The following is a 144,179-nucleotide window of genomic DNA, read 5'->3' on the forward strand; positions in this document are numbered from 1 at the left end:
TTATTTTTATCTTTACATTTTTTATTTTAATTTTATATTTATAAAAAATTTTTTATATTATTTCTTCATTTATAGGGTTTACCCCGTAGTGAAAATTTTATCATAATTTATAATTTATTACATTTCATGTTTGTATTTGTGTGTGTGAGTGTGTGCCTGAGAGAAAATGCATGGTTTCAAGCTGCTTGGACCTTTTTTAATGGTTATGCATCATCTTGTTTTCCTCAGCTTTGAAGAGATCTACAAGTTCCAACGACAGATCTTGAGAGTGAAGGACCGGGATGAATTTCCCATGATTCTAGTGGGTAACAAAGCTGATCTTGAGCAACAGAGACAAGTGAGTGGCATGAATCACTTCAAGTACTGCAATTTCAGAGAGCTACACTCAATGAGTATTGATATGAACATTTTAATACTCTTTGTGTGCTCTGCAATCTTAGCATGACTTGGCAGTCTATTGTATCTATTACAGAGATTTTGTCTATATAGTTTCTGTTGTAAAGTGTGCATACCGCACACACATATATACAGAACTCAAGAGCACAGTGCCACGGTAATTACATGTGGATGAAATTCAGTCCTGAAAATCGATGAACTGAAAGGCTGAAAAATATCAGAGAGTGTGTGTGTCTGAGGGAGGGAGATGGTAATAAAAGATATGGGGTTACTGAGTGCATAGAAAGACACTCTGATTGTGTTACACTGCCATCTAGTGTCAGAACAGAGAATGTCAGCCTGTTGTAAATTAACTGCATCAGTTGTCTTAACCTTTATGAGAGGCACCTTATGGGACACATTGTTTTTAATCAAACAGAAAGCAAAAATTGTGATAGGAGAAAAAATGAAGTGCATAGCAGGATTTTAATTAATGAGGGATTTCTTTTTCAGGTGACCCAGGAAGAGGGTCAGCAGCTCGCCCGACAACTCAAAGTCACATACATGGAGGCCTCAGCTAAGATCCGTATGAATGTAGACCAGGCTTTCCACGAGCTGGTCCGAGTCATAAGGTGTGTGTGTCTCATACATTGCAGTTGTATCACCAGATGGTGGCAGCAGACAAACAGCAGGCTGTGGTTGGAATGGAGCACTTGCATCCTTGCATACTGCATACTGTTTTTGAAATAAGAATGTAAATCTGTGCAGATTAAGAAAAGATGAACATTTCAAACAATAGTATGCTACAATGTTGTCATTATGATCTCATTTTGTTGCATATTTAATAGTGCTATTATCTACTTTATCCAATTTCATGGGTAAACATGTCTCGTATGAAATGTAATCTTACATCCTCTCACAGGAAGTTCCAGGAGCAAGAGTGCCCACCCTCGCCGGAGCCCACGCGCAAAGAGAAGGATAAGAGCGGCTGCCATTGTGTGATTGTCTAATTGGCCTTTCACTGCCGCCACTCACCCAGCTGCTGTCACCGGTCCCTGCCCCCCACCCTGCCTTCTGACATCACGTCCTGTGCGGATGAATTCGCTGCCTTTCTACATGTGCATGTCTTCAAAACAGCAGTCTCTCTCATAGCCTTATCAGGGGCATTTGTGCCTCTAGGACTTCACTACTAGAAGAACCAAACTGACAAAATCTTGATGGAACTCGCCATTCTACCTTCAACTAGAGTACTGACATCAGTGTGACCTAGAATATGGTAATCGTGCCCCAACACTAAACATCGCTTCTTACAAATTTGCTATAAAACACACACACAATTCCTTTTTTTTGTATTTTGAAGGGTTTTTTTTCTCTTGCCTTGTGACATTTGTACGTTTGCTGAGATGGAAAGACTAAACGAAACACCATTGAGATTGCAGACGACTTTTAGTCACGAGATCTAGATTGAGATGATGTTCTGAAGCTTTGTGTGTGTGTGTGTCGTGCCATATCTGTTTTTACTTCCATATGCTAAGCAGCGATTGTACATAAGTGAAGATTCGAGTTGAGACCACCTTTATAATGACAAAACTCAGTCGCAGAGTATTGTGTGTGAGGTTGACGAGCTTGTTTTGACATGCATTAAAACAATAATGTATTCGCAGATATGTACATAGATAGATAGCCTCTAACATTATGCCAGTTTTGTCAGCAGTGAAGTCAGTTTGCCAACTTATTGTATGGTCAAGATGTCATTTTTTGTTCGCATCGTAAGGCTTCTTGGCATGTATGGGTTTGATTTTATTTTATTTTTTAAAGGGATAGTTCACCTAAAAATGAAAAATCATTCACTTAGCCTGTTCCAAACCGAACCCTTTTGTCTGCAGAACACAATTTTTTATTTTTTTTTGTCCATACAATAAACAGGGATGTGATTTTCAGTTTGTTTTAATATTTATACTGATTTTCATATTTTCTGACCTGCTTTCAGACCCACTTGAATTATGTGTGTGCGAGAAAAAGAATTGCTGCGTTTGTCAACAAAAGAAAAGTATTATGGTCTCCCTCTGGTTTTCCACCAAAATAACTATTGTTTTATGTTTGAAAGCAAAGAAATTAAAACCATAAGCCATAAATATTGTTAATTTCACTGTTGTTCTGTAAAATTAAGTCTATTATTATTAGATACTCTTATTTTACAGTACAACAGTATTATATTTCTATATTAATTTAATGTTTAGAATTTAAATATTATAGTAAAAATACTATTTTCAATTATTATTATTATTATTATTATTATTATTATTATTATTATGATTATTATTATTATAATCAGAGCTGGGTAGTAACGGATTACATGTAATCTGGATTACGTAATCAGATTCCAAAACTCAAGTACTTGTAATTAGAGTAAACTACTTTTTAAAATACTCGTAATCAGACTACAGTTACTTTTTTATGGATTACATGATTACATTTTATTTACACAATGGTAATACGTTTTTCACAATTCATTGATTCTCCTAAATTTCCTTTTTTAACATGTATATTTTACCTGCCACATATATACATTTGTGATTCTTCAAGTTTTTCCGGCAGAGAAGGGGAGAGGTGTCAGAATCGCGCTTAGAATAAATCAGCAACAAGATAATGGAAAATGGAGGGGAACATAGCCTTTAATATGTTCTTTAATATATTTTTTGAAATGATGATTTTTCGTCATTGTTACTACCTTATTCACTTCAAGTGTTTTGAGATGAAATATTTAACTTAGTTATGGTCTTTAATATATTCAATATTTGACCTGGCAGTAATATTGCTGTGAATTTTATGTTTTTCAATATTGGTTTTTGTAATGTAGCTGTTTTCTAAATTTACTTAATTATAAGTAAATATCCTTTAAAATCATTAGATGTGATTTTGTTTTATTTAGTGTTACTAGCAAACACTAAAAGCAAGGTATATTAGTGTTAGTATTCTGTAAGTATTAACTGTCCATACATTGCACTTGAAAAAGAAGTTATTGTGGCTCTTGTTGGTGAATTAAATATATTTTGTGGAATATATTTTTTTCTATGTATAGGTCAAAATAGTACAAGATTAGACTAATTCAATATATGTGATATCAAATAAGGGTTAGCACAAATGTAATCTAAATGTAATCCAAAAGTAGTCAGATTACGTTACCAAAAATGTGTAATCTAAGAGATTATATTACTGACTACAAATTTTGTCATGTAATCTGTAATCAGTAACTGATTACAATTCATAAGTAATCTACCCAGCTCTGATTATAATACAGTCATAATGAATAGGGGGAAACTATTTCTTCTTCTTTTTCCTTCTTATTTGTCTTTGATCACATGCCAGAATGAAAGTCACTAGGGTCTGTTGTTGTTTTGGGCCCCATGGCTTTTCATTATTTCTGCAAAACATATTTCAAAATATCTCCTTCTGTGTTTCACAGAAGAAAGTATGTCATGCAGGTTTGGAAGGACGAGAGAATGTTCATCTTTGGTTGAACTTTCCCTTTCCGTTCTGTGATTGTGAAATGTATTCTACATGTAGCCAGATTGTTCAAGCCTTCTTGACTCTCAGCTCAGATTTCTACAGACTATCTTCAGACTCAGGTTTCTCCATTTACAGTGTTTTCACAATGTTCTGACGATGTCTGCTCATTCGGTAGTGCACAATAGGCTGTCTGTTCTCTACTAGGTACCCCACCGAGATCGGTGACACAGAGAATTCGTCTCTCAGATAATTGTCTCTTTTTCTGGCCTTGTATTTCAATTCACTTTTACACTGATTTTGTTTTTATCAGTTTGGAAACGTATTTAAGTGACTGAAACAGCGCGAGGACTCCGTTGAACTGCTGACATCGCAGGCATCTTTTCAGCATCTTTTAATGTATTTGATCAGATAAAATCAAGTTGTTGTTTTTTTCTGACAGAATTCATACACCAGACATCCACATTCCATTTAATATGGTTTGATGTCTCGGTGACATTCAGTCTTCAATCTGGTATTTCTCATCTGACAGGTGATAATTTGCTTCCTGGCTTCATACACCAAGGGTTCATATCACTATCGCATCGGCACATTTTATTTTTGTCTTCCTTTTTTTTTCCAGCGTGCATTTCTGTACGAGGGATACAAATAAACAATTTTAGTTTTTGTGTTTCATCATCATGTAATATAAGAAAAAAGATGGAAGTGATCTTTTGAATGGACATGATTAAATGTTTTTACTATATACTTTTATACATTATTTTCTTATCAGACTAGTTAATGAGTATTTTTATATGTTTGTAAGTGAAAACGCTCTCGCGGCGCAACTGTGTGTATATGTAAAGAGGAGTATTTAATTATCTCGGTTTGTTTTTAACTGAAAAAGGCCAATGTATGTTGAACTGTGGTCCTTTCGGTGGACTGAAGCCGATAACCCATCCTAACAGTTGTCCACCTCATAGCCTATAACAACTTTATCAGTGATCACTGGGCCAATGCTTCGAGCTGATGCCCTTTTGTGATGACTCAGGTTCATATCCTAACCTAAACATTGTCCGTTACACCAGTTAATAGCAACATGGATCAAATCCAAAGCTAGTAAGAACAGAAGTGCATGGCTCTTCTTCTTCCCAGAGTCTGTGTACACCTAATACATACTGTGTTTTATTTGTCACATCTTTCCCTCCCACTGTATAGCCTCTGGTGCTATAATAAAATTTATGATTTATCTGTGATACATTTGCTTTTCCTTAATGAGGAAACAGGGTACAACAGGGCATTGAATAACAAGTGTCACCAAGAGACAAGTAGATTGTTATTTTGCTGTCCTTAAGTATATTCCCTGTGATTCGCAAAACTTCCATTTTATTCTTGGACGGTGTTCTAGCCGATATGGTAATGAGCTGTGTGACAACTTATGTCATAAGCTTGGTTTTATTGTTATTGAGTCTGCTGTGTGTTCTTTCATGAGATTTAAAAGTGTTAGGTAACATTGTGAAGGAGGAGGGTGTCATATTATTTTGGAGAATACTCCGAATTAAGAGGACTGGCTTCAGAAAAGCTGTTGTTTGCTCATGTTGTGACAGTTCTACAATTAATGTGTCAAGTAACGGAATTAAATCAATGCAGTGACAGCTATAATATAGAGTTGTTGCTGTATGTGTCCGTTTTATAGTGATTGTAAATCTGAATGCACAGTTACTAGTAAAGTTTATTCTGAGACAGGCCTTGAATGGTCAGGGCTGAGTTTCCCGAAAGCATCATAAGACGGTCTACTTAAAGGAATAGTTCAAATCATTCTGATGGCACCCATTCACTGCAGAGAATCCATTGGTGGGCAGGTGATTTAATGCTAAAACTGTAGTTCCCAGTGCAGGGAGACCTTATATACTCATAATTCTTAAAATGAATAATGCATGAAATCATATAATGGATCCACTGGTCTCTTCAGTCTGTACTTGTCAAATGTAAAAGCCTTAAAAAGGAATTTACATAAATGTATTTTTGTTGTGCTGTTCATGTTGTGTGGATGAGTGCTGTGTCAAAATCGCCATGACACTTTCACACACATTCACATGGACAAGTGGGCTTTAATAATCACCAACACCTGCTGGCAATGAAGGATCATTATAGGCAAGAAGAAAACAAGCACATTTATACTTGTCCATGAATCTGGCTGATCTATGGTAGCTTAAAACACTTTCCTACCACCCCTGATGAGCATGTGGCAAAAGCGTGGATGCTGTTATGAGGTCAGAATGTGGCTTAGACTGGCTGTACTCTATTAGAGCCGTTGTTTGGGAGACAGCTTTGTGTCCTTTGAGCACATCTGGGTCATGAATGGGTGGATTGACAGCTTAATGTCACTGTGCTTGCAAACATATGTTTGAAGTTTGGTTTGCCTATATAGCAGCACATGGCCAACCAGCAGAGATGTGAGTGAACAGCATTGTTTAGATCTCAAATATTGTCAAAATTCTGTGGTTTCTAGTAAATGAACACTCACTGCAAAACCGATTAAACATTTACAATTGGTAAATTTTGGTAAGGATACTTTCCTTCCAAAAGTTTTGATCAACACTTTGAACAATGATCTGATTACTTTTAATCAGTTTTATAAAATCTCAGTAATTTCAATTCCAACATTTCATGGATAATTTTAGAGATTTAGGTGTCCTACCCATTTTTGCACTTTATTAGCTTCATGAGTTTTAATAAATGTAAGAGTCAATTTTGAAAATCTCTCGCTGACATACACTGACAATGTTCAGGGCTTTTTCAGGGCCATGAAATGCATTTGGGGGAAAAGATATTCTCATTCTTGAGAGCAGTTTATTGGATTTCAAATATTTGAATGTGCCATGGTTTTATTCATTATTTTTTGCTATTTTTCTTCCCTCCAGTATTCTTTTCGATTACTGATTTTAGCCACATAATCAGTCTCTGAATGATAGTTGGACTCTCCCAGTCCATTCATGCTGTGATCCGGTCAAGGAGTGCAAAACTTACGTAGGCAAACCACTAACTGATCCCCATTACTCTCTCTTTCACTCTATTAATAGATGTCTGTTTGCCTTTTAAAAGTTTGGTACACCAGAAAAGAGACTGAGGTAATGCAAGAAACTGGAAAATTATACCATTTAATATTTTTGAGATATATTCTATTGGTAATTGTTTACTTTTTTTTTTTTTTTTTTTGGTCACTGCATTCTATATATTTTTTGAGTGTCCATTCATTATTAACATTTGTAATTTTATAGAATTTGTAATCTACAGTCATTCATGTAGATTTTTGGAGTAAAAAAAATATATTTTTTTTTTGTATTTTGAAATGATGTGATAAGACAAGTCAAGTAAAGTCAAAATGTATTTCTATAGCACATTTAAAAGCAACAGAGTTGTGCGAAAGTGCTGTAACAAAACATAATGTATAAAAAGCATAATAGGATACATGCGTTATAGTAAAATAAATAAATAAAATTAAACACATTAAAATAGAGTCAGAGCAAACTGACATCAAAACCTTAAACTGACATTAATCAAATGCCAGAGAAAACAAATAAGATTTGAGAACGGACTTAAAACTGGCAAATGAAGGAGCAAGTCTCACATTTACAGGCAAACTATTCCAAAGTTTAGGAGCTGCAGCTGAAAAAGCCCAACCACTCTTGGTTTTACAGTGACAACGTGGGACAGTTAAGAAAAGCTGATTACTAGAGCTAACTGCTCTTCGAGAAGAGTAAGAAATCAGAAGGTCACTGATGTATTTTGGTGCAAGACCAGATGAAGCCTTGTACACAAAGACAGCTATTTTAAAATCAATTCTAAACTTTACAGGGAGACAATGTAAAGATGCTAAAATTGGAGTAATGTGATCCCTCTTTTTTTGTTCCAGTAAGAAGCCTCGTTGCAGCATTTTGGACAATTTGCAGAAGAGAAATCACTGTTTGAGGCAGGCCACAGTAAAGGGAATTACAGTAATCCAGGCGTGATGTTATGAAAGCATGGATTACACTCTCCAGATCTTTGTGGGGCAAAAACTGTTTCAGTTTAGCAATTTGATCTCAGATGGAAGAAGCTGCCCTTTACCACTGTGCTAATTTGTTTCTCAAAGTTGAGTAACGAATCAGATGTAACCCCAAGATTTTTTTGCATGGGTTTGAACATTGGCAGAGAGAGATCCTAAATTAAAAACAGATGAAGTCCTAGAGTTGCCTAAAATCAGTATTTTGCTTTTGCTTTCATTTAGTTGCAAAAAATTATTAGCCATCCAACATTTTATCTCCTCAAAACAGTCGTAGAGCACATCCAAAGAATCACTGCTGTCAGTTTTTGCTGGAAGATAGAACTGTGTATTGTCAGCATAGCAGTGGTATGAAATCTTATATTTCTTAAAAATGGCACCCAAGGGAAGCATGTAAAGTGAAAAAAGAAGAGGGCCTAAAATGGACCCTTTGGGCACACCGCATGACACAGGAGCCGACAAAGAAGAAAACTTCCCAATGCTAACTGAGAAAGTTCTGTCTTTAAGATAAGAGGCCAACCACTGCAGAGCAACACCCTGAATACCCACCAATTTTTCCAACCGATGTAACAGAATACTATGATCAATTGTATCAAAAGCCGGATCTAAATCCAACAAAATAAGCACCGCATATGAACCAGTATCGAGAACTTGTAAAAGGTCATTGCTTACTTTCAGCAGTGCAGTTTCTGTGTGGTGCAGTGATCTAAAACCCGACTGAAAAGTATCTAAAACATTGGACATACTAATATAGAAATTCAACTGACATAAACAACTCTCTCTAATTGCTTTGAGATAAAAGGCAACTTAGAAATAGGTCTGAAGTTACTGAGGATAGATGGGTCAAGATGAGGTTTCTTAAGCAGAGGGTGAACCACAGCATGTTTGAAACTAGCTGGTACAACTGCATTTGCTAAAGAACTATTAATGATGGCCGTTACGGCCGGACTTGCACACAATTCCTTAAAAAGATGAGGAGATGACATCAGACTCACAGCTGGATGATTTAGTCTTAAAAACAATATCAGCCAGCTGTACAGAGGAAATTGGATGAAAACAAGTTAACAAATCTTTTGGTGAACAGCTCAATGCGGGATAATATGTATGGTAAAGATGATCCTCTCATAATTGCTGCATGTTTACTTTTGTCTGGGGTTCTGATATTATCTAAATTTTCTTTTAAAATAGCTTTAAAAATAATAAAAACTATCAAATGTATTTTATATCTATTCTGTAAAAATAGATGATGCCTGGCATTAGTTTACCTCAGGGGCCTTTGTGCCAGAGGTTGAACGTTTTTCATATCAGCCTACATTTATTTCCCTAAATACTTCTCTAAATAATATATTGGATGATGCATCATCATAATGCACACCATGCATTATCACTAATCCCTAGTTTTCTAAAGGGGGCAATCATCCTCAAGAAAGCTTAATTGTAATCTTTACTGTGCGTGTGTGTGTGTGTGTGTGTGTGTGTGTGTGTGTGTGTGTGTACAGTATACATCTATCGTTGCTCGTAACAAAATTAAGACTACCCTTTACCTTCTATCCTACAATGGAGGGGAAAATTTGGCTGTTTTTAATATTACACACACGCAAAATGTTCCCGCTGTAACTTCTTCAACAACAAAACTGATTGCAACGTTATTTTCTTGAAGAAAATCAAACGTGTGCGAGCATGGTGAATTAAACAACTGACATTTCCCCTCTCACCGCCAGTGGTTCAGTCCACCTATTTTAAACCCCTCAACCGAACGGTTTTCTAAGGCTTCCCAGCTCTCCACTAGAAACATCTGAAGACGTTCACGGTGGTGAAGACGGAGGATTTAACACAAGACGCCAACAATATTACACGGCTCGGCGTCGCTGTATAATCGAGTATTTGTGTCCACAGATGGCCATGGACGGACTGAGCAACAATAAGAGCATGTCATACAGTCGATGGAGTTATGACAGGTAAGCACGCCGTTATTCTGTACACACTGTAAAATCAGATTTTCTGTATGTGTTAATTAATGTGATCAAAGTAAATCGCGACGAGAAAGGTAACAAAACAAACCAACCCAGCGTCTCATGACGGTGACAGAACACGCTTATTTTAACGACCGAAGTTGTGTACAAAGTTTGTGATTCGTTTGAGAAATGACAAATGGCATCTTTTAGTAAAAACGAAGGGCATATCGCAAACCTGATGCTGTTTTTCTGGGTTCGTGTTCGCAAAGGCGCTTGTAACAAAGAGAGACATTAGGCTCAATCAAACAGCACATAACGGGTCATTTTTGTTTTGAGACAACGGTTACTGCATATCAACACAGCTTTTGCAAAGCGAAACGTCACCGTTCTATTTCAACACGTGCTCTTTCCAGCGCATCTCTGCTGTGTTTATTAGCCTGGCTTAAACATCCTCTCAGCTCCACTGTCAGCATCCCAATTCTCCACAGGCATCATCCTGCCTATGAGCCAGAAGAGGCCGGAGTTCATCACGTCTGCAGTAGGTGACACATTTGAAATTTCAGTCCAAACCCAGGATGTGATTGGTATGCTGTGACTGCTCTCACTGCTCCCCAGAGGAAACACAGAAATATCCTGTAGGCTTGACACCTAGTAGCATTTCTTCATGGGGCATGTTACAATGAAGCAGGGATAACATATGAAGCCAACCGTCTCATCATACTGTCTGAATATGCACACTAACTAAAACAAAAAAGTGGTTTGATAAATGAGAGGGTCTAAATGTAGTATTTATGAAACAATAGGAAAACAATAGCCAAATGATGTACTACATTTGCCAAAGTGTGCAACAAGATATTTTGCTATCCCAAGGCCATGGGACTGGAGTCATCAGGTTAGTAAAAAAATTCGGAACTAATGTACATTAATTTCAAATATCTATCTATCTATCTATCTATCTATCTATCTATCTATGTATCTGTCCATCTGTCCATCTATCTATCTATCAAATATAGTCAATATCGAAAGTTCTACAATTTTTCTAACAATGCTAAAAATCGTAACTACTCCATGCTTTCTCTATATAAAAAGGAGTAAATTGTATACACCTGCATGATATATTTTTAATGCATATTTTGAGTAGAATATAACTATAAACAATCTAATTCTCTCTTTATCTGTATCTATATCTATATCTATCTTTACATGTATATATTTCTCTCTCTCATATATAGTCAATACTGAAAGTTCTATACTATTTTTCTAACAATTCAAAAAATCATAACCACTCCATGCTTTCTCTATATAAAAATGAGTTAATCGTATACATGTGCATGATATATTTTTAATGTATACTTTGAGTAGAATATAACTAATTCTCTCTCTTTATCTGTATCTTTCTATCTCTCTCTCTCTCTCTATATATATATATATAATATGATTTATTCAACTAAGTTATATTTCTATAAATAATCTGAATACTAAATAATATACTGATAATTTGAGACTTATGGTAAATTGTACTTTAAAAATCTTCACCTGATTTATAGATTCAGCATAACGTACTGTTATTATCAGTACATCTAAGGTCAAAGGATCATTCTAATGGCAGGTGTAGTACTGGGATTGTGTTTATATTGCATACCGGAAAAACACTTTTCATCAGTAGTCGAGGGGTATACGTTCCAGATGCAGCATCTGTCCCTCCGTCTCTCTCCTCGTAGACCCTTTTGGCTAGTTCAGTGTTGGGGGAAGCATGTGGGTGATAGGGCACAGAGGTAAATGGAGGAAGTGTTCCTATGGCAAAGACAGCGCTTCAGAGAACAGCTGGTGCCTCTCTTTCAAACAAAGGGAATACTATCCATTGCTGAGTACCATCTCTGATGAATGGACAAAAGAGACAATACCTGCCAGCACATCAGGCTGGAGTACATCCCAGATCATAGTTCTATCCATGATGTGCAGTGAATACAGATCCGGGCGTGATGGAGACAAAACACTACAATTTTTTGTTCAGCTGATTGTAATCCTTTTAACTAGCACTGCAGTAAGAACAGTTCCCTCACCTATTTAATTCAGCCACTACCTGCGGTTAGATCAGCACCAGAATAATGCCTTGAGCTAGTTTGGGATTTAATGGAACCGGCGCTGATTGCAGATTCATATGTGCACAGCTCATGCCTGCATTACAATTGACAGCCATCCTCATCAGCTCTGGAGCTGCTCTCAGACGGTCTAATCAGCAAGCCGGTGTCCCCATTACCACAGCTGAAAGAGACAAGGTGTTTGGCACAGAGAGTTTTCAGCAAAGGCAAACTTCAATGGAAGTAGTTAAGCATTTTCATATTTCTGTTAAAGAGGGGGGAGTCCGCTCCAATTATCCAAAGAAATGTCAAGTGATCTTATTAGGAGGCAGATAAGGTGTCTCACAATGGCCAATAGACAGACCTGATAATAAATCATTCCTTCTTTTTTTTTCTTTCCACAATACTCAAAAGAGCAAATAATCAATGCACTTAATTGACCCTTTGCTAAGCTCACCCTGCTTGGTTACTGTTGCTAACTCTCGACTAGTTTCACTGAACATCCCAGAGGAATGAAACACTGCCTGCATCCAAATATACATAAACAGTAGGCAAAAAACAATGTGAAAAGAGTAGAAAGTTTGAATTCATTGTATTCATGAAACATAGGCATAGAGAAGTTGTGAATTGTAGCAAGGCAACGCAACTGAGTCACATGACAAATGTAGTTCATTCATACACACATTAATACTATATAAAACATACTTTTTAAATGGCCATGAAATAAATACTTATTTAAAAGAAGTATCTACTTGGAGAGTATGTGATTTCACATACAGCCAGTGTGATTTTCAGTGCTCATATAGGGGTAAAGATTGATTGACTGGATATTATTTTTAATTGGACTGAAATTAATTGTGAGATTGCACTGCATATTTATCAACATTTTTTTCATACAAATTGTTAAATTAAAAATAAACATGATTAAAAACTGCAGAGACTGCAAATTACAATTCAGGCAAAAGCTTAATGTATGACAGTCAATTTGAAAGGAGAAATGTAATTTGATTTCTACTGAGAATATTAGTGTAAGAGGACTGAATTTTTTTTCATAGTACTTTAAACATTTTAATTAATATTGACAGTATATTATGTAAATCAATATATTAAAAAATGTTAATATTAATTCACTGTGAATTGTAAAAAAAATTGTTTTTGTTCATTTGGTAAAGAGCAGTGCTTGTTTAGTATAATTTTATACTATTATAATATTCATTGATATTTGTGATTGCTTTGGTTTTTATATTTTCAGTTTATAGGTTTTAGTAATTTTGTTTTTTATTCTATTTAGTTTTAATACTTTTAGTTAGTTGCCTTTTTAATGTCTTGCTTTGGCATTTCTATTTTTTTTCCTAATAATTAAAATTTTTCATCTAATATTTATATTTTATTTCAACATAATTTCAGTGAACAATTTTTTTTTTTTTTTTTTTTTTTTTTTTTTTTTTTAGTTAACAATGACAACATGAAATGAGGAAAAGAGGAACAAAATACTGCTTATATTTAGGGCTTTCACAATTCGATTCGATTCTCATTCACAAGCTTGCGATTCGATTCGATTACCGATTCGATTCAATATGGATTCTTTTGATTATATTACAAGGTACAGTACATGCCAAATTTTCTCAAGTGTTACGTACGCCGCGCTTCGTAATTTTTGTTTGTGCGTATGTTGTTGCATATGCTTGGCGTGTATGTTTGTGTACTTTTATTTGTTTCAGGTGTGAAGCTCGATTGGAGCGTCCGCCTGTCAATCAGCTGACGTAGGATGCTGACGTCTGGGATCGCGCCACCAATCGCCTGTCGCCGGGTAGTTTATGAATGGCTCTAACTTCAATGGCGGGGGGATGAAAACAGACTCTGGGTTGGGAAAAGAGTTGGCACATGCTGTGAAGACGGTTCTCTTGTTCGAGAGACCAGTCTGAGCGACTGATTATTGTTCGGGGCTCGCTGCTTTTGTGATCTTGCAGTTAGATCAGTTCTCTTTGTTTGCGCTTGAAGGCGCACTGTGTTGCCCTTGGTAGCTTACGTGTTTGCAGTGCCTGCTAAATGTTTGTTGCTGTCATGAAATCTTCATCTCAGTTCATCGTTTAACATTGTGTAGACTGATGGGAGAGGTTGTGAGCCAGGTAAGCAGGTCGCGACTTACATTTGCACACGTAGTTACGGAGATGTATTAGATGCCCTAGTGTTAGGAGTGGTGCTAATTATGTATGTTTTTGTTTTAGTTAGTATAGTTTAGTTATAGCGTCTTGTACGCTGAAGATGTTTCTTTCTACCTTTTTTGTTGATAGTTAGTTTAGTTCTTTAACTTTAGTTAAAGGGGGCTTTTTGTTATATTCAGTTTTTTGATCTAAGCACCACTCTTTTGCTCCTTCCTCTTCCCCAGATTGTCTGTTGCTCTGGTTACTCTTGTTACGTTGTACTAATTATAAATATTCATTACTTTATTATTCTTCATTATTATTTTTTTCCCCTTTGTTACTACTTCACTTTATTGTAGTTGAAGAATTAAAATCTTTCAACTCAGTTATGGATGGTTGTCTGTTCCTTTCCAATAGCAGATTCTCGTCACTATATTGACACACATGCAAAACTTTTGTTACGTCTAATAATATTCCTAGACAAATAACATCTAAATAACGAGGGACGTAACATATTTGTGGGTTGTTGTTTGTTTTTATATTGCTTATGTTTTTGTGTGTGTGTGGTGCGGGGAACTGCGATGGAAAGGAATTAGTGCATGTTGAAGTGAGTATGGTGGAATATTGGCAATGAGTACTTTTGATTTGCAATCATTTATTGCTGATCCAACTTTAGAAATCTTTGATCGATGTAGAAAAGACGATTTGTGCAGATAGCTGAATACTATCGCATTCCTGTGGTGAGGCAATCTCTAAAGCACATTATTAAGAATGAAATTTGGAAACACTTGGTCGAATTAAAAGTATTTTTTATTTCCAGATGCGGATAGTGAGAGGGCTGGCATGTCGGCTGTGGAAAAACGTTTGACTAGTGTGGGAAATGTGGCGGAAGCAGAAGATGAGAATGCTGAGGTGGAGGTTGAGGCCGAGCCCAAGGCTGGCTTACCCCCCTTCTACCCACTTTCTCCGCTTTCCGTTGGCTCTGGGGGTGATGCGCGACTGAGGGTCCGCCTAGCCAAAATCCAGATGGAAGCGCAGGAACGGGCTGAGACGCGCCAAGCTGAAATTAAGCTACGACTAGAAATCCGTAAACTGGAAATTGAAGCTGAGACACAGGTGAAACTGCGACAGCTCGAGTTGGATTCAGCGACGGTTGTCTCGGGCCGAACTGTGCAGCCTAATCCTGTTGTTTCAGTAAATTCAGAAAATTCTGTGAGTGATGTTTCGACCAACTACATTTGATGTTAGTAAACAGATCGCTTTAGTGCCTCACTTTAGAGAATCCGAAGTGGATGCGTATTTCGCTGCTTTTGAGCGTGTGGCTGCTGCACTTCGTTGGCCAAAAGAGGTTTGGTGTCTGTTACTACAATGTCGATTAGTTGGAAAAGCACAGGAAGTCTGTTCTGCACTAACCTTAGAAGAAAGCATGCAATACGATACCGTAAAGAACGCTGTTCTTCGTGCATATGAATTGGTGCCTGAGGCATATCGGCAACGTTTCAGGAACCATAAGAAGTCAGCTCAGACATTTGTGGAGTTTGCCCGTGAGAAGGGAATTCTTTTTGATAAATGGTTGTCTTCTAACAACGTGCAAAATTTGAGTTCGTTGAGAGAGTTAATGCTTTTAGAAGATTTTAAGAATTGTCTATCGGAACGAGTAGTCACGTACCTGAATGAGCAAAAAGGTCACCATGTTATCACAAGCTGCGATTCTTGCAGATGAGTATGTGTTAACGCATAAGAGTGTGTTCGCTTTACCCCGACCAGAGAAAATAGTGAGTTCGTTTTCAACTCAAAATTCAAGTACCCGTGCTAAAATCAGTTCACCACAGAATAAAGAAACACGAGAATGTTTTTATTGCCACAAGATGGGACACCTTATTTCTGATTGTTTAATGCTGAGACGTAAGACTCAGGCTCAGCAAGGACAGTTAAAGCCTGTTACTTTTGTGAAGACTGTGCGTCCTAAAGCGGTTTTAGAGAAAGATGCGATTGACTCAGGGTTTAAACCATTTTTGTTGAAGGGGTTAATCTCCGTAAATGGTAAACCTGGAGAGCAGAAAGAGGTACAAATCTTGAGGGATACGGGATCGATTCAATCTTTTGTAGTCTCTGATGCACTTCCTTTGTCGGAGCAGACGTTTTGTGGGTCAAGTGTGTTAGTTCAAGGGATTGAGATGGGTGTTGTAAAGGTACCGCTGCACCGGATACACTTGCAATGTGACCTGGTCTCAGGTTTTGTTAAGGTGGGGATACGTTCTTCCTTTCCTGTGAAAGGTGTTGCATTCATTCTCGGGAACGATTTGGCGGGAGGTAAAGTGTCACCTGTGCTCGAAGTCGTTGATAAACCTGACTGTTTTATTCGTGTTGGTGATATATCTGATAATTTTCCAGAGGTATTTGCTGCTAATGTAGTTACGCGTGCTCAAAAACGCAGAATTGGAGATGACATTGTTTTGGCTGACACTTTTTTGTCACCTGTGTTCACCGAGGAACATTTTGGGTCAGGTCCAAAAGAATCTGAAAATGTTAGACATGACAGACATTCTGATACGGCAAATAGCTGAGTCTGAATTGTTAGCTGAACCTATTTCTCATGAAGGAATTAAGACTGCACAAAGAGAAGATCTGTCGTTAACTAAATGTTTTTCTGCTGCGGAAAGTCCTCAACCTAATAAAGTCAACGCGGCTGAATACGTGATCGAAAATGGGTTGATGTTAAGGAAATGGCGTCCTCACAGAGATGGGGAGAATGAGTGCGATGTTGTATGTCAAATTGTTTTACCTACTGTCTATCGGAAACAAGTGTTGAGCTTGGCACATGATCATGATTTAGCAGGTCATTTGGGGGTGACAAAAACTTACAACCGCATTCTCAAACATTTTTTTTGGCCTGGCTTGAAGAGCGACGTGTCTAAGTATTGCCGCACATGTCATGAGTGTCAAGTGATGGGCAAGCCCAACCAAAAGATTCCACCAGCTCCATTAATTCCGATCCCTGTCATTTGCGAACCGTTTGAGCATATAATTTTGGATTGCGTTGGTCCCTTGCCGAAATCAAAAGCAGGCAATCAATTTTTGTTAACTATTATGTGTTCTGCGACACGATTTCCGGAGGCTGTTCCCTTGAGAAGAATAACTGCGCCTGTCATCTTTAAAGCTTTGATAAAGTTTTTTTTCCACGTTCGGATTGCCACAAATCGTGCAGACAGACCAGGGTACGAATTTTCTTTCTAATGTTTTTAGACAAGTGTTGAAAACTTTGGGTATCTCACATCGGATCTCGAGCCCGTATCATCCTGAAAGCCAGGGTGCTATCGAACGATTTCACCAGACGCTGAAGTCAATGTTGAAAAAGTACTGTCTAAGCTCTGGTAAAGAATGGGACGATGGAGTACCATTAGTGTTGTTTGCAGTTCGTGAAGCAACTCAAGAATCTCTGGGGTTTAGTCCTGCAGATTTAGTCTTTGGTCACACCGTACGAGGGCCGCTGAAGGTGTTGAAAGACGGAATGTTGAATGACACTAAGTCATCTCAACAAAATGTGCTAGATTACGTCAGTCGGTTCCGAGAACGACTACATAATGCGTGCTCATTTGCACGAAAATCGTTGTCCACTGCTCAGGATGGCATGAAGAAATGGTATGACAGGAAAGCTGTTGTGCGTGAAATTCAACCTGGTGACGAAGTTTTGGTACTGTTACCAGTACCAGGTTCAGTTTTGACTGCTCGTTTCTCTGGTCCGTACAAGGTATCAAAGAGATTTTGTGAGTGTTGACTTTGTTTTGGTAATGTTTGAAGTAAAACGGAAGTTTTTTACATGCCATATTAACATGTTGAAATTATATTGTTCTCGAAAGGTGTCTGAGAAATCTGTGGAAGAGAAAAAAAAGCTTGTTGCTGTTCCTACTGATGTTCTAGCTGCTGCTGTTGTTGCGGTGTCTGATCCTACGATAGTGAAGGACGAGGTGTTGCGGTTTTCTCTTGGTGAGTGTGATCCTGATGATGGTGTTACACTTCGTAATGATTTATCAATGTGTGGTAGACTTTCGAATTCTGAGATTTTAAAAGAATTGTCTGAAAACCTTGAGAATTTGCTTGAGTCACAGAAATGGGACGTTATGAGGCTAATTCAAGAATTTCCCATGCTGTTTAGTGATGTGCCGACTCAAACGCATGTATTGCAGCATGATATTCAAGTGACGTGTAATTCTCCTATCAAGCAACATGCTTATCGTGTGAATAGTTTGAAACGTTCTGTGATGAGGACTGAGGTTGATTATTTGTTGAGGAATGACCTAGCTGAACCTAGCTATAGTCCGTGGAGTTCTCCTTGTCTTCTTGTTCCAAAGTCTGACGGTACATTCAGGTTTTGCACAGATTATCGAAAAGTAAATTCTGTGACTGTACCGGATAGCTATCCTCTTCCCAGGATGGAAGACTGCATCGATAACTTGGGTTCTGCTAGGTTTGTGACGAAATTAGATTTGCTGAAAGGGTATTGGCAAGTGCCATTGACCGCTCGAGCTGCGGATATTTCAGCTTTCGTTACTCCGGATGACTTCCTGCAGTACCGGGTTATGGCATTTGGGCTGCGAAACGCCCCAGCAACTTTTCAGCGCCTTGTAAACATTGTGTTGTCAGGAGTGAGAAATTGTAATGCCTACCTTGATGATTTAGTAATCTATTCTTTTGATTGGTCTGAGCATTTGACTGTTCTTCGGACAGTTTTTTGAAAGATTGGCTGATGCTTCCCTGACAATTAATCTGGCTAAGTGCGAATTCGGTAAAGCAACGATCACCTATTTGGGCAAAGAAGTAGGTCAAGGTCAAGTTCGCCCTGTTAGTGCCAAAATATCTGCTATTGCTGACTTTCCTATTCCAACGACAAGACGAGAGTTACGTCGTTTTTTAGGCATGGCTGGTTACTACAGAAGTTTCTGCCGAAATTTCTCCACTGTAGTACATCCTTTAACCAGTTTGTTAAGTCCAGCGAATGCTTTTATTTGGACTGATGCGTGTCAACAAGCTTTTGAAGGTGCAAAGTTGTTGTTGACTAGTGCACCTGTTCTTGCTGCTCCGGATTGTACACGTTGTTTTAAATTGGAAGTTGATGCTAGTGCTTTAGGCATGGGAGCTGTTCTTATTCAAGAGGATGATGTCGGTTTTTGAGCATCCAATTTGTTACTTTTCTCGAAAATTCAACCGACATCAGCGAAATTATTCTACCATTGAGAAGGAAGCTTTGGGTCTAATTCTGGCTTTGCAATTCTTTGAGGTTTATGTGGGTTCATCTGTTCTGCCTGTTACTGTGTACACGGATCACAATCCGTTAGTGTTCTTGTCCAGAATGTACAATCACAATCAACGTCTTATGCGTTGGTCGTTGATTGTGCAAAATTATAACTTGATCATAAAGCATAAAAAGGGTTCAGAGAATATCATTGCTGACACCTTATCTAGAGCTTAAATACTGCTTCAGGTTGAGTTTTTAAGGGGGTGAGTGTTACGTACGCCGCGCTTCGTAATTTTTGTTTGTGCGTATGTTGTTGCATATGCTTGGCGTGTATGTTTGTGTACTTTATTTGTTTCAGGTGTGAAGCTCGATTGGAGCGTCCGCCTGTCAATCAGCTGACGTAGGATGCTGACGTCTGGGATCGCGCCACCAATCGCCTGTCGCCGGGTAGTTTATGAATGGCTCTAACTTCAATGGCGGGGGGATGAAAACAGACTCTGGGTTGGGAAAAGAGTTGGCACACGCTGTGAAGACGGTTCTCTTGTTCGAGAGACCAGTCTGAGCGACTGACTATTGTTCGGGGCTCGCTGCTTTTGTGATCTTGCAGTTAGATCAGTTCTCTTTGTTTGCGCTTGAAGGCGCACTGTGTTGCCCTTGGTAGCTTACGTGTTTGCAGTGCCTGCTAAATGTTTGTTGCTGTCATGAAATCTTCATCTCAGTTCATCGTTTAACATTGTGTAGACTGATGGGAGAGGTTGTGAGCCAGGTAAGCAGGTCGCGACTTACATTTGCACACGTAGTTACGGAGATGTATTAGATGCCCTAGTGTTAGGAGTGGTGCTAATTATGTATGTTTTTGTTTTAGTTAGTATAGTTTAGTTATAGCGTCTTGTACGCTGAAGATGTTTCTTTCTACCTTTTTTGTTGATAGTTAGTTTAGTTCTTTAACTTTAGTTAAAGGGGGCTTTTTGTTATATTCAGTTTTTTGATTTAAGCACCACTCTTTTGCTCCTTCCTCTTCCCCAGATTGTCTGTTGCTCTGGTTACTCTTGTTACGTTGTACTAATTGTAAATATTCATTACTTTATTATTCTTCATTATTATTTTTCCCTTTGTTACTACTTCACTTTATTGTAGCTTGAAGAATTAAAATCTTTCAACTCAGTTATGGATGGTTGTCTGTTCCTTTCCAATAACAGATTCTCGTCACTATATTGACACACATGCAAAACTTTTGTTACGTCTAATAATATTCCTAGACAAATAACATCTAAATAACGAGGGACGTAACAGTTTGTTGTGAAAATGAGCACGCATTATGTAGTCGTTCTCGGAACCGACTGACGTAATCTAGCACATTTTGTTAAGATGACCTAGCTGAACCTAGCTATAGTCCGTGGAGTTCTCCTTGTCTTCTTGTTCCAAAATCTGACGGTACATTCAGGTTTTGCACAGATTATCGAAAAGTAAATTCTGTGACTGTACCGGATAGCTATCCTCTTCCCAGGATGGAAGACTGCATCGATAACTTGGGTTCTGCTAGGTTTGTGACGAAATTAGATTTGCTGAAAGGGTATTGGCAAGTGCCATTGACCGCTCGAGCTGCGGATATTTCAGCTTTCGTTACTCCGGATGACTTCCTGCAGTACCGGGTTATGGCATTTGGGCTGCGAAACGCCCCAGCAACTTTTCAGCGCCTTGTAAACATTGTGTTGTCAGGAGTTAGAAATTGTAATGCCTACCTTGATGATTTAGTAATCTATTCTTTTGATTGGTCCGAGCATTTGACTGTTCTTCGGACAGTTTTTGAAAGATTGGCTGATGCTTCCCTGACAATTAATCTGGCTAAGTGCGAATTCGGTAAAGCAACGATCACCTATTTGGGCAAAGAAGTAGGTCAAGGTCAAGTTCGCCCTGTTAGTGCCAAAATATCTGCTATTGCTGACTTTCCTATTCCAACGACAAGACGAGAGTTACGTCGTTTTTTAGGCATGGCTGGTTACTACAGAAGTTTCTGCCGAAATTTCTCCACTGTAGTACATCCTTTAACCAGTTTGTTAAGTCCAGCGAATGCTTTTATTTGGACTGATGCGTGTCAACAAGCTTTTGAAGGTGCAAAGTTTTGTTGACTAGTGCACCTGTTCTTGCTGCTCCGGATTGTACACGTTGTTTTAAATTGGAAGTTGATGCTAGTGCTTTAGGCATGGGAGCTGTTCTTATTCAAGAGGATGATGTCGGTTTTGAGCATCCAATTTGTTACTTTTCTCGAAAATTCAACCGACATCAGCGAAATTATTCTACCATTGAGAAGGAAGCTTTGGGTCTAATTCTGGCTTTGCAAATCTTTGAGGTTTATGTGGGTTCATCTGTTCTGCCTGTTACTGTGTACACGGATCACAATCCGTTAGTGTTCTTGTCCAGAATGTACAATCACAATCAACGTCTTATGCGTTGGTCGTTGATTGTGCAAAATTATAACTTGATCATAAAGCATAAAAAGGGTTCAGAGAATATCATTGCTGACACCTTATCTAGAGCTTAAATACTGCTTCAGGTTGAGTTTTAAGGGGGTGAGTGTTACGTACGCCGCGCTTCGTAATTTTTGTTTGTGCGTATGTTGTTGCATATGCTTGGCGTGTATGTTTGTGTACTTTATTTGTTTCAGGTGTGAAGCTCGATTGGAGCGTCCGCCTGTCAATCAGCTGACGTAGGATGCTGACGTCTGGGATCGCGCCACCAATCGCCTGTCGCCGGGTAGTTTATGAATGGCTCTAACTTCAATGGCGGGGGAGATGAAAACAGACTCTGGGTTGGGGAAAGAGTTGGCACACGCTGTGAAGACGGTTCTCTTGTTCGAGAGACCAGTCTGAGCGACTGACTATTGTTCGGGGCTCGCTGCTTTTGTGATCTTGCAGTTAGATCAGTTCTCTTTGTTTGCGCTTGAAGGCGCACTGTGTTGCCCTTGGTAGCTTACGTGTTTGCAGTGCCTGCTAAATGTTTGTTGCTGTCATGAAAATCTTCATCTCAGTTCATCGTTTAACATTGTGTAGACTGATGGGAGAGGTTGTGAGCCAGGTAAGCAGGTCGCGACTTACATTTGCACACGTAGTTACGGAGATGTATTAGATGCCCTAGTGTTAGGAGTGGTGCTAATTATGTATGTTTTTGTTTTAGTTAGTATAGTTTAGTTATAGCGTCTTGTACGCTGAAGATGTTTCTTTCTACCTTTTTTGTTGATAGTTAGTTTAGTTCTTTAACTTTAGTTAAGGGGCTTTTTGTTATATTCAGTTTTTTGATTTAAGCACCACTCTTTTGCTCCTTCCTCTTCCCCAGATTGTCTGTTGCTCTGGTTACTCTTGTTACGTTGTACTAATTGTAAATATTCATTACTTTATTATTCTTCATTATTATTTTTCCCTTTGTTACTACTTCACTTTATTGTAGTTGAAGAATTAAACTCTTTCAACTCAGTTATGGATGGTTGTCTGTTCCTTTCCAATAACAGATTCTCGTCACTATATTGACACACATGCAAAACTTTTGTTACGTCTAATAATATTCCTAGACAAATAACATCTAAATAACGAGGGACGTAACACAAGGAAGAAAGGTCAGTTGGTACTATATTACTATAATTTTGAAGGTTAAATTTGACTGATTTGTTAAAATTACACTTAATGAAGTTTTTAAAATAATAAAGTTACAGTTACATAATAATATTTCTACTTCAATTAAATTTTTTTTTTAATATAGCCTAAACATAATGGTGGCTGTCATTAAAACTTGATGGATTTATTCAAACATAAATGAAACACTGAAGAACAGTAAAATTTATAATGAATGTTATTTGGTGCTTATATTTAGTAAAATGCCCCTCTACAGTTTATTTTTCTGTCAGACAAATATGTTTATGGTCGCCGAATATTTTTTTCTGAGGTAAACGTGACGTTATGTGACATCGTTTACAAGACGTTATATTGACGTTTTTGTTTGATGTTATTGTTTGAATACTGCAATACATTAGAGAGAATTTGAAATCTGAGACTTTGTTCCATGTTAAAAGTACCAAAGCACAATGCTTATTGCGATATATTGGATGGGAATTGCCCTTCAATGTTCTGTCCATCAACTGAAAACAGAATCGATATCGTTCCGTACAAATAAGAATCAATAAATATGGAGATATAGTTATTTTTTACCCAGCCCTACTTATATCCTCTCACGGTGCCTTTTGTCACTATTATAAGTGACCCAGCCATGCCAGTTTACTATATTGAAAGATAATTTACATAGAATTGTTTAATACACAAACACACAGTTCCTTCATGGACTTAGTTACGCTAGAAAGAAGCTTGTTTGAGAAAATGTCAGACGGCAACAGTTGTTAAAGTAGGGCTTAGCGAAGGCTCAGTTATCTAATGAAAACAAGGTTATATATGTTTTTCATACCTTATTTCACACTTCTTACTATAGTGAAAAATCGTTGGGAGGCACACACTTTCCACATCATTCACTGCAGCTCATGGACTGAATTCCAATAGGAGTTGAATCACTCCACGAATTACACAGAACATCTACTGTGTTCTTCTGACAGATAAGTGGAACCATTGTAAGACATTTATATAAAGACACACTCTCTCTAAGGCAGATGCTTGATTTGTGGGATTCATTTTGTATTTCAGACTCAGTAAGATTGTTGAGATTGCTCGGGGGGAAAGAGGTCTCCATTGGATGACATCTCAATTTTCTCACCACAGAGAAGGTCTGTATTATCTGCAGAGAGAGCTATCCGTTAGCATTTTCATTCATCTCAGTGGCAGTTGGGCGGCTTGTGCATGAATCCTAAGGAGTATGTGACCTGGATGCTGGATTCCATCTTTGCTCATGGGTGTTTTGCTCTAGGATAAAATAACATAAAATTAATTTTTTAAAGTATATATATTTTATACCATTGTGTACCCGACAATAGGCAAACATGCTTTTTTTTCATCACAGTGTAGTTCCACCAGCAAGAGCTGATGCTAACTAGCCTTTTTCTGACCACCTGGTTGGAGGTTTATTAGTCCATGGCCCACTTAATCAGTAAATGGGTTGCACTGATGGCACCGCAATCATAGTGATTTGTTATTACCTGCTGAGGTTATCATCACAATCCCCAAAAAAAAAAAAGTGCTTTCTGATTGTTGCTGATTGACGCACATCTGTTGAGAATATGATAGAAAATGTTACTTTTTACTGGTTGAAATCCCTGGACAACACTATAGTACCTTTTTTTATTTTGTTCTTCATCATTCATCAGGTTAATTAGAAGATGTCAACACCGGTCAATCTCTGCTGACAGACGTCTAAACAGAGCAATTCATGTGAGGCTAAGTAAATAAGCGGACTCGCCTTCTATCGACGATTTGGAGCTTAGAGACCTTAGTGTTGCACAGGAGAACAGATTTAAAAGGCTTTCTGTTGATTTGGCTCACAATGCACTACTGATCTACTGAAAAGAGAGCACATGGGTGCATACAGTATGTATGTCTGAGTGCAAATCTGTTGTCTTGTCTCATACGGGACATAAGTGGTGTCCTTCAGGTCTGGCCCCTGGAGCTGTGACCCCTGACATAAACTCAGCCTTATGAATAATTTGGGACCTGTTTCTGTGGTAACCATTCACCCATGACTGAATCTACAGTAAACCTCTCCTCTACTGCAGCTTGAAGATGCTCTAGTTATTTTTCTCATGGAGACGGTTTAAGCCTTTGCTAATGATCTTATGATGGTAACCTTAGTCTTGGTTAGGTTTTTATTATTAGCTTGCCATTCAAATTCAAACTGTATGCCTTTGTTTATGATTTTAGGTACTCTTTATAATTGCATTTTTTTTTAAGATTATATAAAAACTAGAAAGAAAATATTTTGCACTAGGTTTTGAGCAGGTTCTCTAGTTTTCTATTTTGTATCTCAAAATGTTATAACTGATATACAAACTTTTTTTTTTTCAAAGAAATTAATTTATTTATATTATAATCAATTGATAAAAAGTGACAAAGATTTTTGTTAATACAAATAATATTTTAAATAAATGTTCTCCTATTTCTCCATTCTGTTCATAAAAGATTCCTAAAATATTAATCACAGTTTCTCAAATAATAAAAAAAATAAATAAATCAAGCAGCACAACTGTTTTCAACATTGATAATAATAAGAAATATTTCTTGAGCACCAAATCAAAATACAGAATGATTTCTGAAGGGTCATGTGCTTTGCCATCAATTACATAAATTACATGTTAAAATATAGATATTAAAAGCAAAAAATAGTTATTTTAAATTGTAGCAATATTTAATTACTGGTATAATACTGTTTTTACCGTATTTTGAATTTAAAAAATAAAATGGTTAGAAATAAAAGACGTATTTCAAAAACATAAACCCAAACTTCTAAACAGTACTTTAATATTTCCATATTTACTTGCTACAAATTAAGAAGCTCATAAATCTACTTTTCAATTAGCAAGAGACAAAATGTATTCTGTTAAATCTAATTATACCTTATCTATACAATCAATTTTAATGAAATAATTAAAGTGTATCTTGTGGAAAACACATTAAAGCAACATATGCTGTGAGCATAAGCCCTTTCTCCTTAAAGGACAGATGAGGGGCACAGAATGAAACTGCTATACTGCTCTAATTACTGTCTCAGAGTCAGAGATGTGGAGTTCACCAGGGAAATTCAGTCGCAGGCTGGAATATGTTAAAACAGAATTGGTTAAAATAGCAGAGAGGGAGAGACAAAAGATCTCCCCGATGTCCATAACAAATAAAACACAAGGCACATTTCTCCTGTACAGTCTTCAAAATCAGTTCTAATTGTCTGAATGCTTCTGAAAGGCCACTTAATTATAAATACTCTGGTTTTGATTTAATTACGGCCAGTTACTCATCCACACATTAACTCTAAGATGGTGCAAAAAATAGATAGATGGTAATTAAGCCAAAATAGTCTGAAGACATGCTGAGTAGTAATAATTATTTATTTTTTATTCTTTCAGTTCACCTCAGAGCCTTTCTGCCCATGAAATCTGAGAGCCCTAATTAATTTTGTGATGAAGGGTAGTCGGTCGTGTGGGCGTAAATAATTTAAACCCAGGAGCTTTTTAAAATAAAAAGGCATTCGGTTGACATTATAAGCATTAGCGTTAGAAAATTAATTATTTAAAAGAGAGCCAAAATCAATGCAGTACTCAATAGACAATGGATCAGAAATCATCTGGTGAGCTGCGTATATAGACAGTATTTTAAGACGCATTCCTAACATAAAGGCTGTTTAAAAAGTACAGTAAGAAGGATTATGCCATTTTTTACCTAATATTTTTGTGTGCATTTTGTACCTATTAGACTATCACAGAGTTAGCACCTTAAGAAAATAACTCATGGCTCACTCTAGGAACAGAGTCAATATCTGTAACCTCACATCAGTTAAATTCTATAGTAATGCTACAAGTTACAATGTTTCTTGGTTACTGTAAAATGCATATAGTTATTCTAATGAACTCTAGACTTGGAAGTAGAATTGTTTATGATTTTATTTTGTTTTATTTTTTTGTTAATGAGAATTGGACAATAAGCCGGTTGGAGTTGTGTTTTACAGTCATTTTGGCATGTTTTGGTTTTGGATTTTGGTTAACAACCTCCAAAACATGATGATAAAATCACTTCATGTGTCTCATTGGCTTTTTTTTGTATTATTGTTTAGTTTATTTTTCATACCTCATGACTACATTTCACTAGCTGTAACTATGAATGCAGTACGGTCAACCCAAAAAGATTGTCGAGCAGTTGACATGTAACATGGCCCTGTCAATTTACCAAAAAAGCCATCTCTGAGTTATTCAGAACAAGGTGAAAGTGCTTTCTCATATTTTCTCTAGCACTCCTTTTAATTTGAGGATTTAATTTCCTTTAGACTCCATAAGACATTCCTTCAGACAAACCTTGAGTACAACGAGGCACATTTTAAAAGCTTTTATTGGATGGAAAAAAAGTTGCCATTTTTCTAGCAATTCAAGCTTGCTAGCTGCTGAGTCATTTTGCTGCAGCAGAAAAAACCAGGTAAATAGTCAGCAAATGGGAGACACTGAAAGGATTATTACATCTTCTATTCCTGTCAAAGGAGAGCGAGAGCCATACATTTAGTTTAGCAAAATTGCTCACATAAGTCTTGTGGGTGTTTACTTTAAAGTGTCCTTCTCATCAATCATCCTATTTGTATGGGAGGTTATTGACATTAGTATTTAAGAGATCAGTCTCTTTAATCTGGGACATCTTAACTTGCCAGTAGCTGTTTCACAATTCATCTGAATGGATTTAGCCATTTTTTAAAACGTTTTCAAGAAAACAGACTTATAATGTGCCCATATTTAAGAAGTGGACTATAGTGGTCCTCTGGAGTGTTAGAACATGTGTAGCAGGTTCAGTTAGGTATGACAGATAATGAGCTCTGAAATTTGCTCTGTCAGCATTGTGCTCAATGGCAAGACACCTTACTTAACTTTTCATAGACTGTTCCCGCAAAAGAATAATTCTTAAAAGTTTTGGAAGCGTATGAGAAGAAGTAACTTAAAGGGTATTTTTAAGTAATTTGACAACGTTATGTGGTGTGTACCGTGGTGGCATGCAGTGTGTGAAATGTCAGGTTCTGGGGAAGTCAGGCTGCATGGAGAACAGTGTGGATGCACAACACTCCAGATAACATGACAACAGGGTGATCACCTGGTGTGTTTCCACATTCCAGAAGTTGCCAGTGCCTTCTAGCCATGCTGCTGGTGTGAACAGACAAACACACACAAGATGAATAAAAGAGATGGAAAAAATCATTCTGTCTACCTTTAATCCCTCTTATGTTGTTCCAAATTGGTATGACTTTCTTTCAGGAAGAAAGGTACAAAAAAAAAATAACACATTTCACCCTTATACGTATATGTAGGTCAAATATAGATAAGGCTATATTTGAATTAAAGTATACTGCTACATCTGTAATGTTTATCTGACCTTGTACATTTTTGAAGTTCATTTTTATTGAGTCACAATGGCCAAGGCCATTAGTCTTTTGAATGTCATTTTAATACTTTTCAAAAAATTATTTGTCAATCAATTAATCAGCATTTTTCAGCATTATCAAAATGCTGGTGAATCAGTTATATTTTGGAGCTTAGCTTTGTAGATGTACAGTAGCAGTAAAACTAATGATAAAGACTGCATATCTGCATAGAGAACATGTATGCGCGCACACACACACACACACACACACACACACACACACACACACACACACACACACACACATACATATTCTCTTCTCTCAATGTTGATGATGCATTAGTCTTAGAAATTGAAGGGGGGTGGATGTGTAAATGTGTATTCCATGGCAACATTTTTTTTTTTTTTTTTTCTGAGGAAGCATATGATTTGGTTTGATGTCATCTTTAGTGATTGATGCTCTTCATCTCTCTGCTTGTTGGTTGTGTAACTGTAAACATCAATCACTAGATATCACCATATGGTGAAGCTCTTATAAATCACATACAGAAAGAGGTTGATGAAACATTTAAGCAATTCAGAGTAACTCCCTTAGCCCTGTGATGGACGGTTAAGGAGCACTTGAATTTCCTGGTGGGCTGTTTGATTTCTGGGTTTTCTGTCAAAACCAAATTTATTTTCTATATATATATATATATATATATATATATATATATATATATATAGGGAGAGAGAGAGAGAGAGAGAGAGAGAGAGAGAGAGAGAGCTGGCAATCTGTGATCATGTCAGCAATTAAGACATTTGCAGAGCTTTTACAACGCATTTCAGTCAAATTTAAAATTAAAAGGGATTATTATGTGGAAAAGTAATTCAACTTGCTTTTTTCTTCAGATAAGATATTATTAAGATGTTTACTAACTTTATATTACTACTGTATTGTTTCGCTGCTTTCACTGAAACACAAGATGCTGCAAACACACATCACTCGCAAAAACACACATGGAAATATTCATGAACATGCACTTGAGACGCACAGATGCAACTCACATGCAACTTTCATCTCTCTCTCTCTCTCTCTCTCTCTCCCTCTCCCTCCCTCTTTCTTTCTTTCTTTCTCTCTCGATAATTAATTCAAATCAATAATATAATTCATGCATTCAAGCTTATCGGTCTAAAAAGCGAGGTGTGCTCTGATTGGCCAGCTATCCAGTGCGTTGTGATTGGCCGAATGCCTCAAGCGTGTGACGGAAATGTTACGCCCCCTTGCCAAATTGTGATGCCGGCACAACGAGACAAAACCAATAAAACCCATTATAAACGAGCCATTTGTTGCATCCAGTGGACATAATTATGGATTTTAATGACTTATACTGTCTTTTTACATGTTGGGTTGCATCGAGCCGCGTAAACACAAAATTATGTCTGCATTTGTGATCGGAGAAATTACAAACAACAAGCTACTCTACACTGATCAAAACTCGCGTTTGAATCATCAGTGGCAAATCTTTACTAAATATGTAAACGTACTTGCAGACTGTGAGTCAAAACAGCCGGCATTGTAGTCTTCTCTCCCAGGATCAGGAAACAGTCCTTCACAAAATGTACTGCTCACATCTGAAAATTTGGGTTGAACTGTTCTGGAACAGTGTTGTAAATACAACTTAACCACTGATTTCTAGTTGTGTTCTCTTTTGGAAGGCCAAACTAAGTATTTTCGCTTTCACAATGAAACAGCGTCTCCACAACATGGCGCCAGCGGCAACAGCCTTCAAAGTTAAGCCTTCTTTCTTTGCATGATCATTTGGGCAACGTTATGCAAATCTTCACCCATAGTGACGTAGACATGTGGGGGCGTGTTTAAACAAGGCATTTTAGGAGGGTGTGGACGAGTCTAAACTTTTATTAAGAATATCTCTTTGGGTTTGAGACTTTAGTCTTTGCAACTTTAGGGATCTTATCTATTCACGAACAGCTTGTAACACTCCAAAGAGAAAGGAAAACTCGAAATCGCATCATATGACCCCTTTAAATGTTACAATTGCAAAATATTTTATTTAATCTTATTTATTCTACTTTTTCTGTTGTCATGTTATGACTAGAAATTGTGGCTTGTTACTTGAGTAACAATAACTCAGAAACATAATTACATTGTATTGCTTTTATACAACAGTTCAGTAAAATTAAAATTTAGTAACTTAAATTTTAGACACAATATTATTACCAATTACTTTTGCTCCACCCACAAAAACAGCCACAGCCACATTGTTGCAACACACATTAGGTGGTGTTTTGTTGCCAAACAAATCAGTGTTTTGGAATGAATCAGTTGAGTGATTCAATGATTTATTCATAAAGAATTACACTCTTGAATGAATCAGTGTTTTTAAACAAATCATTTGAATGGATAATTCATGACTCACTCATAAAGACAATCACTTGGTATAATGTTAAACCTGCAAAGCGAGTCAAAAAATAAATGTATTCTGTCTAGGTTTGGTCAAGTATCTGTTGTCATATCTATTGTTTAATTGGTATGAGAAATCATGGAAACACATGCACAGTGATTTGAACAGAAAATCAGCTGAATCACAGTAAGCAGCAAGAACATATGTGGTCGCTGGGTTGTGTGTGCTGTAGTTACACAATTATGCGTTGTGTCAATAGGAACAGCCTCTGAAATGATGATTATTACATAGCACGCTCAAACAAACTGGTAAATATGAACAGTGTTCATAACATGAGATACAAATAGCTGAGAAATGGCACTAAAAATATGGCTTCTAAAATAACCTCAGGGTCAACAAAAACACTGTGAGCTTCACAAAGCTAGAATTTGTTATTTAGAAACTGCTCACATTAGGCCAGATGTATGACCTGGTGTGAGAAGACAAAACCTGGACCTCTGGGCAATGGAAAAACATGTAATATGGTCTGATGAGTCATCTATCACACATCATTTTCTATTTCCAGGCCTGTTTTTGTTAGCAGAAAGACAAAGGAGGCCTTCAACACACAATGTCAGCAGCTGTTAAACATGGTGGGGGACCGGCAGCCATCTCACAGGGTTAAATATGTTTGAAAATGATGTGCAGAGGGGTTAAATTAAGGGGTTAAAGGTCTGTGCCAGGTGTTGGAATATACTTGCATAGACAACATGGTTGTTGTTTTTTCCCCTCAAATAAAGCACTTGTAGCTTTACTTGTTTGCAAATGGTGCAGTATACAGTACCACACAAATATCAAGACTGGCATGAAGGCAAATGGATGCATGAACATTTTGTTGTTTCTGAAGACACACAGTAGTTGGATATATTTGGTTATGTAACATATGGAGTCTTAATGCTACTGCAGATGGATCAATTAGGCATTTTAGTTTCTGTATGAAATACTAAGGTCTGATGAATAAACAATACAAGCCGATATGTTTTGAGTGAAAAAGTTTTCTCAGTTGCTATATCCAGATTCTATGAAGGATACATTTATTTTATTTTTTATTTCATGGAGAAGTCCAAAATGCAACGTGACGAGCATAAGGGGAGAAAAAAAAATCCAGGATGCAAACAAGTAAAATGTGATATATTTTAGAAAATACTGAAAAGTGTTACTGTAAGTGTAACAATAGAATGTTTAGTCTAGTGCTAATTTCGTCAGCTATTTTTAATTTAGTCTTAGTCCTGTGTCAAATGTAACGTTTTTATCATATTTATTCAACTTGTTCTGTTTTAGTTTTAGTCAAGTTTTAGTCGACTAAGGCCCAGTTTTATAGACCGGGCTTAGCCTAAACCTAGAAAAAAGCTTTACTGATGTGCATCTTAAGACAAAACAAAGGCACTGACTTGTTTTAAGATCAGTCAGTGCAAGTTTCTTTCAGTTGAAACAGCTCAGATTTACATTTTAGTCTGGGACTAGGCTTAAGCCTTAGTTAAGCCTAAATTGCTTTTATACCAATAAACACAAATCAATAGAAATTCTACTCGTATGCATGGTTTATCTTACCTCATCTAGTGTACAGATTTCTCACAGGATATCAATTAGAGGCTAAATAAACACCAAAGACTTTAGATATACTGTACCACTCGCCTTGTCTACGTTATGAAAACTGGTACTCTCAAATATTATAACAGAGAAATTCCTAATAGTAATTCCAATAATTCCAAATTGCATTAATGTTTCTTTTTAAACAATGGCAAAAAAGACTTATTGTCACAGAGAGGTTGCGTAAGTAATGTTACAATCCGCAATCACTATCACAAACAATACAATCGAGATCCATGACAGAACACAGACTGGCTGAATGACTCTTTCAGAATACCTCAAACAGAGATTGCTGAACTCCAGCTTACTTGTACAGGACTGTATGTCAGTTGTTTTAGATCACGGAGCGCGTGTGAATGGTTGCCAGATTGCATAAAGAAAAAGCCGGGCAGAGTTTAGTTTAATTAAAGATGCACTATTTTTACCAAACAATGTTGATATTTGAAAGCACCAAAACAAACACGTCCATACACAAAAGCATCAAAGTGTCAAAAGTGTTTTTCAAAAAATGCTTCGTGCACCTTTTAAAACGGATTATTTTATAATTATAGATGATATTGTTGTAAGCTGCTAATATCAAACTCCATTACACTCGAATATAAAACCATGTGTGTGTGTGTGTGTGTGTGTGTGTATATACTGTATATATATATATATATATATATATATATATATAAATAATATATATATAGCAAACCACAATACAGTAAAATAATGCGTCTTAAACATAGTGAAATAAATAATAGTTGTTCATATCTGTAATTGAAAATAGGCTGTTATTAAAGCAGGAGGCTGTTGGACTAATACTGTAAGTCTTATTTCACATGTCAAGAGCAAGGTTTTTAATACTTGGAAAAAGCTATTTGTTAGCATTCATAATAATCTCAATGTTAGGTGCTCTGCTGGCACAAGAGCTTGGTACGCACTTATTGTATCGCCTGTAAGACTTTATGGCTAGGTTTACAAAATCTCCACAATGTCATTTTTAACATTTAAACCAAATTACATAAAAGCCTGTAGAGAATAATGTAGGAGTTAGTCTACAATCTGTTTTTATTGGTCATGACTGCTATAAATCAAAGTGACAACTCACACTGTAGACTGCATTAGAGTACAGCATGATAATACACTATAGCTGACCTTAGGACAGATCTGATTCAGTAGCGGAATGCTGCACACACTGCTGCTCTTTACTTTCAAGGTGACACATGCTGCTGTGACGGCGATGTACAGCTGCTAATAGATTTGCTGAAAAAATGTTTCTTGGAAAATAGGATTATGTATCACATTTCTCCCATGGTTTCCATCCAGTCTAATTCCATTATATCCAACTATAAATTCAATGGGAGTTAAGACAGAAAATAAATCAAATGCATTTGAGGTAATGTTTCAAAGTTTTATGCTATATGTTTTTAAATGTAGCATATAGATGATACTAGTACAATATTAGTGGCTTTTTTCTGTGTAAAAATGATTTGCTGTAATATCATGTACAATACATGGTGTCTCTTTGACAGACAGTCCCTTTGAAAAAACATTGACGGCTGGGTATTTGACAGATCCTCATGAGGGTTAGCTTCTCACTCACTCTGTCTTATTGAAATTCATTGAAATTCATGAACTCGCTTTTCCTGGCAATTTTAATCATGGGTTTAAGAAATCACTTGCAACGAACCTTTCAGAGACACTGCCATAATTTCATGAATCACTGTCGGCAGATAAAAGCAGATTACAATCAGTTGTTCAGTACATTCCTAAGCAAAAAATTGCTTGCTTAAGACTGAATCTAAATATAATCCAAGTCTATGAATTCCTAAGCAGAAAAAGGAGGAATAAAAACCCAGTGGTCCAGCCTTGGAAACAGCTTGAAGTATAAATTCAGATCTAATTTCTGGTAAAAGAGCCATTGCCCCAAGCATCATTACCTTTTTTTTTTTTTTTTTTTTTTTTTTTTGTTCCTGTGTCCTGAAATGATTTGTTGTTTAAAAAAATCAAGTGTATTCACCATTTCAAAAGGTTGACTTTAAGCTCTCAATCAGGTGCCAGCTGGCAGTCAGAAGCAATTGACTGGCAGAAGTCTCAAGGGCTGTGGAGGACTGAAAGTCAATGATTGTATTCTGGCACACTTCCTCTCTCTTTATTATTTTATTTTATATTATATTATTTTTACATATTAGAACTTTGTTAAGTCATTTATGCAGATATATGAATGTATTTTCACAGGCCTTGAATGTACAGTGCATAACACAATGACAAATGTGTGATTCAGCTTAACCATATATTTTAGCCCCAGCAGCAGCAGTCAGTGAAGGGTGGGTGGTGAGCCTGCTGTTACAGTGTTACATTACGTTCTCTGACGTGGAAATGCTATGAGACTGGACAAGATTTATTTGTTATTCTTCAGAAAGCCTTTGTTTGGCAGTCTGTTAATAGCTTTAAATGCTTCTGTGTTGATTCATTCATATTTCACCAAGATTTATGTCGAGAGAGTGGTATACCAATTTATCTGAGTCATCTTTTTACATATACTGCTTAAACTTTTTACATATTTTTTCACGTCATCATGGTGATAGCCATCACTGCCTATGATAACCCCAAATCTTGCCTGTTCTAAATCATCATGTGATGATTTATGCAGCTGACGTCAAACATGGTCTTATAAGAAACGGATAAAAAATTTGTTCAGTCATTACATGCTCATCATTTAAAAAAAAAAAAAAAACAAGAACATCCTGTTAAGGATTCATTCTCATTGATGTTTATGTTTATCACTTCTGTACCGCAAGCAACATCAGTTCATTTTGTACACTGTGACATTCTCTTTGAAGTGAGGGCGTTGCTTAAAGTGCTCTGTCACCAGTGATCTCCAATGGAGCCATTCATGTTCTGTGTCATCTGACATTAACCACAATTTAGTCTAAACAGCACTTAAACAAATATAGCAGCTCAGGGAATTTATGATCATAGACCATCTTTGTCTGTAGGATTTTGCTACCTCTCAGGTGTGCTGATGTTTGAGGACCTCCTGCAGAGACATTTATTTTATTTTATTTGACATTATTTAAATGTTTTACTTTATTAAGTTTATTTATTTATTTTCAGACTGAAAAAAGGGTTACATGTGTATTTTATTTATTAAATTTGCTTTGTTACTTTATTTGTATTTTTTTTTCTTCATTTTTTATTTTATTCAGACACAAATAAGGACTTCCTATAGAGACATCACACATTTTATATTTATTGCTCCCCTTTATTTTATTTTATTTTATTTTATTTTATTTTCCAGACTGAAGTCAGGACTGTATGTAGATACAAAAATGTTTCTATTCTATTCTATTCTATTCTATTCTATTCTATTCTATTCTATTCTATTCTTTTTATGATATAAGGACTTCCTGTAAAGATATCTCACATTTCATGTCAGAACAAGAAAGGTCAGAAGGGTGCTCTTTCCTTCTGAGCTTCTCTGCAAAGCATGATAATGCATTTTTAGAATAGATAAATTGCGCAGCCCAATTTGCCTCAACTCTAAAAATATATAAAAAAACAAAAAAGAAAAAAAAAACCACACACACAAAAAAAATAATAAACACATGCTTCCCACCGTTTGTTTGCCAAAGCACAAAGCGTTTCTGACATTTGGGATTTTAGTAAGCACATTGCACCAGCACGTAGCTTGACAGTACATGAAGGGTCGGTCTAATTAAAGGCTGAAGCTCTTGTTCCAAAGGTCAATTTTCCTGGCCGGTCTGCTTCACTGGGCACTGATTAGATGTCTTTTGTCTGCAAAACCTCCGCAGTAACACCCCCTTTTCACTGCTCTCCACATCTTGACAGGACTCCTGAAATGAGTGGTGTAGGTGGCAGTGCCATTTTATCACTGCTCTGATGATGAATCAGAGAGGTCTGAGAAGCGGTTGCCAATTGTAATGGTTAACATGAGAACTGCATTCTTGGGTCTCACCAGCTCTGGCCCACATGAGGAACCCATGTGGGTTGTTGCTATGGTGAACAATCATGATGGAGATAGGAGTTGACAGGAGAAAGCACGGCTGTGGGCAATGAGACTGCCTCAGTAATTAGAATCCACTCTCAACACTGAGGTGTATAATGGGATGCATTGTGACAGCTTTATATGTGAGCTTGACAGAGCAATACTGTGTAAATAGGTCATTTAATGATAAGCTGTATGTATGCGTGTTACACTAGAGAAACAGGTATTCCAAAGTAAATATACAAAGTCAAGAACGCTGTCATAAAGAGCCAATTATACCAAGAGCCGAGCAAGTCTCCATAAATCAATCATTAAGATTATTCTGTTTCTATATATATTAATGCTGTCAAACAATTAATTGTATCCAAAATAAAAGGTTTTGTTTACATAGTATGTGTGTTTCAAAATTCACTGGAGCTAGGGAATGAGGAGACATAGAATTAACTTCACCAATCTGTAATAATAATCCAAAATAAAAACAACTTCAGGAGAACAGACAATGAATGACATTTAACAGCGGACGACGAAACTCTGAACAGAACAATCCTTAAATACACAACTCAATCAGGGAAAAACGAAACATACCTGGAATCAAATAGAAGACAATCAGGGAACAGGAACAGGGAGACCAAATATGGGCATAGGAAAACACGAGGTAAAACTAGATCAAAACACACAGAACAGTCCTTGGGATTGACATTATGCCCCCCTCCAGAAGGCACGACCACGCGCCACATAACATCGATGGGTAGGAGAGAGAGCACCTTGGAGGTCCCTCAGGAAAGGGTTGGACGGTAGGTGGTACCGGATCCGGGTCCCATGGCGGAGCAAGCAGCTCGGGGAGCCATGGCTGAGCAGACTGTTCAGGAGGCCAGTCCTCGGCACTTGGCCCGACCTCTACGGATGGATCCCTATAACCCCCGCAGCCCCTCCCAAAAAAAATCCTTAGGGAGAATACCGTCTTCAGGATGTGGGAACTGCGGGCCTCACTGGGCTGGACGTGGGGACTGGAGCCCTCCCTGGGCTGAACATGGGAACTGGAACCCTTTCTGAAGCGAACTCAGGGGCTGGAGCCCTTTCTGGAGCAGACTTAGGGGCTGGAGCCGACACTGGAGCAGACTCAGGGGCTTGAGCCAACAGTTACTTGTTCCTCAGATTCCTCTCTTGATTTGGGGTTAAGGATCAGGCTGCTGTCAGCTGAGGGCTTGGGAGTGAACCGGCTGGCGGGCTTGACAATGGAACGGCCAGCGGGCTTGAGAGTGCCGCGGCCAGCGGGCTTGACTTCGGAGCAGCCGTTGGGCTTGTCTGCTAAGCAGCCGTGGGGCTTGACAGTGCCTCTGGCCAGCGGGCTTGTCTTCGGAATGGCCAGCGGGCTTGACTTTGGAGCAGCCAGCGGGCTTGAGAGTGTCGCGGCCAGCGTGCTTGACTTCGGAGTGACTGGGGGGCTTGTCTGCTGAGCGGCTGGCGGGCTTGAGAATGCAATGGTTGGTTGGCTTGACTTAGGCGCGACCGGCAGGCTTGACTGATGAGCGGCCAACGGGGTTGACTTTGGCGGCCGGCGGTTCTGGGCTGAGGACGAGGGAGGACGACGACGAGACTTTGAATTTTCCTTTATTTCTTCTACTTCAAAATCGGAGCTGTTTAAATAAAGGACGAGATTAACCAGCTCGATCAAGGGAAAAATCACAGATGGGAAGATCGCAGTGGATAGTCTCATCGTCAAGCCCCAGCTGGAAACATGCACTTAGAGCAGCGTCGTGCCAGCTCATCTGGTTAGCAAGCTCGAAGAATTCCTCCACATATTGCTCCAACTTCGGACCAACCTGTCGCAAATGCCACTTAAAAAAAAACAAATAAAAAAAAAAAAAACACAAACGTCAGGGCATGTCAAAACTTTTCCAGGACCCCAAAAACCCCTCAGACCCCAGGGGGTTAATAAATAATTTATTGCGCCACTATTTAGCCAAATGCTAAATGGTGAAAAATTGGTGCTTTTAGTTACGTGCATTAAAAAGTAACCATTTGTTATGTTTTCAGTGTTTTTAGTATTACTGTGTTTTTAATATAAAGTATTAATTATGTAATTTTTATACTGGTGGGGTCAAGTATAAAAATTGATTTTGCTTATAGGGCCCCACACAAGTTGGATATATATAAGGCAAGAAAGGTTGGGAAACACTGTACTGTACTAGTGTAAACCTGGTAAACACTAGTTTTATTGTTCTGTCTTTTCCTTTTGAGTTCAAAATGTGTATAATTAACAGATTAAATTGAATTATTATATAGGAATACTTATATTCCTATCCACTCAGCTATGTAAGTTGAATATAGATGCCCAGAGAATTTGCTGCTTTTTGAACAGACACTACGTTTAAAGCACTGCCCCTCACAGAGGCCTTATTCAGAGATCCATTCTGAGTCTAGAGAACATGCTTTGATTATGACACTACATGCACCTTTAGAAGATTTAAGATTTTACAACAAAGAAACCCGCCGTGTGTATGTTCACAGGAAATGGAGAAAACTGAGGGCAGTTTCCTGTAGCTTACTTACACATTCTGTACTAAGTGCAGAGCAGCTTATAGACCGGCACACATCCCTATGAATATAAATGAAGCAACTCCACAGGTGCGGTATGGTGGAAGGCTTTCTGCATGCATATGTGTGAAGGCATGGAGGAGTGAGTGATTAGTGGATGTTAATGGAGTAAAACTGTAGGTTGTAAGTGGGTCAGTAGGCTTGCTGAGTTAAAAAAATAAATAAATAAACTGACACAATTTTTAACTATAATCTTTTCTGCCTGTCAGGATGTTGTGGCATTAGGTATGTAAATAGTGCTTAGTTGAGCTTGTGGCTGTGTGGAAGAGATTTTGATTACTTATTATTACTCTCATGAAATTGTACTAATAGAAATATTGTTTATGTTGTAGTATAGCCTATTTTATCTTTATATCAGAATGAGAAGACGAAAACAAAGAATGTTTTCATGGTGCCACATTGTGGTGAAACTCCTGAGACCTTTATTTAAGACTAGTGCTCCATCTTGTGGCTACGTATAGTAGCTTAAATCAGTAGGCCATGGTTAGCATGTTTGCTTTTTTTAAAGCATCATTTAAAAAGCTTTTACTCATTATTCTTTTATGACATGTCAAATCCTGACACTGAAATATAAGTATGTGAAAATGTGTGTGTATATTTCATATGTATGCACACACACATTTTCACGTATATTTCATTGTCTTGGATTTGATATGTCAGGGTATATAAGGAGTATAATACCAAAGGTGACCATACGTCCTCTTTTCCTAGACATGTCCTGGCTGGGATTTCTAAATTGCCTGAAATGTCTAATGCAAAACCATGTAAAATGGACATTTTAGCTGGACCCCTGCATGGGCCTCAAGTTTAGGCACTAGTCCTGCTCCAGCCCGAGATGCTCAGGCCATAGCCCGGACCGTGTCTGACAGTTTATCAGAATTACCAGCTCAAGCCCATCTTTTTTCCCCCTTCTCCCAAAACAGCTTATACTACTGTTCCAGCTAAAAGAGTTCCGTTTTGTATGTAATGACAAAGTGATTATATTTAGTTTCATTTTATATATATAGTAAATATAAGTTAATTTAGAAAAACGTTTGGAGGATTTTTTGTTCATTAAGTATAAGTTTTTGGTGAGTGGCAGACAGTGATCCTATGTTTGATCAATTTAGCCTTCTCAAATCATCACGACTTGCCTAAAATAAAATCTATAGATATAAAACAGTTCAAGCATATAACAATGTTCAAACGTTAAACCTAGATATATGTGCACTATATCCAATAGTTTGTGCGGAGAGTGGAAGCTTAAACACGATTTGCAGGACATGTAGGCGCCAGTGTGATCACTTGCATTTTTTTCAGTGGATACGCCATCATTTTTCCTCATAAAGGTAAGAGTAGTACATCATAAGTAACTGTAAAGAGTCTACTTTTAATTTGTGTGCACTCACAATATCAACAAAACGTTGTGCTTTTATAAAATAAACAAAAAACGATGAACTTTCTGCCATCTCGTCTTGAACAGGAGTGCTTCACAAAAATGAACCGAAACTCAGCGAATACATGCCTCACAGACATGATAAATATATCTATAGAAAGCTTAAAATGACTACTTAATGAAATAAAACAAATCAAAAACAAACTCCTGCATTATAATCATAATCTATAAAGATGCACTTCTCTCTAAAGGAGCATCTAAAGAGGAGATGGCGAGTCAGGATCAGCAACTTCGTTCTTGCGACACCGACTCATAAAACACTATTTATTAGTAAATAATTCAAATATCTCCTTACTGTTTTCCCCTGACACATTTATGTTAATTACTTTTGCTGATGCTTTGCCGCAAGCTTAAAGAGATAGTTCACCCAAAAATGAAAATTTGATGTTTATCTGCTTACCCCCAGAGCATCCAAGATGTAGGTGTCAGTAGAACACAAACAAAGATTTTTAACTCAAACCATTGCAGTCTGTCAGTCATATAATGGAAGTGGATGGGAATCACAGCTTTGAGGGTCAAAAAAACATACACAAACAAAACCAAATTAAACCCTGCGGCTCGTGACGATACATTGATGTGTAAAGACACGAAACAATCGGCTGTGCAAGAAACTGAACAGTATTTATATTGTTGTTTTTTTTTTACCTCTGATTCACCGCAATGACCGAACTGTACTGTGCTCGTTTGCGTCTTCTTCATCTGGCGCGTGACATGTCTTCTTCTTCTTGCTTTGCGGTGGATCGCAGACTTATAAGTGCATTACCGCAACCTATCTCTCAAGTGGACCATTGACATCTACAATCTCATTTGAGAGATAGGTGGTGGCATCATACATGCTTCTGCTGCGGGACACTAAACACCGTTGAGCCGCTCTTGACAGTCATGGTAGCATGGCCTTGTGTTGTTTCCAACAGCGTGGCAATTTTTTTCATCACTAATTGATGGATGTCTAAAATATAAAAATAAGGAGAAGCCTAAAACAGGCCCGAGGCCCGGCCCGCATCTGAACTATGGTTGGCATAAAAAAGTTGGGGCCAGTTGGCAAAACACATAATTTTATATTTTTTGTGTATAGATGTTAGTGGAGATGGTTTTGTTGAAGTGCTCAGGCTGTGGCTTGTTTAATTAAGGAACACCGAGTGGATGCTTTCCAAAATAGATCTGTTTTTTATATCTATATTTGATTATATATTTTTATATGGAAATGTATTGTGTAGATAGTAAATGCACACAAATTTATATCAGTATGTTTAGTTAGCAAACCCATGTTGCTCTGCGTTGCTCTTCTCTCTGTTCTTATATTGCCTCTCTGCAGTGTAGTGATAAGGCATCTCCTTTCATAGCTCATCGGCATATGTGAGTATGTCTACAATAGCAGAGCTGATGTGCTCCATAGGCTGACACTGTATTCCATTTTGTTCCGGCTTTTTTTTGGTGGAGTAATTAGTGGCTTGTTGCTATGGTTGTGGGCTACAGAGTTGCGGTGCTTGTGTTAGATGAGGCAGTCAGACGTGGCAAAGACGTCATCTCATTATTACTGTAGCGGTGTGAAATGCAGACATACTCACAGACAAGCATGCGTAATTATTGCTAAGAAATGTCAGAAAGTAACCTGTAATAATGCTGTGGTGTAATAATTGGGATTCTTTAGGTTAAAGCTCTGATTCAATGATATGTAAGGATAGTTAGATGTGGTATATTGGTCCTGTTATTAAGGACTATGACGTGTTAACAGAAACACGGAAATGACATGTTTTGAAAAATATGAATTTGAACATTCGTATTAATTATCTCTCAAATAAAAGGTGACATGTCCTGCTCATTTAAATGATTAAAATGTTCGCCTTACTAACTAACAGAAATAAAATAAGTTTGAGATGAAGTACTAAAATTATAACTAAAACTTAAAAAATAAAGCTATGTACAGTAGAAGTAAAATGAGGCAAAAGCAAAAACAAAATTACGAAAACTAAAAATATAATATTAGCTCATTTTATATTTTTAGTTTTCATTTTAATTTTGTAAGTGTTTATTTCTGTTTAATCATTTATTTATTATCATTTATTCAAGTTTAATTTATTTCCATTTAAGTTTTAGTATATAGTAATATTATTAATATGGAACATTTTTAAATACTATAATGGTGTATAAATAATACTAAAATAACAGGGACATTAGTATTTGTATATATATATATATATATATATATTATTAACTAGTAAAGCTGGGCTGTAACAGTTTACTGTCCACCATAGGGTGCTAGAAATATTTTCAAATGTAAGTTCACTTAAGGAAAGACACAAGGTAATATGATGTAGTTTGTGAAAATGACAAACTTTAAAAAAGCTGACTTTAATTTTATCTACTAATAATGATAGTGTGATCATAGTGAAAATGAAAATCTTTATCATGAACTTCACACTTAATAGTTCAGTAAAATAATCTGCTTTTCTGAATATGTTTTTATTTTCACAATATTATATTAATTTAATATAGCCATTTGTTTTATTTATATACCTTTCTTGTTGTTCTTTTTGGTCTTCATCACATACTTTGTTTGATGTAATGACATCACCTTGACAACCATGCACCCATAGATGTTACCATGGTAACTAAAATTAGCTGCACCTTGGAGTGGCTCTTCTTTGTACTTGCCAAGTCAAAAAAAGATTAGGTTCATCAAGGTACAGAAGCAAGGGCAATGTTGCATACGTATCCATTTATATGTAATTTACACATTTATACATTTTCCAGAATTAAATGCATCACCTATGGTAAATTGATAGTGTCACAATGAGTTATTAATTATAAGAACATTTCAGTCATCACATGTTCTCATACTAATGAACTGAGCTTGATACCTGACCTTTGCATTGAGCCACAATGACAACAAATGCACTAAATTCCCCTTTGCTCTTTTGGATTTTGACTTGGAAATTTTGAACACAAGTTATTTAGGTCAGTAGTCTTTACCTCACTGTATAGCTCATTTATAAGATTCTTCATGAGGTTAAAGGTCTTAAATAATCTAAAAAGACCTAAAATGAAATCCTACTGCAGTGCACAGTCTGTGTGTATTGAACTGACAATAAAAAAATGAAGGAGTTCTGCGGCTGCATTGGAATTGTTGGATGAAATCATTGAGGTAGATTCAGATTCAAAGCATTTTCTGAGAGTTTTCCGACACTAAAGATGTCAGGAGTGATGCATGGCGCAATGCTCATCACTCACCCTGCAAACACAATCTCTAACTGTGTATCTAGAAGTAGGGATTATTGTTATTCTGAACATGTTTTGCTTTTTTTAACTGACAATGTGACACTGAGCCACTGCAGATCCCTAAAGAAATTTACCCAAAAAGAAGTGTGAAAATTGACTCACCCTCAGGCCATTCAGGATTTAGCTCACCAATGGATCCTCTGCAGTGAAAGGGTGCCATGAGAATAAGAGTATATAAAAATATATAGAGTCCAAAGAGCTGATAAAAAAACAAACAAACAAACAAAAAAAACATCACAAGTAATCCACATGGTCCCATTTCGTCAACTGTAGGGCCTTAAGAAAGCCATTTTATTTTTTCCCAAATTCAGTTTTTTTTCCATTTTAATTTTTCTAGACTCCGTTTTAATGGTCAAAATTAAATTCTGTTAATCAAAAACCATGTCTAATTAACTGAAATCATGAAACTTACACAATTTAACAGCAATTTATTAAAGTTTAACAACAATATTTTTTTGCCCTATAAAATACATTTTTTCTTCTCCAATTTAGTTTTATTCTTTACATACAAAAATATTGTGTTTTCCATTAATTTTCTGGATTCCATTTTAATGGTTTCATTAAATTTTAATGATCAAAAACATCTCTTAATAATTTATATAAAAAACTAATTTATTATTTAATTTCTTATTATATAATTTATGATCAGAAATACTTTGTGTAGTGTTTATATGTTTATCTGGAAAATAAGGTCTGGCTGAAAACACCTTGAGCATCACAGGCGCTTCAGTAGGCTATGAGTAGTGAACAAAACCATGCAGGAACATGCAGGATTCATATTTAAATAGTATTTTGCGGCTTAATATTGACAGATGCTAGTCCATATCGCGATTTGGTTTTGATTTATTCATCTAAAATTTGGCAAATTCTGTGACATTCTGCATTATAGACAGTTTCAACGGCAACAACATAAACAAACATTACTGCGCATGCACACTTTTGTGGCCCTAACTTAACTTCCAGTAGACTTGTAAAATAGAATCAATAACAACAGCTAAATAGTCCCTCTAGAGTAGATTAGTTTTGATAACAAGCATAATATGTTTGCTTACTTACTTAAATCAGACTTACTGAAAATGCAAATTCATTCTCTGCTAGGAAGAGGTGCTTTAAAGCCGGAGTAACTGCTGTACACAAAGCAGCGCTGCTTTATCAGGCATATAACATGCAAGATGAAACGAAATGACATCGAAAATTTAATAGACTAATTAAAGATAGCCTTCAGAAATACAGTGATATAAAAACACCTGTGTCTCGTTTTGATTTTTAAACGTGCAGTACGTACTATGTTTATTCAACAAAGCCTTTTGGAAAATCGGTCAGTTTTGATATTGTGAGCGCCACAAATAAATAAATGTATGGGAAACACATCCCACAGCACAACCACCTGAGCCCAACTTCTGTTTACTCATCATCTTAACTTTAACTGTGTTTGTAGACGGCGCCATAGCCAGACTGATAAACAAACACAGACCGGAAGTAAACTTAGGGCCAGGCGCATTTGCCCAATGAAACTGTCTATACAGTAAATTCCATTTTTATGACTGGGTTCCACGATTTCGTCCACGTTTTCCGCATTGTGTAAATCATAAGCAGGGCTGTCCTTTGGGTGGTGCAACTGGTGTGGTCGCACCGGGCACTGCGGTGAACAGACTGAGGGCGACCCAAACACGATTGTGAACGGACCAAGGGGGAGCTCTGTTCCAATGAAGAAAAAACCCTCATCTACATCTTGGATGACCCATGGGTGAGTAAGTTTTTAGCAAATTTTCATTTTGGGGTGAACTATACCTTTAAGGAAACATCTTGTATATAGGACACATTTGGATCCACATTGTTTAGTCATCTGCAGCTACTGTTATCAGAAAGACAGATGGGATCTCTCCAGGTCTACTGCACCAGTGGCTTGACCGTGCTGACATTTTCAAACCCACATCATTTTCAATGCATGCGCATATTTCACTCTGGTGCTGGAGTGAAGCTGGGGAATTGTGGGCTGCAGTGATGCTGTATTGTTCAAGAGTGCAGAGAGTAGTGTTGCAATGGGAGACAAAAATCACCTTGTGCCTTCTAGTTTCCGCACCTGTGCTTTACATGACTGCCGCAGCTGGTGTGTGTTACGCTGCTCCTTTGATAAAATGGAAATTAAGTTTCATGCTGAGCGTTCTGGACACTGGTAGAAGAGAAGAAAGCCAAGTACTGTTACACTTTTGTTTGACTTTATTAGCTACTAGAAATAGGATGTCAGCTGTGACTAAAATAAATTGAATCAGACTACTACCCAGCTGTACCGAGAGCAACATTTTATTGCTCAGAAATTGCTCATTCATGCCTCAGGAGACTTAATTAGTTCCTGGTTATGTTTCTTTTAATGTTAGTGTCAGCTTTGTCTCATATGTTTCTAATGAAGATCCTAGGAGAAACAAAAATAGACACAAATGAGGTAATGAGATAAGAAATTGTATTAATGTGGATTGTACAGAACATATTGTTATTGGAAGATTTTGATGAGAACTGTTATTTCAATTTCAAGAGAATGAGACTTCATGTAAGATTGCAACATTTGGTGTAATTAAAAATCTGACCACAGTTTCTGGTTTGTAGATCTAACAGTAATACTGGGTAAAAAACACCACATTGTCTTGTTATTTTGGAGAAAATATTAACACATTTACACTATTTTTTAATAGTACAATTTTTAAGTATAATTTTATATTTTTTTATAGTATAAATGGGTCTCTGTACATAAAAATACTCTACTGTTCAAATGTTTGGGGTCAATAAAATTTATTTTGAAATAAACAAGTTTATTCTGCAATTGATAAGAAATGATTGCAATGTAATTTATAATGTTAGAAAAGATTCCAGAGAACATTTGGGGGTCTGTAGCATCAAATAGCTGAGAAACAAGACAATTAAGGCAAAGTTTTCCTCTCAAGCCATTTCCTCTCAATTTAATCTCATTTTATCTAGAAGGAAATATATATTTTGTTTTTCTTGTGTGTGTGCTTATAGGTGGATTATGGTGGAGATCTGGAATTATCTATGCAGCTGATCTGCATATAGTCACCAGTGTGAGAATATTCTCCAGTACATGGCACACAGACGTGAGACGTCCCATAACTGCTTCACCCCTCATTAGCATGAAAGGATATCTGGCCATGAGAGTTCACGGCATCATATTTCCTTCAAGCGTAAACACTCATTCATACATGTTATGTAAGCTCTGTTGCAGAACTGGGGCGAGTGCTTGTGCGCAGTCATTAACCCTGAGGTTCCAGCCATCCGTGTGCCTCTCATCCCCTTGTCTGAACTACTGCACTGAAATATTTGGGTTTGTGAATTTTCATGTTACTTGCCTCAGAGGATCCTGGCACTGCTTTAGCTTGGTATAAATCCATTTCATTGGGTCTTCACCTGAAATCTCATTGACCTTTTTTGAAACTCAGTTAGCTCAGAACAAATGGTACCAATGACCCTTTCCAACATTCAGAGCGTCGTGCCTCTAGGCAATTGTGCACTGTTGCTATACAGAGAGATCAAAGATAGAGACAGCATGTGTTGGCAGATGTTAGAGGTTTCTTAACAGGTTAGTTCAACCTCAAATGAAAATGCTCAACCTCATGTCTCTTATGCATATTAGAATGATTTCTGAAGAATCGTGTGACACTGATAACTGATGACTTGAGGTGGCCTAATGGCTACTGAAAATGTAGCTTTTTCATGTTTGTTCAATATTAAGGGCAGTTTTTCTTTTGCATGTCAATGCGAATGAGATGTGAGAGCCACAGTGGAAGGGAACTTTATTGGTCATACAGGCTTGGAACCTCATGACTGTGAGTGAATGATTACAGAAGTTACATGAATCTTTTAAATGCAGTAGTGAATAGTCTGTTCATACTTGGTTCCCAAAGGAACATCTCTGGCTTATTAGCCATGTCATAGCTCTCTCTAGAGCTGAAGCGTGCTTCTAATCTGGGCATATTAACCTGAAGCTCTGCTCCACTAAATGAATTGACTGAGGGAGCAGGTGATTTGGGATAAAGTCTTGACCTTATTAAGAGATCTAATGTACAGTAGACCTCTTGTTGAATTATCACCAGTCTAACAGAAAATAATACAGTGTTGACAAAATAACTATATTGTACACGTCACATATATTTAATGCAGTAGCGCAGTTCTATAAATATACAAATCTCAGCATTTGTGTAATACAATGTGGACCTACAGTGTGAAGGCTGTTTTTGATATTAAATTGATTTTGGTATTAAATTGCTCCATAAATATCTGACAGTGTGTTGTAAAGAAAGTAGATCAAAGCTAAGAAGCCTAATAACGTAAGTAAAATTAATATTTTCTTACTGTCAGGAAGATGTAGTGATGTTCCTTTGTAAGACATTTCTGTCAAAAAGCAGAAGACACTGATACTCTAGAATAGCCATCAATGCAGAAAGATGTTTTTTTTTTTGCTGCTAGATGGTGTAGTTACACTTTTTACCAGAAGAAGCTAATGCAGCCATGCTAACCAAACCTTGACCCTGTGGATGTGAATTAGTCATTTAGACCAGATAGGGTGCAGAACAATTGGAGTGAAGGACTGTCTGTCCTTTTTTAAGTGTTATGTATTTTTCTTCCCTTACACCTCCAGTGTGTGTCTCTTTTATGGAGAGTAATCTCTGAATTAGATCTAAATGTCAGCCTATAGATGGGTCTGGTCAGGCATGAGCTGTTATTTCCGTCATTGGGAATCGATGCAGACCATCAGCCAACATTTCTCGTACTTCCCCTTTGCCATTCCCCCTCTCTTTCTCCTCTTCACCACATGAAAATTTGGAATAAAGACTCCTCTGTTTGTATAGACCCTTCTCTACAAACTGCCCAGCTGCCCGTCTGGGATTTCCAGCCACTGCTAATGCAATCTCAATTAGATGTCAGTAAATATTTATCTTCACAATTGTGGCCGTAATCACAAAAGGTCTGTTACCTCATTGAGAACTGCTGCCGTCTCACAGGTTTTTAATGAAGAGGTCATCAGATTGTTTTAAATGAGAAATGATGGGCTTTAAAATCGCATGTGCTTCTGTGATCTATAGTTTTTGCCTGAATCTCTGAGCTATTTACATAAAAAGAGGAGACAGAAAGCCTTGAAAGTATTATGGAGTTTAAGTTTCTTTTTGTGGTGGTTTCTTGTGATTTTAATGTAATTTTGTGAACCTACGTCTCTGAGCTCATTAAAAAAGCAGGCTTGGAATGACTGGAACGTCAACTGATCCCCCAATTAAAATGGAAAACCTTGCGATTGGTTTAGAACAGTGTGCAGAAGCAGGAATATATAATGTAATCAAAGAGGACGTCAGGTTGTGTAGTCAGATGTGCTGCCTGCAAAGTCACTTCACTAGCATTCAAGATGAGCATGAGAGACTCTTCACCTCCCTATGTCTCCCATATGTCTTCTGTCCTTCTGCACAATAACCATCTTATTTTAAGTCATTGGTCCAGAAGTCCAAGAACTTATATAAGTACTAGAACCACATTTGTGAAAAATCAGACCTTTCCTTTTAAGCCTTCCTTTACAAGTCAAATCTTTTTTTAAGGCCCTGCCTGATCCGATTCATTATTATTATTCAGTTTTACAGATTTTACTGTTAATTTTCTGTTGCTTTTAAAAGTTGTAGCCTATGTGAAGTTTTTCATAAAACTTATATAACATCATGTAAACTTATATAGCACATTTAAAGCAATTCTATTACTTTTAAATGTTGGCCTTTCCTTAAAAGAATCTTTGAGCAAAACCAAATTCAAAGATGAAAGTAAAACAGGTGAAATTTAATAATAAGAATAATAATAATAATAAAGATTGTATGACTTCTACAGCAGTTCAAAAGCAATATTTATGATGATTTTAAACAAACTGGGCCTTAAAAATCTAAATCTTAAAATCAGTATTAAATGTAATTGGTAGCCAATGCTGGATACAAAACGTAATATATATGTATATGTGTGTGTGTGTGTGTGTGTGTGTGTGTATTATCATACCAAATTTACTGATGTATCACTCCAGACTTACTGATATAAAAATTATAATTAAACTTAGGAACTACTTACTATTAAGCCTTAAATGCGTTTTAATGTCATTATTGATGAGGACTGTATGATCTTTGAATAATACCATTCTTTAAATACAAGAAGTATATTTGCAATAGTCCAAATATACTTAAGTATATCTTTAGTTGGTCTTCAGCACTACCTCTGCACTATTAAAGTGCATTAAGTACAAAATGAGTTGTTCCAGTTTAGCAGACTAGACTTTAAGTATACCATATTAGTATACTAAAAGTACAATTGCAGGGTATTTTATTAAGTAGCCTAATACGTAAATGTATTTGTTGTATACTAAGTATTAAACAAATGTATTTCAAATACATTTGAGTATATTTGTTTTTCACATAGGGCAGAAGAGGTGAATTGTGATTTTATTTATTTATTTATTCCCATTTGATGCACACATACTTACTTGACAGTGTCATTTGATCAGAATAAGAAAGAAAGATCTTATACGCACACACTCACTCATCATGTTCATTCATCAGCGACCGTTGGCACCTCGTGTCCTGCATGGCTGATGGAGTCTCTGCATTATTAACAAAGCTCTTCATACTCTGGCTCTGCAGCTGCCCGCATGCCGGCCTTGGCAACGTTAGCTAGCCCCATACTACACAGAGAACCCCATCATAGCGCTTCTCAGCACTGAAGTGCTACAGTGCATCAAAACATCCAATATCTACTTAGCATTTGTGCCAGTGTTACACTTTATTGACTCTTTTTGGGACTCAGCCAATCAAGTTAGCCGCATGTGTGGGCTGTTAGCACAGCTTGATGGTGGGCTACATAATTTTAGGCACTGTGGCCGTAGGTTTCACTAATGGATCTGCCCAGGCTCAGTATAGTGTGACTTCAAACGGCTTGCAGCACCATCAAATATTTACCAGCCATGCTGCTTTTCCACCTGCTCTCCCTCTGCTGGAGCATAGCGGAGTGCGTATGATCCAGCACCATCCCACAATGTTCGCTGTTTTTGACCACTGCTAGGACGAATGTTGACCTCGGCCCACTGCAGGGACAGTTTGCAGATCTCTGACAAACGGTTTTGGCCACCAAATAGGACGTGATAATATCAGTTTCTTTTTTGAGCACCAGATAGAAGCATGTCAGACGTCTGTCTGATCTTTGCCTTTGGTTCTTTTGTCTGAAAGCAAAACTAGCAGCGGCTTTCCTCCTTTCAGAGTCATATTTTAATATGCTGCTGACATGATAATTAAAAATAATTGCTCTGATTTGAGTTCCTTATTTGAGTTAAATGTTTGAAATTAGATATATTTCTGTAAGTGTTGATGGTATCTCACTCTGATAACAGGGAATACAATTCTGCCTTTGGGAAATTGTTGTTTCTCTGTGCGGTCAGAGCTCCTATCAGAAGTAAACCGCACAAGAGAGATTGAAACTGACACCACAGATTCTCTCTCTCTCTCTCTCTCTTTCTGACATACTGAATTGTAACATTTTGATCTATATCACATGCTTGGGTACAGTAGTTTGCCATATCCAGCTCTAAATTGACACCATATTTTTTTTATAAAATATATTTTTGTGTGTTTTTGTGTGTGTGTGTGTGTGCTATTTTAAAATATATATTATAATATAATATAATATTTTTAATATATTTTAACATATTTACTGACATATTGCTTGATACTTACTTATAAAAAAAGTTTAATTAATCTTTATTTGGAGTACTACTTGTGCACAAGGCATATTTCTTAATATTAAGCCTAAAATGTGTTTTAATGTCACCACTGATGAGGATTAAGTTTTTTTTTAATAATATTGGTCTTTAAATGCAAGATATTTAAAGTGTACCTGAAGGATACTTGCAATAGTTCCACTTTAGCACAATCAAATATACTTATCTTTACTTGGACCTCAGCAGTAATTCCACACAATTAAAGTGCATTAAGCACAAATTAAGTTGTGTCAATTTAGCAGACTTTAAGTATACCAGATTAGTATACCAAAAGTACAGGGCATTTTTATTAAGTACATAAATATGTAAATGTATTTGTAGTATACTTAGCATGAAATAGATGTATTTCAGATTCATTTTAGTATATTTATTTTTCACTATAGGGTGTATACTGAAATTGACAATTTGGCAGGTTTAGTGTCATTAAATCTCTTGAAAGATTTTCAGCTTTCTATAAAACACTTTTCAGCCTTTTACCAGCAAGTAAATTAGATATTCACAAGCAGATAGGGCTGGGCGATATATCTAACGATATGATCATGCGCATCTAGTCAGTAAATCTGGTTCCTTGATTAGCGCTAAATCGCCATCACCTGCTTTCAAATGGAGCGGCATTTAATAGACGGAGCCGTAGATCACTGACAAGGTACGCAATATCGCGTTGATTATCGAAGGCGATTCATCTGGGATAATGAACGCGATATTGCGTAGCTTGTCAGTGATCTACGGCTCTGTCTATTAAATGCCGCTCCATTTGAAAGCAGGTGATGGCGATTTAGCGCTAATCAAGGAACCAGATTTACTGACTAGATGCGCATGATCATATCGTTAGATATATCGCGCAGCCCTACAAGCAGAACTGTACATTCTTTGAAATAAAGTCTGTAAATATATAGTCTAGGTGAGGTTTAAGTGGGCTAAATGAATGGAAAAGTCCATTACATGTCACCAGAGAGAAGTCTGTCATTTTCACAGACAAAAATTACACGTATTGTTCACAATAAGATCAGTAACATGTTTTTAGGGGATATGGGTGAACATACTCAGCTCTACTCAGCAATGCTCTAGTCAACTGTTTTCAGTAGAATCATTCACAAAGTCTGCCACTTTTTTACATGTCAATCAATCACTTTCAGATATTATCAATATCTGACAATAATAAAACCGATAAAGCTGACCCTATACAGCACATACTGTAACGTGTACCATAAACAAACCACAACTGATCACTTTATATGCCATTCATCAGGCTGTTCTTGTCTAGAATAAACTGCTAGTTAGTCAAAGGTGCTACTACATGAGACTTGTTTAATCCATTGTTATTTCCTAAAGTAATGTGCTGTAGTTTTACTTGTTTTCTTGCTGATTCTACTTATATTCTCAAAATTTTTACTGGCAAAACAGCACACACACAAAGCGCCAAGTTCGTTTTACTGGTCAGGGAAGAGTGTGCGCCTGAGCCCTGCACTAAATCAACATGACTAAGTGTGACACTAAGAAAAATGAGGGAGTCCAGAGGAGAGATGAAGAAGCTGATATACAGTAAAACAGAATATGCTTCAGGCTGAATGAGGATATTACAGAGAAACACGACAGCTTACAGGAGTGCGCTTGAGACAAATATAGAAGGACAAATAATTTAAAACCATACAGGAAGCTGAAGAACATTGTTTTTCATTTAGATTAAAGGCGCCACTGCATCATGTTTGTTTAAAATGAGCATAAACATTTCTTTCAAACTGCAGCTGAAGTCATGCATCGTTTTTGAATTCTGAATATGATTTTAGCATTAAAATACAACATCCACAATGGAGATGAGTTAATTTACCTTTTTTCTCGGGAGTGGCTAATGAAGCAGTGTGATAATGCTGATATTAAAATATGTATATGAAGTCCGGTCCTCATTTAGCAGAGTAAAGTACCAGGGGGACCAAAGAAAAAAAAAGGGGAAAGCCAATAAACAAAGACAAAATGGTGTGCTGAGTTTGGATTCAGCATGTTAAATCAAAGACAATTACAACTGCGCTGCTCTGTCCCATGTTAATGAGCCCAGCACTGAATGAAAGGATGAATAAATCATGGCTCAGAAAATGCATTTGAGGCTCCCGCTTTTCAGAGCCTCGTGTGTATCTGTGTGTGTGTTGATGGACCAGCGGAGCATCGCAACAAACATCAAAGCAGCTAGACAAAAGGGATTCACTCTTATATGTTCTCCCCTTCTTAGGGCTGTGTGTAAGGTTATAATGACAGTGGTCTGAAAGAGAGAGAGCAATCAAGGGAAAGAGAGAGAGAGAGAGAGAGAGAGAAGGGAGGGAAGGAGGCAGTCGGTACGAGGCACAGTAAGTGAGAGCCACAGTACACAGAGCAGCGTAAAAGACGATGACGAGAGACGCACAGTGAAGGTGAACGGAAGAATAAATCACGAGGGATTGTGAACAAACAGAAAGAAAACAGCACATGCTGAGGGAACTGGAGTCCCAGAGAGGCAGCTGAGTCCGGCTCACGATGAAAAGGATCCGCTACGGACTGCAGGCAGGAGCTGTGTGAATGGAAGAGACTGCAGATCTGTAAATAGCGGAGACAGAAGTGCAGGGGATGGTTGGGCTGCATGGGCTCTGTTGTTGGCATCACTGCTGCTGTCCTACTCTGCCGCTACCCTTCCCCCTGCGCTCTGAACCCCTTCAACACACACAGATATGAGCTCCAAACACTCGTCTGACTGGATCCCTTACAGGTACATTTGTTTGTTGGCGAGCGAGTGAGCTTGTGTGTTTGGTTTTGAGAGGATAGGTGTCTTTGATAGGGGAAAGAGGATGATGAATGGATAATGAGTGGCTCGTTGACAGGGCTGCAAAAGGTGACAAAGGTGATTCTCTCGTCCTTGTCTGTACTCTCGTGTTTCTTGTGCTGCCAGTTGAGCGCTCAGAGTTTGTGAGTGTCTGGTTGTGTAGTTGCTGCTGAGGTTTTGTTTATATCGGATGGTCTGACATAAAATTTATTACAGGGCTCAGCAATAAAGATGGCCCTACCGGAGCCAGCTGATGTAACTGTCACTGCTGCATTGTCACTATACCTTGTCTATGTTGATCTTGTTTGTTTTTTATGCTTTGAGAACTTTTAGAACTCTAGCGCGCTACAATAGATGAGATTTTGGTAAAGGAGTCATCGGATGCCCATTTTCCATTTTTGACATGATTCTTTTGATACGATTCTTTAAAAGTCTACCCTTTTTACCCTGTCAAAATCAACTCTGTTTTCAGCACGCTGTTCTAGTCCATGTTGCTTTAAATGCTAATGAGCTCTGCTCACCCTGCCCCTTTCTTCTGTGGGGTGATGAGCAAACTGTAAACTAAAGCCACGAAACTTGCTAACTAGCACATATGTGACCCAGGACTGCAAAACCAGTCTTAGGTGTCAATTTTTTGAAATTGAGATTTATACAAGCTGAATAAATAAGCTTTCCATTGATGTATGGTTTATTAGGATCGGACGATAATTGGCCGAGATACAACTATTTGAATATCTGGGTGCAAAAAAATCTAAATACTGAGAAAATTGCCTTTAAAGTAGGGGTCGACCGATTATCGGCGTGGCCGATTATCGGCGCCGATATTAAGCATTTTTATTGTTATCGGCATCGGCCATTTTCAAAACCGATTTGCCGATAAAACCATTTTATTTTGAAATGCGCGATCTGGCACTGATCCAGCCACCTCAGGCAGAGCGCACCGCTCTGTGGCCTAGACTAAGCCCCGCCCATTGTCCGTTTGATTTGTTGGGAGTCACGAGCCTGGCCAATCAATACGGCTGGCGGCTGGAAAATGTTCTGCTCTCACACCGAAAGCACAGGAGCTGCTTCAGTGATCATCATCACACATCAATAAGTTATCTCTCGAAGTTAAGAATGCAGACGTTCCTGAAGTTGCAATAAATCACTACACTGAAGTTGCAAAACACCTAAATATAATCGATTTATGATGACAAGCCCCGTTCAGTTATTATACTGTGAATTCCCGGTCAATGTCCGTCATTGCAGTGATATGCTTTAACGGATCATCACATCATTGCTGAGATAGTGAAACTAAAACCTACTTCTCTCACCATTCGGCCAACTTAACGTTGTATTGTGAATAGATTATCAACACGAATGAATTCACTCACGTCTGCTGCGTTTTTTTGTTTTTTTTGTGTTGTTCACATAGCTTCACTGAACAGCGTCCGTTCCGTTAGGGCTCTTAGTCAAAAAAATTGCGCATATTTGGAGAAACATTGCTTTATTCTAACATGATTGCAAAATAATTTATCATACCGATTCAGAATTACCATTATGCAATTTTGAAGAGCTGAAAGGGCATCAAGCGCGAGCTCTGACGCCCTGACGCGACGCGAGCTCCCTATTCCTGATTTAGTTTTCTCCGTGGCCGCGCTCTCTCATTTGACTAATAACCAGGGTGCGATTTGCCGGGGGGGATGGGGGGATTTCCCCCCTTCTGGTCTATGCATCCCTGTCTCTGCTGAATAACTTTTATCCCCGGTGGGCATAAAAACATCATGTAAACCCGCTCTGACGTCCAGATCTGAATCAAATGATTCGCGATACGCGATCCGATTGAAGCGCATCGAAACAGTGAATCATTTTGCGACGCAATGGTTTAACTGATTCGGAGTTTCAAAAAGCTCCTTTGTGTTCTTTGCTCGCTTTCTCGATGTAATTGTAATTGTTTGAATAACCATGGACATTAAATCATTACAATTAATAGGCCTAACGTAGGCTTACAATGTTTTTATTAAACTGAGATCACACTAAATACAATTTCCGTCATATTAAAAACATTTCATAAAATTTTTCAAAAGCATCCCACCCTCTGTTTATTTCACAAATCGCACCCTGCTAATAACCCTATGCTAATAACGTAAATTGTCAATAATCTCACATTGCACGTTTCTGGATGACGCTGTCCTGTATACTTCCTAGTTTGTATCGCCTGATAAACAGTCTAAAAATAAAAAAAAAAAACACTATTACAGTATGGGTTGTGTGTGATTTTAATGCAATTCTGGGTTGCAAATAAAATGCTTAATATAACACACACACACACACACACACACACACACACACACACATATATATATATATATATATATATATATATATAGATAGATAGATTACATTTATTTTCCATTATTTGTTCATTTGTTGCTGTTTAAATTTGCTTTAAGTTTTACTTAGTTTACAGAATGCTGCTGATGGATGCTCCCAGCACTTTTTATGTTTGTTGTTATTATTAATATTAATGTTGTTATTATGAACAGTTCTCAGAATTAAAGATGTGTTAAAATAATTTTAAGAGAGTCTTTGTCAGAGGCCTTTTTTGTTCTTAATTTTGACATTAATTTTAATTTTTTACACTAGACACATATCGGTTCAAAATATCGGTTATCGGTCTCCTTGATCTGTAATAATCGGTATCGGCATCGGCCCTGAAAAATGCATATCGGTCGATCCCTACTTTAAAGTTGTCCAAATGAATTCTTAGCAATGCACATTACTAATCGAAAATTAAGTAATATATTTATGGCAGGAAATTTACAAACTATCTTCATGGAACATGATTTTTACTTAATATCCTAATGATTTTTGGCATAAAAGAAAAATCAATAATTTTGACCCATACACTGTTTTTTTGGCTATTGCTAAAAATATACCCCTACAACTTAAGACTGGTTTTTGTGGTCCAGGGTCACATATTAGGAAAGGCGATTTGCAAAGATTCAGAGTTACTTACTTCTGTATTGAAGCAGGATCACGAATGATTCGCGCGAACATAAACGCATTTAGGCAGATCGGGGATCGGCGCATTCCCGTCAAAAATGAAAGTAACGTTAATCCTCTCGTCTTCAGCGGCTCAGATGTTGGAGTAAATGATGACCGCTATGTTCATAATTACATTCAACAACAAAACACCTCAATCGTTTAATCAGAGACATTCTTGTCTTCGCCTGCACCGGAGTCGACACAATGGCAGACAGCTCACAGCTCAGCTCACTCACAGCTTAATGGTGGACTGCAATCATAATTTTTCAGGTGCATACCGCCACACTCAGGGTAAGTCTAAGGTAAGACGGCCTTGTCAATCAACAATCATGGCAGCAGCCTGTGGAGAACTACGTCATTCTGACAGGAATCTCAGAACAGCCTGTTTTGACAACTCATTAAAGCTGTTCTGCTTAATATTTTTGTGGAAACCGTGGTACATTATTTTTTTTAAGTTTCTCATTATCTGATAAATATAAAGTAAAAAAAAAAGAAGAATTTTTTGGCTTGTTTTTTTAAATATAAATATTTTGTAACATTATACTGTAAATGTCTTTACTGTTTTTTTGTAGTCTTTCTAAATAAAATTATTAATTTCTTTTTTTAAAAATCTTACTGTCCCCAACTTCTAAAAATGATAAAGTAAATATATATTCAGTTTTTTAAAAACATTTTTTATTTATTTATTTTTGTGAAGCCAATAAAAGTCAAAATCTTGAGCCTCACATATTGCAGATACAACTGCAGTTTGAATGTGTATATGTATTTCCTGACTAATTTTTGCTGATTTGCTTTGTTACGCTTCTTGTTAAAATGTGTGAAGTCAAATTTGACAAGTAATAGTGTTTTCCCCTAATATAACCCGGGCTTGTGTCTCATTTATTTTTTTTTATTAATTTTTATTTTTTCCAGAATGCTCTGCATGTATTTTGCTTTATATTTTTAATAATTTGTAATTTACGTGTGGTATGATCAGTGATTATCAGTGTAAATAAATCAAAAGAATGGCTATATTACTATGTTTGCTGTTGGAGGCATGACTGCTGCTGCCTCTCAGAGGAGCCTCATTGCCATGACTGCACTGCCTCTGCTCTCTCATTGGCTCTTGGTTGCTATAAGCTACAAGCCCACTTTCCTCCACTCTTTCTTTGGAAGATTACATCAGGGAGCACTTGCCGCTTGTTGCAAAGAGCTAAAGGTACCGCTCGACCTACCCTGGAGGGTCTTAGACTGTCTCTATGGGAGTGTGTTTTGATTGTGAAGAGCTGCCCTCTCCCACACCCCAGTTTCCTGTGTGTGAGGTCTGTGATTGTGACCTGAATGGATCTGAGAAATCTAACGAGCTTTGGCACTAGAGGAGCTCAAGGGAACCGTAATGGAAATAGAGGCATACATGAGTCATTTGTTTTTACTAAACCTGTAGAAAAGAAAATAATAAATTATATCTCTCACTTGTTTGTTGTATAGTCAGTTGTGGCATTAAAAGGAGAAAATTCTTCCATAATTTACTGTCAAAATCTCTATGCCTTTATGTATAATGCATTATAAAAGAAGTTTTAATTAATCATGCATTGTAATGCACCTTATAATGCATTGTACAATCTACAATGCCTAGGACACTAGTAACCACACATGTGCCTCTTGAGAAATGTCCACATCTCAAACCATTCTAAAGTTCTTTGCTAACATACTGAAATCTGCAATTAGCCAGAAATTTCATAATGAATATTTCTCATCACATTCCGAGATCAAATGATCTGAGATTATGAGATTATATCCACATCAATTGTATGGTTCTATAATATATATATATATATATATATATATATATATATATATATATATATATATATATATATATGTATGTGTATATGTATGTGTATGTATATGTACTGTATGTGTGTATACAGAAAACTATAACTGGCAAATCAAGTTTCCTTGGCTATGAAAGGGCAACCTATGAGCAATAGCTTTTTTTCTCTGGAAATTTCTTTGTTTGTTACTAGTGTTTCTTAAGGTCTATGAAAGTATTTTGATATTTTGACTTTTTGGTATTTATTTAGATAGGAATTGGGCAGAGATTTGCCTTGCAAAAGGTTGATCTCATAGATAACACACTGCACTCTTGCATATTGTACCTTAGAGTTATGGTTGAACAGTTGAATTACTCATATGTGAAATACAGGCAATGATTTCCATCCAAAAAAGAAAGTAGGTCAATAATTAGAGGAGCAGCAGTAGGGTGATTTGCTATTAAGTGTCTTGCTTTCAGGCAGACTGGTAATGCAGCGAGCTCTGGATCTCTGCCTTCGTGATGGTAGGCAATATTCTTATGTTTGACACCCCCTACAGTAATAAAGGACTAGGGAAACGGACAGCAGTGAGCACAGTTAGTGAATGTGTCCTTCCCTCATGTATCCCTCAGTCAGCAGTGCCGTTGGGCCCTTCATGGCTTTTTTTCCTTGTGTGATGAGCATCTCCTCCCTTGCAGATGGGCTTGCTATGAAAAATGAATTGAGCTTTGAGATCACTCTGGTGTGTCTGAGGTTGTCTCAGCTGGACCTTCTGTATCACAAACACAAATTTCACAGCCTTGGCCAGTTTATTAGAGAGCCAGTGTGCTCTGGTAGGTCACAGACCCTACATGGACACACACACACACACACACACACACACATATACACTTGGGGGTTAAGGACCTTGTTATCCACAAACATGGAAAGAAAAGTACCATTGCCTGTTTTCCATTTGTTTTGTTTTGAATCTGTTTTCCACTGTCATGCTAGTGTGTACGTACATAAAAACATGCTGTTTTTTGCCCTGATCAGAATTTTGCCCTGATCAGTCAATTGTTCTCTAAAAAAAACGTAGTAAATTCCAATGTTAAGCTTGGAAAAAAATTTAACATTGAGTTTATATCTGACATTTCTGACTTTTTTTTTTTGTCTGAATTGTGTGACTAAAAAGTTGTAATCAAAAATACAAAAATGGTGTGCACATCCCAAACATCCAGATAGGACGCAGGTGCAAGACAACTGAATAATATAGACAAATAAAGAAGTGTGAAGTCTGCACACTGAAAATTACTGCTCCTGGAGAATTTAATCAAGCAACGTTTCGACCTTCAGGTCTTCATCAGGCACTGATATCTGACATTATATCTGACATTTCTGACTTTTTATTTGTCTAAAAAGTTGTAATCACCTTATTTTTTATTCTGTGGAAACTGGATTTTATAATCGATGGATAGTTTCAAGTTTGCTTGTTTCCACTGTCAAAAATGTCCTAGGATACACTGAAAAAACAAAAAAACAAACAAAAAAAACGGTTTAAGGCAATTTTTCAGAGCCTTGATCCATGTAGAGTTTCTGCTTTTCTTTTGTTGTCCTGTGACACACTCAGTCTCACTGTAGGCAGAAAGAACTAAGAAACATGCGGAAAGATGTAGTGCTAAGAAAAGACTTGCATAACTCTATAGAAATTCTTTAAAGCTATCTCAAAAGTGTGACTGACCTTCATTCTTGATCTGTGCAGTAGAGTAGTGTAAAGAAATACACAATCATCCCTACTGCGTAAAGAAAAAAAAGTATTCTGTTATAACTCACTCTCAAAAAGAATTCTCCATGCAATTTAAAAGAAGCAGAGGAAAGATGAACTTAATTTAACATATATTCTCTATTAACAGGCCTTGTCCAATGTCTTATACAATTTTGCTTCTGAGTAAATCCTATTTTAAGGTATTTTTGGACATTTTTTGCTTTGTATTTTGTTTTGATGAATGAAAATTTGCAGGTAAAAATACAGCATGCAAATCAGCAAATGTTAATTTCAGATTCCATTACACACACATCCAGTAAAACACCCACCCACACACACACACACACACACACACACACACACACACACACGACGACACACTAAGTGATTTGTCACTGTCATCAGTGAAGGTTGATGGTGAGGGAGAGAAATTCTACCGCATATTGCAGGCAGCTGTCAGAACATATCAATTTCTCTCTCATTCCTTGTTGACCCTCATTATAACCACTCTGTTTATGTCATTATCTGCCAATCTGATGGGAACTGACACCCTTGACTGCTAACGTTTATCTGTTTTAGCTTTAGAAGGGAGTTCACAAATGTGTGCAAATAAGCATTGCTTTTTCTGTATCCTGAGGTTTGAGTAACTGTGTAAGTCACCTAATAGGTGTCTGTATTTCTGAATGAGTGTGTGTTCGTGGGCTTGTATCTTCATGCCTATGTGCATGTGTGATAAAAATGGTGTCAGTGTTGGCAGTCCATAGTGTGAGATTTCTCAGGTTTAAATAGGAAAGTAGAGATTCTGAGTTTTTTGCAGCTAGACACTGGAATATCCATCCGAGCGAGAGAGGGAGAAAGAGACAGTAGTATAATCCTCCCGAAAAGACAAGCATAGAGCAACATGAATTTTGGTCCAGGCTGGTTAGTACTGGTTTGATTAGAAATATTTTGTAACTGTATGTCTGTCTTTCTGTCCGTTCATCTTTTAGGGCTGCACGATTAAAGGGATAGTTCACCCAAAAATGAAAATTATGTCATTAATGACTCACCCTCATGTCGTTCCAAACCCGTGAGACCTCCGTTCATCTTCGGAACACAGTTTAAGATATTTTAGATTTAGTCCGAGAGCTTTCTGTTCCTCCATTGAAAATGTATGTACGGTATACTGTCCACGTCCAGAAAGGTAATAAAAACATCTTCAAAGTAGTCCATGTGACATCAGAGGGTCCGTTAGAATTTTTTGAAGCATCGAAAATACATTTTGGTCCAAAAATATCAAAAACTACGACTTTATTCTGCGTTGACTTCTCTCTTGGGTCTGTTGTGAGCGCGTTCACAACACTGCAGTTTAGTGATATCCGGTTCACGAACGAATCACTTGATGTAACCGGATCTTCTTGAACCAGTTCACCAAATCGAACTGAATCGTTTGAAAGGGTTCGCGTCAACAATAAGCATTAATCCACAAATGACTTAAGCTGTTAACTTTTTTAACATGGCTGACACTCCCTCTGAGTTCAAATAAACCAATATCCCAGAGTAATTAATTTACTTAAAGAGTACACTGACTGAACTGCTGTGAAGAGAGAACTGAAGATGAACACCGAGCCGAGCCAGATAATGAACGAAACATTGACTCGTTCCCGAGTCAAGAACCGTTTCTGTCGGACGCGTCCGATTCGAGAACCGTGGAGCTGATGATACTGCGCATGCGTGAAGCAGACTGACACACAGCGCGTCTGAACCGAACTGGTTCTTTTGCTGATTGATTCTGAACTGATTCTGTGCTAATGTTATGAGCGCGGGTAAACCAAAGGCTTGAATCAAGGCCATCATCGCCAATGAAGTCATTACGTCGAGCGCAAAAGAACTGGTGAACCGTTTTCGGCAACCGGTTTATTGAATCAAACTGTCCGAAAGAACCGGTTCGCGGAAAAGAACAACTTCCCATCACTACCGGTGATCCGAAAACCGATGCAACCGGTTCTTGACTCAAGAACGAGTCAATGTTTCATCGTTATCTGGCTCGGTCAGCAGTTCAGTCAGTGTACTGTTTGAGTAAATGAATTACTCTGGGATATTGGTTTATTTGAACTAAGAGGGAGTGTCAGCCATGTTAAAAAAGTTAACAGCTTAAGTCATTTGTGGATTAATGCTTATTGTAGACGCGAACCGTTTCAAACGATTCAGTTCGATTTGGTGAACTGGTTCAAGAAGATCCGGTTACATCGAGTGATTCGTTCGCGAACCGGATATCACTAAACTGCAGTGCTGTGAACGCGCTCACAACAGACCCGGGAGAGAAGACAATGCTGAATAAAGTCGTAGTTTTTGCTATTTTTGGACCAAAATGTATTTTCGATGCTTCAAAAAATTCTAACGGACCCTCTGATGTCACATGGACTACTTTGAAGATGTTTTTATTACCTTTCTGGACGTGGACAGTATACCGTACATACATTCTCAATGGAGGGACAGAAAGCTCTCGGACTAAATCTAAAATATCTTATAGTGTGTTCCGAAGATGAACGGAGGTCTTACGGGTTTGGAACGACATGAGGGTGAGTCATTAATAACATAATTTTCATTTTTGGGTGAACAATCCCTTTAATCGTTAAAAGATCACAATACTCATTAAAACTTCGACACAATCTTATTCCTAAATGACAATAATTCAGCTATGTATATTACACCTGTTTCACATCGCAAGTGACAGCATAGTGTGAGCAGGACGTATTTTATCGCTGCTTATGTTATGCAAGAGGTTTTTCCATCATCCTTGATCCTTCCGATGTGAACAGTTATTCATTAATATAGGTAGAGACAAAATATGCACTGCTCACAGTCTGCTGTTGCTTGCGATGTGAAGCAGGCATTAATCCAAAGACTTAGCTATCAACTGTAGGGTTAATATAGCAAACCTCTGATAGTAAGATCATCACAATGCATCATTCAAATTTGCACTTTGGTTAGAGCTGTTATAATGTATTTAAGGTGTTTACGTACCTGTTTATTGCAATTAAAATCGGAATGCGGCACAAATATTTGAATATGATTGTTTGCTAAGATGATGAGCTTAATTGCATTATTTTGATTTAAGTATTGCGCTTGCATGATGGAAAGTTTATTATCATTATTTAATATTGACAAAATCCCATTATAGTTGTATTATGAGTAAACGCACTCAGTGACTCCTTCATACAAATAATTTTTTTCAAATAATTTCAACTGTATATATATATATATATGAACATTCTGTCAAAACATCTATCTATCTATCTTTTTAGTTCTATTTATTGTTCTATCAATCAGCCTATTTATTGTTCTGTCTGTCATTTCATCTATTTGCCTAAATATTTATGAAAATGCGAGCGTCTGATTGTGTTTGTTTGTGTTTCATGTTGTCAAATGAGTGAATGCCTGTGGTGTTGTGAATCTAAACTCCTGGAAAATTTTTTTTTTAACGATTTCTTTATTGCCTAATGACATCCAGAGATTAGCCAATCTACACAGATAGCAGAATTCTTGATTTCTTTACAGTGTTTGTAACTGTTTATAATCTCAATACTCTGACTGATTGTAAAATTTGTTCCTATCAAATGTTAAAACCAGCACTCTGGTTGTGCTTTACAGATTACAGAGCACAAATCCTTTTCCACACCACCCTTGATCTGTCACACTTCTTCCCTCTGCATGACCCACCACAGCCACAGAGGAAGCCCTCTATTGCCATTTAAGTAACACAGCTTTTGGCTCCACAATAACAGGTGGCAGAAATGCATAAGGAGGTCTGGAGTGAATGCACCATAGCTGATTAAAGAGAACGAGAGGAGGGACAGGCAGAGCACAAAGGCCTCACCAAAGTCTTCCCTCCTCACAGGACCTGAAAGAGCACAATGAGTCATAGGCATGATCAACACAGCAGCACTGTCTGATGCATAAATGCACTATTTATATACTGTTTTGCCCATATTTTAGGTTTAGTGACCAGTAAATAGAGAGTGACGCCTGTGATTTATTTATATGACAATACAGTTGCTTTTTCAATAATGCATGAACTATGTCATATCCTGTGCAGCAGAATTTTTAGTGAAGGACATGAACAGTAAGGAATTACATCTGTAAAGATCACCTTTGGTTAAATCATTGATAAGTTTTCATTTATTTTACTGTATGGTTCTCTTGACACTGGACTATCTTTGTATACACAAAAGGACCAATAGTAAGTTTGAATCGTATCTCTGTTGGCGCTACTCTCGCTGTGGCACATCTTTTTTGTGAGGTTTCCCCATTAATCTTGTTTTGTCCTCTTGCAGCACCTTGGATGATGAGGGCACGAACCTGCGACAACAGAAGCTGGACAGACAGGTGAGTCTTCCTTTGGTTTATTTTCAGCACTGCGTACAGAGGGTTCTGCTCAAAGGAAATAGGATAAATCACATAGAACAGAAGAAAAACAAGCAGAAACAGAACAATGAGAGAGAAACCATTCATCACAGAAACATATTCTCAAAACAGTTTAAAGAAAATGCCTTTGATAAGATTCCATATGCCAGCAGTCCCTTTGCCTTACATCACGAGATGTTACTTCAAATGCACACATGCGTATCCCAATTCACATGCATGAAACCCAATTTACATGCACAATTTTTTTTCTTCCACAAAACCAATTCACGGGCACAAAATAAGAATAAATATTCAGAAAATACTTTTCACAAATGCAAAACCCAATTCACCGATCTACAACTGTGTACAAAAATTTTGAATGTTTAAAATTCACGCGTTCACCATGGACTGTCAATGTGTGAATCACCTTGGATTTGTGTGTGTATTTTTGAGACTTTCCTGGCAATGCACTCTTCCCACGCGGGACGCTCGTACTCTTTAGCCAATCAGATTTGAGCCTGTCGATTGACCAATCATAACCTGCTGTGGGCATGCCTACCTAAATGTTATGTCATCAGCACGAGACCACAGTTCAAGTCACGGTCCAGCAGAGTAGTGGTTTGTTCAGTTAATCATTTCATTTCAGTTAACTAGCCTTGTAAAGGTGTATTGTTGTATCTTTGCATGCTTACTTAAAACTTGGAAGTAAAATCGGTCATTTGGACACACTAGGTAATGTGACCAGTGTAAACCAGCGGCTGCCATTTAGTCCAGAGTGTGTTATGATTTAATATTGATTGATTCTTATGTTTATTTAATAAATAATCATTATTTACAAGGATACCATACCACATTGAGATATTAGATTCATAAAATATGATTTTGACTGATGGGACATGTTGTAAATAAATAGAGGATTATGAAAATATAGTTTTTGGATATTTTTCAAGCAGTCTCTTGTGTTTTTGCTTATTGAGGACATGAAAGAGGTGTACACAGCAGAGCTTGCCATGTGTATAAAGTCTTGTGATGACACATTCAGCTGATGATGATTATGTATGTACATTGGAAACCATGTACATTTAATTTTAGTTTGTTTATGCTGCAAATACTATTAATTTCAGAATTGTGAGGCTGATGATATTGATGAAATTGCAGGGACAACCCATGACCCTGCTGTTCCTAGTTCATCCCCTTACAACAAGTTATGAGGTGATATGAATCTAGAAGTTTCATTTGGAACTGTAACTCTTTCAAAAAAGTCATGTTGCAACCCATCCAATTTTGACAGTTTCAACAGATTTTGAAGTAATGCATAATTACTACATTTCTTTTAGAATGGTACCCTGTGACTTTGTACATTTTAAAGTATAAAGCTTTGTTGTACATTGTTAAATGTTCTTGTTATTGACAATAAATAAGGTCCGTGGTTCCCACAAGCTCAAGATGTTCACGTTTTATTCTACGACATAAAACACCACAGTTACACCCCACTTGTGATTATTTTAAACTGGTACATTTCTTTAAAAAGATGGTTGCTAACAAGTTGCTAAAAGGGACTAGAGGCGCTGTCGGAGACATTAAACGTTATCACACCAAACATTTGATCAATTTACAGTATTTTCCAATCGTTGTGTATAATTTATATAACAATTAATTGTAGAATAACCAATTAATAGTTTCCCGTATTTTATATTGTTGTTCGACAACGTTTTTTGCTTTCCCCGAAATGCAACACAAGTCAAGTCTCATGATTATTCCATGTAAACACCACATTAACCGGCTTAGTCGCAGTGAAAGTAAAACTTTAACGATGCATAGTGCTTAATGCCACATTAAAATGAAATGTTTACGGCCACATGAATAGGGTGGCCATATCTGCCATTAATACGGGACACATCCTGGCCAGGATTTTTATATTGCCTAAAACATTCAAAGTAGTTTGACCAATAACATGCAGGTATTGTACATAATCGACCAATCGTGGCACGTTGTGCATGAGAAGGTGAGAACGATCAAAGCAATGCAAATATGTGCACGTGTTTGTTCGTTTGTTCGACTTGAAGCTGTGCACCAATCATTGTATGACACCAAAGTACCACAAGAGCCATTTGAAAGCACAAGGAGCCGTCTGCTCTGCTCTCTGTAGCTCTCGTAAAATAATATCCTACAACGATCGATCTGCACAGTGCTAACAGCCAAAACCTTGATATTTTAGGCAATATAGAAATCCTGGCAAGGGTGCGTCCCATAAAAATGGCCCATTTGGTCACCCTATACATAAAGCTGTTACGAAGCATATTGAAATAACATTTTGTGTACCCACCCTAACAAAACAATAGCTGAAATGTGGTACTTTATTCACTAAAATAAGTTTAATCTTACCATATCCAAAGACTTGCTCACTGTGCTATTTAATAGATTAAATGCACTAGAATTTTATTGAATAGTAGGATTTATTGACTTTTAATGCACCTTATTTCGAAATGTACAGAAATATGTGCTTTCACAAGTCTTTTAGTTATGATTATCTCATTTATTCACTGAACTATTTATTACTAATGCCTCATTTCAGTTTTAGTTTGGCTCTAATTTTGTATTTATTCCAGTTTATATCAAAAGTTTAATGTAGCATGGATTCAAATTCATATACAGACTAAATAGTTTTCACTGAATGTGTTAAAAATAAGTTTGAAGAGTTGTGGGAAGCAGGTGGTGGTTATGTTGAAGGCAAGCGACCGTGGTGCTGTAGTTCTTTTATAGCCTATGTTTAGCTTTTAAGTTCTGGTGCTTTTAATTAGGCATCAAAATTCATAAAAGTTATATTATTTTGTGAAGATTATCTTTATGGACAAAACCTTAGTTTCATCAACTATGATTGAACACAGAGCTGATTTTTTTGTGATAATTCAAAAGCCTATGGAAAAATCCTATTGGCTTTTTGTCGATTGAACCAGTGTCATGCTAACAGCCGTCATACTAAAGTGACGTCATAGTTCCCCCACTCTATTATGAGGAAGTACAAACGCAGAACAGATACAGCTGAGATTGGCTCGATACCAGTTTGACACTGTGCTAGAAGTTCTTCAGTCAAAGGGTATTCAAACCTCATTTACACTGAATTTACACTGCTAGTATTGTGTCCCATTTACAGTCTTTAGCACTCTTTTAAAGGAAATGTCATGGCCGAATGATAAATACATGTATTACATTATGTGAAAAGTTAATTAATCAAATGTTTTAGATCCAGTCTTCACTATCTCTCTCTCTCTGTCAGGACGTGCCAGATTTTGGTGTGATATTCAAAGCAGTTAACACCTTGGCTTGTTAACTCTTATACTTTTACAAGAGATACAGATATAGAAAAAGCAGAAAGCATAAGATAAAGTGATAAAATAAATGATTAAAGTTTACTGCATTCCTTTTTATGATCAGTCTGTCTTTGTCTGACCAGCATAAATTCAACAACATTTACCAAGGAATACAACTGCTGCTTCCCAACATCATCTTGTGTATTGTAATCTCAAAGATTTTTACATCACAACTCAACACAAGATTAAACATTACCAATGGTAATATAATGTGAAAAAAATAAGTAGATGAATGTTGATTACATTAAGAAATGAATACATAAACGTAAAGTACATAAAAGAGATAAAGATTAATGTGAAGAAAGAGGCCTGTAACTCATCCAGATGTTGTGCCAAAGTGTTTAAATCCTGAAAAATGCAAGGAAAACAATTAGTGTGTATTAATTAAACACTGCAACCTGTTGCACAAATGGGTAAGTACAAACACACTGTTATTCACACTGAGTTATTGTGAGGTCTATTCATCTTTATATAAAGCTATGATGATGAGGGCAGGGTCAGCGTGAGAGCTAAACATTGGCCACCCAGCGTTGCTGAACAAAAACAGGGCAATGAGCAGAATTCTTTCTTTATTTTGGCCAATATATGGGACATTGTGGCTAACAAAAGACAGCTACATTTTTGGCAACACTATCTGTATTCATAGCAGCTGCTGTCTTACACTGGTCACGTTAACGAGTGTTAAGTTTTAAGCATGCAAAGATAAAACAAAACAGCTTTACAATGATAGTTAACTGAAATGAAACGATCAACTGCACAAACCTCTATACTGCTGAACCGTGACTTGAACTGTGGTCTTGCGCTGATGATGTAACATCCAGGTAGGCACGCCCACAGCAGGTTATGATTGGTCGATCGACAGGCTAAAGAGTATGAGTATCCCATGTGGGAGGAGTTTGCTGCCAGGAAAGTCTCAAAAATACACACATAAATCCAAGGCTATTCACACATTCACAGTCCATGATGAACTCATGAATTTTAAATATTCAAATTTTTTGTATACAGTTGTACATCTGTGAATTGGGTTTTGCATTTGTGAAATGAATTTTATGAATGTATATTCTTATTTTGTGCACGTGAATTGGTTTTTGTGAACGTGAATGTTTTTTTTTGTGCATGTGAATTGGGTTTCATGCATGTGAATTGGGATACGCATGTGTGCATCGTGTCTTTTGCGTGAATTATTATTGAGTCTAATCTGATTCCATAGACTTGCCCCAGATAGCTTTGGAAACATATGCCAGGACTGATTCTTTCCATTAGCCAGACTCGTTCCTCTGTGGTCTTAGTTAGTCTTGTGGTTTGCATTGGATATGCTGATAATCCTTTGTTATTGTTGTACTCTGCACTACTCTAAGAACAACAGATGGGTTCCTTGGAAACCCTCACAAAGTTTTGGGCAGTCCATGTTAGTTAATCTGTGAGGTTGTTATTCTTTGCCACAAGCATGTAATTTTTCACAAATTTCTTTAGAAATATTTTTTTAGACAAAATGTGACACAATGCATGATGTACAGGCAAAAATGGTATTAACATGCAATCACCGTGATACAATCAAGCAGATCGGATCATCAGTCAATCAGAACACGGTGCGTTTACACTTGGCATCATCAACTGACTTTTCTAACTGGATAACCATTCGGATCTGTCTTTCCCGTGCAATATTTAAATAAGTCTGCAGAGAATGGCCTGGTGCAAAGTTAACCTGAAGTGGTGGGTTTTCTTTTGAAAAGCATTTTCAGTCGCGGGACATTTTACAAATCAAAGATAAGTGTAGGAGTCTCACTAGTCTCCAGACGGGTGTTCTCCGTCTTTTTTTCTGACAGTTCGCGATAGAGGGGTTGGCATTTTGCGTGATGTCGACCTGCGAATGCAGACACGATGGCTGGATTGCATTTACATTACACTGAGATCCTATCACAATGTGTCCTCGACTACCTCTGGACCAGGACATGCTGATCAGGACATGCTGATCAGATAACATTCCGATCAGAAGTGCATTTACACTTGTCTTTTTTTTATGTGTATGTGGATAACATCCGGATATAGGTCACACGTTAATGCCAAGTATAAACACAGCCTTTCTCCCAGTGTTGCTAGACGTATGATAATTATCATATTTGTATGAAAATTTTGACCTCTGTACGATATACGCTCAATGATTTAAAAAATCCCATAATGTATGTTCATTTCAGAATTTTATGACAATTCAAAAGATGGTAGTTGTAGTCATAGGGTTTCTATATTCATACACGAAATCGACTCATTACAGACCCTCTAAATGCGCTTGTGCACACTTCAGAGTGTGTTAAGAATGCAGGAGAGTGCCCTGCTTCAAAGCTAACGAACACTATGTTGTGGTCCAAGATGGCATGAACCCCTTCAACATGGCAACATACAGGTTTCTGATGACAGCGGCTCAGATGTGGAGTTAACACCGCGCCGCAACAGCAAAAGTCTGTCTACACTAGATGCAACAAAATGAGTGTTAAAAATCATTTTAATACGTCATAAATAGAACGAGGCATGAGTTTACTGTTGGGGATGCTTAGTGTCATGTTGTGCCGTGCCGCATCCAGTGCAGACAGTCACTGATTATAATGGATATAGTATTTTGTCGCACTGCTCTTGTCCAATGCAGACAAGGTACACTCAGTTATCTATTGTGTAAATTTGCAGGTCATGTCAAAAAGTTGTTGTTTTAGATAAATAGCTGTATTTTGTAAATTTGACTCGTGTACGATAATTTTCATCTAAATACGATAATTTTGAGCTTCTGGTACGATACTTGGACATTTCCAATCTGGCAAAACTGCTTTCTCCCCTCCGCGTCTCTGCGCAGTACAGTAGTGTACCACACATTGATCACCACATCACTGACGGGCAGAGAGCCGCAGAAGTGAAGCCCTCCATCCCTCCCTCCCTCCCTCCCTCTCTCTCTTTCCAGTTGTGTTTGTGTTGGTATGGAGGTGAGTAGTGATGAACAAAAGACTAAGCTACTTGTGCCTCGAATTTACAGCTAATTATCCAAAAGACAAAGGGCAATTATAGTTAATTTGTCTTGTTATCATCCATGACTGATGAGAGAGCTACCATGTAATTTAGCTAAAGTTTAGCTAAGGCAATAGGAAATCTAGTAGGTTATTAAAATGCGTTTAGAATGGTCACAAAATTCAAGATCTGGGGGCAGAAATTTATATATTTATATAATTTCATATAGTTAATTAGCATCACGCAAAGACTGACGTTTTTTTTTACCAAAAATCAGCATGATTACAAATGTGATACTGATTTTTATACTGCAGTTCAATAAACAAGAATTTAATATTAAAACACTTACGTTTTAGAAACAATTTTAGACATAAAATTGACTGTATTTGCTCTATTTAGCCAACAAATATAATTCCAATTTGCATCTCTGAGCAACATGGCTGTTTTGTTACTGAATGTGAATCAACCATTTAAATGATTCAGTTCAGTCACAATGATTCACTTATTAACAGTGACTTGCTGTCACCTATTGGTGTTATTAATTTTACATTTAAAATGACCCTATTATGCCATTTTTACGGTTCCTAATATTGTTTTGGGAGTCTCCTACAAGAGGATTACATGTGTGCAAGGTCAAAAAAAAATTCTCAAAATATACATTTAATATCACCTCATTTTCCAACGATTTTCAAACAATTAATTTGAAGCAGTTTAAAGGTTCAGTCTCTCTAAACCCCTCCTTTCCGTGAGCCTGCTCTGCTCTGATTGATCAGATGGCCCAGTCTGTTGTGATTGGTCTATGGTATACAGCGGTTTTGGGAACGATACGCCTATTTCAACAGTTCTGTATTTTGAACGCTCTATAAACATCTATTATTATAGAGTCGATTCTTTATTTTGGAAGACAATAAATTTATTTATCATGCACTTTCGGCTTTACAACTTTGCAGATAATTTAACTTACAGCTACATTACACACTGCATGAAAGGCAATATTGGAAATGGCATAATAGGGGCACTTTAAAGTATCTTTTCATTTTTTTAAAAAATAATTTCCAATATCAGTAGGCCTAGTCAATGTTCTATGTTTAAAATATCAAAACATTTATGCATTTGTAACTGCAGGTTAAGCAGTGTGTAAATGCATCTAAATGCCACTTCTAATGCAGCTTCTGTGTTTTCTCTGCATTGCAAAGATTAATTTTGTCAATACTGATTTTATTTGCTTGGTAACAGCCCAAATGACTTATTATTCTAATTGACTGATTCAGTTTAAGAATTTGACTGAAAAGATGATGAATACTTTTAGAAAAAGGGCTTTATGAAGGTAAAAATGCCCATAAAAGATTAAAAAATCTATTTAAACTTATTGGAAAAGATTAAGTTTTATCACTGCTGTGAAAGGATCACCACACAAAATATAAAGAATGTCAAAAACTTTAGGAGTCAGCTGTCCACGGTAGTCCTTAAGATATCAGCATAATAACACACTCAGCAAAATATAGTTTAATTATCGTTACTGATAAAATCCCAGAAAATATTGAGTTTTTGTTTGTCAATAACGCACACCCCTAATATATTTAATGTCTTTTTTATAAAAAAATGCGAATAATTATGAGAAGTGCCCTTTGTTCAACTTGAGCCCCCACCCCTCAAAATGTCTGTGCATGTGCCTGATGATGTACATAATAAGGCATCATGCACAGAGAGTTGTAAATTGAGCTCTGATTTAGCAATAATGACTGGCTGTTTGTACATTATCCTGCTCATTATTATACACCTATACCGATATTAAGCAAAAAATAATAAATAAAAAAATACTTGGACATAAACTTTTCATTAAATTTGAAAGTACTGTAATATCTAGATTAGTTTGAATAATAAGAAAAATAGTCCATTACAATATACAGTAGAAACCCTAGCAACAAGACAAGTTTGTTGTTTTTCTGGCCAAAGCGTTTTTTTTTTTTTTTGTTGTTGTTGTTGTTTTTTGTACACTACCAGTCAAACATTTGGGGTGAGAAAGATTTTTTTTTTATGTTTTGAAAGACGTCTCTTTTCTGATTTACATCAAAAGTACAGTAAAATTGTGTAATATTGTTTGTAATTTAAAATAACTATTTTTTTTTTACATGCCATTTACACTGAACAAAATTATAAACACAACACTTTTGTTTTTGCCCCCATTTTTCATGAGCTGAACTCATGTACACAAATGTACACAAAAGGCCTATTCCGCTCAAATATTGTTCACAAAACTGTCTAAATCTGTGTTAGTGAGCACTTCTCATTTGCCAAGATAATCCATCCACCTCACAGGTGTGGCCTATCAAGATGCTGATTAGACAGCATGATTATTGCATGGATATTGGTAGGAACTGGAACACGCTGTCGTATACCCCAATCCAAAGCATCCCAAACATGCTCAATGGCTGACATGTCTGGTGAGTATGCTGGCCATGCAAGACCTGGGATGTTTTCAGCTTCCAGGAATTGTGTACAGATCCTTGCAATATGGGGCCGTGCATCATCATGCTGCAACATGAGGTGATGGTCGTGGATGAATGGCACAACAATGGGCCTCAGGATCTCGTCACAGTATCTCTGTGCATTCAAAATGCCATCACTAAAACGCACCTGTGTTCATTGTTCATAACATATGCCTGCCCGTACCATAACCCCACCGCCACCATGGGCCACTCGATCCACAACGTTGACATCAGCAAACCACTCACCCACACGACGCCATACACACTGTCTGCCATCTGCCCTGTACAGTGAAAATCGGGATTCATCCGTGAAGAGAACACCTCTCCGAAGTTCCAGACACCATTGAATGTGAGCATTTGCCCACTCAAGTCCGTTACGATGATGAACTGCAGTCAGGTTGAGACCCCGATGAGGACGACGAGCATGCAGATGAGCTTCCCTGGGACGGTTTCTGACAGTTTGTACAGAAATTCTTTGGTTATGCAAACCGATTGTTGCAGCAACTGTCCGGGTGGCTGGTCTCAGACAATCTCAGAGGTGAAGATGCTGGATGTGTAGGTCCCGGGCTGGTGTGGTTAAACGTGGTCTGCGGTTGTAAGGGCCGGTTGGATGTACTGCCAAATTCTCTGAAACGCCTTTGTAGATGGCTTATGGTAGAGAAATGAACATTCAGTTCACAGCTCTGGTGGACATTCCTGCAGTCAGCATGCCAATTGCACTCTCCCTCAAAACTTACGACATCTGTGGCATTGTGCTGTGTGATAAAACTGCACATTTTAGAGTGGCGTTTTATTGTGGCCAGCCTAAGGCACACCTGTGCAATAATCATGCTGTCTAATCAGCATCTTGATATGCCACACCTGTGAGATGGATGGATTATCTCGGCAAAGAAGAAGTGCTCACTAACACAGATTTAGACAGATTTGTGAACAATATTTGAGAAAAACAATGTTCAAGAAACATTTACTGTAATTTCCAATGTTTAAAACAGTTTTTTTTTTTTTTTTTTTTAAGTCAGCGCACAGTAGATAGCCTTTCAGGCAGCCCCATTGTGCTACAGGCATCCCGAGTTTGAATCCAGACACAAAGACCGATCTTTGTGTCGATCCCACCCCTATCTCTCTCCCACTTTGCTTCCTGTCAGTTCTGATCTGTCCTATCATAATAAAGGCAAAAATGCCAAAAATAAATCGTAAACATGTTTTAGGATTTTATGATGAGTAGAAAGTTCAAAAGAACAGCACTTGAAATATATACTGTACTTTTTTTATTTATTTTTTTTACAGTTTGAATGACTTTACTGTCACTTGATCAGTTTAATGCATTCTTGCTATATAAAAAAAGTATTAATTTATAAAAAATCTTGCTGAGTCCAAATTCTGAAAGGTAATGTGTTCATTTATTGATATTATTACGGATGTCCTTCAGAGTCATTTTAATTACAGTCAGTAGCTAGCCGCCCGCCGCCCCCCCCCCCCCCCCAGAAATTGAATTTCATAATTTAACATGAGGTGTAGTTTATAATTTAACATGATTTGAAATAAATCTTGAAAACTTGTGACATCCACTGGAATACTTGCAACCAGCAGTATCGAGATCAAGGTGTCAGGGTTATTCATACAGATTTGATTGGTTTATTCTCAATTTTCAGACAGATATAAAAAGATTCAGTGACACATTCTCAAAGTATCAGAACTACAGAGCTGGGACAGATTTATGGTGTTTGAGGAGACAGAAAGAGCATCCGCCTCACCGTTGAAGCCTTTTTTCTGAAATTTTAGTCTGTCAAAGACCTTCCTCTCTTCAACTGTCCAAAATGTCTAGAGGTGGGCTGTAGATTGGAGAAAGGATTTTAATGAGCTGCAAACATAGGAACGCAAGCCTCCATATTCCTCGCATCTTCAGTGAGGGAGTTTGGAGGATATCTCCTCAAGGGTGCTTTGCATCTGTTTGTCTGCTGTTGTGCTGTAAACACCAGTGGTTCCTACAGCTGGATAGGGAGACATGCATAATTTGCTCCAAATCTTGACTCAAGCCAATAGGTTTAGCCCACAGTGCTCGGCTGCTCTTTAATGAACCTCCCACACTCTTCAAAAGACCATGAGACCAAATTACCATGTTTATTGCCTGTCTGCTTTGCATAATAACCTTGATGGAGCTGAGTCTGAAATTGTTGAGCATCACCTTAGCCAGCCTCTTTGTGCTCTCTATGGCCTCAGCAGTCTTTGACCAATGCATTTCAATGAATTTTAAGGTGCTGCATGAGCACGTATTCCGAACGATCTGTTTTGATGATACTGAAAATGTTATGGCTTATTTGGCAGAGCTGTTTAGCATCAGCCCTGAGAACAGAGGAGAGCACAGACGGCGAACGTGTTTAGGCAATGTGTTCGTAGATAAACAACTTTTTATTAGAACATCAATATGGAGATCTGTGCGCGCTGCACAAAGGCATGTTTCCCCAAGCAACAAGGTACCGCCAATAGAACGAGCTTTGTATAGAAACCCCTGAGGGAGATGCAATCGTGTAGGAACATGAAGCATTATTAAAAACACATGACTTCATTGTCTCTGTAAGGATGACAAATTTTAGAGCCAAACCAAATCACAGGGTGTGTGTCAAATCAAAGGATTTGGACTCTTTTGTTTTAATGATATCCCTGTGATATAATGAAAAGAAGGACTGTGTATTGACACAGATTGCACAATTTGATTTCTGATTCACAACCTCTTGATTTGTGAAGAACATCAATATCAGCTGTGGCCTAATGGTTAGAGATTTGGCCTTGTAACCCGAAGGTTGCAGGTTTGAGTCTCAGTGCTGGCAGGAGTTGTAGGTGGGAGGGAGTGAATGAACAGCGCTCTCTTCCACCCTCAAAATCCCATGGCTGAAGTGCCCTTGAGCAAGGCACTGAACCCCCCAGTTGCTCCCTGAGTGCTGGATATAGCTGCCCACTGCTCCGGGTGTGTGTTCACTTCTCACTGCTGTGTGTGTGCACTTGGATGGGTTAAATGCAGAGCACCAATTCTGAGTATGGGTTACTTGGCAAATGTCATGACTTTCACTTTTCACTTTCTTTTGCTTCTGATTTTGATGTGGTTTTGATTTGTTTGCATATACCAGGTACAGTGCATGTCCATTTTTCTTAATGAAAACAATTTCACTCATTGCTGTGCATTACTACAATGTTAAAGGTTAAGATGCTATTTATTTTTAGTTAAAACACCCCAGTAAAACAAGTTCTGTGTTCAATCATTTAAACTGCATATAATCCAGTTTTATATAAACTTTTTAAATGATATAAAAAAATTGTTTATATCAAAAAAAATTGTTTCATCAATATTGGCGACGCAGCCCTAATGGAAATGAAGAAAAAAGGCTTAATATATGTATTTTTTTTATAGCAGCTAATGGTGTTTCTGCTTGCATAATCCGTGATAATAGGTTCCTTTGTAACTTAAGGATTTTCCATTTGCACACCCACCAGCTAGCACAGGGGAGGGTGTTTTTCTGCCTGACTGGACAGACCTGGTCTCAAGCCCACTACACGCTCAAGGATTCCTTTAATGTTTGATAGACTCCAGCACAGGGATCTCCCCAGAACACTTGGCTATAGCTGTACATAACGTCAGGTTGCTGCGAAATAGAAGAATGTTGTGTGGGGAAACCCATGCTGGGATGAACATGCAGCAGTCGTGTGTGAAGGGAAGGCATGTTGTGGTGGCTGGTTTTAGCTCTAGGACACTGAGAGTTTTATGAAGAAGCGACACAGTCTGTGCGCTCCAAGTGGTTCTTTATGTGGCTCCATTCCATTGTTGTTGAAGCTCAAAAGTTTCCTAGGTTTAAACATCTCAGTGCTCTTCTTCTTCTTCTGACTTTAAGGCTTATTCTTGTCATGGATGAACCTCATTCACTGATGGAGAGGAGAACCAGTGCTTAAAAAAGAATTGAATGTCTTCATTAGAGCAAATGTTTCTTGAGTGACTGTCAGACTACTTGGGGTCAGTTAGACCTCATCAGAGATTTCTCAAGGGAATATTATAGAATGGAAATGCTGTAAGTCATGGAGCTGAGTGGTTGAGAAAGATCACCTATTTAGTTGCCCTATTTAGATATATGTTAATATTTTTTGAATGTTATGTCTCTTATGTTCACTGAGGCTGCATTTATTTGAACAGTAATATTGTGAAATATTATTACAATTTGAAGTAACTTTAATATTTGAATATATTTTAAAATGTAATTTATTCCTGTGATAATCCTGCAGAAATGTTAATATGATGATTTAGAAGATTTAAGAAGTACATTTTCTTATTATTATCGGTGTTGAAAACTAGTTGTGCTATATAATATTCAGTGTTGAGTAGAAAGTTCAAAAGAACAGCATTTATTAGAAATCATTTGTCACATTATAACTGGCTTAACTGTCACTTTTGATCAATTTAATGACGTGTGTGTGGTGTACATTTTTATTTCAAATGTATGCAACAAATCCATCTTTTATTTTGTATATCATGGATATTCAAATGAATTACTATAATGCAGAATATTGTGATTTACATAAGGAGTTATATTAGATAAATTGATTACACAAGCATTTAGTATGACTATTATTAAGATTTCTTCAGCTTATCAGTTGTTTCAGTTTTCAGAACATGCTGCAGATGCTTTTCACATCCATGCACAGCAGTATCCTTCTGTGGTTAAGTTTTTGATATTGAAAGATTTGCATTATTTATATAGAAACATTACAAAGAAAAAATGCATCCCTGAGAGTTATTGGAAGTTTTGTTTTGTTTTTATGTATTTATTATTTATATTTTTTTGCAAATAAACTCTTCAGAAGATTAAAATAAGCTGTGGCAGATGCACTGAAATACAGAAGCAGTGCCGTGTACAATGAAGATAATACAATAATAATAATAATACAATAATGAAAATACTTGCTGTAATACTGCAGTAATTTTGGCAGCTTTTTGTTATGCCTTGGGGATGCATTTTTTTTTTTTTTTTTTTTTTGGCAAGATCTAAAATCACATAACTACTAGAAGCAGTTCTCTCAGAAGTAAATATATATTGTGCCAGCTATTTGTTTCTACATTTTATTTTAGTATTTCTTTCATGTCAGACATATGTATGCATAAAGAAAAAACAGATGACGTTATGTGTAGTCATTGATTGATATTCTCTTCAGTTATCGAACATTATTGTTGTTTAATTATATATTTCATAGAGTACCATCATACAAGTACTGTAAATCTCATCCTGCTTTGAAATACTGTACTGTAATGTACACTGACTGCACACTAAACATCACATGCATGTGTCTGTTAATGTGTGTTTGTAGCGAGCTTTATTGGAACAGAAGCAGAAAAAGAAACGTCAGGAGCCCCTGATGGTGCAGTCTAATCTGGATGGGCGGTCTCGAGTACGCAGGACCCGGCAGTCGGAGGAACAGGCTCCCCTTGTGGAGAGCTACCTCAGCGGCAACAGCAGCATCATCTACCACGGTACAAAATACAGTTCAAAGCCACATAGCAAAAAAACTCTCTCCTAATATTTCAAATAATAATAATGCCACAGAGACCCGAGGGTCACGTTCACTCTCGAGGGCATGAGACGTTATTCCAAGCTGTCATTATGCTGACATGCCAATATCGACCAAAGCTGCTCAAACAGAGAGGCGCACAAAGGCCGGTGATTGAAAATGGAAATGCTTGTTTGCTGATTGTTCGGCAAACAATGCTGCCATTCTTCACACTGCCAGCGGGACTGGCTTGAGTTACTCTATTGATCTCTGTCCCAGACTGCTCAGTGTTAGATAAACCCTTCGTACAATATCAGTGCAGACCTCAATCATCTATATTAAAACATTTGCTAGTGTCAGGGGTCTTTCCTGTGAGCTATGAGAAGCCTTTTCTTTGTGAGCTAGCATTTATCTTTAGCTGTTTGTGCTGCATTGTCATGCCATGTTTCTGTTTGGCATTATAGCTAAGCTGTACGCAACAAATTAGCAGAATAACACAGGCAATCACATTTTTTATATGTGTGTTATAGATCTAAATTATAGTGTTTAATGACTTCTTATGTACTGACTTCTTGTTAGTTTAAAGCCCTTTGCACCAGTCTTATTTTAGTATTGTTTATATAATACTATTGCAGAGTTTATTAATACTTTGAATTAGCTTTTAATTCTAATATTTTAAATGATCTGGTTTAGTTGATGTTTTGACATTTTTATGAGTATATTTTTGTTTTGCATGAATGAATTCAGTTTTTGTTATTTTAATACTTGATGGATTACAGCTTAAAATTTTGTTTTATTTCAGTTAGTTGTCAAGGTTTTTTATTTCAGCTTTAATTTAATTACTGAAAACCATTTTTAAAAGTTTTAGTTTTAGTTAACAGCGCAGCTGTGCTGTAAGCAGTCTTTGAATGCTTATTATGACATTGCCTACCGATGCCTTTGGTGAAGGAGTCATATTCCATCTAGTGAAGAATCAGTATGAGTTTTTCCTTAGTTTTTTACAAACTGAGGGACATCTTACAATTCTTCAGTTTTCACAATGCACACATTCTGTCAATAGAGTTTAACTGGTACTGAAACCAGAACATTCCCATAAATCATCATTCAGTTGATGCTGATGATTTGACACCTGTGCTATGGGACTGTTATTTTCCTCACAGGAATGTCTGTTGATACTAGCAGTATACAGTATTATGAATAATTTACCCTGTTTCCCTCAGTGTTGTGCTGTCTCATCAACAAGAGAACACCTTTGGCGCTCATCCAGCATGAACTGCAGTGAATTGTAACTGTAGTTGATTATGCTGTGCATGTTATTTCCTCCTTTGCACATTTGTGTTTGTCAGCCCTATTGGATGATATGTATGGCATATATACTGTACCTCAATATTTACATAGCTCCACAAAGGCGCATAAATGCATTTAATGCATTTACACAAAAAATAGAATTGCCGAAGCGATGTTATTGCATAAAATGATAATTGAATGAGATGAAATTATAAAAAAAAACACTGAAATCATAATTAAATTGATTAAAATGTCATAATTTTGTCATATCCAGTTCCAGGAAAGCTAAATAGCATAACAGGCCTTTCTGTAATTATCAGGTTTGATTAATTGTATGGCTTAATACACGGGAAATGCAAACACTAGTTTAAATTTAATGTTATAATAATCATTTAGTATTTTTGATCAACTGTCTCACATTTTATGGCTATAATCTTGGGAAAAAAACTGCCTTCCATAAGTGTTTGCAGTGTTTTAATTGTAAATTCTGTCTCACTTGTTAAGCTTTGATAATAATTAGGCCCTATAATTGAAATGACAGCGTCAATGTTTGAGGGTTTTCATTGTAGCATTGTGTCTTAACTCAGAATTCGAAGCAGACACAGAGCCTAAAGAGAGCAGCTTTTACTCACCTGTGAACTGACGTCTTCAGTCTCTCAAAGCATGAGAAACAAAAAGTAACTCCATTGTTTAACTCTGCATCACTCTCTCTTTTCAAAAATAGCAAGTCAATGTCTCTGTGGTTTCTTTCCATGACTAAACCATTGATCACCTTTCTCTCATTCTGACAGACTCGTCTCTTTATGCCTTTCAGTGTTGTACTGTAGCTATCGACAAGGGTCAAACTGACATTGATATGCACTTTCATGAGTGTATAGACTCAGATGAATCCTCCTAGATCAGTTGTTTAAGAAAGCACAGCAGTTCACGGCCTTGAAGGACAGTTAAAAGAAGCAGACTGTGAGAGAAGGAATTAATTTTTATGATTTCACAGTTGTTCTGACAGCCACTGAATCCCCTCTGAATTAAAATTGCATCCAGGGAGCAGTGGGATATTTCATTTTTATTTTTATTTTTTGTGCTTGTAGCAGTCTTCTGTGTATGCTGAAAACGTAAGCTTTGTTTCTGCTTTGTGTCTTTGCTAACTCTTTTTCTTCTCCTCAATCACTTTAACCCTTTTCTTTCTTTTCCTCTTGCTTTTTTGTTTTTGTATTCTCTTACACTAATTTCTCTGCTCCTGCTGGCTCATCCTGCACTTCCTTGTTTAGTACAAGAAGCGGAACAGGAAGAAGTTAAAGCCATAGCAGAGGTTCAGGCCCCTCGCTCGGCTAAAAAAACCAAGGCGCCTACCTCCACTCCTCAGACTGGCAGCGCCAAGAAGGAGAAAAAGGGCAAGCACAAAGGTCAGCTGCGCAGCCTGTTAACCATCAGGCCCAGCATGTGCACGAAAAACTGTGTGTGTGAGTGTATTTGTGTGTGTAAAGGACATTTGTGTCATCCAGTGATTCTGTTTGTGTCATGATCAGCATTACCTGCACTGTACAGAAGAAAAGATTGAGGATGTTCACATGCGTCACAACAGCATGCAAGAAGATTTGTTTGTTCCTTTATCATTGTACACTACTGTTCAAAAGTTTAGGATCAGTAAGAATTATTTATTGATTTTTTTTTTTTTTTTAAGAAGCACACATTAATTTGATCAAAATCCTGAAAAAAAACATGGTTTTATGGATTCCAAAAAATTTAAACAGCATTAGCAGAAAGTATTAAGATTATTTTAAATTGTAACATTTTCACAATTTTTACTGTATTTTTGATCAAATGAATGCAGCCTTGTTGAGCATAAGAAACTTCTTTAAAAATGTTTAAACGGTTGTGTATTTTTTCAATGGATTTTACATTGAATTCACAACTGCCTTGTTGCCATGCACATAAAGTAAGTGTGTCTTACCATGCAAGACAACAATGTCAGTTAGCATTATTATTATTTTTAGCATTGCTTAATTGTTATACTACAGTTTGACTTTGCCTTAAAGACATAGTTTACCCAAAAATTTAAATTTTATGTCACCATTTACTTACCCTCATGTCATTCCATACGGAACCTGTATGACTGTAAAACACAAAAAAATAAATGATGTTGAAAATCTTTCTTTCTTTCTTTTTCTTTCTTTCTTTCTTTCTTTCTTTCTTTCTTTCTTTCTTTCTTTCTTTCTTTCTTTCTTTCTTTCTTTCTTTCTTTCTGTATGTTCTTTTGTGTTCAGCAGAAGAAAGAGAGTCCTACAGGTTTAAAACATAAAGTTAATTTGCTTTCTCTTAGTGGAAAAAAGTAAACCAATAAAAAGCATATAATTTAAGTCAAACCGCAGATACTGTAATTTGCCATCTCTCATGTGGTGTGCTTGCTTAAACTACCACAGCTATATACAATCTTCTGATGTCTTCATGTTCTCCGTACTGTGTTTTTGTATTTAATTTCCTCTCATCTAAATCCATCTCCCTGTGAGAGCGTGTTGAGGATTTTCACCGCTTTCTCTGTCAATGACAGTGTGGCACAGGGCGTTAATGATCGTGCCCCTGGAGAGGAACCAAACCGCAGTTCTACTGCCAATCTTTTCTCAAGGAATAACGAAATCCCCTCTAATACTGCTTAGGAGCAGCTGCTGTCTGCCTGCCAAGAGCAGTGCTGAGATGACCTACTGCAGCCTTCATCAATACAAGACACACACATTCATGAAATATACAAATAGACGTATGGGCTCCATCCATCAAACGGTGGCAGTAGTGATGCTTTTAGCTCAACGTCAGCACCATAATGACTCACACAAGGGAGCATTTGGATTTCTTGGGGGCAAAAACATTAAATTCATGCTTTTCGTTTGCTGAAGGTATGACTTTTAATGGAGAAGCTGACATGGATATAAACTAGCTTACAAAATAATAAGTAAAGTTGAGTTTAATACAGTGCTGCAGAGATGATGTATTAGACCCAGAATTAGCCTTTGACAAAAAACCAATAGGATTTTCCATTTCCATTTGGATTATTGCCTAAAATACGCTGTGTGACTAACAAAAGTTTATAAATCTTATACATTTTTTTCATCAAGATAATCTTCACAAATGACAAATGGTATAATCTTGGGAAAAAATTTGATTTATGAGCTTTGATTCTGTATTTCAGTATATATTTAGAATGGCTTGCAAGACCTTGAATGTAAATGCAATGAGGCTGTAAAAGCGAACTAGTAAGTAGATGAGTTTTTCCTGTTCTGGGTGATCACATTTAAAGGGATAGTTCACTCAAAAATGAAAATCTTGTCATTAATTACTCAACCGGGCAACAAATTCTGACACCGAAGAGAAGAAATTGTTGAATTAAGTCATTATATTTGTTTTCTTCATGCACAAAGTATTCTCGTAGCTTCATAAAATTAAAACCACTGATGTCACATGGACTATTTTAACGATATGCACACTATGTTTCTGGGCCTTAAACGTTGTAGTTCCAAAATTTATTTTTTGGGTGAACGATCCCTTTAATGTCCCCCGCGACCTCTGTACCAACCATTTAGCCACTTGTTAAAAAACACTTTTTTCAAGACCAGTAAAAAAAAAAAAAAAGTGTTATCTCAAATAAAATGTGCAAACATCTTGAGCTTGTGTTAACCACAGACTTTGTTTCAGGCGTTTAACTAAACACCCACTCAAAAGAAATGTATTGATCTCAGGATGATGGATCTGGTAGTGTAAAAATGTTATTTCCAAGTTTTAGGACTCATCCCTGCAGCACTCTGTAACATGAGAAGTGAACCTACAGTAAGAACTTCCTCTAAACATACATATTTTTTGCTACACTGGAAAAAATGTTTTGTTGGATCAAAGTAAAAAATTGCTTCAACTTGTTAATCGGTTTACTTTATCTCAGTACTTTATCTAAAAAAAATTAATTGTGACCAAATCAAATTTCTATAGGCAACTGAATCTAAAAATTCACTTTCAACCAAATATATTTTTTACATGATTATATCACAAATTATGACTAATTCTTTTTGGATTAACTTATTATTATTATTATTATTTTTTTTAACATATTTTTATATCAAATATCCAGATAAATACAAATTTAAATTGTACATATTAAGCAATTTCTTCACCTTAAGAATGTGATTTTACTGTTAAATGTTATCGAATCACTGTTTGGATAAAATTAAGCACTCTTGAAAGTCAAACATTTAAAAATGTTCATTACATCAAGTGAAATTTTCAACACACATTGACATAATTTCCACTCCAATTTAAAGGAAGAATTTACAACGGTTAATAGTGAAAACGGCTTTGAAACTGCATGGCTTAATAAAAGCATAACATTCTAGAATACAACGTTCATCCAAGAAATTTAACGTCCATGTGCCATTGAAAAAATCACTCATATTATATTTCAGATGAACTTGCTTTTTTACTTTAAAGAAAAGAAAAGCCATTCTCTCAAATTTGGACAAATTTGAAAAATACATTAGAATGCAAGGTGAACATTATAAACTCCTTATAGATTTCAATACATTTTACAACAATTCTCCTGATATTTGGTGCTTTTTAAAAACATCAATTCACTGGAAAAACGTCATCTGTAGCTTAATTTTTCAAGGAAATCATCATCATTATAATTTACCTCTTGTAGTTCAAGACTTTGGTTATGTTCAAAACACAAATTAATATATTTTATAATGAAACCTGAAAGCTTTTCTTTCCATCCAGTCATGTAACCAAAACTTAGAAGATCCAAAAAAAAGTCATAAAGGCATCATAAAATGAATCCATATAAAATGTATGTGTTTATGTGTATAAAAGCATAAATTAAATCTGTTCATCATATAAAGTTATAATATCTCTTCATAAAAAAAAAAAACAAGCAAACAAAAAACTCAGTTTATATGTAATACTTTTAAAACATCTTTACAACATTCTAGGTAATTCAAAGTTTTGGTTACCTGAACTTTCAATGGATGGACAGAAATATCTCAGGTTTCATAAAAAATATCTCAGTTTGTGTTTCAAAGATGAACCAAAGTCTAATGGGTTTTGAACAACATGACTCTAAGTAGATGACAGAATTTTCATTTTTGGGTGAACCTACGTAACTCTTGAAGTCTCTGTGTCCATCTGTAGAAACGAACAAATAAAGAAAAAAAGGTTTCTTTTTCTGCCAAGAAGAGCTACCTTTTCTTGTCTTTGCAGAGCTTATCACCTTCTCCAAAGTTTTTTCTGTTTTCTGTTTTTTCTTCTGTGAGAGATTTTGAGAAAAATTATTGAAATGAGTTGTAGTATACACATTAATGTCTGACATCAATACCTTAAATAACAACTGCATAATTTTCATGAAATCATCTAATGCACTTTGTAATATATTAAAGTGTGCATCAGGTGCGTGAGCACAGACAGCCGTTTTGAACGATTTCAGTATGGGTTTGTGGCTAATATCTCTTTTAAAATATCAAACTCTTTATTTTCATTGATCCATGCTTCTTTGATCACTTACGTGTCAATAAATTTACACAAGTCACCCAAAGAAAGATGTATGTACATGCCGCCACATGTACATGTAACAAAACACCACTCCCATTAAGCTGTTAGTCAAACTTGGTCAAAATCATCATATACACTTATATATCAACTGTAGTAACAATAAACTCAAAGTTATGTGTATAATTACTCACCAATATTATGGAATTGTGTGTCAGCTGCAGTCTTGATGTGGGAAAAGATGGCAGTCGATCAGAAATTTCTCAAACTGAACCTCAGTGACATCAGTGGTCACATGGTTTTCACAGAATGCAAAATTCTTGATTTGATGTGAAACAAATATTTTAAATTACACCAACAAAACTTACTTTAACTTTCAGTTATCTAAACAATTTTCTTTAGCTCAATGACAAGACAGAAAGGTACATTTTTTAAGTGTCGTGAAATCATCCAAGTATGGTGACCCATACCCAGAATTAGTGCTCGGCATTTAACCCATCCAAAGTGCACACACACAGCAGTGAACACACACACAAGATTCGAACCCACAACCTTAGGGTTATGAGTCAAACTCGCTAATCATTAGGCCACGACTTCCCTTGCCTAATGGTTAGAGAGTAACAATAAGTCGGATATGCCTAAAAAAGAAAACCAGATTTTGTTGCTGCATGTCTGAACACAGCTATTTCTACACTTTATTACAGTGCTGCTAGTCGTCACCACTCGTGTAGTGGCCCTCGACACAGGTTATGGTGCTTTATACACAACATAATCAACAAAAACAGATCTGTGACTCACAAATGATGATTTCAAATCAGACATGCTATATCTGGACCCAAAGCTTTGAAAGGATAAGCTGATGCAAACGTCTTGTTCATTTTATGGAGACTATTCTTGATCGATTAATATTCTCTTTCTCTCTGGCTTTTTCCCTGATGATTACTTACCTTGTTAAGGAGCCCCATCACAGGTCACTTTAATTTCAGTGACAATCATAGTCTAAATGCAATACTGATTTTTGTGCAATCACGAGCACTAATGCCTCTTGGCCATCTAGTCAGAGCTAATTCTCTGACATTGTTCAGCAGATGAATCCCTGGAGGGGGGACAAGGGGTCTCGATAGCTATAATGACTTGATTTGGCCTGGTTGGATGCATGGATGGAGGGTAGCTATAATCTGGACAGTTGCATGTAGCTGTGCTTGTCTGGGACAACGTGTTCTTTCACTGATAGTGACTAACTGGATGAAATACAAAACTCAGGCTGACATAAGAGCATCTGTAAATAGACAACGACAAATTCTTGAAACCCCAAGGGTGCTTAAAAGCAACATCACATGCAAAGTTCATTGACAAGTTTATATATTGCATACACTACCAGCCAAGGGTTTGAAATGATTAAGATTTTTTAATGTTATTAAAAGAAGTGTCTTATGCTTACCAAGGCTGCGTTTACTTGATCAAAATACACTGAAAAAAAAATGTTTCTATGAGGAAGTTATTTATTTTTCATTGGCTCAATTTAAAAAAATATACATGTGAATCATTCCCCTAATTTTTTTTTTAATTGGATGAATGAAAAAAAATTCAGTGTACAGTAAAAGTAATATATAATTAAATAGAAATAATAAAAAATTATATTTGAATATATGTTAAAATGTATTTATTCCTGTGATGGCAAAGCTGAATTTTCAGCAGCCATTACTCAAGTCTTAATTGTCACATGATCCTTTAGAAAAAAAGAAAGACAGAAATCAATACTTTAACCCTCTGAAGTCGATTAACGCATATACGCGTAATGATGCAAAAAATTCAGTTTGAAAGTCAGCTTTGATTGTTCCTAATAAACTGTTTAACTGCACTCACAAGTGAATATTAAATTATGTTGTGGGATAATTAAATATATTCTAAATAAACTACAAACATAAAATTATATACATTTATTTTGTCCTCACATTCTTTCTTGTAACTCTTCCCCTCTCAGTCACTCACCTGCCTGAATGGCTCATTATGCAGCTCATTATGTGGGCCTTTGTCTTCTCAGGTGTGAATCACAATGATATTCATGATAGTTGATGCCTACTCGCATATGACTTTTACCAACAAAAAGTGTCTTAGAAAACAAGATGATTTTCACATCATTTAGAAAGAAAAATTCTAGGCTACAAGCTCCAGTTCTCAAAAGTCCCGGGAACCAATGTTCTGTGTGTGTTTTATTGCCTTATTCAAGTGATTTAACATTTTTAGTTGTTCACTAAACCACGCATAACATTTTTTTTTTCTCAAAAAACACAATCATGTACATACATGCTGCTCACATATTATTATAGCCCAGTTTGTGCTGATTACAGTGAGATTAGACTTTAGCCATTTAGATATTTATAAGAAACTGAAAAAACCACAAATGTCAGGGCATGACAAAACTTCTCCAGGCCCCAAAAATACCCTTAGACTCCAGAGGGTTAATCTAGCAGGGATGCATTAAATCATGAAATAATGAAAAGTGACATTTCTATTTCTAGTATATACTCTTCTTTTAAACTTTCTATTAATCAAAGAATCCTGCAAATATTAAGCTGCAAAAGCTGCTTTCAACACTGATAATAAGATCATGTGACACTGAAGACTAAAGTGACTTGCTGTCACAGAAATAAATTACATTGTAAAATATTTTCACAATATTATTGTTTCTGTTGTATTTTTTTAAACAAATAAATGCAGCCTTGGTGAGCATAAGAAACTTTAGAAAACATTTTAAAAATCTAAATAATTCCAGACTTTTGTCCGGTAGTGTTTGTGTCGCAAAGGACCATAAAGTCTAATACTGCAGAGGGATTCATTCGCTCATTAAGATTTGAATGTCTGTCTCCATATTTCCATGAAACGCCATTATTCTGTGACACCAACGTGGATGCAGGCTGGTTGACGTAGTGGAGTTAACAGTGTTACTGTGTTGTGGTGGTACCACAGGAATTGATGGGCCCGCTGCCTTCCAGGATGAGGGTCAGGAGCTGGGCAACCAGATTCAGATCCTGACAGTGGGCCACTCACCTGCCCAGGAGAGCGAGGCAGAGGGCCAGGGTGAGGCAGTGGGCAGCACACAGTCACAGGGCAAACAGGACCTACGGGTCACCATGCTGAAGAAAGGTACACCAGCGACAGTCCTCAGTGTAACGCCAACGAGAGCGGAGAGAGAGACAGATGGAGACACCCCTACGATCTTGCCGATTAAGCCATGCAGATTTGCAGATTGTTCTTCAGTATTACTGATGGCCTAACATGCAAAACAACGTCATGTACAGTATCATCATCTGGCAACTAACACTTTGAGATCTACTTACATGCTATAGCATTCAGATTCAGTGTCTGCCTCTCTCTCCTCCTTCTGTGACATATTTGTATTAGATCATGTCTTTACTGTCTGCATGACTTATTTGAGCTGGTTTGAGCCGATCTGGACTGTGGACAATCATTTTGTCCTGTGCATCCCTTTTTCTGCTAATTTGTTGAACAGATTAAAAGAGGGAAGAGTTTTTTTTTCGTTTGTTTGTTTTTATCCAAATGTACTTTGTTTGTTGCATATGCTAAATTTCATGCCGTATGCTCTTTGGGCATCAGAGCACAGTTATTTGCAGTGTTATTTGCACTGCATAATGCCTCTATGTTTGCTTTATGCCTGCTGCTGTTCTCTCCTCATGTTCTGCTGTCGACACACTATTTGATTAGCATCTCAATATTTTTCTTGTTCAAAGGAATCTCCAGTAGCATGAACTTTGATGAAGATGATGATGACGATGATATGGTCAGCTCCAGTTCATCTCAGCTCAACAGCAACACAAGACCTGGATCTGCCACCAGCAAAAAGTCCAGCAAGGTAGACTGCTTTCTCTAATTAAGTTGATATTTCACTTTTACACAGTGTGTGCTATAGGTGCAGACAGCATGGAGGGAAACAAATCATGGTTACCATAGTTACTTATTCATTGCTATGAGGAAATTAAAGATAAATACTGTATTTAATATACCATTCAAAATTTTGGTGTCCCATTTTTTTAAAGAAGTTAATATTTGTATTTAGCAAGGATGCATTAAATTGATGGCAGTAAAGACTTTTACAGTGTTACAAATGATTTCAACATTGATAATAAGAAATGTTTCTTGAACACCAAATCAGCATATTAGACTTTCAAAGACAAAATGGGACACAGAAAACTGGAGTACTGGCTGCCGAAAATTCAGCTTTATCATTACAGAAAGATGTTACATTTAAAAGTGGTCCAAGTTCTATTAAATTTTAAAAATATTTCATGATGCTACTGTTTTTATATTTTTTTAATAAAAAAAATAAATGTGGCTTTGACGAGCAAAAGAGACTTAAAAAAAAATAAATTAAAATATCTTTTAAATAGTAGTGTATTTTGTAAGTGTTGGGGGAAAATGTGTGTGGTTTTTGTATTTTCTACAAAATATATATTAAATAAAAATATAATATAGTAAAATATATAATATATATAAATACAAAGTTTAAATACAGCTAAAGCTAAGAAAGTAAAATCCAGAGAAACTTTCCATTGTCCCTACCACATTAGATTTTTACAGCATTAAATCCTTTAAAATCCGTTAAATGGAAGTAAAATTAAATTGCAATACACACATACATGACTCTGAACGTCTGTACAGATATAATTTAATAAAGATTCAAATAATTATTTTAATAGGGTTGCAATGTAAGCACCATGTAAGCGATATGGTGTAGAATAATGACTGTGTGCTATCCAGGGTACTAACAATATAACTTATAATTGGCAAAGTGAAGGGTCAAGACAATACAAGAAAGAATGACAGCCAGAATCACAAACAATCCAAGTCTGTTTAAAGTATGGTAGAGGTAAAGTGATTATCTGGCGATATCTGTGAATAGCTTGGGTCTATTCATATTAGACACAACAGGACTGTATGTAAACTCTAATGCCATGACCAGATGTGCATACATCCATCTCGCACATGTACAGTCTTCTGCCATCTTCATCCATTAGCCGCTTTTCCACTGGCCAGTGTGAGCCGGGGCATACAGAGGGCCGGGCTGAGCTAATAGCTTTGGACCTCAAGTACAGAGGCAGAAATCATGCCGCGTTTCCACTGTTGGGCCAGTAGCCTCGCAGCACTCCTGTAACACCCGACCTAAACATCCCTTCACTGGACTACGTCACACAATACAAAGTTCTACCAGCGAGAGGGAGATGAATTGAATAAATCGCTAAACAAATATATCAGAAGCTGTCGTTTAGTCTTTATTTACAAACTTGGGCAACACACATTGCTACTGACTGACCACAAACAGGAAATATAACTTACTTGTGGCATTTTTGATTCGTTAATGTCTCGCGGCCTTGCTGTTTTTTTACTTTGGGCTATTAAATTTTGGGCTAAAAGTGTGTTGTAACGCATGCGTTACTGAACATGTAACAAGTAAAATATTACTTAAAATTAATTAGTAATGCCGTACACTACTGCGTTACAGCAAAAAGTAATCTGTTACTGTAATGCATTACTTTTGTAACGTGTTACTCCCAACACTGGTCACTGTTCCATACATCAAGAGGTCCTTTGCCTGCAAAAGGTTAAAGATCCTTAGATTAGATGCAGTTCTGCACCAATAAGATTCTGACTTACCCACCAAACCTACAGAATATGATAAATTGTGACTGTATCTTTTGTTGATTCCCCAGCTATAAGTTTTGCATAGTGCTGGTAAAGGTCACTTCTTGTCCATTTCTGTCCATTCTGAGATGTTGAAATTGAAGGTTGACTGCTATTTTGAGCGGTCTATGTGTGTTAGCTCCAAATGTGATCTCCTCAGTGTCCAGTTGTGTTACATGTACAGTGCTGACACAAGCAGTCTGTGTATTGTCATGCTAGGATGTATTCTTGTGTCTATCTTGGCACAAAGCCTGCAATGCTGGAAATGGAGGGTCATAGTCCTGTTGTTTCCTATGGCAACAGTGAAATGATTACTTTCTTAAAATAACTTGATGGAAACCATGCCTGTTTGAAACCCCTGCTCTTACCATCGTCTCACTGGTGATCACAATGTACAGTGCTTTGTAGAAAATAAAAATGCATCAGTAGATAATTCAATATGGAGAATACCTGTAGTGTGACTGTAATATTTAATCTAAATTTATGTTGAAGAAGATTTTTTTTCCTAAATAATTTTTATGCTTTGATTAATTGAGATACTACATGGACATTTTAAAGATGTATTCATTTGTCACACTGCAGAAGAAAAATGCAACAAAAAATACATTAAAATAAAATCTGTAAACTTTAAAGAAAGGGTGACCACTTATATCTTTATCTCGTATTTTTCACTTTTGCGAAGAAAAAAAAAATGTTATTCCAGTAAACTAAAGTCATAGAGTCTAAATCTAGCTGTTATTTATTTGGTTGTGTAGTGGCTCATCCATGTCTCTTGAGTCTGACCCTACTAACGTCACTGGGCTGCTTTGTTGCTCTTTAACATTTCAGTTTTAATCCCAACTGCTTACATTTCAGACCACAGTGACGTTTGATTCATTTATGCTGGGTCCAAACAGCTGAGTGCTCTAGTGAAAATACTTCTATTATATATTTTTTATCACTGAATAAAAGCAAGCACATATGACCATCTGCAAAATGGAGTTCCCCTCATTTGATATTATACCTGGATTTTACTTTTTTAGAAAAATACATAATATACATTAATATGATTGTGTATTTGTAATAATCTACAAATGTACATTTCTTCCACCGTGTAAATTTATAATTGACTGGGATCGATCTCTATCTGCCTAATCAATGTGACAGGAGGCGACCTCAGCTTCCACCCCATTGGCCAATGAACCATCCATCGATGTGGATGACCTGGAGGAGTTCATTCTCAGACCCGCACCCCAAGGGGTGACTGTGAAATGCCGGATCACACGGGATAAGAAGGGCATGGACAGGGGCATGTACCCCACTTACTACCTCCATCTGGAGAGAGAGGATGGCAAGAAGGTCAGGCACAACGAAACATTGATTATTTCCAGTCTTGCCTATTTGGAAGTCATGATTATTGTGCCCCAGCAATCAAGCCCAATCAGTGACACTCCATTCCTCTAATTTGCCGAAGGGCTTGAAATGATTGATTCTGATGAAAGGAACCAAATTTAGCCCGAAGGGAGATTTAGCTAAATGACAATTAACTATAATATTGCTGCTTATCCTAAAATCCGTATCCGTAAATCATATTTTAAAAACAATGTCTTATAGCCATCTTATTTACCAAATAGAATAATACATATAGCATATAGCCAACTTCCCTATAAATTATATTTTCCCATAAACAATAATTCCCTTAAACAACTATTAAACACACACACACACCGAAAATATTATTTCTATCTTTTGCTGTAGTGTGTCAGGAGGAAATATCAGTTTACATTTCCAAACATTCATTTTGCCATTAATTGTAATAATCCAGTGAGCTTTTGTCTGACTACAGCCAGTGCTGCACACAGAGGTCTGATCTGATCATCATCAGTCTGTCTGGAGTGGCATGAAGAGTAATAATCTATTGAGTTATTGTAAATCCAGAAAAACTGTGGCAACGTGTCCAAGATGCTTCAAGAGACCTACCTGCAAAGCTACCTGAAAAACTATGAGCAAGTGCACCTGCAGGTATAGGGCAAAAGCTGCTTTAAATGCAAAGTATGGTCACACCAAATTTTGATTTAATTAAGTTAGTAGAACTTAATTAAGAAGATCTATTTAAGACATTATTTTTGACAGCATCCTCATTTTTCAGCATTTTTACACAAGTGCCTCAAACTTTTAACAGTACTATATTTTTGCAGGTAGGTCTCTTGAAGCATCTTGGAGGCTTTGCCACAGTTTTTCTGGATTTTGTCTGTCTCAGTTTGTTCTGTTTCTTCGTGTCACTCCAGACAGACTGATGATGATCAGATCAGATCTCTGTGTGCAGCACTGGCTGTGGTCAGACAAAAATCTCACTGGATTATTACAATTAATGGCAAAATGACTGTTTGGAAATGTAAACTGATATTTCCTCCTGACACACTTCAGCAAAAGATAGAAATAACTGACTTAAAACAATTTTTTTAGCTGGTGAAAATACTAGTGTTCTAATAATAGTTGTTTTTGGAAACATGGAAACACTGTCTCTGATTGTTTGTTTATGTCTCAATCTCTGTTGGATGTTTTGATGGCAGTTTTGTGCTGCTGTTCGGCGCCCAATTAAATTCTGTTATACATTAGGTTTTCCTTTTAGCCGGGAGGAAGAGAAAGAAGAGCAAAACATCCAATTACCTCATCTCCATCGACCCTACTGACCTATCACGAGGCGGCGAGAGCTTTATTGGCAAACTGAGGTATACTTAAAAATTATTCATTGTGTCATGTGTTTCATAAGGTAGCGTAACTTAAATCAATTCTGTTCTTACAGACAAGAGGCATGTGTCTCTTTCTAAACATTCTAGAGGGACCTTTAATGAGTTTGTGTGCATGTGTGCACTGCTGAACCCATTTAAAACTGTAATTGGGTTCATTGCCTGTGTGCTGGAGTGTCCTCATTCATTATGAGGAGAGAGCAACTGTGTGCATGCTGATGTCTGAATCTCAGTACAGCACATTTAAAAACAAATATTTGATATTATATGTTACAATACCATGTTTCTTATTGATACTCAGAAAAAAAAAATGTTTTTCTTCTTTTGATTTTGGTGTGAAATAGCTATAGCTTGAACATATTCTTGACAATCTTCATCCCTTCGTTGGGGAAGTCATGGCCTAATGGTTAGAGTTTGACTCCTAACCCTAAGGTTGTGGGTTTGAACCTCGGGCCAGCAATACCACGACTGAGGTGCCCTTGAGTGAGGCACCAAACCCCCAACTGCTCCCCAGGCGCATAAATGGCTGCCCACTGCTCCGGGTGTGTGTTCACGGTGTGTGTGTGTGTGTTCACTGGTGTGTGTGTCTGTGTGTGTGTGTGTGTGTGTGTGTGTGTGTGTGTGTGTGTGTGTGTGTGTGTGCACTTTGGATGGGTTAAATGCAGAGCACGAATTCTGAGTATGGGTCACCATACTTGGCTGTATGTCACGTCACTCACTATGTCACTTTGCTGTGCCACAATGGAAACTTCATTGTATGAATTTCATCTGATGTCATTCCCACAGATCGAACCTTATGGGTACCAAGTTTACGGTATATGACAGCGGTGTGAACCCAGTCAAGACCACCTCAAGCCTAGAAGCAGGGAATCTACGACAGGAGCTTGCCGCAATCTGCTACGTGAGTTCATGAGCATGATCTCGGTCAATGGCCAGCAGAGCCAGCACCCAGCCCTAAAGGCACTACGTCTTAAAGCCACAAGCAACGATGAGCCAAGCCTGACCTCTGCTGGTTGTTTTTATACTTAGCAATACCACTGAGGAAGGAAAAACAGGAAATTAAATGCTTGTGTAGATAAATGATTTCTAAGAATTCCTCTTCAGTAAGTTGAGTAATTCAGATGTTTGTGTTCTGTTGCGCAGGAAACTAATGTTTTAGGGTTCAAGGGGCCTCGAAAGATGAGTGTCATTATTCCTGGAATGAACATGGACCATGAAAGAGTCTCCATAAGGCCTCGAAATGTGAGTGCAAGGCAGTTTAGGATAGCATAAATCCAGCATGCAGGCCTTTTTGTGCATACATAGGCTGTACGTAATTAGCTAGAATATCAATTTTGTAATTGTAGTCCTCAAAATAAAATAGAAGCAGCTGTTCAAATGTGCATGTGATGTCATATTGAAGTTTTTAAACTACTTTTTAAATAAATCTTTTTCAGTTTGTTAATTTACATGTGTCATTTGTGTTACATGAGAAGTAAAATACTAGGTAATGTATGTCTTATGTGAAACATTAGTATGAGGCAACGGATATCCCTTGACCTATATTTTATATACAAATGTTGCTGTAATGGAAAGCTAATCCCCCACATCTGTCTGTTTTGCAGGACCATGAGTCTCTACTGGCTCGATGGCAGAACAAAAGCACTGAGAGTGTGATAGAGCTTCACAACAAGACGCCTGTGTGGAATGATGATACGCAATCATATGTGCTTAACTTCCATGGCAGGGTCACCCAAGCATCTGTCAAAAATTTTCAGATCATTCATGACAATGACCGTGAGTTAAAAGTGATCATCTTAGTTTTGTGTACTATTTGGTTTGCATTGTGAATGCAAGGAAAAATAGTTATTTCGGAACAACATCAATGTTTAAATGTCGTGAATTAATTAAAATCCATCTGTAGTGGAATATTTATTGTTATAAAATGTTATTTATATGGATATAAATGGAAATATAACATTTGATTTTTGGCTTTTAAAATTATTAAAGTTTTAATTTTAATACAGTCCATTAAGTAATGTGTATATAAACAAGGGCAATTTATTTCAAAGAAATATGGCATTAAAACACTTTTCTATTAAAATGAAGTCTGTGAACTTTCAATACATAAACCAGTTGATATATTGTTCAAAATAGAGTCAAAAGGTCTGATTGTCAAACATTGTGGAACATGTTATTTTGATGAACTACAACCAATGGTTATTCTGCTAGTGTAACTAGACAATTTTGTCATCATTTACCTGTTTAGGTAAACCTATAACCTATATAAACCTGTATAAGTTTAATTCTTATGTTGAACATAAAATATACATGTACAGTATTTTGAAGAGTTTTGAATAATCAAACAGTTGTTGGTCCCCACTGACTTCCATAGTAGGGAAAGACCATCAAATGTTTGATTACCAGCATTCTTCAAAATATCTTCTTTCATGTTCAACATAAGAAAGAAACTCATACAGGAACGACATAAGAGTGAGTAAATAATGACAAAATGTTCATTGTTCGATAAACTATCCCTTGAACACAAGGGGAACTGACATCATACATCTATCTAAAATTACCCTGAGACCAGATGGTTAGAAATAATAGAAAAAGTGACTTAGAAAATTGATGTTAGTTCTGAGAAAAGCTCTAAGCCACTAAGTTCGATATTGTGCATGTAATGCAATGAAAATCTGACATATTAAACTGTTACATTAGTGTCCAGAATTGTCCGAACACTTTTTGGGCACATACTGATAGATGGATTTTATTTTAGAAACAGTTTGTTTTGTCTGTACTCTCAACCCTGTATTCTCTCTTTCGTGTATGCAGCGGATTACATTGTGATGCAGTTTGGTCGTGTGGCAGAGGACGTCTTCACAATGGACTACAACTACCCCATGTGTGCCCTGCAGGCGTTTGCTATTGCTCTGTCCAGTTTTGACAGCAAGCTAGCCTGTGAGTAACTATCTCTCTCTGCCAGCCACAAGCTCGAAAGGACCCAGCCAGACTGCTTTACAATCCCAATCACTGAGTAAAGGGCTGCAGTGAACTCCAAAGCAGCAGGGTCCCTCTCTCAAGATCCTCCTTTGGAGGGATGAATGCGTATTGAGTTTGTGTCTTCTTGTGTGAATGTGCGTGAGCAAAGTGGCATTTCTGCTTTTTTTTAAAAAAGGGCATCACAGTTGGGGGAAAGCACAAAGACTTCAAAGCTCAAACTGGGAAGATTAATAAGAAGAGGATGCATTCATTTGAATCGACAGTCAAAAATCGCCTACTCACTTTCTTTACTTAACCGTCAAGGTAAAACTAACATTTTGCTAATGTTAAAAGAGGGATCTTTTACAGTAGTACTTTTTTCCCTAAGATTAAAAATGAAAATAATTTTTCCATGGTCATAATTCTAAAAGAATTAATGTTCACTAACCAATCAATTATGAGCTTTCACAAGAAATATAACATGTAGATGTAATATAACAGTTTGGGTATATGATTTAATGTACTTTTGTAAATGACTTTCATATGTGACATTTCTTCAGTTATACATGTCACTTGTGTCATTCAAAATGCCATTTAAATATGTAACGTATCAATTCATGCTTCACAAGGACACCAAAGCCAGTATGAAGTATGGCAGTCTGACATATTTAACCAATATTTATGTATTTATAGATTTCCAAACCATCTGCTGTTTGTGTCTTACCTAGTGGTGGAAAGAGTACTAAGAAATTGTACTTGAGTAAAAGTATTGTTACTAAGGAATAATTTACTTGAGTACAAGTAAAAATACTGAAAAATAATATGACTCAAGTAAAAGTAAAAAAGTAGTTTTCTGAAGAACTACTCAAGTTACTGCCTTACAAAGTACTTTAGAATTTTTTTCTATTTTTACCCAAAATGAGACGATGTGAGCGTTATGGAGCATCATTACCGTTAACCCTAACACTCATGTACTTTAATGTCTGTTTCACAAGTGAGACCCAGGAAATCCCTTATATGGACAAATGCATCAGATATCACTACAGCTGAATAACATGCAGATAGAGATGCTTTGACTGATGAAACATGGAAGACAATAAACACCCAATTGCAATACAACGCTAATTGACAGCTTGTATCACAGTAAAGATTTTTATAAAAAATATTTTCTGTCTCACTGTGATAACAAGCAACATGGAACCATAGAAGCCAACTGATTTTAAACACGACTGATGTTATATAGTGATTTTGGAACAAAACATGATATTAGTCTCATAAATTGTCAAGTTTGACGCTATGTTAAGCAACTTTTTTATAACTAATTTTGAAAAGTACATTCACATAAGATTATGTAGTTGTTTTTAAGAAGGGCAAAAGCAAAGAAGGGTAAGTAAGGATTTAAAAGAAAAGAAAGGGTTAAAAACAGTATGAATTGAAATGTGCCAGTAAAAAATAATGTGGTTTATGGGTAAGGTTGGGCATTGTTTGATTTTTTTTTTATGATTCCGATTCTTATCAATTTCTAATAATTCCAATAAGGTAAATAATAATAATAATAAATAAACAAATAAAAAATGAAAAATCTTAGATATCATTCACATTTATTCTAACTCTTATGCCAAAATATTTCCTTGTTAGCTGAATACTATGAATAAAAATCAAAAGAACACTTACACAAGGATGTGTGTGCAGCAGAGAAAACAGATATGGGAGACAGAAATGTAAAAAAAAAAAAAAAAAAAACTTGTCTAATTGACAGGCTTTATTTTTTCTTATGTATTTTAATTGGATAAGAGATCAAATACACTGCTGTATGATAACCATTAATTTGTATTCTATAATATGTTTTATGTATTTTCCTAATGACAATTTTAGGATTGGTTTATACAAACACATAATAAAGCAGAATAGTTTCTATGCTGTATTAAATGTTATGTCAATAAGCACTGGGTTATTCACAAATATTATATTTATTACCTCGAAATGTCCTGCACGTCATAAGTTATTACTTTTACTGGCCCGTTTTGGACTTTCTGTGCGAGTACCCCCCAGCTTGGAGTATGAATGAAACAGGCACTGCATGACAGTGTTTAGCGCTCCGTAATGTTCATATCGTCTAGTTTTGAATATGAATAAATCACCAGGTCATACATAGACTGTCTTGTTTCTTCGCCCATGTGCTCACACATCCAAACCACGCACACAGAAAAAGTTGTTTTAAATGCATCTGATTGACAGATAAATCATGGTTGATCTATCAGTCAGTAAAATGCATGCGCTCTTATTTCAACGTTGTTGTTAATGCTGAGGTTATTTTGGCTTCATACATTTAGTTTAACTGCACTGTTAAAGAGGGCGATTTTTACCATTCAACTGAGCTATGTGCATGTATTTTAGACACTTAACATTGTGTTTGCTCCATCCATGCAATAACTGGGTCCTTCTATCAACCGAGTTTTCTATTTACTTATACTGCTGTATAATATCGATGTTCTGACCCATTTCAGGAGCTGACAAAATTCCGATTTAAAATCAGAACATAGCTCACATTCATTAAAATACTGAAACGCTAATGATGCTGATTCAATCAAAACGACAGCTGCTGGTGATTGACAGTCAAAGCAAAGCGCGGTTTGAATGGCCCACCCCCGCAGCTGAACTGGAAGTTTTGATAGGTTTTGCACCCGAGTCAGACCTGTCTGTTATTGGCTGAAGTGCAGGGCTACACCCCAGTAATGTAAAAAAAAATGTGTCCGTCAAACGCAGGTGTTCTGTCGATTTGTCCTACCCTGTCAGATTTTGCTACCTCCCATTAAAACAGTGGGTACAATTCAACAACAAAAAATGCTACTGTAAAGTTATGGTTTATTAACGTCTACACCTACCACAACCCTAAACATACTCTTACAGTAATGCAAATACAGTAATTATGTGTTATTTTCGTGGTTGTAGCTAGAATGGATACAGCTACATGAAACCAACAATAAATATTTTTTTCTACCTATTATATTATGTTTTTATTAAAGTCTACACCTACCCCAACCCTAAACCTACCCTTACAGTAATGCAGATGCATTAAATATTGTTGTTCAGCATGAGAAAAAGGATGCAATATTGATGTGTGCATGCGCAGTAAACCCTGGTAGGAAAATCTGATGGGTAGAATAAAATATCAGGACACCGGCTCACTCTTCTCCATCTGCGCTGTCTTTGTCAGGTTTTTTTTTTTTTTTTTTTTTTTTTTTTTGGTACTTTGTACTTTTGGTGAAAAATAAATATAGCGAAGTTGAATACTTTAGTTTTATTTTACTCAAGTAAAAATAAAAGTACCACAATTTAATTATACTCAAGAAAGTAGAAAAATTTACTCAAGTACTGTAACGAAATTATTTGTAATTAGTTACTTTCCACCTCTAGTCTAACCCCATAATTCACTGTGCTTTAAGCACAAAGCTTGACCAAGGTGCCTTCACATTCAAGCTTTTGGTGTGGATTTCTTAAAATTCAACTGACGAATGTGACAATTCCACAAAATAGATATAATCATTATGACTTTGTGTCCTCCTGGACGGTTTACATGCTGATTTAAGAGGACATGAGATCCCAAAATGGCTTTTATATCATTAGAACAAACCAAAATGAATGGTTTACCATATCCAGGTCCACACCAGTAGCTCTAGTTTGAAAGCACCTGAAGTCCTACATGGTGGAAGAAGTGTGTACTAAGTCATTTTACATGAGGGTCAATATCAGGATAAGTACATTATCATCTCATACTGACCCGCTACGTTTGTAGGGGAATGTACTGAGCACTTTATTCAGAGATTAATGGTGGAAAGCTGTAAATATTGTGCCTTTGGATGAAACACTTGTGATGCTTGAAGTTGGTAAGATGCTACATTGTTTTCTTCAGTCAGTGTTGTTTGTCATGCAGGTCCTTTTAAGCTTCCGTCTTTGTTCTTGAAAACAACCTGTATATTTCCAGTATACTGGGCTGTAGCTTTCCAGAAAGATCAGCTTTAGTTGCCTGCTTGTGGAGTAGCTGATTTTCCAGAACAGAGTCAACTACAATGACAATGAAGTGAGTTAGTATGTTTACATGCATTTTTAAAGAATTCTGTCTGGCTACATTAATCATTTGTCATGGAAACACTTTCGTCCAGCTGAAATTGCACTGGTCAAATGTTGCAAAGTTTGACTACCAGAACTTGATAAAGTGTTTGAAGCTTGATAATAACTGTGCAGGTATACATACTCAGCAACACAGTTTGTTCAAGTCATCTATGAAATCTGCTGTATGAGGGTAGTTGTGAAAATGTGGATCAAACAAAGTGTCCAAGTGGAATTTACACAAAACTCAAATCATCATCTTTAATTGTACTGTAGCTTGTACACTTCTGTCTTTGCTAAACAGTGCTGATTAATGAAGAAAGGAAATAAGGGAAGTTGTATTATCAGTGTGGCAATTTATATTGTGTCATGTCGTGACCGACGGATTGAGATCTCGCTCCGAGAGACCAATCTACTTTGAGTGTAAACTAAACGAGCATTGGCATGAGATGATTGCATCCAGGTGCCGCTGATCACAGCATGAGCATAAAAAGGCAGCTGGTGCAACATACCTGGTTTTCGCTGAGGAGCCGAGCCGGGAACCCGGCCACTCAGCGGTGGTTCAGCAGCCGTGGCAACGGGACATGACGTCTCTGTTCCCTCCTTCAGGGAACGAGGGTTACATACGTACCCGAAACGTTCCCTTTCAGTCGGTCACTACGAGTCATGTTGTAACCAACGAATTGGGATCCCTACCAAAGCGCCATGGATGCTGCTCCTTTCAGTGTCCTGTGTAAGCCTCCTGTGCCCCTTTTTGGTGTAGGCCAGGGCTTGCAACAAGAAGACCAGTCACCATTTTCGTAGCACTACCCACTCAGTGAGATTGGATAACACTGGGACACTGGTTGTGGAAGCCCCATCCTTCCTGAAGGAGATTTTGGAAGCACTTAAACCTATGAACATGAGTCTCCATTCTCTTGGGAGCGTAGCTCGTGACAGCTTGTCGGCCATACGGTTGAGCAGACCCAGAATGTGAATGGCTTAAAGTGTCCTCAGAACCTTCCAACTCCAAAGGAGGAGGTGGCGGGCAAGTTGCGACAGGAGCGCAGACCACCTTGTCGGCTTATGAACAGTCGTGGCCAAAAGTTTTGGCAGTGACATAAATTTTGTATTGTGCAAAATTTGCAGCTTAAGCTGTTGGGGTGTTCATTCACATTGTTTCTAGATTGTGTAGAGTGATCAGACACATTTTAAATAACTGCTAAAAGTTTTGGCAAAAAAAATAAAAATAAAATAAATCACAAAAAAAAAAAAAAAAATTAACAGTTTTTTGATCCTGACACAAAATGACCAGCTAACATTAATTAACTAATCATGTCAGCAGCACAGTTGAAAGTGTAAATGACTACTAGTCAGGTAAAATCACTATCATAGTAATTAGATTGTAAGACCAGACTGATTGCTATAAAAGGAGGGAAGAAGTGCTTCCAATCATTGTATTCTTGTTAGCAATGGTTACCTCCTAAGAAACACGTGCAGCTATCATCGCTTTGCATCAAAATGGTCTTACATGCAAGGAAAAAGAATATTGCACCTCAAAGAACCATTTGGATCATCAATCACCAATGGATCATCAAGAACTTCAAGGTGAGAGGTTCGACTGCTGTGTAGAAGTCTTCAGGATGTCCCAGAGTGTCCAGCAAGTGCCAGGACGTCTCCTCCTGAGGAGTCAGCTACAGAATAGTGTCACCAGCAGTGCAGAGCTTGCTCAGGTATGGCAGCAGGTTGGTGTGAGAGCATCTGCACACATAGTGAGGCCAAGACTTTTGGACAACGGCCTGATGTCAAGAAGGGCAGCAAAGAAGCCACTTCTCTCCAAGAAAAACGTCAATGACCAACCCTAAGACTGAAATTCTGCAGGAAGTACAAGGATTGGACAGCAGAAGACTGGTGCAAAGTTGTTTTCTCTGATTAAGCTCCCTTCAGACTGTTTGGGACATCTGGAAAATCGATTGTTCGGAGAAAAAAAGGTGAACGCTACCATGAGTCCTGTGACGTGCCAACAGTGAAGCATCCTGAGACCATCCATGTGTGGGGTTGCTTTTCAACCAAGGGAGTGGGCTCTCTCATAATTCTGCCAAAAATCCATGAGCAATTTGGTGATGATCCGTGCATTTTACAGCATGATGAAGCACCACGTCACAAAGCAAGAGTGATAAAGAAGTGGCTCAAAGAGTATTACATTGAAATTTTGGATCAGTGGCCAGGCAACTCCCCGGATCTCAATCCCATAGAGAACCTGTGGTCAGTTCTCAAAAGGCGAGTGGACAAGCAGAAGCCCACAAATTGTGATCAACTCCAAGAACTAATAAGGCAAGAATGGATCGCAATCTGTCAGGATTTGGCCCAGAAGCTAATATCTGGCATGCCAGAGCCAATTGCAGAGATTATGATTGATTATTTTTTATAGATAAAAATTTTAAAATGTATATGCTTATCATTGTTTTTCAGTATACCACAGAAACATGTGGAAAAATAATCTACAAATACTGAAGCAGCAAACATTGCAAAACACAATTTATCTCACTGCCAAAACTTTTGGACATGACTGTACGAAACAGTGCCATGTTGTCCATTCGGACCAGCATGTGTTTGCCTCGTAAGCACCCTTTGAGAGGTTTCACCAGACGAATGACTGCTGGCAAATGTAGGAAGTAGATGTTCCAATGCAGTTTGGGCCCTGTCCACACCCCTGACACTGCGTGCCCATTGTACGTGGCCAACCAGAAGGTGGTGGAGCCATCTGTGTAAACCACAGCATGCCTGGAGACATGTTCTAAGGGCTCTCCTGCTCAGAGAAATGCAATGTCTGACCACAGGCCGGTGTAACATGAACCCGGTGAGTGCTGTGCTGCCACACCCACCTCTGGACTCGGCCATGAACCCAGTGCTGAAGCATTCTCACATGAAGCAGTCCCAGCGTTGTAACTGCCGCTGCAGCTACCATATGCCCCAGGAGCCTTTGGAATTGTTTCAGTGGGATCGCTGTCCTGCCCTTGAATGAATTCAAGCAGTTCAGCACTGACCATGCAAATTCTTCTTTGAGGCGTGCTGTCTGTTCAATCAAATCCAACTCCATACCGAGAAAAGAGATCCTCTGCGTCGGGGAGAGTTTGCTCTTTTCCCAGTTGACCCGAAGACCCAACTGGCTGAGGTGCCGGATCACCAGGTCCCTGTGCTCGCACAACTGATCCCGAGACTGTGCTAGTATAAGCCAATTATCGAGATGAGGTGAGGATGCGAACATCCTGCTCTCTGAGGGAAACAAGAGCCCCCTCTGTGACTTTCATGAAGACACGGGGAAACAGGGACAGGACCTTGTACTGATATGCACATCCTTCGAAAGTGAACCACAGAAATGGTCTGTGGTGCGGAAGGATTGACACATGATAGTGTGCGTCCTTCAGGTCGATTGCTGCAAACCAATCTCAGGGACGGGGGCACCCAAAGATGTGTTTCTGCATCAACATCTTGAATGGTAACAGGTGAAGGGCCAGGTTCAAGACACACAGGTCCAAGACCGAAGAGGGGTCTGTGTGTGTGGTGCAACGTTTACCTGGTTCCACAGTTTGGCAGAGGGTGCGTGAGTAGGGCCTTTGTTGACACTCTCGAACCGCCTGCTGCTGCCTGCTGGTGACAGAGGAGGATGAGTGTGGTCCGGTGTTGATCCGTCCGCAACTCTCCGTGCCCTCCTGGGACCCAGAGATAGAAAAAAAATGCTCTTTTGTTGAGAATTTGGGTACCATCGACTGTGAGGCAGACAGCAGGGCAAAACGAAACAAAAGATTCTCCACATGGCCCTCCCCCGGGGGGAGGGAGTGGTGCATTCACCATCTCCAAAAGAGCAGATCCCTCCATCTCTGGGTTGCCCGTCTCAGGGCCGCTTGCTCTTGTGTTTATCGCCAGGTTTGACGGGGGCCTGGACATGCTGGGAGGCCTGCCTACGCCCGGCTCCACAGCACTGCTTGGCTGGAGGCTGCTGCAGATGGGTGGAGGCAGCAGCTGCCCGCCGGGGCAAGATGTAGCGAATCACCTCAGTCTGCTTCTGTTGAGCTGAGAACTGCTGGGCAAAGCTCTTGACTGTGTCGCCGAAGAGGCCGGTCTGGGACACAGGGGCATTGAGGAACTGTACTTTGTAAGTGTGTCTGATTTTGTGCAGAGGTATTGGGGTTCTACTGGACCACAAGTGTGGACATTGCACGACCCAGAGAACTCGCAGTGACCTTTGTCGCTCGGAGCGTGAGGTCAGTAGCAGTTCGGAGCTCTTTCAGAACTACCGGATCATGAGCACCCTGGAACATAAAGGTCCCTCAGCACCCTGGAACATAAAGGTCCCTCAGTGCCTTGGTCTGATGAACCTGCAGTAACGCCATAGCGTGTAAGGTGGAGGCAGCTTCACCACAAGCCGTACAAGCACCGCCAGTCAGACCAGACGAATGCCTACAGGCCCGGGAGGGGAGCAATGGGTTTCCCCGCCAGGAGGAGGCGATCTTAGAACACAACTGCATCATAACCGACTGGTCCACAGGGGGGAATCGCCGTATACCCCCTAACTGCACCCCCATCAAGGATGGTGAGGGAGGAGGAACCAGCAGGCTGGTTTCTGGCAGTAAAAGGTGCCATCCATGACCTGCTGAGCTCCTCATGCACCTCCGGGAAGAAAGGCACCGGGGCAGGGTGCTGATGCCGCGTTCCAGGCAACCCGTAACCCGTGTTTTTCCAACCTTCTACCTGTGTAAGTGTACTGGAACAGCAGTCAAACCCATGACTTCCTACCCGTGAACTAGTACAAGATCGGTGTACTCCCAGTTCCGAGCTCTGACATCACATAGCCCGCGAAACAACAATGGCAGCCTCTATGGATAATATTGCCTACGGATGCAGTGTTTATGCAAGTGGTACACATTGAAAAATAGATTTTAGTACAATATAACATTGCAATAAAATTAATAATCTGGGTAGAATTAGTTGAGCTCAGAAGTTTTGTTGTGACTTGCCATGAACACTACAAAGTCGTGAGTTGTGGTTTGAAGTCGTGACTTACGGGCTCAAAAACCTGCCTGGAACGCAGTATGAGAACCAGTGCAGGGTAGTGTGTTGTGGTTTGAGTTAGTGACTTTAGGGGTTTAAAATTTGGTTGTAACGTCTCGGCGGCCCGGGAAAGCATAGCCAACATCTCTGGATCTGTTTCAGGCATTGCCACTGTCCCAGAGGGTGGCAGCACAGCCGAATCTTCCTCTACAGAGAGCTCTCCCTCCGATGCAGTGATCGACATCTGGTCATCGGGAGGAGCACCGAAGGATACCGCTGGTGCGCTTTTCGAAGAGGGCCCAACTCGTTCTATTGATGGCTCGACTGGTTGCGAAACACTACAGGAGTGGTGGACCCCAAGGGTTGGTTCTCTGAGGGGTGTGCCACCACTGTAACCCTCAGACCGCCTGTGCTACTGCCCGAAGTAGTCCTTGCCAGGCTGCCACCAGGACAAACACTAGATTGTGGCAGAGGCAATGGAGCTCTGCTTCCCTGGAGGTATCGGAGCCTGGTCCGCAGCTCCGAGATGGTCATCTTCCCACAATGGGAACATGACTCATCCATGAATGCCACCTCAGTGTGTTTAATGCCCAGACATGTGAGGGAAATGCTCTTTTACATGCTGAGACACACACGGCAAATGGCTGCATGCAGCACAACAGGCGGCAGTGCAGCCTGAAGTGTGCAACCACCATTGAAGCGCCGTCTGCCAACACAAAAAGCACCCTAGAGCTCAATGAACTTTCAACACAAAGACATTGGCAGGTGCAGAACGATGTTATCGCTCAGCTCCGAAGCGAAAAACTGGTATGCGTTGCACCGGCTGCCTTTTTATGCTTACGCTGTGCTCAGCTGCAGCTGGATGCAATCATTGCATTCCAATGTCCATTGGCTTGTTTAGTTTACACTCATAGTAGATTGGTCTCTCGAAGCGAGATCACAATTTGTCAGTAACAATGTGACCAACTGAAAGGGAAATCCTGATACAAAATCCTGTTGTACCTTAAAGACAAACTATTCTTTAAAGTGTTGTAGAAGTCTTCAGATGGCCACAAAGATTTACTAGATCTGTTCTATAATGCATTAGCATGATTTGCAGTTTATTTTTATCATACTATTTTTCATTTTAGTCAAATGTCACAGCAAGTCTTCAAAAATCTTGTCATTGTCTAAAATCTGTAACTTTAATGTTGAATTAATGCGTTTTTAAGAAATTAATTTATCATAATTTTGTTTTTTGCTGATAGCCCCTTTAGTTTAATGTGAAAAATTCATGTTTGAACATTCTTAATTGCACAAAACTTAATTGCATTTTAAGTTAAAAATAATATTTAGAATGTTAGTTTTTCTTCATCCAAGATAAAGGCAGCATGAAGTGTGATGCAAACGGCTTACCTTTTTTGTTACTATATTTGTCATAGATATGTTGTGACTTTAGACCTTATGTTTTAAAACGCAACTTTCCCCCAGAAAAGTATTTTTAATATTATGTTTTTTTTTAAGAAAAGATTATATATATATATATATATATATATATATATATATATGTGTGTGTGTGTGTGTGTGTGTGTGTGTGTGTGTGTATATATATATATATATATATATATATATATATATATACTGTTTTTTGTATTTTTTTGTGAAACTGCAAAGAAATCTGTGTAAGTTATTACAGTTTGTTAATAACTGCCTTGTGAAACCATTCCAGCACTTTCTATACTTTATGTAATGCTCTAACATTTTGGGTTTGCTCTAAATGCTCTAAAATTTGTGTTTTTCTGCTATTTTTTATTGTTTGGAAAAAAATCCCACCACTCATGTTAAAGTGATAATGTATAACTGTTATGTCACACTGTTTTGTAAAATGTATACATTGATCAATATACAGTGTTTGTATACAGTACTCAAGATATGAAAAAATAAATAAATCTGAACGTGAATTTTCGCATCTCAAATATTTAAGATGAAATCATTGCATTTGTGGTAAAGTAATTCAGTGCTCAAGGAAATAATGTTCATAAAAAGATACTTCTGTTCACAATTGTTTTATTGGCAAAGATTTTCTTTGGAAAAAAGGTCTTAAAAGTGCCTATTTTTGACACAACATACTCTAAAATATTATCTAGATGTTCTTGGAAACAGATTAATGAAATCTTAGAAAAGCCTAAATGGTTACAGAGAAAGTGTTTCCTTAAGTGAAGCAAGAAAGATTCACAGTAAGGTATGTTTGAACTAAAGGGTATTCGAACAGAAGACTATTGTTTTTTTTTGACAAGCTCGTCACTTCTTCACCTTTTGTTTCTTGTGACGCATTCTAAGAGTCCCAGAGGTTTGAGCTTTGGAAGACTCTGACTTGATTGAGATGACGGTTACCTCAAGTCAATGAGGTCTACTTCCTGTTCCTCAGGATGACATTCCACTTTATCATTGAATCCCAGACTCTCCGCCTCCATTAGGGGATCCTCCTCCTTCTTGGTCTCACCCTGTCCATCTTCATTACGTTGATCTTCCTCCTCTTCTTCTTCACAGTCTTTATCATCACCATTTTCTTCCTCTTCATTCCCTTCATTATCATTATCCTCTTCTTCTCCATTAAGTTCTTCTTCATCCTCTTCCTCATACTTGCAGCCAACAGCTCCACCCTTTGGATAATGGAAGACGTGTCTGTGATCACTAAAAGTGATTTGTCGTCTTCTCCTGCTTGGTTTCTGTTCCTCTTCTTTTTCACCTGGGTATTCAAGTTTCTCATCATCCTCATCAATACTTTTAGGAAGACAGAGCTGGTCTTCTCCAATCTCATCCTCCTCCTCATCTTCTTCTTCTTCATCTTTGTCATCCTCTTCTTTTTCTCCCTCATTATTTTCCTCTTTTACCTCCTCATTAGTACACACATCATCAGGCTCATTCTCCTCCTCTTCTTCCTTCTCCAATCTCTCAGCAAGCTTCTCTGCTGTGGGTATGACTTGGTCAGGTTCTTCAAGTATAACACTAGGAAATATGTCTCTGTGGGAGGGCATGTCAAACTCTGGGTAGGTCTCCTCTGGATAGCCTGGAAGCAGTGAATAAAATTAAATTTAAGGGCCAAGAAACTGAAACAGCAGTGGGTCCAGCACAAAGCCTTGAGGTATACCTTCCCAATCTGCAGTGTAAGGGGCCTCCTCTGCCTCCTCCTCCGGCGAGGCTCCCTCTCAAAGCTGTCTCTCCCGCATCATTTGGGTGATCTCCTTTAACTGTTTGAGATTTCTCTCCTCACGCCTCCGTGTGCCCCTGCGTGACCTGAATTCAGATCAAGCGGTGAGTCAGAAACAGTGATTTGTAACAGAAAAACAGAAATAGTGATTTGTTACAGAAAAACAGAAACAGTGATTTGTAAAAAAAAAATAAATAATAATCGCAATTACTGCTTGAACACATACACATTTCTCGATGATCATGAAACTGCAAAACAGACCCCTGTTATTGCTCATTATTTTAAAAAGAAATAAAAAAATATGCAGAGTCACAAAGGTAAAGCTAGTAAGACTTAACTAAAGCAAACCACCAGTGGAGTTGTGCAGGGTCAAATACCTGTCAACTAATTACATACTAAAAACAGAAAAGGAAACAGAAAAGTTTCCTTAGAAAATTGATCTCTGTTATGTGAAAAAAAAAAACAAAAAAAAAATTTTTTTTATATTTACATTTATGCATTTGGAAGATCCTTTTATCCAATGTGACTTAAAGCATTCCAGGCATGCCTTTTAGCAGTTTATGCATTTCCTGGGAAACGTTTTGCTGTGAACTAGAATTTTCCTTTTGGATTTCATTTGAAATGGAATGCAGATCATGTCAGTGCTCTTTGATCAGTAAGATACTGGATGGTGTGAAAGAAATATGATCTGATTACCTGAAAGATAGGTGGACAACTTTAGATATTTTCTTTTCTCTGGCTTTTTCACTCATTCTGGCCTGCATCTGCACCAGCTGACAAGTAGCTGTCAGGGAGACAATTGAATGAGGTTAATCTTATTAGATACAGATTCACTGAAACATGTGGAGGCCACAAATCGTAGTTTCATTTTAATTAAAGTTTGAGCTTTTTTATACACATGCTGTACAGGGAGTGAGTGCAGTGCTGATGCTCTATCAGTTGCTCCCTTCCACCCTTTGGCATCCATTTTATGAATAGAGCTAAATCTCTTACAACTGATCCAAAAGACGTGCAGTTAATTGGTAGCACGAGCTGCTAGGCTTATAAAACATTACATTTTGATTTCTAATCCGGGTTGAACAAACGGCAAAGTACAAAGCTTGCCAAGTCTTGGACGGGATCTTAATCTGGAGTTGCCTGTGCTTCAGATACTGAAATTCTAAGAATGCTTGCAATAAAAGTAAAACAGAAATGTGATTTTTTAAAAAAGTTCCCAATTTAAAAATATGGTGCCATTAAGATGAGCATCTTTATTAGGAATATAATGTTGTACAACTAGGGTTGATGTATATGCGAACTCACGCATCTCTTCAAAAGTGTATTCTGACTGCAGTATAGGGAATCTGCACCCTTGTCGATGAGGTTTATCCTTAGAGGTCAGCTGCTGAAGCATCAAAGTAAGCATCAGTGATTGATGAAAGCAGATATAGTGTATATGCATATATATATACACAAACACTGTGTGTGTTTTCTGAAGGATCATATGACCTCAGTAATGAATTACATTTTAAAATAAATTAAAATACAAAGCAGTTCTTTTAAATTGTAATAACATTTAACAATATTGTTTTTTCTGTATTTTTGATCAAATAAATGCAAAAACACTAAAAATCTAATTAAGCCCAAACTTTTGAACATTTCTGTATATATTAAAGCACCTGTTAGATATTTTCTCTAGGGAAATTATTATTACAGGAGAGGGGCTGAACAGAGCAGCTTTCCAAATAGTTTCTGACAAGACTCACTTTAAAGAACAAGTAGATGATATAAAGGAAGATGCCAAAGCCATAGACGGGGATGACCTGGCCCAGGAGATTTGGCTTGCCAACACCTTTGGCTCTAGCAATGGCCTCAGGGTTATAATGCTTGATGTAATGGGAGTCTGTGTCCCAGTGATCATGATCTTCAGAGAATGAATGTCTGTGTTGTGGGGGAGGAAAATGCCCTGGTCCAACTTTAAAATAAATAAGTAAACAATAATTTTATAGAGACTGCATTAAAAAGAGCAATTCCTAGTCAGGTTTCCTGTATAAAAATTCAGTAATCAGTGTTTTTCAAAAAATATGAAATAAAAAAATAAACTAAATTAAACAAAATGACAAAAACGAAAACTCCTTATAATGTTTTAATGATCCCATGTTTTATTATTTTTTTATGGTTACTGTGTTAAGTTTTTTAAAAAAAGATGTAAAAATAAATAATGATAGATTTGTTTTGAAAATGACAAAGTGATCCTCACATTATGAAGCCACACACGGGGAGCTGGTAGAGGTTAACAGGTGACCCGAGCACAGAGATCACAGGGATGCTCAAATCAGCACTGACATTACTGAAACACTAAATGAGGGATTACATTTTTGTCTTATCTTACCCTCCGACTGCACTGTTTCTTTCTTCAATCTGGGTAAAAATAATTTAGGTAGGAATAAAGACATGCAGAGGACGATGCAAGAGATGAAGGTGATCTGACATGTTGAAACAGCCATATCAATACGACAGAGGTAAGAGATGTTGTAGAACAAACGGTGACAAGCGTCAACATCACGACATCACTTTTATGAAATTTCCTGCTGATTCGCTGAAGCGGAAATGACTGGAAACATTAATCCGCCTTCCGGCTGAAATTAGACTGACGACACATTAAATCAAGTCACTCAGAATCATCAGTCATATTCGTGACCTGTTATTAACCCGTTTTATGAGATAATTTAGTCTTTTACTCTTTATTGTAATTTTATCGGTGGCCTTTCATGAACACAGAGCATAAGACCTTTCAAATTCACATTCCACAGTGTTTGCGTAACGCAGCTGCATTTATAATGATATATTATTATTATTATTATTATTATTATTATTAACATGTATTTTTTTATTGTTGTTGATTATGTTTATGGTGATTGCGATGATGTCGTGATCTTGTTGTTGTTGTTGTTGTTATTCAACTATTAGTCCACCAGATGGCAATGCTGTCGTGATTATAGCGCTCATGAGGCATCATTAAATGCCTTTTATTGAGCTCTCAACTACAGATGATTATGAGGGAATTCTCACTTTTGTATACGTTGTGGACAGCTTGTGTCTCCATATGATATAATTAATAAAACAATAATAATTAATAACATTAAAATGAATGAATAAAACTATTCATTTGATTCCATATAAAATGTAGACCTATGTCCTAAAGTGTAACATATATGAGTTAATGTCATGCATTAAATGTCACCATATTGCATCTCTGTGCATAGTGCATGATCTACTGAATTATTCAATTATTATTCATTTTATGTTTTCATTATGTATACTATTCATTTTTACATTTTAATGTAATGTATCTATATCAAAAAATTTAACCGACTTAACCCATGTTCTATATATTTAATAAAATGTATTTAGGCTATAGGATATTTAAGATACTATGCCAAGTTTTTTACTATTTACATTGAACCAGTCATGAAAAGGCTAAATAGTCATTTCCATTTTTATGTTAATGTCTGTATTAAAAAAAAAAAAAAATCCATTCATGGTCCTCTCTAAAACTTTTGAGCGCATATCATGGTCTACCTTGGTGTGAAAATACCTTGTTGCTAAGCTAAATAAATATTAATTTGCATTTCCAATAATTTCTAATTAAAGTTTTGATTTTTACCACATGCAGTTTAATGAGCACGTGAAAAAACGAAAAAAAAAAAAACAATTTCCAGTTTTCAAAGAAATGGAGGAAATTAAGAAGTGAATTGGTCTTTAAGTTCGGCAAGGTGGTGATGTAATGTGAATGTACATGTGCGCGCAAACTCTTCCTCTAGGCCAGCTCATCTTTTATCTGTTTACTGAGCTGCTCTGTTATCAACATTTTAACTACCTAATTATTCTTCATTAGGCTCAATTTAAGTACAACAGATGCACTGCCACAAAAGTCGCAGTGCCTGACACCTCATAGAAACACACAAGGCCTGTGCAGAAAGTTGCCTTTTTATTTCTGCTTTTGTATGAAAGTCTTTGTGCTCATATTGTTTATGCTAAAAGCAAAATATGCCATTGACTCTTATGAAATGCTTGTGCCCCTTCCTGTCATGTGAGCGATAGATTCACATACATGGCAATCAACACACCTTCACCAAACAAAATTGCTTTCAGAAATAGCAATCGTTTTCTTTCTCTATATTCATGCAAGTGATTTGTTGTGCAATGTCACCTTACTCGGTGCTGGCGGACCAGGTTCGCATCGAACCCTTTTTGCTCTCTCTCTCTTTCTGGCTCTGTCTAAATCAGTCAATTTATTTCCAAATTGCAAGTTGAGTGCGGGAGCAAGGGTTTCTTTCACTGCTGGGGTGAAATATTAAATCAATGCACACTCCCATATATCGAGTGGGCTTTAATTTTTATTTAATATTGATGGGAATGAAGCTGGCTTTGAGTGTCGTGAAGGACATACTGTTAAAAATCCAGGGGCCTTTATATTCATGGAGGAGAGACAGTGATTGTGAGTGAATGTGCTGGATTACTACGGACCTGAGGAAGCTTGGCTGTGTGAGCCAGGCCTTGAGACACCGGTCAGTTGTCATACTCCATCTGTTTCCATGAGGAGAGCAGGATGCCACATATGAGACTTTAAAATAATCTGGTACTGAGATATTATCAGACGGATGCTCAAATGTAGATTAATAATCTGAGTTCAAATGCTTCCCAGACCTTCAACCTGTCTTTATACTGTGGAATGGGGAAGTGATGCCGGATGTGTGTGTGTGAGAGAGAGAGTGTGTAAAGGTAAAGCATAACTGGACAGTGTTGTGAATGTGTTGATGATGTTTTATGCGGTGAAGAGAGGCAGCAGATGGGGATCCTGATTAAGGTTGAAAAGCAGTGTAAATAGTAATCTGATCTGTAGCTGCACCGTGCGTGATAGAAAGCAGCTTGGGCCTTTGCCATAGAACACTGATGTCATACCAGCACAAGACAACACATTACTCGCTGCTGCTCCCCTGACTCTGCCAGAGTTCAAGGGGTCAAAGGTCAAAATGCATGAATGTTTTTTGGCAAATGTTTTGTACAGTATGTTGCTTTCAAACACCTAGTTATAAACTGTAATAGAATGATGTTTTGTAAATTTTATAATCCAAGCATCACATTTTTGCAAAGCTTTCAGACAAACAAGTGAACACAATAAAACAACTTGCATACACTTCAGGCCAGCTTCATTTATATTATTAAATTAATGGAAGGTTGAACGTGTTCTCATACATTAATCATTTAGCAGATTTATTTTTCTGAAGAGACTTATAAATGAGGACAATCAAACCAACAAAAGAGCAACAATAAGCACTGTGACAGGATAGTCTAACAAATACACTTAGTACACAGAGCAAGTTTTTTTTTAAATAATAAAATCATTTTAAAAAGTAAAAACACTAGTGTTTGAGAGTTTTTAATAATAAATAAAAATAAAAACAAGTAGATATAATAGAAATAGAATAGAGAGTGCCAGTGTTAGAGGGTGAAGTGTAGATGGAAGAGATGCGTCTTTCGCCATTTCTTGAAGATGGCAAAAGACTGCTTGGACTGAGTTGGAACAGTTAAGGTAAAAGTCTGTGCTTTTGATTTTGTGCCTTTTTGGGATGGCCGTTCAGAATGATATTAATCACAATAAAAATCACAATATTTGTTGGACAAAACAATAGTTTGGTATGTTTTGCGCGCGTGCACGCACACACACACGTGCACCCGCACACACACACACACACACACACACACACACACACACATACACACAAACACATATATGTGTATACAGTATATATATAACAACTTTTGAACTGTAGTGTATATAAGACTTTAGGGCATTAATAAACATTCGTTGAAATAAAAATTTTGACATCTAGCCCCGGTCTCCCGTATATCACCCATGTGAATTTCCGATATTTGGACATGCCTGCATACACTATAAACATCATTCATGGGGGAAAACAAATATACTAATTACCACAGCAGTGTTGCATTTGCATTGAAATTGTTGTTTATGAAGCCAATGTCAGTTTTCATTAAACTGCTTAGTGACAAACTACATATATGGCACAAATGTCAGTATATTAAAACAGTGGTGCAAATTCCTTCCAGCAAGGTAATTACATGTACCCGACCTATCGTTTTAAAGGTAAGCCATAACCGATTGTGTTTTCACACAGGAAACAAGCAATTGATTGGTTTTGTTTGACATCTAGAGTTGTTTGCCAGTGCATTGCATCTTTGTTGTGGACGCTGTATGTGGTGGAGAGAGTGTGGGCAGGCGGAGAGGGCCACTGTGAGGGTGGAGAAGTCGCAGAGGTTCAGCTGATAGAAGCTTTGATCTCAAACAGCAGGGGGGAAATGACATTATTTAAGGTGCCTCACCAGCACGACACTTCAGCACAGCAAGAGATGCGCTGTGAAATTGCAGGTTCAGTTGCACATGGTTGAAATGCCGGACACACACACACTTGTGCATAAACACAGACAAGCATATTAGCAGAAACCCACCCACAGGCGAGTCGGCATCACAAGCTCACACATGCCTCACTGTGAGAAATGTAAATGCTTCAAATACATGTGGACTCTTCAAGTGTGACAGAGAGCTGTTTGTTTTAACATGGGTTGACTCGGAGTGGATGCCTGGCCATGAATTTAGTTTAGGAGAGACAAAACAGAATTCAGATTTGAGATAAACTTTAGATTAGATATTTATGTAGTTTTACACTGTACAGTACAAAAACGACAAGCATAACATCAGCATAATATAATCACACAGTAACCTACCTATACATATAACAGTAATCAACCCCATTATTTCAGAGGTGCATCAACTAAAATTTTCTTGAAAGACTCCATGAATTTAAACAAACCAGATGATCATGTCATGGTATTTTCACATAATTTCCGTAATAAATATCCTTAAATACAATGGATAAAATGTTAAACTATTTCAAATTCTTTCTAAAACTTACACAGTATTAATTGCTTTTTGTTTCATAGAAAATTGTATAGTGTCAATAAAATGCTCCATTTCCTTCCTAAGAGAGAGAGAGAGAGAGAGAGAAAAAATAAAATAAGTTGGGTTCTCCATGACATCATCCTGTAGGAAGTGACATAATTTTTTGGTGAGAATACAACAGGCCAAAATTTAGTAAGTATTAGCGATGATTTTTAATATTTATTTGCTTATTTGTATTGCTCATACACATTGCAAAGGAGATAAGCACCGCAGATGTGTTGCTGTGTTTTTATAAATAATGCTTAGGAAGTTTGTGTTGCTGTTATGTTGCTGGCTTACTTGTTTTTACCGTTACTTGTCGGTGTGTTAGAATGAACATTGCACCTCGACTCTCTCTCTCTCTCTCTCTCTCTCTCTCTCTCTCTCTCTCTTCTCATATCAAATGCAGAGAATACAGTAATCAAGCCTGACAGCCATTTTGTAGTCAATAAAATAATTGATGGCGTTTAATCTATCTGTCTTAAAAACTATAAAAATTGAAATACAGAAATTTTAGTTTGGCCTTATGATAAAGCTGCCATAGCGTCAGTCTACTTTTGTTTTGACAATTTGGAGCTGTGGTCAGTATAAGCTCTTTTTGTACAGGTGAAGAGTAGTGTGAACATTTTATATTTTGTCCAAGCTATTCCTTTACTTTTGAGTCTTTGTGGAATATCATTTTTACTGTAAACACAACATTTCAAACAATTGAAAGGAAAGTGAATAGTGTTTGTTGCACAAACTCTATCCTGAGAATATGAGTGATTTTTCTGACTGAGCAACCAAAGGCAGTTTTAATGTGCAATGTAAATCAAATGCAGAACTTTAGTCATATTATCTTGAATATATGGTTTTATAAAAGCTCATTTTATGGCTTTCTGATGTAAAAGCTGTATTCCTGGATGCATAGTGTTTAATCTTTAATTTTACGTAGAATAGGACATGAGTGCTTTGGCATTAAAAGTTTACAACGTACATAAAGTGAATTGCTGCATGAGTCAGAGTGTGTGATTCGCATGCAAAACAAACATTCAAACCATATAAGATGAACATTTTATATAGAGTTGATTCAGTTGACTATTTGCTTCAGCTGTGCCCCTGATGGATCCCATACATTTGAAATCTTAGTTTAAATAAATGAGAGGACAGAATGTCATCGGCGTGTCCCTTGTGTGTAAAGCAGGAACCTTGAATAGCCTTAACCAGCTTTAATAGGTGATAATGATTAGTGCTCCATAAAAAAAGAAGAAACAAAGAACAGTTAAAAAAGAGAGAGAAAGAAGGAGAGAGCGCTTCTTCACGCAATTATTAACAAGTTAACTTTGTAGTGGAGACACTTTATCCCCGAGGACAAACAACCCAAATGTTTGCAAAATATAATTAAGCCGAGGCATCTTTAAATGTCATTGCAGCCTGTGCCATGTTTCAAATTGTTCTGCATCAACAGAATTTAACGAGATGGCGAAGGAATCCATTCCCTGCAAGCATGTGATAAGCCACACATACAGTGGAGCACTTTCATTGATTGCCAAAATAAAGCATTTTGTATGCAAATGGGGGAATGGATTGGGTAAGCTGATTCAGCCTCATGGACACCAAATAATGGCCTTTACAATTAATACTCTCGCATGCTATCCATTGAAACTTTCATCTCCCGTTTAATGGTTCTGAAACATTTACACATACCACCCCCCCCCCAAAAAAAAAAAAAAAAAAAAAAAAATAAGAAGAAATGAAAAATGGTGTGTTGTTCCAATGGATTAATATGAAAGCCAACAAATAAATAAAGTCCAAACACCCTGTGTTTCCACATGGGCCCCCCTCCGATTCTTGGCCCGCTCCTGCTTTTTTTTTTTTTTTTTTCTGCTGTGTTTCAGGCACATTTTGGATTAACTGATAATCTTTGAACATGTAGGAAGGTCTGGGATCCCCCAGGGGCATGTGCTGGGGAGAGTGAGCTTGACAGGGGGATTGGGGCTGATGTGGCATTGTTTGAATGTAATGTGCTTGTTTTTGCACTTGTAAACACGCTTCTCTTTGTTTTAGTAATGCCACCCCCTTCCTGTGTAGATTTTTCTGCTGGAGCAGCACAGGTTTGTACACACGTAGGCGTGATGGGCTAACAGTGATACGTTATAGCAAGACCTGCTCAGATTGCCTGTGGGGATAGTTTAAGGCTAGCGGACAATGGAAGACAAAGTATAGCATCAGGCGATTTTCTGTCCACTATCAAATGATGGCATATTAACTGGCTGCTGATATCATTGCTAACAAAAAGTGCATGATGCTTTTTTCTTTTTTAATTTTTTTCAAATGGTAAATGTTGATAAGAAGCATTGTACAACCTTACTGTGATTATTCAGTATAAAATATGGAACCTTTTGTAAGATCCAGCAGTGTTCTTCTCAAGGGCTCTTCATTCATAAATTAAATACCACCAGTCTGTGGAACGGTTATGTTAAAACGCTATTTAATATTAGACAACAGTTTAAGGAGTGTTAACTTTTCAGATGAGTTGAGTGTGTACAAAGAGATAAGTGAATGTGATAGCCGGGTTTACATGCATTATAGAAAACATCAAGGACTTCATCACAGTTTGGCTGAAGAATGCTAAGCATACCAATCCTCTGATAATTTTTTGTTACATTTGTCTCTTGTGTGTTCACATGTATCGCTTGGAAAGTCAAAGAAAATGGAAATAGGGCTTGACTTTGGTCATTTGTTCATAAAGAATTAGAGCCAAAAAGACAAAATATTTAAAGGTCTACTGTAAGTTGTTTTATTACCAGGGAAAATTCAGCAGTCGCACTTGTCACTCTCTGACTGTGAACATCACTGTTCTACAGATGGCTAAGATTACAAACACAGTAAAAACAGTAATATTGTGAAATAGTATTACAGTTTAAACTGTTTTCTGTTTTAATATATTTTAAGATTCCTGTAGTGACAAAGCTGAATTTTCAATAGCCATTACTCCAGTCTTTAGTGTCACATGATCTTTTAGAAATCTAATTTAATATAGTGATTTGATGCTCAAAAAAATATTTTTGTGGGAACCAAGAATTATTTTCCAGATTTTTATGATTAGAAAGAAAGTTAACAGCATTTATTTGAAATATAATTATTTTGTAAACCTATAAAAGTCTTTACTGTCACTTTTGCTAAATAAAAGTATACATGGGAAAACTGAAAAAAAAAAAGTGGAAACTTGCTTTTTCTACCTGATCTAACCCATAAATTCCATTTTGCTGGTGTAACCTAATGTGTTTAGGTTGATGATCTCTCGATTTTATTCAAGTCAAGAAATATTATATATTAAATCACATATAATATTTCTTGACTTGAAAATCGATAGATTTAGATGTTACCATGTGAAGCACACTTCTAGGTTAACATTTTCTATGTGAAGGTTGTCAGCCACTGTCTCACCTTAATCTGAAAAACATCCCAGCATCTGCCTGACTTTAAGAAACAACGATTTTTATATCTGCTTTTTGAACTTATTTCCCAAACTGCGATTCTAGTCCACCATTCTTTCTATACCTTGTTTTCCATCTCAGTCTGATTTTAAAATGAAGTGATTATGACATGAACAATTAATGTAAAGTGACCCTCATGTGCTATGCAATAGGAATCACCCAAACCCTTTGATTATAATCATTCCTAAAGGAATTACTTTAGATCTCTATGTATTCCTTCTCTGCCATTCATATTTTCTGTCTGATATCACCTTTTCATTTTGACGTCTCTGTCCTTCAGCTCCTTCAGCATCTGTGAGTCCTGTGAAAGTCAAGGGCGGCTGTAAAAGTGTTGACAGCAGTGTTTGAGGGCTCAGGACCACCACACCAGCAGGGAAGCAAGGAGGAGTCAGTGTATACATTAGTGTGTGTTTGAGAGTAGTGCTGCTGATGGAGATGACCTCTGCTAGACAGAAGTGTGCTGTGAGGAGAATGGGATCTCTACACTGCTGCCCAGGCTGGAATTTGTGCTTGGGAAGTGTTTAACTTTCTCAAATCCCAATTGCACTCAGCAGGAGGGGGTCTCCTTTTTTGCCTACAGCTCTGCTCTCGAGGTTGCCCTTGTGTCTGGATCCTAAGCGTGAGTGTATGTACTGTAGGTGGTTGGAGCACTAGAGGTTGATTGATTGGATAATGGCTCTGCTGTCAGAAGGGTGAAAGTGAGCTAGGAGAAGAAGAGAGACTGAAAACACAGTCTTATCTAATGATGAGATCCACTCCATAAGCTCAGCCAGAGGTAACTTGACTGGCTGTGTTTTATTCAAGAGATATGTCCACTGTATCTATCTTGAATAAGATATCTTGAATGAAGGTTGCAATTGCTAGATATAAAGTAAAGTCACACTGTGAGATATACTCAGAATTAAAGTGGAGAGGAAAATATTCTATTTATGAGTTCCAAGCATATTAATGACCAAGTTTAGTCATAATTACAAATAAAAGGGTATTCCCCAGTTTTGAAGTTGGAAGGGGTGTTTTGATGTGAAACATGGTGGCAAACAAGTCTGTTTAATGATAATGAAGGTTTTTGCAAAGTTATTTTTATTTCCTGTGCCATATTTCAATTTCATTAGGGTGCTCTATACCAGCGGAACTCAATTCCATTCCTCGCAACCCCCTGCTCTGCTCATTTTACATGTCTCTCTTTGTTAACACACCTGATTCAGATAATAGGCTCATTAGAAGTGAGCTTCATGCATGAACTGTGTTCCCATTGACATGGTCCCTACATAGTGTACTACACCCTGAGCAGGGAAATCTGTTGAAGTTTACCTCACTTCGGAACATTCATTCACGGATTTTGGCTTCACACACGGACAAGTGTGACATCATATACCTCTGTAAATAAATACAGTTTAAATTAACATCTCGCACACTTCAATGCACTTTGAATAGAACATATACGTTCGCTTTGAACTGGAATCATGGTGGAATATCCTGTGATGTCCACTTCGCAGGGCACTTACGTTTGAATAGAATAAATGTCTGAAGCCATAAGATTGACATACAAAATGTGCAGAGCATGGGGTCGCAACGACTGGAATTTAGAACCGCTGCTCTATACAAATTAGATTATAGACAACAAATACAAATTAAAAACTGATCTGTCATGGTTTGCTTTATGCAAAATAAAAGGTTGCATTAGAAAGCATGCAATACAAAATCAATGGTTTCAGATGTAGTGGCTTGATATAATTGTTTTGTTTAGGCTACTTCTGTATTTTTTATTTTTTTTTCTTTCAACTTAAATGTGGGAAATGACGTAATAACAAATGCCCAGTTCGTTATTATAGCATTATGGAGCTCCCCATGTGCACATGAAGGCAGCATTGAAGTCACATTGTAATTGTAACAGTCACAATTGCAAGATTTAAAGTTGTGAGTAACTTGAATGTGGGAAGTCAGAATTACATATTATACATACAGTATTAAGTACTGAAATTCGTACGTTACCTACTAATACAAAATCCATAGACATACAATGTTTGCAATATTGGAGTTATTTTAATTTGCTTATTTTTTATTACATTCAGTATTACATTGACTTGTAAAAGGCATGACTGAGTAAAAACTTTTATTTTCAATGCTAACACTAAATTGAACACATTTTGTGTGTGAGCGATATCTCTCCGTCATATCTAAGTTATAAAGAAATGGCAGGCTACTTCAATCTTCCTCAGAGAAGCCTCAGCATTGCTGGTCACTGCCATGCCCACTGACTCCCTGTTGTTGTTTTTGTATTTCATTTCACTAAGCTGCCTGAGCAAAAGGGTGAGCGAAAATCTCCACTAAGTCCTTCACCCTCTGCGCAACCCTTATAGATATTCTCTACAGAGATAAAGCAAAGTAAAATTGAAATTTTACAAGCGACTAAAAAGATAATACAGTTTGAAATAATCTTACTGTGCATGCTGAACGGTGTCAATAAACAAGCATGCTTAGAACAAAATGCTTCTGCTTTTATCTCAGTGAAAAATCCATAAAGTCTTTACTTCAAACTGAGACAGAGGTAAAGTGGTTGTTGCTTTTATGTTTCACCTTGTTTTTCTCAAAAGTGAGACCCCATTTGGGATTTGAGAGGCATGTCTTCTTATGGTTGACATTTATCTTGCACATGTGAGGGATGGAGGAGAGAGAAAGTTAATAGAGAGTGAGCGTCATGCTAATCTTACAGAGCAAACAGTTTATTCACTCGGTAGGACAACTATAATCTCGTGGCAGGAATGGACATGCATTCATGTATTTATAGCATATAATTAGGCTGCCTTTTTGATGAATGCTTTTTTTAAGTTTAGTTCAACTTAAAGACATCCTGTAAAGACATCCTGTAAATACATATATTATTTCTATTTCTATTTAATTTCAATCATGGCAGTTTATGTACTTTTGTAGTGGTCTTACAATATTCCAACATCTGTATGTGTATGCTATGATAACAACAGTTAATAAGTATAGTTAAGAAAATGGGTGCTTTCGTTTTTGCCAAGAATTTATTGTGGTGCTGTTCAAAATGATTGTTATTCTATTCTGATCACCACTCCCATCCCTCATTTCATTTGAAACATGTAAACTAAAAAAGGTAAACAAATAGGAAAACTTTCCATTTAAAACAGCAAATTAAATTGGAAACAATAATAGAAATACATGGAGCAGCCAATGTGTTTTTGTGCATGCTAGCCACACAAATTGTGGAGGAAAAACTAGAATGGATGTTTCATGTCAAAATTAGTAAAACTGTTGATTCAGATGATTTTGACCAATTTTAGATGTTAAACATGTTATTTTAGTATTATTTATAGTTCATATATTATTATAATTACATATTTATTATACATATACTATAGTATCTATTAATATTTTGAATTAGCTTTCTTTTTTTTTTTCCTGATTTACTTTTAGTTCAAGTTTTACTATTTTTGTTATGTGCTTTCAATCATTTTTTTTATACATTTGTAAAAATATTTATAGTTATAACTAATTTATTTTAGATTCAGTTTTAGCTTAAGTTACTTGCAAAGACTTTGGAAAGTGATCATGTGATTGGGTAGATATTTATCAGTGTCACCTATTGTATATGAATTGTTTTGTGAGATTTTCTGGCTGGTTTTGAAATACTATTTCTGTCATATCTTTAAATGGCATACCGTAAATGTTAAGAGTAATATCATAGCACACTATTCCAGATACAGCTTTTGCTAGACCCCCTTTTTTTGCCTTGTTTATAGCCACAAAAGGCTTTTTAAATGTACTGAGTGCCAAAAAAAAAAAGCTCTTTTTGTGTATAAAATATGACCTCTCCATGGAGCACCTTCAACTTTTAACCATTTCCAGCATTGTAGCACTCTCTATCTATTGATGTTTTTGATATACTGAAGTACTGAAAAAGCATGTTTGAATGTTATGTGTCAAAATTAGTCAAGAAAACTCACCTCGTGTTACAACAGTTCCTTTGTATTCAATGCATTCAAGTAATGGCAGTAGAGTTAGTGGTGTAAGGTGGTTACATGTCTAATCAAACATGACAGAATACCAAATATTAGGCGCTCACAGTCCCAGCTCAATATGAAATGGGATCACAAAGGTGTCTGCAAACACACTTCAAGTGCTGTGAGTCTGTCAGCTCTTAATAAGTGAAAGTGAAGTGAAGGTCCTCGTGAGTTCAGAGCACCTGACACAGAAAGTGACCTCATCAAAGACTAGTTATCTGCCTCTACTATCTGGTGCCAAGACAGAAGATTTGATGATTGTGCCTTCTCTCTTTAGTGTCAAGTTGAAGAGCTGATGATAAAAACGGCTCTCTGTCCTGACTGAGAAATGGAGCCAACTGAAAGTCTCGCAAGCTGAGAGCTGCAGTGTTTATAAGAAAATTCATAGACTTCTCATATTCTTACATCAGAAATAATGAACAAGGCTCTCTGTTACTACATTAGTTGTTTATTGAGCTATGCGAAAGTCTGACTTTTTATGTCCTACACCAAATAACCAGTTGCTATTAATATGTGTCACCTAACCCGGTTGTGCTCTCGCCCTTTATTGATTCATTTAGCTTGCGTTTTCTCAAAGATTTGTCTCCATGCTGGAGACATCAGGAGAGCTTTCATAAGCCGAGAGTATAAAAAATCTCGCTTTTCGAAGCTTTCAAACGCTTAACGTCACTTCTGCACTGTTATTACGTTTCCTTTGACCTTTTGCCGTTGGTGCGCAATGTGATTGACTAAGAGGAAGGCAGACAATAAGCTCATAATAGCCTTTAAAACAGTTCAACAACACTGAGGAGCTCAATCTGCGCCTAGACAACTTTCCTCATCACACTTGAATAGCATGCTGAGCGCATGCTAATGGCTGTACAAGCGGCTTGAATAAAACATCAGGCTGAGCGCATGCTAATGGCTGACAGCGGCTTCTCTGTTTTGCACAAACAAAACCTTACTCTGTCTGCGTTTTCACTCTTTTTTCTGCGCCCAGGAGTTTTAGCTTTGATGCATTTTACACCAGCCTCGGTGTTGACAAGTTATCTGTGACCTGTAGAGAGAGACCCCCGAAACCGCAGCATCGAGAATCCATCTTCGCCTTCCCTTTTCGCCTGGAATAGCGGCGGAGCAAACAAACAGGGCCTAAACAATACGATATATACCACATATCAATTACACTAAATGCCTCAGTATCTATACTTCACTGTCTCAACCACACACCGGTTACAAGGCACACACGCTGCGGCGGGACGATAATGGGTCGGCATTGTTCTCCACCATCTGGAGCGCTGATAAGACTTGCCTGTGCATAGTTGATAATAGCAGCCAGCAGAGGAAGAACTGAGTGTTAAACATTTCCTTGGCCCATGAAAAAGGTTCCATTAAGTCCACTGACCCCAATTGAATATTAATGAGCTAATTAACAGATTTATTGTTCTACGCAATTTCTGGAGGGGCCTGTTTTTTTAAGTGCTATTATTTTTTCTAATTATTTTTTGCACTTTGTATAATTGAATCTTTGTAGCTGCCAGCATCCCAAGCGTGCCTTGGCAATGCAGAAAGGAATTTGGACCTGCGTTTTTTCCCTTTCTTTCTCTCTCTCTCTCTTCTCCTCCACTCAGTTCGTTTCTTTCCCCAACAACAACAACAAAACAATGTTTTCTTCGATGGCAATGTGTTTGTAATTAGGCTTTACCCCCCCACGCCCCCAACCTCAGCGGCAGAGCTTAGGCCTATGAATTTTTAGATTTAAAGGGGCTAGAGTGTTTGTTCCAGGAAGGAACAGGGTGAGGTGTTGGATTACAAAACAGCAATCAGCGGGGTTACACTCGACTGCATCACTCGGAGGGTCTGGCAGGGCTCTTAAATGAGCATTGACAGCTGTGGCTGATAGATAGCATAATCAGCTGATGAAGAGGATACACTGCAGCGCTGCTGTCGACGGGCTCTTTGAATAGTGCTGCTGCAGCCACACACCAGGTTGCTGTAAAGGTTACCTTGAAAGAAATAAATGCAATTAGGAATGCGAATGATCAACACGGGTGATAAAAGGGGACGGCGAGCCTTCTGTGGAATCCACCAAATCTCGCTCGTGTCGGCATGTCGGTGATGGATGGCATACTCGTGCAAATGTTTTGTGTTTCAAAGGAGATGCTTGAAATGGTGTTCGATGCAAGGACACAGTCTAACAATTGCTTTTTTTGTGTTAAAATTGACATGCGACAGAATTTCAATAACTGTATGGGCATAGCGACCGGAATAATCGCAGACGTTCTGACAAGCGCACCTCCGTTTGAAATATGTGGTGAGAGATTGGAGGGACGTGCGAGGGAGGGGGGCCGCCGGTGATGACCTTTTGATAACTACAATATAATTATTATTGCATTTTTTGCTATCTGCAACTTTGCTTAATTCTATTTATGCCCAGAATCCAATTCCGCCCAAATAAAAGCATCAATTTCTTTCGGTTACTCCACCAATATAACTTAGAATAATGAACTCATTTCGCTGTTATATGGAAATAGGGTCTCATTACAATAATTTTGCCTGATACACAAGCCAGCTGATATTAGGAGCCGGGCCCTACAGTCAGAGAGGTTATTATGCTATACATCACAAACTGCATTAGGCTCATAAAACCTGTCACCAAAAAGGTTGAGAAGTTGCAGCAGCCAGCCCTGTGGCTTCACATGTCTCCTCTAAAAAAGAAGAGTCTGATGAATCAACCATATAGAAGAAGCTGATTAAAAAAAATCATTTCTGATTGTTCACGATTTCCATAGACATTAGGGTTTCTAGCATCTCTTCTGTTCGAACTGAAATGCAGTGGTACCCCTTATCTTTCCCATCAGCTTCTAACTCTATAGTTCTTTTTTCTACTATGTTTAGCTTAATAGAAAAAGACATAGTCAATTTAATATATGAGTATATACAGTACACTACTGTTCAAAAAGATTGGGGTCTCTTATGTTTGCCAGTGATCTCTTTACTTGATCAACAACACAGTAAAATGATTTAAAACAACAGTAAAAATTATTTAAAATAACTACTTTCTATTTACATATATTTTAAAACGTCATTCATTCCTGTGGTGGCAAAGCTCAATTTTCAGCAGTTATAACTCCAGTCTTCAGTGTCACATGATCCTTCATAAATTATTCTAACATGCTGATTTGGTGTTGAAACATTTCTTCTTCTTATCAATGTTGAAAACAGTTGTACTGCTCAAAAGTTCTGTGGAAACCCTGAAAGGTTTTTTTTTTCTTCTTCAGGGTTCTTTGATGAATAGAACTTTTAAAAGAGCAGCATTTATTTTAAATAGAAAAATTTATGTATATATTAAAAAAGAAAAAATCTTCTGAACAGTAGACTGTTTGTATATATACCCTAGTAAAACAACCAATGCCATAAATTATTTTAATATACTTTTATCCAAGTATACTTCAAATTTATTTACTGACACTTAAAACTTACTGATATAAAATTATAATTAAACTTTATTTAAGGGATATTCAAAATATCCCTAATATTATGCCTAAAATGTGTTTTAATATCACCAATAATGAGTGTATGATCTCTGTATAATAAATGCAAGATATGCAGTCTCTAAAGTACATTAAGCACAAAATTAGTTGTTATAATTTAGTAGACTTTAATTATACCAGATTAGTATACCACAAGTAAAATTGCAGAATATTTCATAACACAATATGTAAAAGTATTTGTAGTATTCTTAGCACAAAATAAATGTATTTCAAATAAACGTTAGTATTTTTCTTTCACTGGGGTATGTTTATAGGTTCCAGAATGAATCAGTGTTTTTGAATTAATCATTCTAGTGAATGATTCAGTGGTTCACTCATGAAGATCACCATTTGTTTTGTTCCTGAATGAATCCGTACTGTTGAATGAATTGGTTGAATGAAAAATTCGTGGAACTCCCTAGAGTCACTTATATACTGTTATATTGCAGAACCTGCAGAAAGAGAGAAAGAAAAATCTCCACCACTAATTTATTCACAATATATATTTCTGCTTTCTATCTAAACTAGAATGAAAGAAATGAAAAGAAAAATTAGTTTGTAAGCTAATGTATAGGAGAATCAAAGCTTTAAGCACCAGATGCTGGTCCTCAGTGGAAACCGAAATGTGGCATTATTTTAATTGCTTCATTTCCATGTAGCAGGCTGCTTGGTTCTTGACAGTTTGTCATAGTTCTTTGTGTTGGGTGGCGAGGAGTGGATGGTGAGAGAGCGATGACATGCATCTGCTGTTGATGTGAAATCACTTGAAGGAGGTGTCGAAAAATTTGGCTGTAATTGCCAGAGCAAGGAGAGAGTTTTTAGCAAGCATCTAGAAGGAAGAGCAACCAAAGCTGCACCTTGGCTAGTCAAGAGTTGGAGACAAAACAACAACGTGCAATAATTGTTTTTCGAGCTGTGTGCCAGCGGGAATGTGTGATGCTAAAAGCAATGCTTTCTTCCCCACAGAACTCCCAGCAGTCAGATGTGGTTCTGCAATCATTACATGTTGTCTCACAGAAAGTAATCTTTGGTAACAATCAATTACAATACATTTCCTTCTTTTGTCAGTACTTCGTATTCTGTACTGTGAAGCCGGTCTGCTAAACATACTCTCTTTCAAATATCATACAATATATTCATAGGGAACATGAAGTTGTTAGGCTTCAAAGTTGTGATTATAATTTAGACTTCCTCTCAGTAGGGGAAATGAGGATAAAGCACAGCTTTTTCATCCCATTATGCAGAATGAATGACTGTGTTGTTCTGTTTTTAAGATGTCTGTTGTGGCTCTGGTGCTCTCTCAAAGAAACAGCCATAATCTGACTGAGGTCATGACTTTAGTCTGAAGGCAAATATAAGGCTATATAAGGCAGTTTCATGCTCTCTGTGCTGGTTGGCTGACACTGGAACGTTCCACCACTAATTTGCAATGCGAACTCAGGAATGTCTTGCCAAATGTATTACTGGGACCAGTAAATTCCTGACTTCACCATGCCACAGCATTCTGGCACAACCTTTGGGTTAATATTAGACCCTGGAAATGAATGCACCATGTATGAATTATGAACCCACATTCTATATTAAAGAAATTTTAGGATTAATTCAAGCAGCTGGTATGTGACAGTGATGCAGAGATTCAGTTCCAAGGCCTTGTGTTAAAGGAAATATTTCAAATTTAGTACAGTTATGCTCAGTTAATAGCATATGTTATTTCAAATTTTGTACAGTTATTTTCAGTTAATAGTTTATTTCTTTCTTTCTTTCTTTCTTTCTTTCTTTCTTTCTTTCTTTCTTTTTCTTTCTTTCTTTCTTTCTTTCTTTCTTTCTTTCTTTCTTTCTTTCTTTCTTTCTTTTTTAAGGCTGGACCGAGCCACTTAGAATATAAGTAAATGTGCCAGTATTTGAAGGAAATGTGAAGCTTATAATTCCATAAAATCACCCAAATTCTAAGTAATATCCAAAGTTATAACATACATTTTTATGCTGTTTTTGTCATTTTTAGTCAATTAAAGATTGTATGCAACTTACAGAAAAGATAACAGAAAATAAATACTATTCATACTAAAATCATGTTAACAAGTCGTGACTAGACTACTCAATCTGTGTGTATATTATGGGACAAGATGAAACTCATATTGTGACGTACATCCAAGTGAGAGCAGATTATTGAAAAAGTTGTTGCTGCTGTTTAAATAATTAATGGCTCAAAAAATAAGAAACATCAGTTACATACACTTTGACAACTGATGGGATGAAAATTCATTTTATGGCAGTTTTATCCATTATCCATTCTAAGTGCCTTCCTCTGGTTTTTATTTAATTTAATTTTAAGTAGAAATTCTTTTTTGCAGTAATCAGCATTAAGTTCTGTTGATTGAGCTTAACTGTAACATATTGAACCCAGAATATTACTTTATAGAGTGTGTGAATGATTTGATTCGAGTATATTATTTGGATTTGCGACACAATCGTCGCTCTGTCATTGCCTTGTACCAGGGAGGGGGAGGAATGCAATACACTTGGATTTAGGGCTAACATTTCAATTACAGACTTCATCAAGAATGGTAGCTTATCCCTCATAATTAACATAAAATGGAATATATCATCACACAGCGATTCTATTTTAGAGCAATCAGGGCGCAATTTCCATTCGATTATGAACGTGGTTTACGACTATACTGGGTGCCTATTGAAAGCTAATTAATTTGCAGTGAGGACAATTATCGAGGAGCTCATCATTTAGCACTGTACTGGAAGCTTCCCCCCCCCCCTCCTTTATCCTAATTCAGTTCCCTCTGTCGGGGTGCCGGGACTGAATGAAGCCTGTGTAAAGGTGCTGAATGTCAGTGAAGCATAGCTATGCAGAGGGAACAGAGGTGTTGGGCCAGAGCTCAGCTTCCTCCTGGGGTTACTACTTCCCAAGCACAAGCTAACTTGTACGCCTGGCTGCCTTACAGCTTGAGCACTACTGTAGTGAATGGTCCACAGATTGCTCCATTATTTCAGGACAGCAGCAATGCAAGATGGACTAAAGAGCCATTATCTGAGTGAGTGAGACCATCGGAACTTATTACATGTGTGACCTTTAAAAGCCTTTCCCCATTACAGATCTTAGGTGAGATTTTACTGGAATCAATTTTTTATACTCAGCCAGATGGAGGCCCCCCCACAAAAAAGGAATTGAAGGAACAAATGAGCGAGTGAGCGAGTGAATGAATGCATGAGCTAGTGAAAGAATAGCCCGGTTCTTTGTGAAAAATGCTCTCATAAAAGGAATCCACCAGAGCCGATGGAGATGGGCAGGATTTTAAAGAACCTCTAATGCCTCTGCGCCCTTTCTTCGCAAATTAAAGAGACTTTGAACTGGCTGAGGAAGATGCTGAAGTATTGTGCTTAATCAAGGTAGAAACACAAAGCCGGCACAGGTTCCCCAAAGGATCACATCAAAAGGTGCATCCCACTTTGTGCACTATTTAATCAGTTAAAACACAGATGGCAGCCTGCCTCGATTAATTAATCATATATGAAGCATCCAGTACCTGTGAGCGGAAAGTATGTCAATGCTACCGAGATCTAATTTGGATCCCGACGTACCTCGGTATTTGTCTACAGAAAAAAGACCCACAGTTAAAAAACTTCTTTCATTTGTGCAAAAAGTGCCAAGCGTAGTTAGTGCTTGGTAAACTGTATTGTAAAAGTTGCAGCAGCGTGCAGCCTTTGAACCTCCTTCTCATTTGACTTGGCTCTCATTGAAGAACATTGCTGCTGCTTACCCTAGATGTATGGCTTGAATTTCATTTTAGGCCCGTTAGTCGTGTACCTGAGGGATATAAAAACAGAAGATATGCACATTATGTGTGCGTCTCTCTGTAAGAAAAAAATGAAAGGCATATCTGCTTCAAAGCAAAAATTATTTTATAATTAGCCTGTAAAATTCACTGACGGCGAGAATATCAATGCAAAAACGCCTGTCAACAGACTTTTCAGTCTCTGGTTTATTGAGCTTTTTTGATGAACCGCAATTTTGAGGGAAAATAGGAAAATGTCAACTGCTTTAAAAATCTCACAAATCCTCCATATTAACCTTTTTTAAATCTGGAGACTTCTGAGTAATAAGAGAGGTGAATCTACACTTTTCTTCAGAAAATACTCCCGCGTTTTAAAGGGATACGCCACCCAAAAATAACAATTATCTCATCTCATCTTTACTCACCCTCAGGCCATCCCAGAAGTATATGACTTTTTTTCTTCAGATGAACATGATTTTTAGGAACATTTTTTAGAAACAAAATCCATCTCTGTGAGTCTGTATAATGCAAGTGGACATATCTGTAAAACCTGACGCTTCAAAAACCATGCAAAACAAACAGCAATCATGAGGAAAAATTCTAATATTTGAAATATTTTAAACTATAAATTATTGCTTTCAACCAGATTTTAAGGTAATTGCACACTGAGTCCAAAAGTTTCGCCAGAAATTTTCACACTGTAAAAAATAAATACGACGTCATGTTCTGTCAATCACATTTACACACTGTCTCTATTCCACAGAAGAAAGCCATATACATCTGGGACAGGGTGAGTAAATGATACAATTTGTATTTTTTGTGTGGAGTATCCCTTTTAAACTTTTAAAAGTGTCTTATTGCTTTGTATGTTTGGTTCATGGTTGCCTGACCCGATTGGGAGCTGATGTGGAGGTATTGTTGTGGGCCTTCATATGGCCACAATGTTTCTACCATATTTTTGTCATCCTGCAACTCCAGTATATTGCTGTACAGGTAATCAATCTACTTTGGAAAGTCTTGTCACCTTGTAAAAGTAATTAAATTTCCACGAAAGCACCATGAAGTATGTTTAAAGGATTATAAAAGTGAGGGTAATGAATGTGGACATGAGGCCTGGAGCAGGGAGAGAAATGGATATGTTGTAAAACAGCAGCTGTGTGGGCTTTTGAGTCTGGACCCGTTGCCCTACGCTAACATCAGGGTGGCCCTGTCATTCTGAGAGAGGAGCCCCCTGTTGCAGAAAACATCTTAAACCAGCCTAAGCTGGTCTTCTGGTCTTAGTTAGTTGCCCAGCCTGTTCAAGTTGGTCTACTTGCTGGTTTTAGAGGGGATCTGTGCATATATCAGTTGTCAAAAAGTGTACATGTCGATATGCGTGACATGCTAATATGCACACAGATGCTTGCAGTCTAGTATTTCTCTTATGATTTTTGCTTATTGTCTCTTTTTTTCTCACTCACACACAAATGTACCCTAACCACAATTTCTCTTTATTCAGAGTGGCGATGAACTTAGTTTCTTTATGTCTCATACCCACGATTCCAGCAGAGCTCAATAAAGTAGATTTATAGTTCAGGGCTGCCTGAGCTCAACTATATGGAAATGACACATATACAACAGTAATGTGTCTGATCCCTCGTCATCTCCTGTGATCTATGGAGCCCTGTACCTCGGTCTCCCCTCCTGGAGGCAGCGTGTACCCTGCAGATGGTGCTGTTTTAAAAAGGATGGCGCTGTGAAACGCAGTTCCTGTGCTCAATTCTGCACTCTATCTTACTGTTAGCACTTCTTAATAAGCTCTGTCTACTGTGTGTCTGGCTGATATGGAAAGTCAAACGGCTACTCCATTAGTTTGTGCTGCACTAACAGGAGTGGTTTACAGCTTTGGAGTCGTTTTCTACTTTATATCTTGAACATGTCCTCTTAAAGGCACAGATGTAGCATGTGTTCACAAAGTCTGAACATCAAAGGGAGCTTTCAGAATGCGTTGTGGCTATTCTTTTTCATAGAAACAGATATTGACGAAAACATCAGCAAACTAAAGACCCCAGAGGGCAGGAGAGAGCAGAAGTGCTTGTGTTATTAAGGAGCTGCAGGACTGCAGTGATTGAGTACACTGTTTGTGCATTAGCAAAGTACAGCTGTGGTTAAATGAATGTTGCATCAAAGCTCACTCAATCAGCAGCAACACATGCAATTATAGCCGGCTCAGGAGCGAGGCACGCCATGACCCCAGTGCTGAGAAATAATTTACAAACAATTTATAGTAAAAAAACACTTGGCTGAAAATACCACACCTGGGATCAGTTACACAAATGACAGTTTATTGATAAACTCAGTTGAACTGGCCACACAACAGGAAGTTCATTCAGAATGACAGGCATCTATCTATCTGTCTGTCTATCTATCTATCTATCTATCTATCTATCTATCTATCTATCTATCTATCTATCTATCTATCTATCTATCTATCTATCTATCCATCCATCCATCCATCCATCAAATCTGATTCAGTCTATCTACATAGCGTTCTATCATTCTATCTACATTTATAACTCTTTTCTATCTATATCATTCTATCTATCATTCTATTTCCATCGTTCTTTCTATATCTATGGTTCATTTTATATTTATTGCTCAGCGTATATCAATCATTCCAGGTAGCATTCTATCATTTTATCTACATCTATGATTCTATCTCTTTTTTCAGTCATTATGTCTATATACAGTACAGTATATCGTTCAGTCTATATCTGTCATTCTACCTATTGTTCTGTCGCTCTATCTATAATTCTCTGTCTGTAGGGCCTATAGTAAACCTTTAAGGCCAAGTTAAACTCTTTTATACATTATTTCAAACAAAGCTTTATCAAGCCAACATTCAAGTTTGACTTTGAAAAATTCACTTCATTTTAATTCGAATAGCAGCTGCCATCTTGTTTGCCATACCACTGGCAAATTCAAGTATTGAATTGAAATGCCAGTTCAGTTCTGACACACAATCTTGGCACCGACGTTAGGCGAAGAGTCTTTCGCTGGATTAACGGATGAAATATCTGACTGTAACTGCCCAAGCTCACATTGCACTCTGGCTCGTATCAGTACTTAGAGCAATAGAGGACCACGTCAGCCTGGAGAGAAACTTAATCAACAGTAATATATACAGTGCACCCCGAATCCATTCTCTATATCCAACAAGGTGATTTTCTCTCTCTCTCTTCCTTTCTTTACGAGAAAGAGAAAATTGCACATCTAATGAAATCCAATTTTATATTTCATTCTGAGGAGCACAATAAACAGAGAACAAGCAGTAAATAAGCTTTTCAAAAAGCTGATTACCAAAGCAATTTATTGCCAAGTCCAAAACCATAGCAGAGCAGAGATGTGTTGGGGGTGAACGGGGGGGGTTTCTCTCTTTTACCTTTTTGCCTGCTGAGTTGTTATTGGCCAGGTGTCCGTGCGAGTGCGTAGGCTCCCTTGTGCGAGTATATTTATTTATCCGTATGTGCTTAACTTTTCTGCGAATCCGTTGTCTTCTGATGAAAATAAAAGAGGGGTTTGTGATTGGGGTCAGCCCTGCATCCATTAGAGCAGCAAATGAAGTGGAATTCAAGGCTCCTCCATTACCGAGGCCTTCTCTCATTGTTCCCGACTGCTTTCCATATAGCACAGTCCCTCTCTAAGCCAAGGCTGATTGCAATAATGACATTTTCCCGCCACAACAGTCCCGACGTTTCCCTGATTGGAATACATAGCCAGCGTGCACCAATAAATAGGCCTCACCTGTCCCCTGCCCCCTCTGAACAAAGGGTCCTAGTCTGTGCTTTAAAACAAATTGTCTCCCATTTAAAGCTGTATCATATTATTCTGTTGAGCTCATTTACTGGAATAGAAAAATTATAATTTCATTGTATTGTTTGTGTAGTGGGTCCACTGATACGGCCCTGCTATTCATGAGCTTTTCATTATTGGATTTGGATTCGAGACGTCTGGTTGAGCAGATCTTTGTCCTACAGGATTGATAACGTATTGTCTCTGTATAGCCTCATCAAAGGGACTATGTGCCGTCTACTACTTGACTTTAGATGCTTTTCGCCATGCATTTTGCCCAAATGTGTCATCAGCATTCAAAATAGCACCAATCTAGCTCAAATAGGAGATGAACTGAGGACAGCTAAAAGGGGGAGGGCGGCTAATGTTAGAAGAAATAAATTGAGCCGGCATACGGCACGGAAAAAGTGCACCGCGCAGATTATTCACAGTTATATAATGTACTGGGATAGAAACAGGCGCTTCTCATTTTGGTCACTTATCCCTCATTGTAGAGGGGCTGTATATTTCATTGCTGCTGCAGCAGCTTAGAGGATACATTTCAAAGCAGCAAATAAAAATTGGCTAAACTTCCAAAATTAGCACTTCAAAGTCAAACATGATTTGCAGCGAGGCAGAGGGGGGAGAGAGAGGAGGGAATGTGACTGAAATTTCTTCTGCGTGTGTGTGTGTGTGTGTGCAGGAGCTAGAGTACAAAACACTCTGTGTAGACCCTAAAACCAATTTCTAGGCAAATTGGTTTAATTTAAGAATGAGATCATAGAATAAGCAAAATGCTGTGGGGGCAAGTTTATGTATTTCTGCATTTATTTTGCCTCTCCTGCAGTCTGTCCATTTGGAAGGGTGTAACAGGAATAATTTCACCCAGGGGTGCACAAGCAGGTCAGCTTCATATACAGCGTATGTTATACATATTCTACAATGGAGTACATAGTCTCAGTCTGACCACTTTTAATAACTTGTGACTTTGATGTTGAATGTTGTCTTTCTCTGTTTTGATCACTTTGCTTAAAACTTGACATAACTGGGCATATCGGGAATTAATGTGCAGCATATTATGTCGATGAAGAGACAGTGTGAATAGCAAATCCTCTGCTATCATGTCAGTCCAAACAAGGCCATAGTCATAACAGAATCTGTTCTCTTATATTATTCATTTGTTTATTGATTTATGTATTTATTTTAATGGTAAATTAATGCTAGAATATATATATATTGGCAACCACAGTTTACCACAGTTTACTGTTTTATTTAATTTTTTTGTTACTGAGTATAGTTTTAAAAAATTAATAGTAAATGGTAATGTGCACCAATAAATGCTTTCTGCCAGCAATCATTAAATACTGCATGGAAGCATATTTTCTTAAAGGACCCGGTTTGGACCAGCATGATTTCTAATTCTGGCTTGTACTGGTTAATGCTGGTTTAGGCCATCATTCAAAATACGACATACTGCGGCTTTTATCTGCCCAGGGAAATGCACTGTAGCACAGACAAGGCACCTGTAGTTTTAATTACACACGTTTCACCTTTAAATCACCAGTAAGTACACGTGCAGTCTGTGTGTGCCTGTGCGTGTGAGGTAATGCTGCAGCTGGGGATGATACGTGTGTGTGTATGTGGTCTTTTCCCTCATTATTTTTCTAGAAAATGAGCAATCAGGCATCTTGCACAGAGCCTGATTGTCTCCCTCTGTAAATCAATCCAGGGGCTGCAATTAAAAGGTACTCTTATGTGGTGTAATTGCTGTCTCGCTAATCCTTTATTTGCACACCTGCCGGTGAGTCTGAATTTTTAATGAATTTCTAATTAATGCACAGTGTACACTTGATTTATTTGTTAGCAAATGATGTCGCTGGTCTGCTTCCCTGCTGGAGCAGTGTTTCCAGAAAGCCTTCCGTCATCCACAGTATAGGTACATGCGCCACAGTTTGGGTGCAAATGTGCACATGTACGTCTGGTGTAAAGGTCAAAACCCATATGCTGTCCATGTGTGGTTGTAAACGTCTCGCTGATGCAGGTGGGGAGGAACATTAAAAGTTTATGGTGATTGGACAATTGTTTGGGTGCCTTTATTCCTTGACTTGATGGCCTGTTATTTTCACATTTGCTCAGTTTTTGTGTGCACCTGTGAAAATGAGCACTGTTGCACTGATGACAGAAATTGGGCTCTTTTCATTTAGTTTTATGTTTGTGTGGGTTTGTATAATTTCGATTTTTTAGCTTTGTATAATTTTCATTTGTTATGCTAGTGTTGTGTGAAATAATCTTTATAGGCAGTTTGGACTTTGCCAAATTGCCACACTGACAAATATTTTTAAACACACTCACATATATGTGTACGTAGCAGCAAGAAATAAATGAGAATTTATATAATAAAGTCTTGAGAGTTATTAGATAGCCTTTATGAAAAAACAGTTTTTAGTTCATGTTTGTTCTTTTTTAATTACCTTGTGTTCTTTTAAGTCTGAAGTTTTCAAAGCACTCTGGGAAACAGGGAGAATTTTTTTTTTGAATAGCATGAAAGGCTCCATTTAGCAAAACTATACCGGAGAGTCTGCTTTAAGTATTGGACATCTGTAAATGAAATTTCAATAAGACCCCAACTGATACCCTTCCAATTTCTTACCCACAATGAATGAAACTAATTGCTTTAAATGGCAGATCCTTCGTGAAGCTCTCCTGTGGTTCAGAGCTCATAGAAACAAGAATTACCACCAACAGATGAAAATCAAAAGTAATGGGACAGAAGATTGTGTCACCTCAGTCGCAATCCTTTAATTGCACTTCTTTTGTTCATGAAAGCCATTCGGAAATGCAGCTCTTTTGAGAAAGCAGTTTAACTCTCACAATGCCTGTGCCACAAAAAGACTGAAAACCCCAAGGTGGCACGACAAATTGTTCTGTATGTTTTTCGTACAAATACCATGCTGTTATTTTTCTTCAGACAACAGTTCATTGTGAGGCCTTGTGATATTTTCATGGAGTTGTATCGTGTCTGACATGAACTCAAGACTTGAATCACCAAAAGTAAGGATAAGAATTCATTAATAAGTGAGTGTTTGAAAACACAGGAAAATTGTTGAAGACAAAACTCAGAAGCAGACCTCACAGTTCTGTTGTGGTACTCAATGTTATTATGACAACAACAACAACTTGGAGTTTTTAAATTCATTTGCTTTATTCGAAATAAGACCGTATTTAATTCATCTGAAAACAACTCGTCTTAATCCATCAGCAATTAAAATATGCTGTTTCATTATGTCATTCTGTATATAAAATTGTCATCATTTATTATTTCTTTGTAGTTGTCTGATAAATGTTTTTGAAGCTTTAGCCATTTTAAGGGAGTTCAATAATTACATTTGTTGATACACGGGCCAGCCTCTTCAAACTTTGGCTTTGGGATCAGAAAACAAACTCAACTATGAACATTTAAGAATTTTTTTAATTCACACTGGTAATAAAATTGCATTACAGTTTCATAAAATAAATGTTCCAGTTTATATATACAGAAAACAGACTGTACATACCCTCAGAGAAGCATTAGAAGAACAAGAGAAAGAGAAATAGAGCAAGTGTGTGTGTGAGAGAGAGAAAGAAAGAAAGAGTTAGAGACCAAAACAGAAAAACGTCACAAAAACCATACAGGCAATACAGTGCTCAGCTAAGCAGGCACAACTGTACATCAAAACGTGTAACTGCTCAGTGTTGGGGACAGGAAGGGCCAAAAAGTAGTACATTTACAATAGAGTCCTCAGGGACCAATAGGGCTTTTACTGTAAAAAGTATTGCAGGCAAGCAGACAGATGCTCTTCTCTCTGAGTGCAGCAGAACATCCATCGCACATAAGCGTGTGTTTGTGTGTGTGGACCGAGAGCTGCCGCTGCCGTTGTTTGATTGGCTATTGAACTTGTGTCTCAAAACTCCCGTTGAGCTGCCCCTCCTCATAGTCCATCTGACACAGAATCATGTTGTTTTTTAGGAAAAACTTGTCGCCCACGCAAAACCTGCAGAAAAAAACAACAACAACAACAAACACATAGGTTAACATACACATTTATTTGGCCTATTCACACCAAGTCCACAACAGAGGCAGCAACAAACTCCTTCACACAAAGTCTGCATTATTGTACTCTGAGTGTTTTTTTGTTTGTTGTTGTTTTGGTTTTTAATTCTGTATTATTCCGTGGCTAGGTTGTCATTTAATTTATATCTGTATAACAAATTCTCATTTCAGGTATTTCGGGAAATATTGACAATTTGGTATCAGATTCAATAATTTAGGTGAATATTTCTATTTTGTCAGGCTTGAACAGACCTTTACACTGAAACACTGTGGATAGTTTCAAAATTCAGAACTTAGCCGCACATCACAAAAAGCTAAATTGCAGGAAGAGGAATTTACTGACTTGTCATTAAAATTTTATAATAATAATTTAAGGTGTTTTATTTTAAATATGCTTTTTTATATATCCTAAATGTGCTTTTTTATGCTTTAAATTATGGAAATTCAAAATTTTCAATTCATTGCAGGATGGATACAGCCCTGATATACACTTTACACTTTCACATTATGAAAGTGTAAGATATTTTTACAATATCAAAAGACAATAAAAATACATAATAATAAAAATTAGGTTTTATAATATTATATATAATTAAATACAAACAAATTACATTTTTTGGGGTTTAGGAAAGATCATTGCATCAGTATAAATGAACATGCAGTGTATAGTCTTGGTCATCACAGGCATCAGGAATGCTACTGTTTCTATGTCTCCTTGTGATGTGGCAATAAGGTACAGCTTTAACTAAATGTTTTCAAAACCAACAGCATTTTTCAAAGCAGGACAGGATTGGCACCTAATGAAAGCATGCCACCATTTCTTTTCATTGCCAAAAACAAAAAAGAAACTGCACCAGTTTCCAAGGAAACCCCACCACTGAGCTTTTTTCCCCTATGTTGGGGCTCCTTGCCAAAGTATAAATTATTAGCCTCTAAAAACTTCCCATGAAATTTCATGCCAATTAAAGAGAAAAACATTCCATGTGTACACTGCTTTTTACATTGACAAGTTTGCGTTTGAAACCCATGAATGTTGTATGGACAATAGTGCGTCCATGATGAAAGCATTGCCAATGATGTTTTCTCTTATCAATCACTGCCATGCCAATATGCTGTGTTGGCAAAGGAATAGAGCGGAGCACAGGATAACCAGGCTTGTGTGCCATCCGTCAGCAGCGAGGCTTCACTCACCAAACTTTATTACACACCTGGTGCTCACCAGTGTTGGGCAGTAATGCATTACTTGGTAACATGTTACTGTAATTTGATCACTTTTTTAGTAACAGTAATTTAACGCGTTATAATTTTTAAAATAGTAATTAGAGTATAGTTACAAGCCGAGGTATCTATATATTACTGTCGCATTACATTGCTGACAGAATGCAGTGTTTTATAATCTAGAGATTGTAAAAAGGATGTAGCAGCCGCACTGTCCAGTCAAGTGCCAGTGGATTAGAGACCTGCTCCCGAGACCCGACACAACAGAGTGCAGCACGGGACAAGATGGCGAGTGCTGGTGCAGCCATGTAAACACTCATGTGTGTGTGTGTGTGCAGGATGCGGGAGAATAAAATGATTCACGAGACTCCCGCAAAATAGAAATATCTAAACATAAAATATCTATAAAAAAAAAATACACATTCATCTATTGCACAAAAGCAACATGAACTAATATAAAATATAAATGATTAAGAATTGTATGGAGTGTTTATATTTTGTATTTAGGGTGTTTGTTGTTTTTAGGGTTAAGTGGAGTTGTGGTGTTTGAGTGTTCGTGATTCCTCTCATTATAAACACACGAATTGTAGACATTATGAAAGATTCATTATGCATGTATTTATTGTGTTTGAGATTTGTGAGATTGCGATTAACTGAGTCTTTTAGAGATAATAAATGCAGTGCTCTTTGCTGGCATTCTGCCATGCTAAACCATATACAGAGCAGCCGCTAGCTTTAGTTAGAAATAACAGTGTTCTGTGAATGTGGATGCTTTAATAAAAATTTTACGGGAGCGTGTATGCTGGGATTTCATAAATTTCATGGAGAAAAAAAGTGACGTAACTAGTAAATGTAACTAATTACTTTTGAAAGAAAGTAATCAGAACAGTAACGTGATTACTTTTAAAAGGAGAAATCGGTAATCAGTAATTTGATTACATTTTCAGATTAACTTGCCCAACACTGGTGCTCACCAAATATGCCACTTGATTTTTTATTCCCATATCCTACCAGATGCTTTATGTTGTTTGATTGCTGCATTTAGATTCTTTAAAGGAGGCCGTAGTTTTTTTTTTTTTTTTTTTGCAGCATCAGTTCTAAACTGGAGTTTGAGCTTGTTTGTATTTACTCTAGTATTCAATGAGTTTAGCGTGTGCATGCGGCAGCTTTCGAGAATGACACAAAAGTCTTTTTTAGAAGTGGGTCACACACTAGAGCATTTAAGACACTGTCACACTCCTTTGCTCCCCAGGAATGTTTGGAAGGATGATCCTTGAAAAGTTCATTCAGCCGGCCACTTAATTCCCTCGGTGAGACATAGCGGTGACGTGCTTGGCTTAGTTGTGTATTGAGTAGGAGCTTTCTGGCTGACCGTGTTCTATAAAGCAATCACATTTTGATCAGGCTTGGTATTGGTCAGCAAACGGTATCGCCACTGAAGCGCTGGTTAATTTCACTCAACTCAAGTTTATAATCCCACTTCTGGTCAAAAATACAAACCAGGACAAAACACAGAGTAGAATGTAGGGATGCACAGAACGTTCGGCAACTGAAATTATTCGGCCGAAAATAGCAAAAAAGGCTCTTTCGTGTTTGGGAATAAGTGAGAAGACTAAATAATTTTTGGTCACGCAATCAAATGGCAACCAGCATTGAGTGAGACTCTCACTCTATAATGCAGCAAACAAGTCGTCAGTGTGGGAGCAATCAAAAATTTCAGAGAAAGACAAAAATTACTACAAGCACTGATAGCAAAAGACTGTTTAGCACTGCATCGCATGTGTTCGATGAGAAGAGGAAGGGGTGGTTGTTGCTGGTTACTGTATGATGATTGAAATCGTGAAATGGCCTTAAACAATTAGTAAATAAACTGCAGAACAGTATGTTTTCTAATACACGCACAAATCGCTTGTATAACAGCGCTGCATGAGCTTGCGGAGCTATCTGCTTGTTAGCCAGGGTTCAAAGTCCAAAGCATATCTGTCATAGACATTTTAAATAACTCTTCTACTCAGCAAGGTTGCATTTATTTGTACAGTAAAAATACTAAAACGGTAATATTGTGAAATATTATTACAGTTTTAATCAACTGTTTTGTATGTGAATATATAGTAAAATGTAATTTGTTCTTGTGATCAAAGCTGTATTTTCAGCAGCATTACTCCAGTCTTCAGTGTGTCACAGGACCTTTCAGAAATCTTTCTAATATGCTGATTTGCTGCTCAATGTGTACAGTTTTCTTTCTTTTTTTGTCTTTAGCCAATCACATGCCTGATTTAAGAAGGGCGTATCAAAAACGGCCAAAAATATTGTTATTTTTACTAACTTGTTTATTTTAAGTTAAATTGTGCTTTGTTGGTATAATGTTTGCTAGAATGTTAAAAAATGTTCAGAGATAAATATGTTTTGACTATTTTTGTAATTGTTTTTTTTTCTTTGAAAATCTAAATAGTAAAAAAACATATTTTGGCTATTTAATTTATGTCATGGTGAAACAAATTAGCAAAATACATGGGGGGAGAAAACCATGAAAAACTGTTCGGTATTCAGCCTTCTGCAAAGTGTTTCATTTTGTTTCACCTTTGGCTTCGGCCAAGAATTTTTGTTTTTCGGTGCATCCCTAGGAGAAAAAGCTGTGGGCCAATTGGAGTGTGTAAAGTCACAATGTAAGAAGTCACTGAGCAATCTGTGTGTGAGCTAATAGGTTTTTCTGCATTTCTATATAGAAAGACAATATTGCACGCTTGTTGTGATCTCTTTCTCTCCCTTACCTCTGGTTACAAAGCTGACAGGCAAAACAGTCCAAATGGTAAACATTATCTCTGGCCCTCATCACCATTTCAAAGGCTGGGATCAGTTTACTGCAGGCTGCACAGTTCCCCGTTGTACCAAAGAGCCTGTGAGAGAAAACACAAAAATCAGATTTACTCACTTATACCTTTCTTAGCCTTTATGAAATCACGCAACAAACCGAAAAAAGGAAAGAAAAGGGAGGGGAAAAAAACAAATTGGACATCTAATGCGATACGTGAATCCAGCTTGGCACACATTAAGTATTTTTGTAATGAGGGTACAAACCTAGATGTTAATTCTTAGCTAATGATCTAATTAAAATGATC

General features: G+C 37.3%; 4 protein-coding genes across 8 annotated transcripts in view; 2 read left to right on the forward strand and 2 right to left on the reverse strand.

The window, feature by feature from the left end:
* The window catches only part of rras2 (RAS related 2), a 37,602-nt gene extending 35,215 nt beyond the window's left edge, over nucleotides 1-2,387 (forward strand). Inside the window, exons 4-6 of the mRNA XM_042727538.1 lie at nucleotides 229-337; nucleotides 889-1,007; nucleotides 1,298-2,387. Coding sequence (XP_042583472.1) covers nucleotides 229-337; nucleotides 889-1,007; nucleotides 1,298-1,385 — 316 coding nt within the window. The 3' untranslated portion in view covers nucleotides 1,386-2,387. The remainder of the gene's footprint in view (nucleotides 1-228; nucleotides 338-888; nucleotides 1,008-1,297) is intronic.
* Nucleotides 2,388-9,484: 7,097 nt separating this feature from the next.
* tub (TUB bipartite transcription factor) lies at nucleotides 9,485-99,455 on the forward strand. 5 transcript variants are annotated; one of them, XM_042727542.1, is made up of 13 exons: nucleotides 9,488-9,864; nucleotides 23,796-24,084; nucleotides 65,164-65,215; nucleotides 79,434-79,596; nucleotides 82,169-82,303; nucleotides 89,391-89,567; nucleotides 90,173-90,294; nucleotides 93,267-93,458; nucleotides 94,719-94,831; nucleotides 95,636-95,750; nucleotides 95,993-96,091; nucleotides 96,454-96,625; nucleotides 97,664-99,454. In XM_042727542.1, exons 4-13 carry the CDS (start codon nucleotides 79,482-79,484, stop codon nucleotides 97,795-97,797), a joined length of 1,374 nt encoding a protein of 457 aa, XP_042583476.1. In that variant the 5' UTR covers nucleotides 9,488-9,864; nucleotides 23,796-24,084; nucleotides 65,164-65,215; nucleotides 79,434-79,481; the 3' UTR covers nucleotides 97,798-99,454. The 5 variants fall into 5 exon arrangements, with proteins under 5 accessions (XP_042583475.1, XP_042583476.1, XP_042583473.1 ...); XM_042727539.1 differs by lacking the exon at nucleotides 23,796-24,084; XM_042727540.1 differs by lacking the exons at nucleotides 9,488-9,864; nucleotides 23,796-24,084 and adding an exon at nucleotides 53,528-54,229.
* A 9,507-nt stretch (nucleotides 99,456-108,962) lies between these two features.
* On the reverse strand, nucleotides 108,963-112,744 carry ric3a (RIC3 acetylcholine receptor chaperone a). Its single transcript, XM_042727544.1, is given in 7 exon segments — nucleotides 108,963-109,329; nucleotides 109,332-110,000; nucleotides 110,082-110,227; nucleotides 110,838-110,925; nucleotides 111,444-111,522; nucleotides 111,887-112,095; nucleotides 112,513-112,744. Coding segments are annotated over 7 exon segments (1,521 nt in total). The 3' UTR covers nucleotides 108,963-109,231.
* Nucleotides 112,745-139,203: 26,459 nt separating this feature from the next.
* lmo1 (LIM domain only 1) overlaps nucleotides 139,204-144,179 on the reverse strand; it is a 31,405-nt gene continuing 26,429 nt past the window's right edge. Inside the window, exons 3-4 of the mRNA XM_042727547.1 lie at nucleotides 143,832-143,957; nucleotides 139,204-139,783 (exon numbers count right to left, since the gene is read on the reverse strand). Of these exons, the coding sequence (XP_042583481.1) occupies nucleotides 139,678-139,783; nucleotides 143,832-143,957 (232 nt within the window). The 3' untranslated portion in view covers nucleotides 139,204-139,677. The remainder of the gene's footprint in view (nucleotides 139,784-143,831; nucleotides 143,958-144,179) is intronic.

The sequence above is a fragment of the Cyprinus carpio genome, chromosome B7 (assembly GCF_018340385.1).
Source record: "Cyprinus carpio isolate SPL01 chromosome B7, ASM1834038v1, whole genome shotgun sequence".
NCBI lineage: Eukaryota > Metazoa > Chordata > Actinopteri > Cypriniformes > Cyprinidae > Cyprinus > Cyprinus carpio.

Coding starts and splice junctions, on each gene's coding strand:
- tub (XM_042727539.1), top strand. CDS start 9,803: ATGGCCATGGACGGACTGAGCAACAATAAGAGCATGTCATACAGTCGA. Junction 94,832..95,635: donor AGCTTTATTGGCAAACTGAG/GTATACTTAAAA, acceptor TCATTCCCACAG/ATCGAACCTTATGGGTACCA. Junction 95,751..95,992: donor AGCTTGCCGCAATCTGCTAC/GTGAGTTCATGA, acceptor TCTGTTGCGCAG/GAAACTAATGTTTTAGGGTT.